This window comes from Entelurus aequoreus, linkage group LG03 (genome assembly GCF_033978785.1).
Source record: "Entelurus aequoreus isolate RoL-2023_Sb linkage group LG03, RoL_Eaeq_v1.1, whole genome shotgun sequence".
NCBI lineage: Eukaryota > Metazoa > Chordata > Actinopteri > Syngnathiformes > Syngnathidae > Entelurus > Entelurus aequoreus.
Window position 1 is genome coordinate 49,270,236 of NC_084733.1, and position 144,179 is coordinate 49,414,414.

Here is a 144,179-nt window from a genome sequence, read left to right on the forward strand (position 1 = left end):
CAGACACAGTCGAAAATAAACTTCATAAAAGGTGCATAGACTCACTGGTCACAACGTTAGGTACACCTTGTGTCATTGCATGTCGCATACCAGTGTTCTTATGCTCATGCCACAATTAGATGAAAATACTCAAATCTGCTTCCGCGTCTGTCCCTGACACTCGTGTTTTGGACAGGCTGCTTTGGAAACAAATCTGCTGTGACGTAGTCCCTTTGATTACTGTAATAACTTGTATATCACTCAAAAGCATAGACTTCTACCATTGGAATATTTTCTATAATTCAAGGCGTACGCTAATTTGAAAATGTCACTTCACATTAATAGTTTCGATATTAAATGTTTAAAAAATAAATTATTGTGGAAACGTTTGTGGGCTGGATTGAAAAGCTTAGCGGGACGTATTTTGCTCAGGTCTGGTTTAGACAAGTTTTTCCTTGTGCGATTTTAAAAAATAAATTAAAAAAATAATAATTTAAAAAAATAAAAGTTCTCATCGATAACAGTACTTTTATGTTGTGACCATTTCAAGTAGGGCTGGGCGATATGGCCTTTTATTAATATCTCGATATTGTTAGGCCATGTCACGATACACGATATATATCTTGATATTTTGCCTTAGCCTTGAATGAACACTTGATGCATATAATCACAGCAGTATGATGATTCTTTGTGTCTACATTAAAACATTCTTGTTCATACTGCATTAATACATTCTTATTTTAAACTTTCATGCAGAGAGGGAAATCACAACTAAGTCAATTTACCAAAACTGTATTTATTAAACAGTTATTAAGCAGTGGCACAAACATTCATGTCATTTCAAAACAGAAAGTGCAAGATTGTCAGAGACATTTTAAAACAAGCTATTGGTGCACTTTTGTACATGATGTCACTAAGATGACATATCAAAACAACAATAAATTAAAGTGCACTTTTTGTACAGAACGCCACTACAATAGTTTAAAACAAATAAAGTGCACTTTTGTGCATGATATCACACAAGATATTTCAATAAGTGTCAAATAAAAATGAGCTGCATAATAGGAAATCAAATAAAGTATGTCCTTCACTATGTGGTAGGTTACTGCGGACGTTATCTCCTTCTGTTGACTATTTTTTCATACGGTGTTGATCTGGAAATAGTTGCTTCGGCGTTTTGTTGGTGTGGCACCGAACGGAGCTGTTGACATGCGGAGTTTCAAGCACTCCTTATTTTCTAGCGGGTGACTATTAAATGATGCTACATTAGCAGTAAAGCTACTTTTAGTGCTGTTTTTCTTGGGAATTAATTCCTCCTTCATTTGTTACCAGAGTCGCACCTTCTCTCTCTCGTATTCCCACTCGCACCGCACCGTTAGCATCACAGCTAACGTTACCATGTCGCTACCTGTCTGTTCCGCGGGAGCGTATGACGTTGCTCACGTGACGTATGTAAGAAGGTGCGCTTGTTTTAAGTCTCTGTGAGAAGGAGAGACAACAAAGAGTGGGAAGTGCATGCAGCGTAATGCCCGCAGCTAAAAGCAACTGTGTGAGAACGTATACTAGAATATCACTATATAGTCATTTTCTATATCGCACAGAGACAAACCCGCGATATATCGCCCAGCCCTAATTTCAAGTTCAACCCTATGAGCAGTTGATATTTTTGGAATGTTCAATGGCAGTCTTTTGCCATTTGAGAATAACATCACCTTAGATTCCTCTACATTTAGCACTCGTCTAAGCTGAGTCAGCTGGGACTGAACAACATCAAAAGCAGACTGCACAAGCCCAAGAAATAAATATTTAAAAAATTGTAAATGTTTAACAATAATAGAAAATTTATTTGCTGAAAACTTGGTAATAGTTTTATCTAAATTGTTATCTGGGTTTATTAAATTTGCCAGTGAGCACATAAGTCAGTCTCCTCACTCATCTTTGCATGTATGCATTGACCTGATCACTGACTCTACAACAACCTGCTCCGCATTTCAGGTAACCATCCATGTTTAAGGTAAAGGAGCATGTGTGGTCAAAATAATTTGTGTGATTAATGTGATCATGTTTGGGATAACCACATGAGTTAACTCATTCTTTTTGACATCCGTAGATTTGAGTATGCAACATTACAACAAGTCATCAAAGGGCTTCTTTAAACAATGCTAGTGAGTGTGTGTAACTCATTTTCACATTTCCTTTTACCTTTCAGACCGTTATTCTCAAGCACGTCAACAAGAACTCGGTGGTCTACATGGAGCCCTCCAAGGAGAACAAGTTTCAGAACGTGAAGAACGACTGCGGGATCCATTTCTCCCCTGAGATGAGTTCTCCCTGCACAGACAAGATGATCATCCCCAGAGCCAAGCTGGCCAACAACTGGACAGCGCGCTAACACCCGCCGTCAGCACCATCTCCCGCTGTATCCATGGTGATTTGTGCATGGACGCACACACTCCACGGAAGCAGCTCCCGACCTGCGCTTCTCTCTGTGACTGGAAGAAGCAGAGTAAAGCCACACTTTAAGTGTTTGGACCATAGCCAGCATGGACAATGAGATGCTGTGGACATCTTGTCTCTCTGCTTTGCCCTGATCACTCAGTCAGACTTCAAACTTTGTGACCTTATCGCTTGTTTTTGCCTCCTTTTGGACAAGAAAGGGAGAGGAAAAGCTTTAGGATGGGGGGGCTCCATCTTAAAGAAGTTTACAGGATGCTGCCCCTTCGCTTCATGGATGTTGTCTGAATCTCTCACAGGTCGGCCAAAGGAACTGAATCCTCCAAACTGGGACGATCCATCCGGCTTGACACACCCTATGTTAGTACTTTGTGTATATTGCAGCAGTATTTGTATCCATGATCTTCTAGGTCAACTCTGTATTTCTTGGATGTATCTTCTTGGGGGCCAAATCTTTGCTTGGTTGAAACATTCCCACCTTCACACACACACAAACCTCACAAGAATCTACAGGAATTCCCACTGGGGTCTTCGGTCATGCACAAATTAGGGGTTGTAAATAATGACACAAAATGGTGTTCATTCAGGAAGAATGTAAAAGACATCATTGAAATGTTTAAGGAAATTCAGAGCTCCACATAATCCATAAAGGGTTAATCGAGGTAAATGAACTCTGGTCTGTTGTAGACGTTTCACCTTTTTATCCTTTGGATGTAAAATTTTAGTTGTGGAGTTTCCCTATTTAAGTCCGGAGTGTGTGTTTCATAGTTTGTTGTCGTGGCTGCTAACAGTTTGCCTGTCTGATGGCAGAACTCTTTCTGTGGAACGAGACAATCATTAGGGGAGAGATGCCAGGACATTTTTGTAAACGATAGGTGATGACATGAGCCTCGTCCAGTTAAACAATAAACATTTTGTCATAATAAAAATATTGATCTAATCACTGTATTATCGACCTTTTACTGATACGATATATAATTACTGTTGATTTTGAACCGATCTTCCCACCTTTTGTTTACATTCACAAGCTCTAGCATAGCAGTTAGCATGGCCTTTTAAAACTTTTTTTTTAGCACAAACTTTTCTATAAATAAACTTGCCTCATATCCTCTTACGGTGTGTAGTGTAGCACGTTTAGCTATTTAACATCCTCCAGTGGCAACTTTAGTTTATTTGCTGCCATGGAGGTGAGGATTAGTTGGCAGCTAGCGAGGACGCTACGATGCGCTGAGGACACCTTTGTTCACTTGTCGCTGTCAAATATGCAGAATACAGCTGAAATGTCATCAAAATGCATAACGATATTACAATCCCTATTGTCGACCAAATGTATTTCATTTCTATTGTCAATAGTGCGTAACCCTAACCTACAGCATGTTAAAGCAGAAAGGCTCTCGAAACAGAAGGTTTGTGCCTCAACAATGTCCTGACATCCCTCCCCCAAAGATGATCTCATACCACTGGAAAAGTCCCCCCTAAATAGGCTCTTACAGTCTATTGTTATACAGGGCGGTCATTCAGTAACAACCCTCTTGTGACCCGTAACTACCATTTGCGTAAAGAATCATATGTCCAATTACTGAATAACAAGGCGCTTCAAATGTTACCCCTGCTGGCCACATGATCATCTGTCACTGATGAGAAAGAATATGGAAACAGATTGTACTTCTGCTTGCTCTCGTGGTGTGCATCATTAGTACTTGTGTTGCAAATCTGAAGGTCTTGGGTTCAAATCCCTGTCGTAGTGAAACTAACGTAGTAAGGTTTTTTAAACTGATGTTTTAATGTTAAAATTCTTTAATACGCTAAACTTCAGCATATGAATAAAAAAGTGGATGTTAGATAATATAACAGCTACCTAGTTCTACCTTGTGTTGCTCAAGGTAATATTATTTATATGTTGTGATACACATGATTTCAGCCTCTCAAGGCTCCTCCTGGTCTGGACCACCAATTTTACACCTCGGTTTTTGTCAAATCCTAGTTACAACAATTGGAACTGAAGCACCTTTTAGGATAAATGGTGAAACATTTTCCACTAGGGCTGCAACTAACAATTTGATAATCGATTAATCTGTCGATTATTACTTCGATTAATAATCGGATAAAAGAGACAAACTACATTTCTATCCTATCCAGTATTTTATTGAAAAAAAACAGCATACTGGCACCATACTTATTTTGATTATTGTTTCTCAGCTGTTTGTAAATGTTTCAGTTTATAAATAAAGGTTTATTTAAAAATTTTTTATTTTTTTTTTCATTAAAAAAAACAAAAAAACTGCGCATGCGCATAGCATAGATCCAACGAATCGATGACTAAATTAATCGGCAACTATTTTAATAATCTATTTTAATCGATTAGTTGTTGCAGCCCTATATTCCACAAACAAAAATAATCCAGTTGCTTTAAGTTAAATGTTGCAGCTTTAAAGCCTGTTACTGCTCTACTACTCCATTAGGAAATGACAAAAGCAGTCTTATATTTACTATTTTTCTGTCACTTACCGTTCTCTTTTTTTAGCTGTCAGTCACAGGAAATCACAAACTGAAGTTCGTTAAAGCAACAAATTGTCAAAAATACAACAAAAACAGCTTAGGTGGTGCTGGTGAATAATATTAACAATAAAAGACTAGAATTTCTTGTGATGGTAGTTCTGGAGTCCGTATCCCAGGAGTGTATTTTTTCCAGCCAGAGATGCATGTAGAAGTATTGAAGGATGTGGGCTGCCACTTATTGATATTCTTCACTGAGCTAAAACCAATCCAATGTATGCTAAGCTATTTGAAGTAGCATTGTAGTATAGTTACTAATGTAATATAATATTGACATGTTATTAGATGTTTACAATGTGCCAATAAAAAAAAGCTGGGGGCTGAAAAAAAAATGGCCCTCGGGTCTCACTTTGGATACCCAGGCCTAGCTGCAAGTATTGGTGGACCAGCCTGGACAGCTCAAATGTCAAAGGTCAACACATACAGTATGTGTTAACGCAGTGGCACAAAAATAACTTTGACAGTGTCACTTGTTCATTGCCGCTAATTGGTTCCGGACATGTCCGCAATAAATTAATTCCTGCAAAGTAGGAATCATTAATTATAAGCAGAATATTTTCATACAACATAAAACATGTTACGACCTTCTAAATACGTTTTTCAACATTATGAGAGCCCTCTAAACAAAAAGTAACACTCTTTAGTCACCTTTACACATTTTTAATCCAATTTACTAACGCTGCCTGAGTTTGAGCCAATCAGTGGCAACGATATTGAACGATTTGGTTTGGTCTCCTCTAGTGGCAAATATTACTGAAGTATTGATATTCCTATGCTTAAAAATGTTCAATTCAGGACCACAAAAATGTAGAATAAGCTTAAATAATCCCCCCCAAAATATTTAAAAAAAAATATTGATGTGGTGAAGCCTCAATATTCAAGTGCAATGTGGCGTGTATTTAAAAAGTGTTTGGGGAGCAGAATAAAAATAAATGATTTACTACTTCCTTAAACAGTACAAATAATATTAGAATCCCACTGAAGAGAACATTTGAATACAATACTTTGATGTATTCAATATTATGAAGAAAATAACTATTACGAACAAATAAAGCAAAAAAAAAACTTTTTACTAGACAAAACTTGACTTTGTTAAAACGTAAAAAAAAAAAAAGTTCATACAATTACAACTTAATTCCGACTTATTTTTGTTAGTAATATTCAGGTGTTACTAATCAAATGACGAACTCATACTCATTATTATTGGAGTAGTTTTCATTGTGGCCGAAACCTAATGCAGAGCACATTACGACATCGGAGCTTGTTACATGTAGCACTTTCCGGCTTAGTTGTTTTTTCTGTTCCTAATGCCACTGCAGGATTCTTGGAGGGATTAACATGATAATCAGATATTTGCACACAGTAACCACATACTGGACTGTCAAAGCTGGAGGCCTCGCACCAATCTGATTAAAGTAGAATTTCATTTGTCAAACAATTCAGTGTTGATAAAGGGGATTGTCATGCCAAATTTAGTAGGAAATATATATTGACTTTTTACTTAGTGACTGAGTAGGTTTGTTTGACCATGATGATTATTATGTGCTTTAAAATGAAGAGTGTGAAAGATTCCCAGTTTTGTTTTTTTTTATGTAAAAAAAATAGTTTAAATTAGAGCAGAAGAGTACCCTATTTATTTTTTCACATAGCTTTATTTATTAATACTGTAGTTTGCCTTGTTTTTTTCTTGGAGTTGTGACCTTTGGTAGCCAAAGCGGCTGTACATTTTAGACCATTTACATCCATTTGCTATACCATTACCGCCTTATTTATTTTGCTGTTTCAAACCCTGTAAATAAGTGAAACTGTAACATTTACCTATTTTGAAAAATAAATGTGTAAAACAACATGCAGACATCCAGTATCTTTTGGTTTTTGACACTATCTCACAAAAGAGTTTCGGTGAGTATTATCACATTCTCAATGGACAACGCTGTTGAATTAAAACTTGGATATACACTTTATTGTCAAAAGTATTTGGCCACCTGCCTTGACTCACATATGAACTTGAAGTGCCATCCCATTCCTAACCCATAGGGTTCAATATGATGTCGGTCCACCTTTTGCAGCTATTACAGCTTCAACTCTTCTGGGAAGGCTGTCCACAAGGTTGCGGAGTGTGTGTCTAGGAATTTTCCACCATTCTTCCAAAAGCGCATTGGTGAGGTCACACACTGATGTTGGCGGAGAAGGCCTGGCTTTCAGTCTCTGTTCTAATTCATCCCAAAGGTGTTCTATCGGGTTTAGGTCAGGACTCTGTGCAGGCCAGTCAAGTTCATCCACACCAGAGTCTGTCATCCATGTCTTTATGGACCTTGCTGTGTGCACTGGTGCACAGTCATGTTGGAAGAGGAAGAGGCCCGCTCCAAACTGTTCCCACAAGGTTGGGAGCATGGAATTGTCCAAAATGTTTTGGTATCCTGGAGTTAAAAGTTCCTTTCACTGGAACTATGGGGTCAAGCCCAACTCCTGGAAAAAAAAACCCACACCATAATTCCTCCTACCACTTGGTGGCTGAGTTGCTGTTGTTCCCAAATTCTTCCATTTTCTTATAATAACGCCGACTTTGGAATATTTAGTAGCGAGGAAATTTCACGACTGGATTTGTTGCACAGGTGCATCCTATGACAGTTCCACGCTGGAAATCACTGAGCTCCTGAGAGTGGCCCATTCTTTCACAAATGTTTGTAGAAACAGTCTCCATGCCTAAGTGCTTGATTTTATACACCTGTGGCCGGGCCAAGTGATTAGGACACCTGATTCTCATCATTTGGATGGGTGGCCAAATACTTTTGGCAATGTAGTGTACTTCAGAGTAGTCAGTGTACAGCAATATAAATGTGCTGTCCTTTAAATATAAGTCAACAGCGCACATTTTTTAAATGTATTTTTAATGGACATGCCGCCATACAAGCTGTACATTGACTATTGGGAAGTACAGTACAGAACCTCAACTTACAAGCACAATTGTTTCTGTGACAAGCTCTCAACTCAAAACACTTGTATGTCAAGTCGTCACCTTCACACTCATTTTCTTCCTTTTCATGGTTTGAAAACAAAGACATGTCCATCTCTGGCTATAAGCTAATGCTAATGAGTAAGACCAATCATAGTGCCAGCTCCGCCGTAACTGAGAACGGGATGAAAAAAAACATGTTTACGTTTTTGCCTTCTGTTTGCCAAGTCGTTGTCCAAATAATGTTTTTAATATGTATGAATGTTTTATTTAGTCAAGTAATGCAAGACAGACATTCTGTTCCATGACACAAGTTTTCATCATGAACAAAAAGTAAAGCTTGTGTGGGCAACGTGCGCGCATACAAGGTGATTTCGATATATAATTGGCACATAAACGTTATTTTTGTGTTTCAATTGTTTATCTTACAAACATATTTCAGTAGTAATAATAATATTCTACATGTATGCTGCGTGAGATCCAAACATTTGCACTGCAACCGTGTTATAAACTCCGAAGTGTAAATGTATTGAAAAAATGTAATGTATTTTCTAAATTCAAAACATGATTGTATCGAATGAAATGTGGTCAAATCAATATGTTTTGGGTTTTAGTCTCTAAAAAATACTTTTCACTATTTGTTATCATTTAATTAAAATGTATCAAAAAGAAGTACAAAATAGTGTAACTATATTAATACAGCTCTATATTTTGATATTGAGGCTTAACAAATGTGGAATATATCCCCAATTAGAGGAATGTGTATATATGTCATTAAATATGTTTTACTGTATATTCTATAGTGCTTATCTTTTTAATGTGGGTGTGAGCTTTATTTGGTGGTCACACCATTGATTACCGTGTCTGAAAAACTTTGCGTGAGCTCTACACACATCGAGTGTGCATGTAGAAATACGCAACCTTTTCCGCATTGAATGTTTCTATAAATACCAACGTTTGAGGTGAAAGTTACTTACGCACATTTAACCCAAGCTGACTGCAACGTTTTGTGCACGGCAACCTTTATAAATGAGGATCCGGATGTTTTGGGCGGATTTTACGGGGTTCATTGTGACATTTGCTACGACAGCTAAGGGCGGAGATGCTTGTACCGCAAATTTTTGCTAGCAACTTAAAGTATAACAGTTAGTTGAGAAAGAGAGAAAGATCTTATCTTAAAACACTCTTAAAGCAGCACTAAGGAACTTTTCAACCTTCATAAAATATTTGCATAACATTTGGGATGATACATGGACTTACAATTAGTTGAATGACACCTCTGTCATGGCCTGAGGGGTCTTTGTCACTTTCAACCAAGCAACTTTGAGGAGGGTGGCAGGAACCCTGCCACACAAAAAACTACAAATGTGCAGACTGCTTTACGGCATACGTCACTCCCCCTTTTCCCATTCCTTAAAAAGACGGAAGCTGATGCAAACGCCTGCGTGGAATTACTGCAATCATGACAGAAGATGCAAAACAACCAAATAAACTAAAAGTTTTGTATGAGGAGACGATAATAAAAGAAATAAGGATGAAAAGACAATCAAGGATCAACATTGGGCCGGTTTTCACTCGCTGGCGTGAGCTCAAAGACAAGGAGGAATTTTCGACCAATGCTGCCTTGGCTCTGTTCCTGCTGGACTAGTGGGTACCTTTCGATGCTCAAATCAAAATGATAATGCTGATGTTAGCTATTGGAAATGTGCCTGGTTGCAATAAATAGCCACCAGCTTGATAGTTGGCAGTTCCACACTGACACGACCAGCCACGCAACAAACTCAAAAGTACTGTATAAAGAAAAAAATATGCGATTACTGCAAAGTGCAAATATAAAAGTTGAGTAAAATATGTAGGTTCCTACTGTGGAAAGATCAGTCATACTGAATCATTGTGGTATTATCGTCTCAGTTTGTACATATGTGACAGTAGTTTCTGACGATGCGCTGGTCCTCATGGGAAATGTGGTCTTCCTTCAGTCAAAACACTACCGCTTTGGTCCACTGGCGCCGCCAAAATCAACCAAAACTGAAAGTTCCTAAGTGGGGCTTTGAGTTGAGGTACCACTGTATATTTGTTTCATTTCTATAGTATTGACCCTTGAGAAGATATACCGTAATACAAATAAGATGGATGTTCTCACTTTTGTGAGATACTGTCACTCATGTTTATGGGGGTAGCACGTGTTGAACATTATTACCGTATTTTACAGACCATAAGGCGCACTTAAAATCATTTTTTCCCCCTCAAAACTCGACAGTGCGCTTTATAACACGGTGCGCCTAATGTACGGAATAATTCTGGTTTTGCTTACCGACCTCGAAGCAATTTTATTTGGTACATGATGTAATGATAAGTGTGACCAGTAGATGGCAGTCAAACATAAGATATGTGTAGACTGCACTACGATGGCAATATGACTCAAGTAAACGACACCAACATTTTATATGTTCCATTGAAAACCTAGCACATTACACACGGCGCTCAAAAATCTGTCAAAATGTTTTAGTACGACTTTGGTAAGCTATGAAGCCGCACCGCTTGATGGATTGTCGGTGCATTAAACATATGAGTATTATTATGGTGTGTGTATAAGGTAAGACATATTATCTGGTGTTTTGTTTCGCAATATCATGCAAAAGCAACTTTTCTTACCTTTTGGTACCTCCTGATCTGTATTTTGGGATCTGCATAAATCCTGAAAAATTGCGCGAGTCCACCTTTGTAGTCCGTGCCGACACCGTAGTCGATAAGCTTCTTCTTATTCTCTATCTTCTTATGTGACATTCATCCTCCGCTGTTGCCATTTCTAATAAAATGTAGTGTAAAGTTCTTACTAACTGTACTACTGTCAGTAAATTCGCCATAAAAGCGCTAAAAAATACCGGTATAGTGAGTTTACATTATTCACCCAAGAAACTTTAGTTATTAGAGAATTCCGGTTGGACGTTTTTTTACGGGACACATTTCCGCCGTTGTTGTTGTTTCCGGATGAGGAGATGCTGCTGTTGATTGAAGTAAAGTCTGAATGTCATTAAAACACTTCTTACACTCCCGTCCTTGCACGCTACACCGCTACAACAAAGATGACGGGGAGAAGACGCTGCCGAAGGTGAGCCACGTAAATAAGACCGCCCACAAAATGACACATCCGGAAGCGACTGTCAGAAAGCGGCTTGAAGAATCCCAGCCGAGTCATACCAAAGACTATAAAAATGGGACCCATAACCTCCCTGCTTGGCACTCAGCAACAAAGGGTTGGAGTTGGGGGTTAAATCACCAAAATGATTCCCGGGCGCGGCGCCGCTGCTGCCCACTGCTCCCCAAGGGGATGGGACAAATGCAGAGGACAAATTTCACCACATCTAGTGTGTGTGTGACAATCATTGGTACTTTAATCTTAATCTTTAAGATGATCTGTAAAACAATCTATGCAACATTTTGACCAAAGAACCACCATTACATGTTATGTACACCACAAGGAAGTGTTTTCCATTTAGAAAAAAATTATAATTATATGACTCTTTTATTGCGCCCTATAATCAGGTGCGCCTTTTATATGAAAACAGATCGAAAATAGACCATTCATCGGTGCGCCCTATGGTCCAGAAAATACGGTAGGCTGTAAAGTGACCGGTCATATATCCAATAACCTAATAAAACAAGGAAAACACACCAGTCTGTTAAAGCTTGCTCATAAACTTCAGGGTGAGGAATCTTTGCCAGAAGGATCGACAGAGCAAACAATAGTCTGAATTGAACACATCTTAAATGCAACCTCAAAATCACCAAACGTTGTGTAGGAATGAAAAGTAATGACCATAATGTCTATGAATGTTGTCATTTATCCAGCTCATTGTCATTTCATGGCGTTCAATAGATTGGAAATGGACTGTTTGATTTGTCTAAGAAGACGATTCGCCTCTCATCCAAGTAGGCTTCATCTGTTCATGCTCATAGACTTACATTGGTCAGATCTAGTCTAGCAGCTGGTGCAAATAACTCAGTAGGATTAATCCGTTCATGCTCAAAGACTTAGATTGATCGAGCACATTAACTCAGGGGACAAAAACATCAAGTTTACTTGTGAGGATTTAAAAGACAGCAAGTTGCCTTTTTTGGACCGTGATGTCTACATTGGAGAGAACAGGGGTTTACTGAAACCCTACACATATTGATCAATACCTACTTTTTGACTCACACCACCCACTAGAACACAAACTGGGCGTTATCAGAACCCTATAACACAGAGCTGATAATGTTCCTACCAGCTCACAGGCCAAAGAGAAAGACAAGAGGCATTTGAGGGAAACCCTCAAAACCTGTGGTTACCCCAGCTGGTCGTTTGTGAAAAGTGCATCCAGTTCCAGGAAAAAAACGAACAGAGTGGATGAGGAGGAAAAAGGTGACAGACGCAAAAATATTGGCAATGCATATGTATCAGGTCTATCTGAGAAACTCAGAAGAATTTTAACCAACACAACATCCTGGTATACTTCAAACCAGGCATCACCGTGAGACAGACACATCCTAAAGACCGGACACCCCACGCCTACAAAAACAATCTGGTGTATGCTATCCAGTGTAATGATGAATGCACTGATTCATATACTGGGGAAACAAAACAACCACTAAGCCATCGCATGGTACAGCATAGACTGGCAAACTCTTCAAGCCAACTCTTCTGCCACCACCATTGCTCCTATCATCACACACATAATTAACCTCTCAATTAAACAAGGCCAAGTACCCGTATTTTCCGCACTATAAGGCGCACCTAAAAACCTCAAATTTTCTGAAAAGCTGACAGTGCGCCTTATAATCCGGTGCGCCTTATATATGGACCAATATTGAGCCACAACAAGTCTCGCAACTACGGGATGCATAACGTAACCCCAGCCTCTACTGTAGCGTCTATTCTGTGCGCCTTATAATGCGGTGCGCCTTATCAATCAATCAATCAATCAATGTTTATTTATATAGCCCTAAATCACAAGTGCCTCAAAGGGCTGTACAAGCCACAACGACATCCTCGGTACAGAGCCCACATACGGGCAAGGAAAACTCACCCCAGTGGGACGTCAATGTGAATGACTATGAGAAACCTTGGAGAGGACCGCATATGTGGGTAACCCCCCCTCTAGGGGAGACCGTAAGCAATGGATGTCGAGTGGGTCTGACATAATATTGTGAAAGTCCAACACATCAGCGAAAGTCCAGTCCATGGTGGGGACAGCAGGAACCATCCCGAGCGGAGACGGGTCAGCAGCGTAGAGATGTCCCCATCCGATGAACAGGCTAGCGGTCCACCCCGGAGCAGAGTAGAAAAGAAAAGAAAAGAAATGGCAGATCAACTGGTCTAAAAAGGGAGTCTATTTAAAGGCTAGAGTATACAAACGAGTTTTAAGATGAGACTTAAATGCTTCTACTGAGGTAGCATCTCTAACTTTTACCGGGAGGGCATTCCATAGTATTGGAGCCCGAATAGAAAACGCTCTATAGCCCGCAGACTTTTTTTGGGCTCTGGGAATCACTAATAAGCCGGAGTTCTTTGAACGCAGATTTCTTGCCGGGACATATGGTACAATACAATCGGCAAGATAGGCAGGAGCTTGACCGTGTAGTATTTTATACGTAAGTAGTAAAACCTTAAAGTCGCATCTTAGGTGCACATGAAGCCAGTGCAAGTGAGCCAGTATAGGCGTAATATGATCAAACTTTCTTGTTTTTGTCAAAAGTCTAGCAGCCGCATTTTGTACCATCTGTAATCTTTTAATGCTAGACATAGGGAGGCCCGAAAATAAAACGTTACAGTAATCGAGACGAGATGTAACGAACGCATGGATAATGATCTCAGCATCGCTTGTGGACAAAATGGGACGAATTTTAGCGATATTACGGAGATGAAAGAAGGCCGTTTTAGTAACAGTCTTAATGTGCGACTCAAACGAGAGAGTTGGGTCGAAGATAATACCCAGATTCTTTACCGAGTCGCCTTGTTTAATTGTTTGGTTGTCAAATGTTAAGGTGGTATTATTAAATAGATGTCGGTGTTGAGCAGGACCGATAATCAGCATTTCCGTTTTCTTAGCGTTGAGTTGCAAAAAGTTAGCGGACATCCATTGTTTAATTTCATTAAGACACGCCTCCAGCTGACTACAATCCGGCGTGTTGGTCAGCTTTAGGGGCATGTAGAGTTGGGTGTCATCAGCATAACAGTGAAAGCTAACACCGTATTTGCGTATGATGTCACCTAGCGGCAGCATGTAAATACTAAAGAGTGCAGGGCCAAGAACCGAACCCTGGGGAACTCCGCACGTTACCTTAACATAGTCCGAGGTCACATTGTTATGGGAGACACACTGCATCCTGTCAGTAAGATAAGAGTTAAACCAAGACAAGGCTAAGTCTGACATACCAATACGCGTTTTGATACGCTCTAATAAAATATTATGATCAACAGTATCGAAAGCGGCGCTAAGATCAAGAAGCAGCAACATAGATGACGCATCAGAATCCATCGTTAGCAATAGATCATTAGTCATTTTTGCGAGGGCTGTCTCCGTAGAGTGATTTGCCCTGAAACCGGATTGAAAAGGTTCACAGAGATTGTTAGACGCTAGGTGTTCATTTAGCTGCTGTGCAACAATTTTTTCGAGAATTTTCGAGATAAACGGAAGGTGGGACACCGGCCGGTAGTTTACCATGAGGTCAGGATCGAGGTTAGGTCTTTTGAGTAGAGGATGAATAACCGCTTTTTTGAATGCTAGAGGAACAGTACCAGAGGAAAGTGATAGGTTTATAATATTTAATACTGATGGACCTAATAAAACAAAAAGCTCCTTGATAAGTTTCCCAGGAATTGGGTCAAGTAAACATGTTGTTTGTTTTGTCCCATTTACACATTTTAACAATTCCTCCAATGTTATTTCATCAAAGAGAGAGAAACTATTTTGGAGGGCAGTGTCCGTCGTATATACAGTCGTATTTGTGTTAATAGAACCCAGTTGTAGCTGAGATGCATTGTCTTTAATCTCTTTTCTAATGACTTCAATTTTCTTATTAAAGAAATTCATAAAGTCATCTGCTGAGTGGGTGGAGCTACTGGGAGGAGTCCCTTGTTGGGTTAGCGATGCTACTGTACTAAACAAAAATTTAGGATCATTTTTGTTGAGGTGGATGAGATTTGAGTAATATTTAGCTTTAGCTGAGGTAAGCATGCGTTTATAAGTTATTAAACTATCACTCCATGCTTGATGGAAAACCTCAAGTTTAGTCGCACGCCATTTGCATTCCAGCTTTCTACATGATAATTTCTGGGCTTTAGTTTCTTCTGTAAACCATGGGGTACGCCTTTTAGGGGCCCTTTTTAGCTTTAGCGGTGCTACACTATCAATGGTGTCGCGCAGGGCGTCGTTAAAGCTGTTAGTGAGGTTATCAATAGAGCCCACATAATTTGGGAATGGTGCCATTACCGAAGGCAGTAGGTCAGTAAGAGTCGTCGTTGTGGCAGCATTAATGTTGCGGCTGCTATAGTAGTTATTATTATTATTATTAGTTTGTTGACAATGAGTCAGAACTTCGAATTTTATAAGGTAATGATCGGACATTACTTTAGTGTACGGGAGTATCGTAACTTTAGAGGTGGTGACACCCCTGACAAGCACTAGATCTATCGTATTACCGTTGCGATGCGTGGGTTCATTTATTATTTGTGTAAGACCACAGCTATCAATTATAGTCTGGAGCGCCACGCATGGAGGGTCCGATGGGGTATTCATATGGATGTTAAAGTCTCCCATTATGATTATATTGTCGGCGTGCGTCACTAGATCAGCAACGAACTCTGAAAATTCATTGATAAAGTCCGAATAGGGCCCTGGGGGGCGGTAGATGACAGCCAGGTGCAGAGGCAGCGGTGTGACAAACTTCACAGTAAGCACCTCAAACGAGTTATATTTATTATTTAGGTCCGAGGTAAGGCTAAAGTTTTTGTTGTATATTAGTGCAGCACCCCCACCCTTTTTAATGGGACGGGCAATATGCGTTCCCGTATAGCCAGGAGGAGACGCCTCACCCAGCGCAAAAAATTTGTCTGGTTTGAGCCAGGTCTCGGCTAGACCAACGACATCAAGATTGTTGTCTCTGATGACTTCATTAACTAATAACGTTTTGGAAGACAATGACCTTATATTTAAAAAGCCCATATTATAGGTAGTGGGCTGTTTTGAGGAGTTTTTGTTGAAAGTATCCGTAGTAGCAATATTAATAATGTTACGTTTATTATGCGTAGTGCACTTTAAATAATTTCGACCATATCTAGGAATTGATATGACAGGAATTTTTAGATTGTTTGCCACCTCAGTAAAATGCATGTCCACCTCTGACGCAGAAAAAACATTATGTGAGTTGTATATTATTCTAAGAGAATTGCTATGTGTGCAGGGATTATCCAGCCTGGCGCTGGCTAGTTCTAGCTTAACAGACTCCTTATTAGCGCTTCTTTGTGGATTAGCATTTAGCTTTTTTGTTAGGCCCGCTAACAACAACGCATTTAGCTTTGTTGTTAGCCCCGCCCGACACCCCCGCTTCTGCTTCCGAGCGCATCGCTTACGTCTCTTTCGTTGACGGTCTCCGCTGGTAGTGGACGCCGCTGCTTCAAAGGCCACTGCTGGATGTAGCTCGCGAAGAATTCCCAAGCTAGCGAGTAGGTCCACCGTACACGCATCTTTCAGCCCAAAATGGCCCGATCTCTCCACATCCAGAATCGTAAGTCGGTCGTAAGTGATCACGGAGTGAACACGCTGTGAGCCAGCCATGAAATTGACTGAATTGAGGGGTATTTTTGCCAAATCGGTCTACACTTCCAGGAGCGCTCGCAAGAAGCCGCTGCATTGAAGCGCCGCCATCTTGGTTTTCACTGACTTTCTTGAGATTGATATGGGACCCAAATAGGATGGATTCCGTTTTATATATGAACAAAGATTTAATATAGGCCATTCATTGAAGGTGCGCCTTATAATCCGGTGCACCTTATAGTGCAGAAAATACGGTACCCAAGGATTTCAAGATAGCAAGAGTAACCCCCCTTTTTAAAAAAGGTAGCAAATTAGAACCTGGTAACTACCGACCCGTTTCTATTCTCAGTTCCATTTAGAAAGTAATGGAAAAAATAGTTTATGAACAGGTTAATAGATACCTTGCTACTAATAAACTCATGTACAAATTCCAATCCGGCTTCAGAACTAACCACTCCACTGACACATGCCTTCTCTATCTGACCGACCACATCAAACATGAGGTGGATGCGGGCAAATACTGCGGCATGGTCATGCTGGACCTTCAGAAGGCCTTTGACACCGTTAACCACACTATACCATACTTGCCAACCCTCCCGTTTTTAGCGGGAGAATCCCGATATTCAGCGCCTCTCCCGACAACCTCCCGACAGAGATTTTCTCCCAACAAACTCCCGGTATTCAGCCGGAGCTGGAGGCCACGCCCCCCCCCAAAAAAAGTCTGCCGCAGCTGCGATTGGACCTGACCAGCCTCCGGGTACAAGTACTGGAGTACCAATTGCTTGCCAGGGAAGATCTTCCCTAGGAAGCAAGGATTGACCGGTTTTGGGCCATGCTAGGGAGAGATGGAAGATTCCACACTCCCGTGCATTTGATGAAAGCACTTTTGTGCGTGCCACACAGCAATGCATCATCAGAGAGGGTGTTCAGCATGGTTAGAAAAATAGTGACAGAAAATAGAAAGAGGATGGACAATTCAACCCTTAACAAAGCATTGTACTTTCAAGTACAACAATGAGTAGATGAGTGTTGTGTGTGTATGTGTAAATAAATTAACACTAAAATTCAAGTATTTCTTTTATTTATATATATAATAAAATAAATATATATATATATAGCTAGAATTCACTGAAAGTCAAGTATATATATATATATATATAAAATACTTGAGTTGGTGAATTCTAGCTGTAAATATACTCTCCTCTTAACCACGCCCCCCGACCAACCACGCCCCCCCCCCCCCCCCCCCCCCCGATATTGGAGGTCTCAAGGTTGGCAAATATGCGCTATACTGTTAGATAAGCTCAGAGCAATCGGATTTGATAAAACCTCATGGAGCTGGATGCAATCTTACTTGGAGGGGAGGAAACAGGTGGTAGAGGTGAACGGCACCGTGTGCCCCCTCCCCTCTCAGTAAGCTGTGGAGTCCCCCAAGGCAGTATATTAGGGCCTTTAATGTTCCTAATATACGTAAACGACATGTCATCAGCATGCGACTGTGAATTGTTCTTGTTTGCGGATGACTCGGCCCTGCTGGTATCCGACAAGGACAAGTCACATGTGGAGAAAATCCTCAGTGCTGAACTCTGTAGAATTTGCACCTGGCTCGCTGACAACAAGCTATCCATACACTTGGGTAAAACGGAATCCATCCTATTTGGGTCCCATATCAATCTCAAGAAAGTCAGTGACTTCACTATAAAAGTGGGTGACATTGTTATCACCAGGAAAGACGAGGTCACCTACCTAGGTTCCATTCTAGAGGCTAATCTTTCCTGTGATAAAATGGCAACCAAGGTAATCAACAAGGTCAACCAACGAACGAGATTTCTCTACAGAATCTCCTCTCTGGTCAACAAAAGCACCATGAAGATTCTAGCGGGAACTCTCGTTCAACCCTTTTTCGATTACGCATGCACCTCCTGGTACCCTAGCACCTCCAAAACCCTCAAATCTAGACTCTAAACATCCCAGAACAAGCTAGTCAGATTACTTCTAGACCTCCACCCCGGATCACACCTCACTCCTACCCACTTCTCCAAAGTGGGCTGGCTCAGGGTGGAGGACAGAGTAAAACAACTTGCACTGAGCCTAGTCTATAAAATCCACTACACCTCCCTGATACCGAAGTACATGTCAAACTACTTCCTTAACGTAAATGACCGCCATAACCACAACACCAGGGGGAGTTCCACAAACCACGTTAAACCCAGATTCCGATCTAACAAAGGTCTAAACTCATTCTCCTTCTATGCCACATCAATATGGACTGCACTCCCAACAGGTGTAAAAGAAAGTGCATCTCTATCCTCCTTCAAAACTGCACTGAAACAACACCTCCAGGCAACTTCAACCCTTGACTAACACCCTCCCCCTTCCACATCCCACCTCCCCGGATTGTAAATAACCAAATGTATTTCTAATGTATATACTTGTTCTTATGCTATCTGAACTCACTATGTTCTCTGCTCGCTGTACATATCCTACCAAGTCAGAACGACACTGTTTCAATGTCCATTTCTCTGATGATACAATTGTTGATGACTGAAGTGCTGTTATCAACCAAACCCTCCTCATCCCACCCCTCGGATTGTAAATAATGTAAATAATTCAATGTATATACTCTGATGATTAACTTGTGTGATGACTGTATTATGATGATAGTATATATTTGTACCATGAATTGATTATGTGGACCCCGACTTAAACAAGTTGAAAAACTTTTTGGGGTGTTACCATTTAGTGGTCATTTGTACGGAATATGTACTGAACTGTGCAATGTACTAATACAAGTTTCAATCAATCAATCAATCAAAAAAGACTCAGCTGTCTACCTGCACCTCAGGGAGAAACAGCACTCCTTTGAGAACAAAAATGGTACGAAAGAGGAGTGAGGGAAGCCATCTATGTCAAGGTTGAAAAACCATCCCTAAAGAAAGGAGGTGGTCTATGTGAGAGAGAGGTCTCCCACATACAACAATGTCCTTTCAACCATTCCTAAAAGACTCTGCAATTAAGCCTCTAACAAATAACTGAATATTTCTAACATGAGTTAAAAACATTCTGGTCATAGAATGTGACCAGAATGTTTTTTGGGTCATTTGTTTACAACTGAATGGAATGCTAAAATGTGTGATTCCGACTATTTTGGACTGGTAGTAGTCGATCCACAGCAATCGTTCTGCCACACAATACCTCAATGTTAACGAGGGGAAATTACACTTCAACGACTGTCGTTGGCTTTGACAGTAGGATTGCTTGTTATGCATCAAAACATTTGTTTTTCTCACTACGATAGGGCGAAATCATCCTTGCCCAGGCACACCCTCCTGGTTTTGAAGTATAAATATTTGGAGTTTTGGCACCAGCCGCCAGACTAGATCTAGCGTATAAGACTGGATCTGATCAATCTAAGTCTATGAGCATGAACTGATGAAGCCTACCGAGGTATTGGCACCAGCCACTAGAGTAGAGCTGACCAATCTAAGTCTAAGACTAGATCTGACCAATCTAAGTTTATGAGCATGAACTGATGAAGCCTCTTTGGATTACAGGTAAAACGTCATCTAAGACAAACCAAACAGTCCAGTTGCGATCGATTGAATGCCCTGAGATTACAATGACCAAAATGTTCTTCACCACTTTGGAAAATAGTTGTAACACACACAGACACGATGTGAGGGCAGGATTTATTTTCACTTTCAGTCTGACTGCATATTACAAAAAATAAAGTACTCAGTAAAAAGCCCTACTACAAAGTCTTAAGGCAATAAAGTCCACCAACCTTCTACTGGGGCAGGACCGCCACCACACTTACATAGCTGAGGTATTATTGAAAATAGTATTTGGGGGCATGTGCTTGCAGCACATATTCTTCAAGTCCAAAGGTGAACATTTCCTAAGCCAGAATCAAGAAGGGGTCCGGGTCGTGAAACACAAAGTTTTTCACAGAAGGGTCTTGTAGTAATCGTCCTTCAAGCTGTACAAGACAACCACAGGCACCCTGCAGCAGGACGACACAAGTTAGCTTTAGGATTGCAGAATTAGAAGACACACGACATGCAGAAAACTGTCACTGCTCAGACATTTGTTATGATTTACAAAGTCTGTATTGGTGATATTTGCTTTTTAAAATACATGCAATCAGCTAATAAGCTGCCAAGCCCAGACGATTGTTAGCACAGCTGTGTCCCAGTGTTCATGTGGCGTTGCATGAATTCCAGAAGTGTGTGTGTCTTTACAGAACACAATTTGAAAGCAAGCTGCAACAAACGTGTGTATCCACAGTACGAAACCTCTTTTAAGGCACTAATTTGCACCACCATAGCCGAATATCATTTATTCCACATACCATTATCAGTGGAGGACTAGAGGAAAAGGAATCACTAAGCATGCTACGCACACGCAAGCACACACCAGGACGACACAAGAAGCTAACCGCTAAAACTTCAATGTAAAGTAGTGGTGATCGAGCCAGCTGTGCACACTATCAATACCTAGTATAGTATCAGCACATAAACGATACTAAAGTGATTTGATCGATATTTTTATTTTGTTTACTTACAGTATTTTAAAATATTTTTGGGGTCGTTTTTGTTCTTGTTTAAAAACTCAGGGTGCAAGTCTGTGGATACAAGAAGGCTTAGAAGGCAAAACCTAAATGATTTAAATGGGAGTCAATAGTAATTTTTGTTTTTGTTTAGTTATTGTGCACTAGCCTCCCCACATCGAGAGGAGCCAGATGAGGTGGTTCGGGCATCTGGTTAAAATGCCCCCTGAACGCCTCCCTGGGGAGGTGTTTTAAGGCACGTCCGACTGGTAGGAGACAACGGGGAAGACCCAGGACACGATGGAGAGACTATGTCTCCCAAAAGGCCTGGGAATGCCTCGGGATCCGCTGGGAAGAGCTGGACGAAGTAACTGGGGAGAGGGAAGTCTGGGCTTCTCTGCTTAGGCTGCTGTCCCCGCGACCCGACTCTTTTCAGTTTCACAATCTATTATCAGAGTATCGGATCGGGACCTAAAATTGTGTCTAAGAGTGTGATCGGTTACGTTACACTAGAGTTGGGAAAAAGGATCGATTCTCCGATGCATCACCATTAGAACATGGGCAATTCATGAATTGATAGACAAATGTTCAAACATCGATTATTTACGTATGTTAAATACAATAATTCAGACGCTTCTAAACTGTGGCATTATTGCTCATGTTCTCTAAACGTTAGTTCTTGTTTTGGTTCAATCTAACCAAGGGAGAGAGTTATTAGCTAACATTATTTTAACTTTATGTGTGAGCTGGGTCAGCGCTGAAACACAGAGGCCGTGGGAGGAGAAGACAAGCTATGCAAGCCGCGGCGTTACGCTAAAATAAATTAGCCTTCCTAATGTATATTAGCATTAAGATAGCGCATTTTCTATCAGGCATATTGTACTGCTTTGTTGCAGGGAAAATTACAACATTACCCAGAGACAGTTTGGTTGAGTTTTCTAGTTGAGTGACTGTTTCCTCCAAGTGTTTGAGCCGGATTTTAGTCTGCCACCGGACGTTACGTCACGAGCAACAACAGGTATCAAAATATGATACCGTTGGATTTTATGTGAATAGATACCCGATAACAGCGGCGGAATTTGGTCTGTTCCTATAAAATTACTGAATTTGGTACCCATCTCTGATCGAATTGTTCAAAGTGTAATCGAGGCCAGCGAGTGTGGCTGGGCCATGTGTACGTTGGTAACCCTCACTCCCTGGCGACCTCTATTGGGTTTGTAGCTCTGGCTTTTATCTCGGTAGCTAGCACAATTGTCTCTCATACCGGCGAACTAGGTTTGAGTCCCGCGCGGAACGGAAAGCAAGGATTGAACCGCGCAGGTTACACAAGGATAAGAATGTACTGTATATTGTTAGGAGTTTATCGATACTTACATTGATATTTCTTATCAATACTGTGTAATTTGTGTAAATAAAGGCGTAAACAAATTATTTATGATTTATTAGCATTTTAAATAACACAAGAGGTTGTGCACAAGCAACATCATGATATAACATCTCACAGCAGGGAAGTATTTTATCAGCACTTGCTATTTAGGTCTTAAACCAGTCAACTACCGTACCTTCCGGACTATAAATCGCTACTTTTTTCCATCGTTTTGAACCCTGCAGCTTATAAAACGATGCATCTAATTTATGGGTTTTTCTTCCTCCGATGGCCATTATGCAAATAGTTAAAAAAAAACAAGCAAAGACATTGAAAAGGGGTGTGATTGTTTGTGCTATATCGCCATCTTTTGGACGAGGTCGCTTACTGCAGGTGCTGCAGTGCTCATCTGTTTAGGGCTTTTAACCGGAAGTACAAGTTCTGTCTTCTAGTTGTTCATAGCATTTCTACTGATATTGATTCTTCATCACCCCAAACAATGTTTGTAAGTTTTACAATATACCTAAAACATTTCTTACTTACTAAACTACCCATGTGTGATGTCTGTAGGAGGGTTTTCATGCATATATGTATGTACTATTGTAATGTAATTAAGCTAGCGTCATTAGCAATAGCTAATATGCTAACATGTTTACAAGTATTTGTGTATTTAACTTACAAAAGCATTCTTTTTATATTGTTTCAATTTCACAAATTCCTCAATAAATTCACCAAATTTCACTGTGGAGTTATTTAGTCTGTTTAGCAGATTGGACAGCTAGCTTCCGCAGCTGTGGGTCTATGGATTGATGACGTTTGTTTTGTTTGATCATTTGTTTCACTGCCGTGTTACAGACGTTTGGAAACAATACAGGTATGTAAATAAAAATTTTCAAATTTTTTCTGTGTAAATAACTCATTTCACAACCTATATACTGTATCTGCGGCTTATAGTCCAGTGCAGCTAATATATGGAAACATATTTTTCTTCTAAAATACTTATACTGGTGTGCTCTATCGTCCGGAAAGTATGGTAAGTATGCGGGGCAGTTTTTAATGTCATCATCTTGTAAAGAACACACAAATCCATCAACATATTTTGAATAATTACAGTTACACTCAATATATCCATATTTTTCCAACCGCTTGTCCATATAACATTTAAAATAATAGTAATAAAATACTAAATAATAAAGTAAAATAATATTAATGTATTGTGTTTACATTCTTCACAGACCTTTAACATGATATCTCATATCAAATATCTAATATAAATCAATAAGCATGTTAAGTGGGTATGCATTTTGTAACAATAGAAATTGATATTGATGTTTAAGTTTCACACAGACCTATTAGAGTGACAGACTGGAAGCTAGTGTTGACAGCCAAGATATATGTGCCTGTGTCATATGTATTATATAAATAAAATGACCGAGTGATTAAAGTGTTCACTTTTTGGAGTGGATTAATATTGGCCTGTGGATTACTGGATCGCTTAGATCAGGGGTCGGCAACCTTTACCTCTCAAAGAGCCATTTTGGCAAGTTTCACAAATTAAAGAAAATAATGGGAGCCACAAAAAAAATTTTTAAATTGAAAATGAAAAACACAGCATACAAAGTTTAAATTGCTTTGTGCTATGTTAACCAGGGGTCTCAGACACACGCACCGGCACGCACTTTAATATGGAAATTTGATGTTAGTGCGGCCCGCGAGTTTTGAATGAATGACGCTTGATAGCGTCATACTTGCCAACCCTCTCATTATTTCCGGGAGACTCCCGAATATCAGGGTGTGATGGCACTGCTTTTGGCGCCCTCTACAGCCTGCCCAAACAGTGTACCTGCTCGACCACATGTAGAATGCAGCTTCAGCTTGCTCACGTAAGTGACAGCAAGGCGTACTAGGTCAGCAGCCACACAGCTTACACTGACGGTAGCCGTATAAAACAACTTTAACACTGTTACGTTACAAATATGCGCCACACTTTGAACCCACACCAAAAATGAATGACAAACACATTTCTGGAGAACATCTGCACTGTAACACAACATAAACACAACACAACAAATACCCAGAATCCCATGCAGCACTAACTCTTCCGCTCAACCGACGTACGGAAGGGGGGAGGGGGGGTTGATGTGTGGGGGGGGTTTGGTGGTAGCGGGGGGGTGTATATAATCTAGACCGGAAGAGTTAGGGCTGCATGGGATTCTGGGTATTGGTTGTGTTGTGTTTATGTTGTGTTACGGTGGGATGTTCTCCAGAAATGTGTTTTTCATTCTTTTTTGGTGTGGGTTCACAGTGTGGCGCATATTTGTAACGTAACAGTGTTAAAAGTTGTTTTATACGGCTACCGTCAGTGTAAGATGTGTGGCTGATGACTAAGTATGCTTTGCTGTCTCCTACGTGTGCAAGTGAAAGCTACATACAACATGTGGCCGGGCTGGCATGCTGTTTGTAAATGCTATAGAGAACAATTACTGCAGTGCAATTAGGGCACGCCCTTAATTTAGTAATTAGAGTGAAAATAGGATTATATTTGCCTTGGGAGTTATCTAGGAGAAGCACTGAGATCCATAAGTCTCCTGGGAAAATCGGGGGGGTCGGCAAGTATGCAGCTGAGCCGCATCAGAGTGGTCAAAGAGCCGCATGCGGCTCCGGAGCCGCGGGTTGCCGACCCCTGGCTTAGATGATGGTCAGATTGATGAAGCACGCTGTAGTGGCGGTCGTGAGTTAAGTGGCATTAACTTCGAACTGACACTAACTCCAATTAGCGTGATCATCATCTACCCATGCATAGTAGCGACAATTGAACTCAAAGTGCTAACTATCATAATTAGGACGGTCTGCTGGATTAAAAAAATACAGATAGCAGTATCATTAGTCTTCTTGGACCGACCGAATTAGGCACCGGTACCCAAAAATACCGGTAGATGGTATACATTCCCTACAGAAAGATAATTTTAAAAAAGGAAGGACAGTGGGAAAAATGTGTGCAGGGGTCCGAATCTTGCATAGTAAATACAGTATATTGGTGAAACATGGATGCAAATGTTGTGACATTGCAGAAGCTGGTGGAAACAAAGCCACAACGAATGTGTTCCACTATCAAAGCTGAAGCCGTCCAAGAAGATAATGTGTTTTGTTTGACAAGGCAGTGTAATTAAAATAAAACCTCAAAAGTGACTTTAACATCACATTTATAATGTGGATACTGTTGCACTGGCAGAAGGTGAATTGGTCCATAAACGCATGTTGTCAAGTTGCTGATTAAAGCTGAGCCCCTGAGACGTATACATAATGGCTGTGCTGCAGTCAGGTGACTGTTACATTCAACAACAGAAAAATGACTACAAAAACGATTCAACAAACAAAATAGCCTCACTTCTGTGAGGCTCCTTTATCAGTTTAAAGTGACTGCCTTAAATCGCAAATCAAACAGGCAGGAAATTAAATCTATTAGCTCTTTTTCTGTTGCCATCTCAGTCATGAAAGAGAAAATCCCCTTAATTCCTCACAGAGCTAATCGCTAAGGGCATTCACGGATGTCACAACACCAAAGGTTTAGCTTCGCTGGTGAGCTTGACAATACAAACCACTTCATCCACAAAACCTGTGGAACCCACAAACCCGCCTCCCTGCACCACAGTCTTAGTGCCAATCAACTGTGGTGTTAAAAGGTCAGACATGGGACTTTAAACAAGGCTGGGTAAAAGGTCAGAGGTGGTAGTTGCCTTTTTAAAAAGTAGGATTCAAACAAATCAGGAATATGGACGCACACGTTTAACACAGTAAATAGAAAGTGTCGATGTGGAAAAAGAACACCACTGACTCTTAAGATTATTAACTATTTCATATTGTTGAATTATTTTAGGGTTATTGTTTTAATAATCCATTTAAATTTCTGTCAAGAAGCTACTAATATTGCGTGATTGTAAAAATGACTCTCACCCTTATTGACCGTATTGATCGGGTGATAAAACTGACCAGAATCTAAGAAGTGAGAAAAATCGGACTTGTAATTGGTTGAAGCTATGTGACTGTACTGTATTATTTGTACGATTCATACACCTTGGCCAAATCTTACATTTAAGTGCATTTTTATTTGATAAAAATGTTTTTTAGCTGAAATGAAAGTGGTTGAAATTTGTGTTTTAAGTTGAGGTGGCGACTTGTCCAGGGTGTACCCCGCCTACCACCCGAATGCAGCTGAGATAGGCTCCAGCACCCCCTGCGACCCCAAAAGGGACAAGTGATAGAAAATGGACGGATGGAAGTTGTATTAAATAAAGTATCTTTCTCAACATACGAATATCCAATATTGTAAACTCATATTTGTTTTGAACTATCTAGATCAGTACTTCCCATAAATGTATTAAATTGTGGTGCCCCGCCACAAATAAATGTGGGGCTACCTACCCGCCTTCGCTTACAAACACATATTAAAAGACACTGTCTGTGTAACTCCGCTTGTTAACACATACGCACTTGGGGCCTTATGTGTTCAGACTTGCGTGGAATTACTCCTAAAAAATTGGTGTATGCTCAAACCCAGAAAGTATTGTACGCACAAACAGTTTCTGATGTATTAAAGTGTGCGCGCACATTAATCCAAGCACTTTTTTTTTTTTACATCCAAATCAACGTGGAAGTGCGCGCACATGTCGAAGTGCAGCTGGCCACTTGCAGCCCATGTCTTCGTTTAAACAGGCAAATCGTACTTACATTAGCCATGCGCCTGAGATTCTACACTGCACAAGCAGAAAACACAAAGATAATGAGCAAGACGGTGAAAATTAAGGAATTCACCAACAAAAATTAATTAGGGGGTGCTTCTCGCTGAAGTGAAGCCAGGCCAAAATATACTTTTTGGCACACTGTTCTCTGGCGTTTCCAGCAAACGAACGAGGATTGAGTGGGATAAAGTGTGCAAGACTGTCAATATTGTGGAGTCAGAGAACCATACACAGGAACAAATAAGAAACAAGTGATACTACATCAGTAAGAAGAAGAAGACAGATGTAGCCAAAACAGGCGAGGGGACCAGAGTTATGTCTACTACTTTATGTAGTGCTCTTCCCCGTTTGAAAAGATAGTGGCTGCAATGATACGCAAAACTTTAGAAGAGGTGGGAGCACAATGGGTGACTCTGATTACACCCAATGTAAATATAATTTGTGAAAATTATGTATTATTTGGTTTGAAATGTTTTAAATTTAAACATGCTAGCATATCAAAGAGGATACGAAAGACACTTGTTTTATTAATCTGCCGTTAATGTGCCACAACCACCGGCTGCTGCAGCTGTCAGCCTGACTGGCCAATCCGGTGCTGGAGTCACAAGAATACATTGTGACAGCATTAGGTGACAAAATGATCGCCTAGATAAATCAATAGACATCCTCATAAATATTGTATATATGAATAGGAAGAGTTAAATGTTTTGGCGAAAAAGTGAATTTTGTGTCATTGCTTGCACCTGGGGATAGGTTGATTGGCAACACTAAATTGGCCCTAGTGTGTGAATGTGAGTGTGATTGTTGTCTGTCTATCTGTGTTGGCCCTGCGATGAGGTGGCGACTTGTCCAGGGTGTACCCCGCCTTCCGCCCGATTGTAGCTGAGATAGGCTCCAGCGCCCCCCACCACCCCGAAGGGAATAAGCGGTAGAAAATGGATGGATGGATGCCTTGATCTTTTTACATTGTTGAAATCAAATGTTGGCAAAGCCCTAACGACCCCCTCTGTGTGTCGCCAAAAGATCCATAGCATGTAGAAATGTGCCTACATTTTCACTTTCAGTTCACTCTTGATACATCTCAGTTTTGCTGTGAAAAAGGGCAAATGCCAGGTCTTTGTGCATATGCATGCTTAATACATGAGGCCCCTGGTCTGCCAGATAATAAGAAGACATAAAAGAAGGGATTAGAGTTGGTAACCTAGTGACATTGTAGCTGTATTTAGCAAGTAATCAGACTTCTCGAGATACTCTTTTAAAAAAAAAAAAAAAGACCAGATAAAACAGAGGCTCTGACAATGGTGAGATAGTCTCCTGAGATTCAACTGAAAAAAAAACAACATGGTAAGCTGTGGCATATTTGTTTTGCTTTTCATGTTTTTTACTCAAGTTGCGTCCCCAGCAACATTATTACTCTCTCCTACAGTGTCCATTACAATGACATGAAAATGTGTAATGGTCAACTATAAAAATTAGACGATGACAATGTGCCTTAACAATCGCAACGCACCCCCATAGGGGGGCTCGCCCCACTATTTGAGAAGGACTGGGTTAAGGTAAAGCAGCATGTACAGTCAAAATAAATTGAGTACTTAATCTGCGTATATATATGTTTAATGCGATAACTTTTTGCGGTTAATCGGGAGTCAACACGTAATTTTTGACAGCCTTACTCAAAATTGCTGCAAAAATTAGAAATGGGAGTATGTACATTTTTAAAAATTCAATAAAAAAGAAAAAGGAAAAAAACATGTGTCATTAATATTATTAACACATCTTTTTACAGTCATTTACTCCTTTCACCAGTCAGGTGATACATTTTCAACAAAAAAAATGCATTGTGCTAGCAGTATGAGTATTTTTGGGGACTATACCAAAGTAAATCAAATCAATTTTGGTCTACAATTTCAGTGAGCCCAAATGTGCATTGTACCTTTTGGTCATTTTGAAATGGTGGATCTCATCACAGATAGACTTCAAGTAGCGCTGCTTGGGGAGACGCAACAGCAGAGTGTTCACACTGCTGTTGTACTGTTCCTCACTTTCAAACTGCAGAATACAGACAAACAGCAAGGCCATTGTGAATTATTAAAATGTATTTAATTCATTTAGAGCCTGTTTACTTTAAACTCCTTGCTTGTTTATTAATACCAAGTTCGCAATTAAAAGGTTGACAGCAACTTAAACTCAAAGAGATGTTTATGTGGAGCAGGCCCTTTTCTGGACCCTTAAGAAACATGGTATTGCCACATACTTAGAAAAGTGCCATGTGAAACTTGCTGCATGCATAGGTGGCCCATTAATTTATGGAGTGGAGCTTATGTAACAGCGGTGTTAAAAACATCCCCTTTCCTGTTTTCTTGTTTCTGTGCACAATGTAATAAAATGTCTTAACCCTCTGCAAGAGCGTTAGGTCAGGGGATTGGAATGTGAGTATTAGCACCCACTAAGCAAGTCTGCCTGACTGTAAGCTTATGCAATGAGGTGCTGGTTGAAACAACTTGAACAGGTCTCCCCGTGGCGGAAAAAGGCCCTGGTGTTACCTCGCACCACCCCCTCATCAGAAGCCACTGTAAGGAAGGAGACGGGATCCCATCTTCCTGTCTGAGTTTTTCAGTTCTAAGGCTCTTTTCAGGCACCCTCCACCCCTCACAACATTCTTCTCTCATCAGGATGTACACTTTTATTAAGGCTGTAATGTGGAAAGGAAACTGACCTCCAGAGACAGGAAGTTGATCAGTATTTCCTTCTGAAGGTCCACCTGTGTGAGAGAAAAATATGAACGAATAGTTGGGCACAAACACATTTAGACGACATTGTGCTGCAAAAAGGGGTCTTTACAATTTAGCAAGAACAAGCGCCTTCTGTACATTATCACTCAACAGGTTCTGTAATTCTTTTCATCACTAAATTACTCAAAATTCCACTTTCACCCGGCTTGAAAAAGTGCCCCGTGTCCCTTTCCCAGGAAAAGGCTAATCATTGGAAAATAAGTGCTGCTGTGTTCCAGTCGGACTGATAGGCAAACAAGCTGCTGACATTCAACAACAAAGACTAAGAAGCCTGTGCAATCGCTTAGCGCAATGAAGGTAATTAGGCCTGTTTCAATAAGTCATATTTATAGATGTGAGCCGGACACAATCCAGAGTCTAGCAGGAACGACAAACATTTTTGGACCGTGCTGTGACACAGTAAATAAGAGAATTTATGGTGGGAATATATTGGTTATGAAATTAGAAAATATACAGAAATAAATATCAAAAATGGCAGCAGTAAACCGTAGAATGTGTTAATTGTACTGCAGTGTCCAGTGTTTGGATTCACTGCCACCATTGCTACAACTAGACGATTTGGCATGAGGTAAATAACTTGAAAGGTCTGCTCCCTGCGACAATTAATGTTGTGGCTATCAGAAACTGTTCCATCGCTCTGAAATGTCACACTTGAATTGGAAAGATAAAGAGGGACAGCACATGAAGGGGTGGAGCATGCACGGGTAAACAAACAAAATGACTTACTGCCAGAACTTCAATGTCACTGCTCTTGTTTTGCAAACTGCTTGCAAGATTTTGTAATCTGGTGTGGATCTGCGCAAGTAAGAGAGAGAAAGAGAGGAAGATAAACACAGTCAGACATAATCAAAGGGAAACAAGTGGAAGAAAATAATTGTTTCCATGGTCAAAATGAAACAGCACAAATAAACAAAGTAAAAATATTGTTCCATGCAGTTGCTTGATAAACAAGTCACTGTGTTAGCATGCTATCAACATGCACTGTGGGTAATCAAAAAAAGACAGCTGACTGAGAACATGTTTCCAACAAGCAGTATGTTATGTTGAGTAGTGGCGTGTCCATTAAATGTGTTAAAGAGGACCTATTGTGCAAATCCAACTTTTCTTACTTGTTGGTACCTGTTTTTTGTGCAATTGGCATCCCCTTAAGTCCCGAAAATTTGAAATCAAACAATAGACGCATGGCGAAAATATTTATAGAACAATCTTTCCTTCTCCCAAACTTGCTCTAAATGAGCCGTTTGGAATTTGAGACTTGAGTGACATATTTTGCCAAAATAACGTTAATAGTCGCAGGAACTATCAGTTGTTTTTTGTGTGTAATTGGCTATGAAGCATGTGGATCATTTTAATAGATGCTAAAAAAATTAGAAATAATGTTGTGAAGTAGACAAAAAGTGAGTTAACATTTTTTTTTTAGAACAACAAATTCACCTTTCTTTTTGTCATTTTATTTGTTACAAACCAGATGGAGCTGCTTTTGAGTGCTTGTCGCGTTTTTGTAAAAGATTCAATATAAGGGTCTAAACTGAATACTTGCTAAATATAGAAGCAATCTCCTTCAGTTGGTAACACCGATCCCTCCTGCTCTGTCTTCTGACAAGCCAGAGTCGCAGACAGCCCCAATATAATGTGCTTTTGAGAAAGGTCAAACAGGTAGCAGCATATATATTTGTGGCGACTCAAACTAAATTTAACTAAATTTTAGGCAGCAACTATTCTGATAAATACAGCACTGGCATCAAAACATTCAGAGAGATTATGTCTTACAAAAAAGTAACATTTCAATTTCCATCCATCCATCCATTTTCTACCGCTTGTCCCGTTCGGGGTCGCGGGGGGTGCTGGAGCCTATCTCAGCTGCATTTGGGTGGAAGGCGGGGTACACCCTGGACAAGTCGCCACCTCATCACAGGGCGAACACAGATAGACAGACAACATTCACACTCACATTCACACACTAGGGCCAATTTAGTGTTGCCAATCAACCTATCCTCGGGTGCATGTTTTTGACATTTAAATTCGAACAATTAATTCATTGTTTTTTAGATGGTGTACAGCAGTGGTCACCAACCTTTTCGGCCCGAGATCCCTTGTCTGGGCCAAAAACCAAAAGCAAGAGCTTTGGTTTTTGTATGTATACATATATAACGTATCTTTAGGACTATAAGTCGCAGTTTTTTTCATAGTTTGCGCCGGGGGTGCGACTTGTACTCAGGAGCGACTTATGTGTGAAATTATTAACACATTACCGTAAAATATCAAATAATATTATTTAGCTCATTCACGTAAGAGACTAGACGTATAAGATTTCATCGGATTTAGCGATTAGGAGTGACAGATTGTTTGGTAAACGTATAGCATGTTCTATATGTTATAGTTATTTGAATGACTCTTACCACAATATGTTACGTTAACATACCAGGCACGTTCTCAGTTGGTTATTTATGCGTCATATAACGTACACTTATTCAGCCTGTTGTTCACTATTCTCTATTTATTTTATATTGCCTTTTAAATGTATATTCTTGGTGTTGGGTTTTATCAAATAAATGTCCCCCAAAAATGTGACTTATACTCCAGTGCGACTTATATATGTTTTTTTCCTTCTTTATTATGCATTTTCGGCCGGTGCGACTTATACTTCGGAGCGACTTATACTCCGAAAAATACGGTACATATATGTATATATGTGTACATAATTTGTTTTCATATATACAGTTGTGGTCAAAAGTGTAAATACATTTGTAAAGAACATAATGTCATGGCTGTAATGAATTTCCAATAATTTCTACAACTGTTATTTTTTTGTGATAGAGTGATTGGAGCACATACTTGTTGGTCACAAAAACATTCATTAAGTTTGGTTCTTTTATGAATTAATTATGGGTCTACTGAAAATGTGACCAAATCTGCTGGGTCAAAAGTATACATACAGCAATGTTAATATTTGGTTACATGTCCCTTGGCAAGTTTCCCTGCAATAAGGCGCTTTTGGTAGCCATCCACAAGCTTCTGGTTAAATTTTTGATCACTCCTCTTGACAAAATTGGTGCAGTTCAGCTAAATTTGTTGGTTTTCTGACATGGACTTGTTTTGTCAGCATTGTCTACACGTTTAAGACAGGACTTTGAGAAGACCATTCTAAAACCTTAATTCTAGCCTGATTTTGCCATTCCTTTACCACTTTTGAAATGTGTTTGGGGTCATTGTCCTGTTGGAACACCCAACTGCGCCCAGCTAATGATTCTAGGTTGCCCTGAAGAATTTGGAGGTAATCCTCCTTTTTCATTGTCCCATTTAGGCTCTGTAAAGCACCAGATCCATTGGCAGCAAAACAGGCCCAGATCATAATACTACCACCACCATGCTTGAAGGTAGGAATTGGTGTTCCTGGGATTAAAGGCCTCACTTTTATCCTCCAAACATATTGCTGGGTATTGTGGCCAAACAGTTTAATTTTTGTTTCATCCGACATCACATGGACAAAGATAAGACCTTCTGGAGGAAAGTTCTGTGGTCAGATGAAACAAAAATTGAGCTGTTTCGCCACAATACCCAGCAATATGTTTGGAGGTGAAAGGGTGAGGCCTTTAATCCCAGGAACACCATGCCTAGCGTCAAGCATGGTGGTGGTAGCATTATGCTCTGGACACTGACACCTGTGTTCCAGCAGCTTCCAATTCATTGCAGACCTGCTTTTTGGTGGTTCTCGGTTGACTCTTGATCATCCTGACCAATTGTCTCTCAGCAGCAGGTAATAGCTTGCGTTTTCTTCCTTATCGTGGCAGTAACAAAACTGTGCCATGCACTTTATACGTATGATTAATTGTCTGCACAGTTGCTCTTGGGATCTGTGCTGAGTTCCTTTGGCTTTCCCATTGTCGCGTTTGTAACCGAGTCTAATGACTGCATCACATGAGCCCTATTTAAATGGGCTCAGAGAAGTCAACAGGTGTCGTCAATCATAATCACTCGCGTGAAGTTAAGAGGCCATGCCATGAAGCTAATTTGATTAATTGTAACTTTTCTACATCACCAAAATTGATAATGTATGTTGCTGTATGTGTACTTTTGACCCAGCAGATTGGTCACATTTTCAGTAGACCCATAATAAATTCATAAAAGAACCAAACTTCATGAATGTTTTTTGTGACCAACAAGTATGTGCTCCAATCACTCTATCACAAAAAAATAAGTTGTAGAAATTATTGGAAACTCAAGACAGCCATGACATTATGTCCCTCACAAGTGTATGTAAACTTTTGACCACGACTGTACATACATACATACATACAGTACATACATATAAGCACATTTATATATACATAAATACACATTCATATATACATATATACTCACACACACATACATACATATATATATATACTCACACATACATATATACACATATACTGTACATAAACATATATATATATTTATACATATATACATATATACGTAAACATATATACATATATATAAACATATACACATATATACACTAGTGTAGACACATATATACACTAATGTAGACACATATACACTTATGTATACATATATACAAAACCCAAAACCAGTGAAGTTGGCACATTGTGTAAATCATGAATAAAAACAGAATACAATGATTTGTGAATCCTTTTTATCCTTATATTCAATTGAATAGACTGCAAAGACAAAATATTTAATGTTCGAACTGAGAAACTTATTTTTTGTGTGCAAATAATCATTAACTTATAATTTAATGGCAGCAACACATTGTATGGCCTTTCCTTTTAACAACACTCCGTAAACGCTTGGGAACAGAGGAGACAAGTTTGTGAAGCTTTTCAGGTGGTATCCTTTCCCATTCTTGCTTGATGTACAGCTTAAGTTGGTCAACAGTCCAGGGTCTTTGTTGTCGTATTTGACGCTTCTTAATGGGCCACACATATTCAATGGGAGACGGGTCTGGACTAGGCCAGTCTAGTACCCGCACTCTTTTACTACGAAGCCACGCTGTTGTAATACGTGCAGAATGTGGCTTGGCATTGTCTTGCTGAAATAAGCAGGGGCGTCCATGAAAAAGATGTTGCTTGGATGGCAACATATGTTGCTCCAAAGCATGTATGTACAAACCAGGGATGTCCCGATCCAGGTTTTTGCACTTCCGATCCGATACGATGTTGTTTTTGCACTTCCGATCCGATACCGATACTGGCCTATCCGAGCATGTATTAAAGTTTGAAGTTATTTAGCCTACTTAGTTGTCAGATTCATGTTGAAAAGGGTTTTAATACTCTTGATAACAACTAGCCAGCTGAATTAGGTGAGTTTGAAAAATACACAATGGTTGGTAACAAGAAACTGACTTGTTTATTCAAGGATAAACACAAAATAGACAAAATTATACATGACAAACAGAAATGGCATCATTGAACTAGGGCTGGGCGATATGGTCTTTTTTTAATATCGCAATATTTTAAGGCCATATCGCGATACACGATATATGTTTCGATATTTTGCCTTAGCCTTGAATTAACACTTGATGCATATAATCACAGCAGTATGATGATTCTGTCTCTAGATTGCTCATTTTAAACTTTCATGCAGAGAGGGAAATCACAACTAAAAAAATCAAAAATTTTTTCATACGGTGTTGATCTGGAAATGTTTGCCTCGGCATTTTGATGGTGTGGGCGTGTGGCACCGAATGGAGATGTTGACATGCGGAGTTTCAAACACTCTTCATTCTCTAGCAGGTGACTTTTCAAATGATGCTACATATTAGCAGTAATGCTACTTTTTATAGCAACGCTTTCGCCCCACACTTGACAAATTACGGTTGTCTGTTTGACATATTCCCACTTGAAGTCAAACCACCGCCAGACAATGGACCCCCTGCTGTTTTTGGGGACTTAATTCTTCCTTCATTTGTTACCAGATTTGCACCTTCTTTCTCTCGTATTACCGCTAGCATCACAGCTAACGTTAGCCATGCTGCTACCTCTCTGCTGCGCGAGGGCGTATACGTATGTGACGTATGACGTGACAGTATGTGACGTATGTAAGAAGGTGCGCTCGCTGTCTGTGAGAAGGAGAGACAAGAAAGAGTGAGAAGAGCCTGTCGTGTAATGCCAGCAGCTACCTAGAGTGTCCGCCCTGAGATCGGTAGGTTGTGAGTTCAAACCCCGGCCGGGTCATACCAAAGACTATAAAAATAGGACCCATTACCTCCCTGCTTGGCACTCAGCATCAAGGGTTGGAATTGGGGGTTAAATCACCAAAAATGATTACCGGGCGCGGCTACGCTGCTGCCCACTGCTCCCCTCACCTCCCAGGGGGTGATCAAGGGGATGGGTCAAATGCAGAGGACAAATTTCACCACACCTAGTGTGTGTGTGACAATCATTGGTACTTTAACTCGTAGGTGAGGGTGAAGTTGTATCCGCATTCAATGCGTGGGTTCGTAGGTGAGGGTGAAGTTGTATCCGCATTCAATGCGGATACAACTTCACCCTCACCTACGAACCCACGCCAGGAAACCAACCAAAAAGGAGCAGAAAACGAAACAACATTATCTGGTACAACCCCCCATACAGCAAAAACGACAACTAATATTGGCCACAAATTCCTCACCCTGGTCGACAAACACTTCCCCAAAGGCAACATTCTACGAAAAGTATTCAACAAGAACAACATTAAATTGAGCTACAGCTGCATGAACAACATGCGACAAATCATTTCAAACCACAATAAAGCAATTGAAAAGGAGCCGTCCACCACCAGGCAGAGCGACTCCAAAACCGACAAAAGCAGTAACTGCCGCAAGAAACCTGATTGCCCTCTCAACGGGGGGTGCTTACAATCATCAGTTGTTTACCAAGCAAAGGTAACACGCAAGGACATTAACACATCCGACACATACGTAGGATTAACTGAGGGAGAATTCAAAACCAGATGGAACAATCACAAGGCTTCTTTCAGATGCAAAAGACTCCGGAACACTACAGAACTCAGCAAACACATTTGGAATCTCAAAGACAATAATGTTGAATACTTTATAACATGGCAAATTCTTGCATCCAGCACACCTTACAACAGTGGTAACAAAAGATGCAACCTATGCTTAAAAGAGAAACTGTTTATCATATACCGTCCAGAGTTGTCATCCCTCAACAAGCGCAGCGAAATTGTATCAGCATGCCGTCACAGAAGGAAACACCTCCTCGGTAACACATGAGTCAATCACCACGCCCCCACGCCTGCCTGTACCCACCCGCTCTGTGCCCTATATAAACCATGGTATGTGAATGCTTCCATTAAAATCTCCTGAGGATTGAGGAAACCCCTCATGAAACAGGCCTGTAGAGATGAAATAGTCTTGTGATTTTTTCCCACACATACATATATATATATATATATATATATATATATATATATATATATATATATATATATATATATATATATATATATATATATATACACACACACACACACACACATATACATATATATATATATATATATATATATATATATATATATATATATATATATATATATATATATATATATATATATATATATATATATATATATGTCTTAATTAGATTATCCAAAAAATAGTGCTCGATACCGTGGTAGAGCGCAATATATGTATGTGTGGGAAAGTCTTGTGATTTTTTTCCCACACATACATATACATATACATACATACATACATATATACATATATATACATACATATATATATATATATACATACATATATACATATATACATACATACATACATACATACATACATACATATATATATATATACACACATACATATATATATACATACATACATACATACATACATATATATATATATATATATATACACACATACATATATATATATACATACATATATATGTATATATATATATATATATATATATATATATACATATATATGTATATATATATATATATATATATATATATATATATATATATATATACACACATACATATATATATATATATATACACACATACATATATATATATACACATATATATATACACACATACATATATATATATATATATACATACATATATATATATACATATATACACACATACATATATATATATACATACACATACATACATACATACATACATACATACATACATACATACATACATACATACATACATACATACATACATACATATATATATATATATATATATATATATATACACCGGTATATATACAGTGGGGCAAAAAAGTATTTAGTCAGCCACCCATTGACAATCAATGGGTGGCTGACTAAATACTTTTTTGCCCCACTGTATATACACATTATATATACAGTACATATACATGAAACATCTAAATCTATATATACATATATGTATGTAACATTACATTTTTTTGTTATTTTAAAGACAACGCTTTGTGTTGTTATTATTGGCTGATGTGAACATTTTGGCTATGTCTTATTGTGGTTCTTACTGTTTTCCCAATTTTTGGTGGTGTTTTTTTGTTTTTGTTTTGTTTTTTGTAAGGTACCTAGGGCCAATGACAAAAGAGTCACAATTTGGGCCCTCTGCTGTAGCAGCTAACTGTTTATGGCCACTATAGTCTTAGTACTGTACTATATTTGTACATCCTATGTCACAAATGGGTCACGAATCACATGGTTGTTTTACATCGGCGCCGGAAGTAGTAAAATCAGCTGTTCAACTGGCACATTTTTTTTTTGGATTAACGGGGAAGTCCTTCTGCTGCTGCCTTGTTTTAACATATATTGCTGGCCTTGCACATGTCAATGTTTACTTTTCTATATAAAATAAACACAAAATCAGTACTTTGGAGGAATGTTCACGGACTCTATTATTTGGCTTGTCAGCTTCCCGTCATGGTTGAGGGAAGAGTTGTTTGATGTTGGATGCTGATTGTTACAGGAACAATCAGCCTTAATGCATTGTTGCAGCGCGATGATTTTTGTGCATGTCATGCCATGCACGTTAGAGAGACGAGCGGGTGTCGCGGTGGTGGGGGAGTTGGGTGAAAAGAGGCGAGGCGTGCGGGCATGTTCAGGGGTTAAAAGGGTGTGCCTGTTGGTCACTCTCGGGTGGGGGTATCACCAATATCATATTAATATATATTTTTTCTAATATTTTCACGATTGACCGGTGGGGTCCCAAAGAACGATGGGTAGACAACCCCTGGTGTATAGTGATCTATACTGTACTTTTTTTCAACATCCTTCTGTTGGAAAACCAAAATCATACAGCACATGAAGGCTATATTGGTTGACAAACAATCATCACTTTCATGCAACAAAACATGCCATTGTTAAAAAATTATAGTTTAGTTTGTTGTTTTTCTTGTCACATTATACTTTCTTCATGTTAATATGTCCCACTATTCATTGTACGTAATTGACAAAGCTTCCACAATCCTGCCAACACACCCTGCATTTGAAACTTGGAAGCCAGGTAAGAATTAAAACGCCTCACACTGCAGTTCACTTCAGCTCGGTGTAAACGTGGCGTTAGATGCTCCGTTTCAGTTACCTGAGTCTCAAAGCGGCGTCTTGCACTGGCAGAGACTTTCTCCAAACTGATGACATTCACATTCATGTTCATGCTGCAGCTGCTCCCATGCTGCTCTGAAGAGCCTGCAGACCAAATAAGTAGTTTATTCTAAATTTCTCCAATACAGAGTGGGAATACTTGGATCTTTCTTGCCCACAAAGCAGCTGTAAAAAACGGACTATCATAGGGTTTCATTACCACACATTGTTGGCTGTTATGTGTGGGTGTATAACGGAACACTTGGGCCTAATCTTTTGAGGCACAAATCTTCCATCACTCAGGGTGACACATTAATCTATCTTTTACAATGTTTAACTTTTAGTTTAGAAACATGAAAGTAACATTCTGCGAGGAAACAAAGGAGTAACTGTTAGATACTGTGATTGCAACATACAGCCATGCTTCACATAGGAGCAAAGTGTAAACACTGGTGGTAGTGACGGTTGGCGAGTGCACAGTACCTGTGGTGTTGAGCTGGGAGCCTTTAGGGTTCTGGGACATACTTTCAGATATTTCCCTGCAAGAGCACAAGGAACAACTTGTGTCAGGCTTCCCAGAAATGAAAGCGACACTTCCAAGCTGGTGCAGGATTACTTTACCTGATGTTCCTTTCTTCAAAAAATTTGGTCCGATACTTCTGAATGATGTGCTCCACCAAGTCCAACACAGGAACCCTTTTCTCAGATTGTCTGTCCTTCTCAAACGATTTGACCTGATGATGGATCAAATATGTTGCTGTTGAGAAGTGTGCTTATAGACAAAATCAGAGCAACACTATTAAGACCCACATCTTCATTGATTACTCAATCTACTTATTCATCGCAACTCTTTAATCTACCCTACCCATTGTTTAGCAGAAACTCTGTTCCTTCATGACTGTGCCCTAGTTAAAAGCATGGTACAATAAAGGCATGCTTAGAAGAGTCTGTTGTGGAAAAAATTGATAGCCCAGGACCTCAACCCCATCAAACAAAATACAAATGAGATTGCGTTCAAATGTTCTTCTGGGTGGACAAATTCCCGTAGGAGTGGGTTATAGTTAAGAACAGCTCTAAACTGCCCTCAATTTAAAACTGTAAGTGCATGGGTCCTAATAAGGTTGTGCCTTTTGGTAACAGATAATACAGTAGTGTCTCACACTTTAAGCTTAATTGGTTCTGTGATGAGGCTCTGAACTCAAAAATCTTGTCTCAAATCAACATTACCCATTCAATTGAATTAAAATCAATTTGGTGATTGACCCCCCAAAACAGCACAATTGTTAAATATAATATGCCTTTTAAAAGGATAAAATTGTAGATAAATATTGTATGAAAAACAATGTAATAAAATGTTTATATATTATCTTAAACTACATGGCTGACATTAACCATTCGGCTTCAGTATGATGCAGACCAGCAGTGCTATGCTTGGATTGCTTTGCAAAGTCAACTAAACAGTCTGTCATGTTTTAGATGATTTTCTTTCTTTAATTTTTCAGACCAGATGCTTTGGGCGGATCTTACGGGGTTCACTGTGGCAGTCACTATGTTAACTAATTGTGGCGATGCTTGTAATTAAATTGTTTGCTTGCAACTTAAAGCATAATAATTAGCAGAGAAACAACTCAAAACACAAGTTGTGGCACCACTGTTATGGATTGCACATGCTACTGCTTGGATATCATTATTGCACTGTAATGTATTTCTTGCATAAAGTGTACATTTACATTGTATTTACTTTTATTAGTTCCTCGTTTATTTCTAGATGTATTACTTTTCTCTTTGTAATATTGCAAACCTTGCATGATTTAATTCTATTGTCTACCCATTTTATTGTATCCATCCATCCATTCATTTTCTACCGCTTGTCCCTTTCGGGGTTGCAGGGGGTGTGGAAGCCTATCTCAGCTGCATTCGGGCGGAAGGCGGGGTACACCCTGGACAAGTCGCCACCTCATCGCAGGGCCAACACAGATAGACAGACAACATTCACACTCACATTCACACACTAGGGCCAATTTAGTGTTGCCAATCAATCTATCCCCAGGTGCATGTTTTTGGAGGTGGGAGGAAGCCGGAGTACCCGGAGGGAACCCACGCAGTCACGGGGAGAACATGCAAACTCCACACAGAAAGATCCCGAGCCTGGGATTGAACTCAGGACTACACAGGACCTTTGTATTGTGAGGTATTCTTACTATATTTTATCTCTTTTTATATAATTGGTATTGTTTATTTTCCTCTTTTCTAGTGCTCTTTAAGAGTGTTATTTTATATTTTCTTCTTCTAATTGAGCTACGCTGATCCAACAAGTTCCCTTGTGGATCAATAAGACAATTTTCCACCTCTGTGGGTAATAAAAATATATTTTATTCTATAAAATGTATCTAGGTTTAAGTCAATATACTGATTTTTGGTAGCTTTACCTTCACATAGTTACCCTCTTTGTCAGACACCAAGGCCAAGCAGGTGATGCCAGCTACTCTGCAGTGGTCCATCAACGTCTCCTGAGACTTAAACAAAACAAAAGATGATTACTGACTAGTGCCCGGGTATGAACAATACATTTTACTGAAGCAGTACAGATTTGGCAATCTTTTAAAATAAAATGCAGCTTATCGGTATTTATTTAACAATGTTTTTTAATGTAATAAATTCCATCCATCCGTTTTCTACCGCTTGTCCCTCTAGGGGTTGCAGGGGGTGCTGGAGCCTATCCAACTACAATAATAAACATATTGTGGAACACATCTGGCACTGACAATGAAAACTGAGCATAATTCCCACTCTTTATCTGAAATAATTTTACAGGAATTTCCTCTGACAATTTCTGCTGCTCCACAGACACTTACTTGTTTTCCACAGTTGTAACTTGCATTTACCCATTTTTTAAAATAGTTTATTACTCAGACATTTGATGTGCAGTCTAAGGTTCCAATGTATCTATAAAAAGCAATTATGACAAATGTACCATTTAATAATACAAACCCCACCTATAAAGCATGATGAACTGGAGTTACAATGTTTACATGGGCAATACTCAACTCAACTCCTGCACATCTTCAAAAGAGATTTACATATTTTCCATCAATTACTGAAAAAACATTTATTTTGTTTCACCTCAGAGTACTGCAAACAAAAATACAAGTACAATTTGACACTCGCAGACAATACCAGCCACACTTTTTAACTTTCAGTCGTTAGTTTTGTCTCTACGTGCTAAGTCGGGAGCTGAAAAGTTGCTAAAGCTATCGGCAAAGTCAATTGGAAGCTCTACAATGAAAAACTGCTCCAAGCAGAAATGCAAATTTGATTGGCTGGTAGCGTTGTGCTGCACCCGCACATGCGCCTGTTTGCGTTCCTAATTTCTAAAAATTGTCAGAACTTAAAAGTAAAACATTAAAATAAGACAGAGTAAGTGGGCACAGTGTTTCACAGGGGTTAAAATCAATACAGAGAACTTGGGTTTGCCACATAAGTAAGAGGAGAGTGAAAAGACTCTTGATTGGTTTTACTCCAATCACAATATACATCCTCTATAATCGAGACAAACATTAAAAAAAGGACCAGCTCATCATCTAGGATGTTTAATATTTTTGAATCTGTCTTGATAAAGTATTTTTGCACAATGTTATGACGGCTTAAGTGAGAGTCTGTTGCGGAAAGCTGTAGCAGACATGACGAGTTAATGGGGGTGTCAATAATATATTAACTTGAGCGTTAGAGTTTAAAATAAATGGGGCGAAAATTTGCCCTCCAGCTTACTTGCACCTTCATATTCATAGCACTGACCTATGGAATATAAATTGTTTACAGGTGAAGTTGCAGCTGAAGGGAGGGAATTAAATCATCACTGTGATATATTTAGACTTGGATATGATTTCTGTAGGTCTGGCTAGGTTTTGAGTAAAAATGGTCATTTGATAACATTGCCATCATTGACGATGTGAAAAAAAAATAATCATATTTTAATTGTATTCTGTATTTAAAGGCCTACTGAAACCCACTAGTACCGACCACGCAGTCTGATAGTTTATATATCAATGATGAAATCTTAACATTGCAACACATGCCAATACGGCCGGGTTAACTTATAAAGCGCAATTTTAAATTTCCAGCTAAACTTCCGATTGAAAACGTCTATGTATGATGACGTATGCGCGTGACGTCAATCGTTGAACCGGAAGTATTGGTACACCATTGAATCCAATACAAAAAGCTCTGTTTTCATCTCAAAATTCCACAGTATTCTGGACATCTGTGTTGGTGAATCTTTTGCAATTTGTTTAATGAGCAATGAAGACTGCAAAGAAGAAAGTTTTAGGTGGGATCGGTGTATTAGCGGCTGGCTGCAGCAACACAACCAGGAGGACTTAGTTGGATAGCAGACGCGCTACCGTGAGTACAGCTTTGGTTTCCAAACATTTGATCGCTTGCCCGTACGTGCGTGTCGCTATGTGCATGTCACGTACGTAACTTTGGGGAAATATATGTTTCTTGCCGACTCGGATGGCGGCCGGGGTGTCGTCGAAAGCTACAACGCCCTCCGCCGCACCGCTGTCCTCACCGCTGTCCTCACCGCTGTCCTCACCGCTGTCCTCACCTTGACTTCCTTCGTCTCTGGGCCGCCGACCGCATCGATGATCGGGTGAAGAAGTCCTTCGTTGCGCCGTCGATCGCTGGAACGCAGGTGAGCACGGGTCGTGATGAGCAGATGAGAGCTGGCGTAGGTGGATAGCTAATGTTTTTAGCATAGCTCTGTCGAGGTCACGTAGCTAAGTTAGCTTCAATGGCGTCGTTAGCAACAGCATTGTTAAGCGTTGCCAGGCTGGAAAGCATTAACCGTGTAGTTGCAGGTCCAGTGTTTAATAGTATTGTTGATTTTCTGTCTATCTTTCCAGTCAGGGGCTTATTTCGTCTGTTTCTATATGCAGTTAAGCACGATGCTATCACGTTAGCTCCGTAGCTAAAGTGCTTCACCGATGTATTGTCGTGGAGATAAAAGTCACTGTGAATGTCCATTTCGCGTTCTCGACTCTCATTTTCAAGAGGATATAGTATCCGAGGTGGTTTAAAATACAAATCCGTGACCCACAATAGAAAAAGGAGAGAGTGTGGAATCCAATGAGCCCTTGTACCTAAGTTACGGTCAGAGTGAAAAAAGATACGTCCTGCACTGCACTCTAGTCCTTCACTCTCACGTTCCTCATCCACAAATCTTTCATCCTGGCTCAAATTAATGGGGAAATCGTCGCTTTCTCGGTCCGAATTGCTGTCGCTGCATTGAAAACAATGGGGAAATGTGAGGAGCCTCTCAACCTGCGACGTCACGCTACTTCCGGTACAGGCAAGGCTTTTTTTTATCAGCGACCAAAAGTTGTGAACTTTATCGTCGATGTTCTCTACTAAATCCTTTCAGCAAAAATATGGCAATATCGCGAAATGATCAAGTATGACACATAGAATGGATCTGCTATCCCCGTTTGAATAAAAAAAATTCATTTCAGTAGGCCTTTAAAGGGGACTTATGATGATTTTCCTCTTCTGACTTCTAAATGTTATAATGTTGGATACTCGCGTTAACGCCAAAGTGTCACATCATAAATTCAGGCATTTAGGTGTAAACTTGAACACAGTTTTGAATGCCTCTGAACGCTGTTTGAGTATTATTATTTTTTTAACCGTGAGCCATTTGTGACATCACAGATTTATAGATGCACAATTGTGGTCATTCTCGGGCATGCTTTGTCAGCAAACCTCCTTTCCCACTGCTGAGCCGACACAAATGAGATTGCTGCCCAGAGCCTGTGTTTTATTCCTTCTCGCTTCGTGCGCTCCCGCCGTCTATAAAATACATTATTCCGCGTTCTTTTGTCCATGACATTTTAATTGGACCATTTTATATACTGGTATTATACTTAATGTCAATATATTTTAGAAAGTGCTATATATGTTTGAGACAATACCGCCATTATTATTTTCATCTAATCCTGGCATGTATATAACATCAACATGTGAAATGCAGTGACATAAATGCTAGTAAAAGCAGCTTTTTTATTCAGCTCTGTATTGATCAAAGAGTGGACAAGTACATAATGTTGTGACCGATGAATCTATATACTATTTAAGAAGTTTATTTTTTACCGTGTCTGAGAGGAAATAGTGAATAATCAATTAGTCATCATCAATGCTGTAAAATGACTATTGGCTTGTGCATTTACAAATGATCAGCTAAAAATATACAAATCAACTTAACTTAAAAATATTGAAAAGGGTGCATTCAGAAGCTCATCAAAAATTATGACTTAATAAGACTTAAACTGTTAAATTCAACATTACATATGCATTTGTAAAGAGTTTATTTTAGTTCAGCTCTCATTGTCTGAGGGTATAAAACAGGGGTCGCCAACCCGTCGATCGCGGTTGACCAGTCGATCTTTGGAACCCTACCAGTCGATCACTAAAAATATTATAAAAATAACTATGTATTAATAGGACATTAGTGACACCCCACCCGTAGAGTGACCAACAGGTACGGGTATTTTAAACACGGGTATTTTTGAACACACCCACATGCCTTGCCTCTCTCTTTTCGGCCTCATGAAGCCGCAACCACACGCCCCCAAGCACGGCAGCATACATCACCCGCTCGTCTCGCAAACGCACATGACGTGCACAAAAATCATTGAGCAACAATGCATTAAGGCTGTCTGTTGCAAGAAATCGTATATTTTCTAGCATCCAACATTTTAACAACTCTTCCCTCAACCACGACCATCCGCCTGCGACGGGAAGCTAACAAACCAAATTCTACAGTTCATGAACATTGCTCCAAAGTACTTATTTTGCGTTTATTTATATATATGCAAAAGTAAACATTGACATGTGCAAAGGAAGTAATATATGATAAAACAAGGCAGTAGCGAAAGAAGAACTTCCCCGTTTATTTCCTCTTTATCACACAGGAAAAAAACGCCAGGTAAACAGCTGATTGTACTACTTTCGGCATTGACGTATGACAATGTGACTTGCGTCCCATATCATATGTGACCATAGAATGAAAAAATAAGGCGCAAAAATTGGGCCAACAGCAAGAAGCACAATGAGAAAAAAAAAAATGTTGATCAGCCAATAACAACACAAAGCTTTCTCTTTCAAAAACTAAAAACATATACACACACGCACACACATATATATATATATATATATATATATATATATATATATATATATATATATATACGGCGTGGCGAAGTTGGTAGAGTGGCCGTGCCAGCAATCGGAGTGTTGCTGGTTACTGGGGTTCAATCCCCACCTTCTACCATCCTAGTCAAGTCCGTTGTGTCCTTGGGCAAGACACTTCACCCTTGCTCCTGATGGCTGCTGGTTAGCGCCTTGCATGGCAGCTCCCGCCATCAGTGTGTGAATGTGTGTGTGAATGGATGAATGTGGAAATACTGTCAAAGCGCTTTGAGTACCTTGAAGGTAGAAAAGCGCTATTAAAGTATAACCCATTTATCATTTATTATCATTATATATATATATATATATATATATATATATATATATATATATATATATATATATATACATATATACACACATACACAGTATATACACATATATGCATACACACATATATGTATATACACATATATACACGTATATTAATTTCCCTTGTGGATCATTAAAGTTTGTCTAAGTCTAAGTCTAAGTATATGTATATACACATATAGAGATGTCCGATAATATGGGCATGCCGGTATTATCGGCCGATAAATGCTTTAAAATGTAATATCGGAAATTATCGGTATCGGTTTCAAAAAGTAAAATTAATGACTTTTTAAAACGACGCTGTACGGAGCGGTACACAGAGGTAGGGAGAAGTACAGAGTTGTTGCGTCTCCCAGTCAGCAGCCCCTCCCCTCTCCCACACACAACACAGGAGTTGACGACTGCAGAATGAGAGGTTTACTGGCGACGCTTGACCTCATCAAACCGCCGCGAGCGCAGTATAACAACAACAAGAGTGTGTTGTTGCCGGTGCTTTAGCCGTGGCTAACAAGCGAGCTCGCTCGGTGACTGACTAATGACACCATGTCTATGGTTTGGGATTATTTTAAAGTTTATCTGACGGATAAAAAACTGGCAATGTGCAATGACTGCAAAAAGTTGGTTATGCGAGGAGGAACCAAGACGTCTTCCTTTAGTACGAGCAATTTGATCTCCCACCTCTTCAAGAATCATAAGGAGATAGACGATGAATACAAGCGGAAGATGGATGAAAAGCAAACACCGAAAAAAAATAGTACCACACAGTTGTCGCTTAAAGACTACGCTGAGAAAAAACAAAAATACAACAAAAACCACACCAAGGCGAAAGCTCACGTTGTGGTCAGGGACAACGCACGCAGTATATAACAAACACTACGGTGGCTAGTCTGCCCTGCATGGCACACATTTTGCTGCTTGCAGTGAACGGAGGTGCCCTGTCTCAACGCAGCATTTCAGAAGCTCTGGCTGACTGCTAGGCCACTTCAATCACTCACCACTCGCTTGCAGCACATTTTTGTTACTCATACTCATACGTTAGAGCAGGGCAGATTGTGCCCAGTTTATAATTTCCTGTTATACAGTATGCCAGGCAGTCCCGCAATAAAGGAGTACTATGTTATTGTTTACTTTATTACTCTAGTATACTCTGGACCAGGCCTAGGCAATTATTTTGACTTGGGGGCCAAATTTAGAGAAGAAAATGTGTCTGGGGGCCGGTGTATCTATTTTTCGGAACACGAATACAAAACCTCACAATATTTTCTGATTGAATGCTAAAAACTTTATGACAGACCGCCTTAAAAAACGGAATGGAATATTACATTTTCTTACTGAATGAGACACCCAGGATGTACATGAAAATAAAGAATGTGGGATTTACAATATTAACTATGAAGGATAAAACACTGAATATTGACAACATATGAACGTCACACGGCGTGGCGAAGTTGGAAGAGTGGCTTTGCCAGCAATCTGAGGGTTACTGGTTCAATCCCCACCTTCTACCATCCTAGTCACGTCTGTTGTGTCCTTGAGCAAGACACTTCACCCTTGCTCCTGATGGGTCCTGGTTAGCGCCTTGCATGGCAGCTCCCGCCATCAGTGTGTGAATGTGTGTGTGAATGGGTGAATGTGGAAATAGTGTTAAAGCGCTTTGAGTTCCTTAAAAAGGTAGAAAAGCGCTATACAAGTACCATTTACTATTTACACCCCTTCTCCATCGACATATTATACAATCAAGCGAAACGCAACAAAAATGCAACAAACACAGCAAAATATGAACGCAAAGGGTAAAAAACCCTGAACAATCTGATATCTTTAGAACTTTGTTGTAAAAATATCCTTCCGCGTCTGTCCGATACCCGCATTTCAGACAGGCCGCTCTGGAAACACTCTGTGGAAACTCTCCCCACCCACACTGCTTGGTGCCTCGTCAGAGCTGCTGTGACTTAGTTTACCATACTGTATATCATGCAAAAGCGCAGATTCCAACCATTGAAATACTTTGTATAGTTCAAGACTTACGGTCATTTGAAAACATCACTGCACATCTTAATGGCAGCTACAGTTTCCATCTTAAAGATCTACAAAAATGATATGGGAATGTCCGGTGGGCCAGATTAAAAAGCTTAACGGGCTGCATGCGGCCCCCGTGCCTTAATTTGCCCAGGTCTGCTCTGGACTGAAGCTGTGTGCCTTCATTGTTTTTGTAGCTGTTGTTTTGAGGCATGTTTAATAAAGTAAAAAGTAATGCACCTTGTGAAAGTCATAGTATAGTATTTCCCATAGTTGTAGTGGGTATCAAGATTATCTCAGGGAGAGCATGCCCCAAATTCCAAGCTGCTGTTTTGAGGCATGTTAAAAAAAATAATGCACTTTTTGACTTCAATAATAAATATGGCAGTGCCATGTTGGCACTTTTTTCCATAAATTGAGTTGAAGTTGTTCTCTTATTTTGGAAAACCTTGTTACATTGTTTAATGCATCCAGCGGGGCATCACAACAAAATTAGGCATAATAATGTGTTAATTCCACGACTGTATATATCGGTTGATATCGCAATCGGTCATTAAGAGTTGGACAATATCGGAATATCGGATATCGGCAAAAAAGCCATTATCGGACATCTCTATACACATATATATGTATATACACACACACACATATATACACTTGTACATACACATATGTAAATATGCATATTTACATATAAGTATACATACATATGTAGATATATTTGTATACATAAACACACACACAACATGTGTGTGTGTTTATGTATACATATATATGTATATATATATATATATATATATATATATATATATATATATATATATATATATATATATATATATATATACATATACATATATTAGGGTTGTACGGTATACTGGTACTAATAAAGTACCGCAATACTAATTGATTGAAATTGGTACTATACTGTCTTTGAAAAGTTCCGGTACTGTTCTTTCATCTGAATGCCACTGTGTGGCGGTGACTACAGAGCCCAGGCGCATGATGTTGAGTGTGTCAAAACGCATACACAAAGTGCATACAAGCAATAACATCTTGGAGAGGAGGAATGGTAAAAAACGACAATTCTACTGGTTGATAAAGAGGTTGTGTGAAGTGCAATATGGAGGTATTTGGGCTTCAAAACCAACGATAAAGGTGATGCTTTAAACAAGGAAGCAACGTCCTTCAAGTGTTGCTTTAAAACACGCCTCGTCAAATGTGGTGGTTAGTATTACCACCTTTGCTTCAAACTTAGGTAAACATTAAATAATAAGCATTCAATTCTGCACAATCAGTTTAAATAATGACAGGTAATAATGTAGTTACTAGGGGTGTGGGAAAAAATCGATTCGAATTGCGATTCTCACGTTGTGCGATTCAGAATCGATTCTCATTTTTAAACTTTTTTTTTTTTTTTTTTAATTTATTAAAAAATGTTTTATTTTTATTTTTTTTAATTAATCAATCCAACAAAACAATACACAGCAATACCATAACAATGCAATCCAATTCCAAAACCAAACCCGACCCAGCAACACTCAGAACTGCAATAAACAGAGCAATTGAGAGGAGACACAAACACGACACAGAACAAACCAAAAGTAGTGAAACAAAAATGAATATCATCAACAACAGTATCAATATTAGTTACAATTTCAACATAGCAGTGATTAAAAATCCCTCATTGACATCATTAGACATTTATAAAAAAAAAAAAAAAGAACAATAGTGTCACAGTGGCTTACACTTGCATCGCATCTCATAAGCTTGACAACACACTGTGTCCAATATTTTCACAAAGATAAAGTAAGTCATATTTTTGGCTCATTTAATAGTTAAAACAAATTTACATTCTTGCAATCAGTTGATAAAACATTGTCCTTGACAATTATAAAAGCTTTTTACAAAAATCTACTACTCTGCTTGCATGTCAGCAGACTGGGGTAGATCCTGCTGAAATCCTATGTATTGAATGAATAGAGAATCCTTTTGAATCTTGGCAAAAATCTTAGCCACACGATTATCAAATGTAATAGGAAAATTAATTCATACTGAACAAACTGGCTTCATGGAAGGTCGACAATCTTCAGACTATACAAGGAAATTGTTTAATGTTACTTACTATGCTAGAAGTCTCACTTATCCCACAGCAGCATATACTGTTGATGCGGAGAAGGCATTCGACCGCATAAACTGGTCATTTATGTTTTGCACATTACGTAAATTTGGATTTGGAGATAATTTTATACAATGGATTAAGATGCCCATGGCATCAGTCAAAACCAATAATCATATTTCAGAACCTTTTTCGTTAAAAAGAGGAGTAAAACAGGGATGTCCTGCATCTGGATTATCATTTAATTTGGTTATTGAACCCTTAGCTGCAAAAATAAGAAGTGAAAATAATATTCATGGTATAAAAATTGGCTCTCAGTATAATAAGCTAGCGATGTATTGTGACGACATAATTCTCTACCTGTCACATGTTAACTCCTCTCTTCACTATATCAATAATGTCATCACTGAATATGGCTGTTTATCAGGGTATAAAGTCAATTGGGACAAATGTGACATATTACCACTTAATAAACACTGCAAGAAATCACAAGTTCAGAACTCCAAAATTAAATGGAAAGAGGCAGAAATCATATATCTAGGACTACACATTACACCAAACCTTTATACAAGCAGAGATCTAAATCTTAAACATTTAAAAAAATAAGATAGAATCCAAAATGGAACGCGGGTCACGTCTTCAAATACCACTTTGGGGTCGGGTGAACATAGTAAAAATTAGTATACTGCCAGCAGTTAATTATATACTGAAAATGATGCCTGTCCTAATTAATCAAAGTTGGTGTAAAAAAATACATACAATGATATCACATTTTATATGGTGTGGAAAGAAGGCCAGTTGTTCATACTTAAGGTTGTCTTGTACACAAGATAAAGTAGGACTACAATTACCAAACTTCTTATATTATTATATCTCCTTCGGTTGTGAACAAGAAAGCCACTTATTTCATTCTTCTGCAGATAAGGACTGGATCAACATAGAAAAAAATATGTTGATGAATTTGGACATTGATGTGGGGAGTTTATATTATATTTAAAAAAATACCTAATGAATTGAGGCAGAGCCCAATAGAAGCCACCTTTAACATTCTATAACTGTGTCTGAAAATACTAGGAATCAACTCAATGACATCTGTAAATCAACCGCTTTGGTACAATTCTAATATCATAATTAATAAAAATGTGGTTAAATGGACAACATGGAAAGACAGAGGTACTACTAAACCTCATCATATTATTAATATAAACTCTTTTAAACCGTTCAATGATTTAGTTGATCAATATAATATACCCAGAAATCATTTTTTAAATTTTATCTCTTTAAAACACGCTGTAAATAAATGCATATCCTCTGAAAATATGTCTTTAAATAGCCATGAACTGGAAGATGCACTTTTTAATCAAGATACATTTAAGAAATTAATTAAACTATTTTATGGAATAATAAATGAACACCACACTAGAAATGCAAATGATGCATGTGTTGGGAAATGGATGATGGACTTAAACATTTTAGATGAAAGAGACATATCATGGAATGATATTTGGAAAAATGCCAATAAGCCCTTTAGAAGCATTAAAGATAAACTGACTCAATTTAAGATATTGAATAGATTGTATTTTACATCTTCTCAGCTGTTTAAAATTGGTGTAGTAGATAGCAAGTTATGTATGAAGTGTCGGGCAGCCGAGGCAACTCTTGTTCATTTATTGTGGGAATGTCAGAGAATAAAAGAGCTATGGTTGAAAACAACAAAAGAAGCAATCACAGTCCTTAATATAAATATCCCAATGACACTGCAAACTTATATTCTTGGGGATCTCCATCAATTTAGTAATGTGTCATCAAAAGGTAAAAATGCATTTCTTTCAATATGCATAATAACAAAAAGGGTAATATTAAAAAAATGGATAGATGTTGATAGTCCAACTCATACTGATTGGTACACACAAGCTATGGAGATGATATCAGTAGAAAAAACTGCATTTAGTTTAGATAATAAAGAGTCATATATTGGAATATGGGATCCATTATTTAAATTTGTTTTAACTATTAAATGAACCAAAATATGACTTATTATATCATTGTGAAAATATTGGACACAGTGTGTTGTCAAGTTTATGAGATGCGATGCAAGTGTAAGCCACTGTGACACTATTGTTAATTTTTTTTAATGTATTTTTCTATTAATGTTTGTAATGATAATGTCAATGAGGGATTTTTAATCACTGCTATGTTGAAATTGTTAATAATATTGATACTGTTGTTGATAATATTCATTTTTGTCTCACTACTTTTAGATTGTTCCGTGTCATGTTTGTGTGTCCTCAATTGCTCTCAATTGCTCTGTTTATTGCTATTCTGAATGTTGCTGGGTCGGATTTGGTTTTGAAATTGTATTGCATTATTATGGTATTGTTGTGTATTGTTTTCATTAAAAAAAAATCGTTTTTGAATCGAGAATCGTGTTGAATTGAAAAAAAAAAATCGATTTTGAATCGAATCGTGAACCCAAAAATCGATTTTGAATCTAATCGTGGGACACCCAAAGATTCACAGCCCTAGTAGTTACACCTGTCCTGATGTTCTGATCTGGTGCAGATCATAATAGAGGAGCACAGGGCAGACGTTCCCTTCAGGGTCAATGTTTTCGTCAGGTTAAAACCCTTCACTTTACACGCCAATGGGTCTGCTAAGTTCCGCTTTCAGGTCAGAATGACGAGGCTGCCGATTTGTGACAATCTGGTTGCATTATTATTAGTTTTGCAGGACACAACCGGACCCGTTCATCCTTCTACTGCGCAATGCACGCGCTACCTCTCTCTCCTTTACTCGCCCACCCACTCACTGACATCACTCAGCCAACACAAAACCATTCTCACAAACACACACGCTACTCTCATAAGTAAACTAACTCCCCTGTTGTACACATGTAGATACATAACATGTAAATACGTAGACGCGCACACAGCTGCTTGGATTGATGCCAAATATTAGCGGAGTTAAGACCCATCTAACGTCAACTAACGCAAGTAAAATTACTGAATTTGTAAGAAATTGCTACAATTTGTGTTTTATTTTTAACAATGTGTGTTTTACCTGCTACATGGCATATCAATTATTAGTACTAACTAATAATTGTATTTTTCTTAAAGCACAGACCAGGAATGGCAACCATAAATCATGAAGCATTTAATATAATGTCAATAAAGTTTTTTTTATATTCTAACATAATCATTAATAATGGCGGACTATATGTAATATGTATAATTGTAAATTGTTCTTTGATCCCAACAAAAAAAGCCCAATGTGTTTATTGCCCTTTAATTTGTATTTTAACCTTCTAAAATTGTTCTTTGAGTGCAATAGGAAACATGTGTATTGTAGTGTAAGATTTTCTGTTAAAATAAAGCCAATATTGACATTTTTTGTAGTTCCCTTTATTTTGAAAAGTATCAATATATATTTTGGTACCGGTATCGGGTCAACCCTAATATATATATATATATATATATATATATATATATATATATATATATATATATATATATATATATATATATATATATATATATATATATATATATATATATATATATGTATGGTATATATATATATATATATATATATATATATATATATATATATATATATATATATATTTATAGTTGACAAAGGGGTCTCAGGGGTTTTGGGCTCAAAAAGTTTGGTGACCACTGGTTTGAAATCTCCCGGTACGAAATTTCTGCGGTATTAAAGCCACGGTACAATATTATTGCGGTATTTGTCCTTATTGTATTTGAACAAAAACATACTGCTAAAATGTTCTAATCATATTTTTTAATACAAACAAGTATATCTACATGCAAATAATTGTGCAGGAACATATACTGTTTCAATTTAAAGTCATAACTTACAGTTGATGACTTTAAATTAACAATGTAAACATCTAGTGAAACAATAATGTACAGTTTTGTGTCTTTCAACTTTTACACATGGGAAGTGGTGTCCTCTACAGTGGAATTTTTTTTATATGAGGTTGGAAAATGTTTCACCAACTGATGTTCGGCTTCAAATATATTTGCTGTGTGGTGGTTTGAGGTGGCAATTTGTCCAGTCCTGCCTTCCACCCTAGTGCAGCTAGAATAGGCTCCAGCCCCCCCGCGACATCGGCTTTGCCAGGATGCACACTTTCTTACCTCTTCCAAAGAGGTTATGTTTTAGCCTGGGCTTGTTTGTGTGTTTGTTAGCAACATAACTCAACTAGTTACTGACATACTTAATATCCAAAATCAATTAATTGTATCTACGATGAGTATGTACACACTTTACTTCCTATTTACGGCATTCAACGCCCCCACCTTGTCAGTCCGCCGCGCAGAGTATTCTGGGACATGTAGTTTATTTACAGACCCGGCTGACACCAAAACGCCAGAAGATAACTACACTCTAAGGCTGAAACGACGCGTCGACGTAGTCGACGTCATCGGTTACGTAAATACGTCGACGCCGTTTTTGTGCGTCGACGCGTCGCATATTTACGTCACACTACCGTCATGGCGGAGCGCAAAGCAGACTGTGCGAGCGAGGGGGAAAAACGCACGCCAAAAGTCGTCACAAGTGTGGGAGTATTTCAATACACAGCCTAATAATGTTGTTGTATGCACACTGTGTCGAGCGGAAATGGCCTATCATAGCAGCACAACGGCTATGAACGAACATTTGAAAAGAAAACCATCAACCATCAACTAGTCAATCGTCCGCGTTAGCATACGTTGTCATCATTACACAAATACATGAATGTGTCATTTGTATCTGCTAGGGGTGTAACGTTATGTGTTTTGTATTGAACCGTTTCGGTACGGGGCTTTCGGTTCGGTACGGGGGTGTACCGAACGAGTTTCTAAGCTAAAGCTAACTTTATCTGCTAAAGTCTTAACAAGTTGCTTTGCTTGTCTGCCTCTGTCTGAGCACGCAGCATTGTCCCACCCACACAACCATCTGATTGGTACACACGCAGCATTGTCCCACCCATACAACCATCTGATTGGTACACACGCAGCATTGTCCCACCCATACAACCATCTGATTGGTACACACGCAGCATTGTCCCACCCACACAACCATCTGATTGGTACACTCGAAGCATTATCAGCCAATCAGCAGTGCGTATTCATAGCGCATGTAGTCAGCGCTTCAGCGTGGAGCAGATAGGTGTTTAGCAGGTGAGCATCAGGCAGCGGACTCTCCCCAAATGATAATAAACACCTCCCAGTCAACTACTAGTAACATCACTATGAGCCCGTTGACCTACTAGAAACTTAAACTGCAGCTCAGCTCGCTCGCAGTCCTGGTTTGAGGTGAAGGCTAATTACCTCTCAGTTCCAGCCACATCGACCCCTTCTGAGCGCCTATTTTCAGCTGCTGGGAATATTATAAACAAGAAAAGAAGCAAAGCAAGTAGACATGCTAACCTTTCTTCATTACAACTGTTAGTCACTCACTGGAATGAGTAGAATTGGTTATTGTGTACTGTGTTGGACTGGATGTTTATTTTGCACATTTTAAAAGCAATACTTAATGTATACAGTGCTCCAGAATATTTAGATTGGCACTTTTTTGTATTGGATGTTTATCTTTATTTTTGCACATTTTAGCAAATAAGCAATACTTTCACTTTTGTTGAAATGTTTACACTGTTGTTACAGAATATTTCGTTTTGCACTTTTTTGTATTGGATGTTTATCTTTATTTTTGCACATTTTAAAGCAAAATAAGCAATACTTTTACTTTTGAAATGCTTATACTATTGCAGAATATTAAGATTTGCACTGGATGTTTACTTTTATATTTGCACATTAAAAACAAATAAGCTACTTTTAATTTTGTTAAATGTTAAAAGTTTTAAATGTTTACATTGTTACAGAATATTTTGTCATGTTGTTGTCAATGTTGACTGAGTGGCCATACTTTTTTTTTTGTAAATAAAAGCCATGCCTTTTGAAAAAACTGGCCTACTTTTATTTTTTCATCTTCATTTTAAATAATAAAAAATAAAAAAAAATCGGTAAAAGGAAAAATAATCTATAGATGAATCGAAAAAATAATCTATAGATTAACCGATTAATCGAACAAATAATCTATAGATTAATCGATAGAAAAATAATCGTTAGCTGCAGCCTTACTACACTCATCAAGTTTTCGTTTGATACCGTCACACGCAGAGGTGGGTAGAGTAGCCAGAAATTGTACTCAAGTAAGAGTACTGTTACTTTAGATATTTATTACTCAAGTAAAAGTAAGGAGTAGTCACCCAAATATTTACTTGAGTAAAGGAAAAAGTATGTTGTGAAAAAGCTACTCAAGTACTGAGTAACTGATGAGTAACCTGTTCGTTTAATGATGACGGCAACAAATAATGCAGAAAAACATAAAAATAGCAATGAGCAAATTCAGAGCCAGGAATATCTCTTAAGCAACTAAAACAATAATATATATTAAATAATAATACATTAACATAAAAAAATTAAGGCAAATTGAGCCACAATAACTTAACAGCACCATAGGCTCAGTAGGCAGAGATTACAAAGGAAAATAACATGTTAGCCTTTACGCAAACCATAAACTGATAGGTGTGGGCTGCACCTGAGAACACACTGTGCACTTCTGGTTGGTGTTTGTATGCATGCGTGAGTGTGTGTGTGACTGTGCGTGTGTGTGTGTGTCTATGAGGCTGCAGTGCGTTAATAAATGTCCCCACACGATGTACATTTGACAGTGATTCACAGCAGGGAAGCTAACATCAGCCTACGGTGACAGCCAAATTATCTACTAATGTTACTTACTGCGATGTGCTTCCTCAAATTTGCCGTTGAGTTCATGTAAGCTTAAGCTTGTTGTTGTTTTGCCTCACATGACCAGGAGGTCATGTGACCGCCTGGCTCTGTTTGATTGGTGAAACGGAGTCAAACGTCACCAGTGACTGCATTTGATTGGTGAAACGGGGTCAGACGTCACCAGTGACTGTATTTGATTGGTGAAACACAGGCATGCGATAGATCCTACTTTGAAGGTCTGTCTGACAAACCAAAACAAACAAAGCGTGCATTAACAGATCGATAAAAATCAGTAGCGAGTAGCGAGCTGAATGTAGATAAATGGAGCGGAGTAAAGTCTACCCCAGGGCAGCTGTGGCTATGAAAGTAGCTTACCACCACCAGGTGTGAATGGATGGGTTCTACATGTAAAGCGACTTTGGGTACTTAGAAAAGCTCTATATAAATCCCAGGTATTATTATTATTAAAAGTAGCGTTTCTTCTCTATAAATATACTCAAGTAAAAGTAAAAGTATGTTGCATTAAAACTACTCTTAGAAGTACAATTTATCCCAAAAGTTACTCAAGTAGATGTAACGGAGTAAATGTAGCGCGTTACTACCCACCTCTGGTCACACGTCACGGTACAATTGAGAACACTTTGAAACCAAAATTCCGCAGTATTTATAATGCCGTTACAACCTTACTTTATACAGTTTATATTTACAGATGCTGCTGTCTGGAAGAAACTGACATGACTCTATTATTAAGTGCTGACAGTTGTATGACTTGTCTAGACATTGTGATTTCTCAAATCAGCAAGAAAAATAAGAATTCCTTCCAAATAGCAGTCTGAGCCCTTATCATGTCATGTAAAACGACCAAGTTAAAGGCTTGACTTTAATGCTTATCAAAATTGGTTTTGGCTTCTGTTCAACACATCCTCTTTTGTGTCAGTGCTGAAAGGTACATACAGGTTTTGGAGCAACATATGTTGCCATCCAAGCAACGGTACCATGGATGCCCCTGCTTATTTCAGCAAGACAATGCCAAGCCACGTGTTACATCAACGTGGCTTCATAGTAAAAGAGTGTGGGTACTAGACTGGCCTGCCTGTAGTCCAGACCTGTGTCCCATTGAAAATGTGTGGCGCATTATGAAGCCTAAAATACCACAACGGAGACCCCCGGACTGTTGAACAACTTAAGCTGTACATCAAGCAAGAATGGGAAAGAATTCCACCTGAGAAGCTTAAAAAAGGTGTCTCCTCAGTTCCCAAACGTTTACTGACTGTTGTTAAAAGGAAAGGCCATGTAACACAGTGGTGAACATGCCCTTTCCCAACTACTTTGGCACGTGTTGCAGCCATGAAATTCTAAGTTAATTATTATTTGCAAAAAAAAAATTTTGTTTATGAGTTTGAACATCAAATATCTTGTCTTTGTAGTGCATTCAATTGAATATGAGTTGAAAAGGATTTGCTAATCATTGTATTCCATTTATATTTACATCTAACACAATTTCCCAACTCATATGGAAACAGGGTTTGTACACTATAATCTAATAGGAATACACAACAGACTATTAAAAGAAGTCCCACATGGTTTCATATAATTCAAACAAACTTTTCAATGAAAAACAAAAAAAAGCCATAAGTAAGTCACAAACCTGTGAGACATCGTAAGAAATGTCTGCAGAGACACCGGCACTCCAAAGTTTCTGAACAACACTGACTGCTCTGCACATGGATGAATATCCCACTGGCACCACAAGTACATCACAGGAGCTTGCTGATGGCTGAAGGAAAGAGCAGAGATTACCTGGACCATTCACAAAAACAAGATTGAGGCATATTATCCTGTCACGAACATACTTAATTTTCCATGAAAATCTGACTTATGCATTCAACCCATCACTGAACATCATAAAATGAAACAGAAGCTTATTTAGCAGCTTGGCCAGGAATATCTTTGTGAAAATCAAATCAACAGGCCTCCAGAAACAAGCAAGATTGAAACTACTCAACCAATGCTTCGGAATCAAAAGTCAACACGCATCTATCCATGAGATGGGCCGTTCTAATGGGGGTCCCAGAGTACTCGAGCCTATACCAGCTGACTTTGGGCGAGAAGCAGGGTAGACCCCGGACTGGTTGCCAGTATATAAACAATCATGCACACTCTCATTCAAACCTATGAACAATTAAGTCTACAATTTAAGATGCACGTTTTGGGGACGTGGGAGAAAACCAAACCCACAAATGCACAGGAAAAACAAGAGTACTTCACAAAATGATGGTCCAACAGATACAAAAACCATCAATCTTCTGACTGTGAGGCAGATGTGCTAATCACTACTCCACCATGCAGTTAATAAAAATCCGCTTGTACAAAGATAATAGCCTTTTTTTTCAAGTAAAGGTTGAAATAGCACTAAATGATGCATAGTACCGGTACCTTCCTAGTCACGTCCGTTGTGTCCTTGGGCAAGACACTTCACCCTTTGCCTCTGATGGCTGCTGGTTAGCGCCTTGCATGGCAGCTCCCGCCATCAGTGTGTGAATGTGTGTGTGAATGGGTGAATGTGGAAATACTGTCAAAGCGCTTTGAGTACCTTGAAGGTAGAAAAGCGCTATACAAGTATAACCCATTTATCATTTTATTTATTTACATACATTGTTTATACAGTATATTATACTTATATTTTTTGAAATTTTTTTCATCTCATGTAGCGAATTATTGTAATTTACATATGAATCCATAATGCAAAGCATGATTTTGTTTTCCATTCCACATATCAAAATGAAAACCTAAAACTATTATTAAGTTAATTACTATTAATAGAATCCCAATAATGGCATTTATTAACATGCTTTGAAGCATATAACGAGGCAGAATTAAATGTGAAAATGCTGCTCCGTCATTATGATATTTCGACATTTGGGATGATGGTGAACGTGTGTATCTCACTGGTTCCTCCATGTTGGCCACCACAGCACAGACTTTGTCCACAGCCACACTGGCACCCACTGCAGAGGGGACTGGCACCGTAGAGGAAGGCCCACGAAATCCCAAGATCTGACCGTAAAGACATTAAACTTTAAATTACAAATTTTGCAAATGTGATATAAATGACCGTATTGAAAAATATTAACGATGAAAGGTTTAAACTCGTAGAGCAAACTTATGGTTAGTTTTAAATTCTACTTATGTCTGAGTGGTCATATCACCCATAATTATGGATGTTTGTCCATTTACAAGTGATAAAGTCGGTCATTTACCAGGTGGTCATAACGTCCTCCAGCAGCCAGTATATCTGGTACAGTCCGTTTACGTTTCCTGATAAAGGCCACAAACTGGAAGATAATCCCAGAGTGGTGTTGCACCTTGTAAACTAAACCTAGATTGACTATTACCTGTAAAAATAAAACATCTGCATTAAATAGGGGCAAAACAAAAATGGTTGATTTATTTGAAAGAGGCGCCATTACTTGCTGTTTCACTCCGAGTTTTTGAAGCAGCATCGTGACCTCCTCCAGGTCTTTTAGGCCTTGCTTAGCCAGCTGCGTGACGGCAGTCTTCTGCTTGGTAAGTGACGTCAGAAATGGTGCCACTTCCTTCAGAGTTCCCTTCTGTTCTATGTACTTGTACAACACCTGCAACTGGACACAGCAGCTTTGATTAAAATAAAGTAATCTGCTGCTGGTGCAGTGGGATTTTGTGTCCAGTTAAACCCTGTAGAAACTTACACTGTTGGTCGACAGTGAAAAGTTGCAGAACTTTGCCTCTACTTCACGCCTGGTCAGCTTTTCACACTGGAACAGAGTATAACAGGACACCATATTTATCAAAAACACAAGTGTGCATATTAAACCTGGGAAAACAAGTCATGTTGGTAGCATCTTCCATGCATATGAAAAACACTGACCATGGCATCACATAGTATGTTGGAGGCCTGGTTCAGTTTGTCCTCAGGGATTCCGCTGTGCAACAGGATAGCCTTTAACACGCTAGTATGGTTCAAGTAAATGTTATAATTCCTTTCCTGCAATTACAACCACAAAAACAGCCAGTTAACGCTTTAACAGTGAAAGTGAGCAATCCTTAGTAGGCCAGAAATTCCCCGAAATGGAAATGCACATATACAGCTATGTGTGCATTTTTTTTCTTTCGTTAGCAACCTCATGAATTTTGATCAATATAATTAAAAGCAGCAGGGTTCTGGATATGATACTATACAGGAAACAATACATTTTGCATGACTTTTGACCTTAGTGATCTACAGCCTGAATTAGGTATTTATTATATTCAATAGAATTATAGGTTTGACAAAGTTTTAACAATACATGCTAGAAGACAATCAGCTGAAAATTGTAGCTGGTACGTATGACCACCATGTGTTGGACCTTATTCAAAATAAATACGGTGCTTGCTCTAATAACAAAGTAATGCATGTCTACTCTACAGTAACTTTTCATCATTTAACTTTATAGCCTAATGGCCTTAACAAGATGACTGTAACATTTTGATTTAAACAGCATTTACAGAAGTTGGGTGGCTCAAAAGACCCTCTGCAGGAACCTGAGTTAACCGGTTTCACAATACATGTTGGTCTGAACTGACAGCAATGGGAAGTGTGGACAGGAAATGGATTTTGCAGGGAGGGAGGAGAGGAAGTGGAGTAAGCTGCACAAAACAGATTTAGGGTGTCTATAATAAACATGGTGTAAATCTGTCAGACTTTCTCACAGCTTGGTATGTTCGGCATGCGAGTGGGAAGTTCAAGGGGGAAAGAAAACAAACAACACCGGTTGATATGACGGCAGTCGTTAGAAAGGACAAGAATGCATCGAGCCAGTAAACAAAATGTTCTGTGTAGTTGTGAAGCAAGGCAGGGCAGCACAGCACACACTGACGTTATATTAAATGCTATATAAGGAGAGAAACCTGAAGTGCAGGGAATTCCTGGACTATTTCAGAGATGGTGTAAATGGTCTCGGCATCTGGGAGAAGGCTGTTGGTGACAGGTGTGATGATGTCAAAGGCACACTCCAGAAGTTCCCTTGGGTGAGCACGATCCAGCTTCCTGGGGCGAAACACGCGCTCAATGCTGTACCTTGGAAAAGAGAAACATACATGTTTGTGATTTTTTCAACATAAGAACTAAATGACAAAAGCTTACTCGTAAAATATTTAATCTAGGAACGTGCTTTGGAAGACATTTCCTAATTGATAATCCTGCATAATAACCAAAACTAATTAGCAATTAGGGATTTGTTCATTTTAATGGAATAAATGTCGTACCAATGAAACCATGTTTTAGGACATTTTAATCTATGCTCCTATACGAAATGTTTTTTTCTACAGTGAATTTTACAACTAATGGTTGTCTCAGAATAGACCTCTTTGCATGTAAATTAACAAACCAACTTCCACAATATAAACTCCAACTGATTGTTGTTGGCAAACAATGTATGAACAACATGTCAAAGCAGCATCTGAAAAAAAACTTAATTTAGGCCTGGGCCGATAATACATTTTGCTGGGCCCACAAACTGGCGATAAACTATTTTGTCAGCATTATTTTGAGAACCATATAAACACTAATGTAATCATAATATATAATTATGCAAGTATTACTTTCAAACACATTAACTTTTAATTTCACATTATTTTTACCATTGTTATTGGAAGGTCAAGAACATTTAATTATCTTAAATAAGTAAACAAACAATAATAATACAACTGATTCTCAATCTGTGTTATCAAAAATTGCACTTCAACAAATATTGAAAATCTTGAAGTGCCATTTTGACTCCAGTTAAAAAAAATGGGCCACGGGGAAGACCCAGGACACGTTGGGAAGACTATGTCTCCCGGCTGGCCTGGGAAAGCCTCGGGATCCCCCGGGAGGAGCTGGACGAAGCGGCTGGGGAGAGGGAAGTCTGGGCTTCCCTGCTTAGGCTGCTGCCCCCGCGACCCGACCTCGGATAAGCGGAAGAAGATGGATGGGTGGATGGATGGATGGATGGATGGATGGATGGATGGTCCGGTGATTTGTTCTGTTGTTGATTTTTGTTGCCATCAATTACCAACATATTGGGCATACTTGCTCGTTTGTGTGTGTTGATAGGCTCAACTTGCCCACTTGTTTGAAGACAATCATCTTTTTAATTTGTGTTACCTTGTGGTGCTACTTACTAGCGAGCCACGAGTGTCCATGCATTCTGTGTGCGTAAACTAGCGGTCCCACCTCCGCCGACCAAGACAAAGATTGTGGCTGACCTGGGGGACTCACTTCCTTCTACTGTTGAATAAGCGCACCCAGGTGTCAAGATCGATGCACAGAGTGAACCCTCTTGTACCCCATTTTAAAGCGAAAACAAACACAGACACATGGCAATTTATCGTAGAGAGCAAAGTTATCAAAATCACTTTCATTTATCATTTGATTAATTGATTTATTGACCCAGGCGTAACTAAGAGACCATTTTTTAGTTAAACATTGTCACACACCCAACTTCACCTTACTTGGCATTCTCTAAGTTTAATATTTACCTCTTTAGAAGTGTTACGTTGTTTCTTGCGACAAATCTTGCAAAAGCCATCTGAAGTAAAACAAAAAAAGAGAAGTGAATCTATGGATGTATTGATATAATAACAATGATGTTGGTGCATACCAGGTTGCAATCAATCATAGCAGGTAAACAACAACCGAGTCCCTTGTGATTTTTGAAAGGTAGCTGCTTACAGCATGTGTTTACATGATGGCAAATATTTGAATAATTAGGGTTTGTTTGCTAGTGTGGAAATGCAACATGTGTTGTGTGAAGTGTTAAGGGCTCACGCGAAGGTCATAAGGTAGCGTCACCAGCATGCCGCTGTGGTCCATGAAGCAGGCAGGCTCACTGCCTTCATACACCTTCCTGTTTCTAGGGAGCAGCAGCGGTGTCTGCAGGCGTACCGCACCTGATGACAAGCATAAGACATGGCTGCAAGCATCTGCATAAGATAATATGACCCTCACCTTGAAAGACGCAATTCAATGATGATCATAAACGAGTAAGTACAGCTGGAGATCATTAGCAGTGCGAACCAATACAACACAAGCACCTGTGTTGTCTCTTGTGCATCTAAACAGTGAATTTATTGTTTAGCCACCACTCAATGGAGCAGATGTCAGTGTCTCAGAGGTCTGCAAAGGAAAGTCAGAGTCTCACACGCACAAAGCCTCCTACACTCACTGTGCTTCTTGAAGATCCTGGTGATTGTCTCATACACATACTGCTGCAATTTGGCACTGCTGAAACTGAAGCTGCCCTGGGGGGGGGGAGACGAAACAAACAGCCTCTGTTAAGGTCGGAAGGCATTGATTAAGCAATAACAGGGAGAGACACATGAGAAGGAAAACAGTATTTGTACACTAACGTATTTTTGTCAACTTTAATTTAGCAAACAAAGGTCATACCTTGTGCAGGTCTATGTCATAGGTGAAATCCATGACTGGTGAAGTGATCTGAGCAAACAACTGGCCCACCATGCTGCGGTAAGCTTTGCAATTGATATTGGCCATGGTGTGCTGCAATACTTCATGCAACTCTGACTCTTCCATCTGGGATGGAGGCAGGAGCTCACTCTTCAGCAGCTCCTGGGCAGTGGGGCGCAGCACAGGGTCATGCTTCAGCAACCACTCTATCACCTTCCTCTGAAATGATGACAAGCATATGTCAATCCGGGTTAATATGAGAACACAGAACATATTTTGATAAATAGGGACCATGTTTATTTGCAATGCTGTGTAAAGAAACTTTTTTTACTTGAGTTCCTTGCTCGTATGCACTAAAGTCCTCCGGGAATTGGATGGCCTCCTGCAAGGGGGAAGGAGATGAACTAAGGAACACATCCCAAAACTCTCTCTATGACGATCGCCAATAATGCACCTACCACACGGAGCTGGCTCAAGACAGATATGCGCTCTGCTCCAGTGATCATAGGCCGATAGGACATCTCAAAGAGAATGATGCCCAGGCTGAACAAATCAACTTTCTGAGAACACAAACACACAAATTAAAAAAAAAGCAATCAACTGTGTGATTGACTACCAATTACATTTATAACTAGCTGCATTTTCTTAATATTAGATGCACACAAAAAACCTTACTTGATTGTAGGTAGCTTTGGTATTTCCTTGAACTTCTGGACTAACATAGAGGGCTGTGCCAACCATTCCAGTCATGTTTCCTACAATTATTAATAATGGAAACGTGAGAGGTGGAAAAAACAGTAAAACGAGACAGTTGTTTTAATAAAAAAGAAAAAAGTATATTTGCACCTGTTGGGTCCTGTTTTTGCATTGCTGCTGAACCACTCTCCTCCACTTCAAATGTATCTGCAGCCTGGGAGAAGCGATAAAGAGCTTGTAAATTACTACAGTGTACTGTGACATAGTGCCTGTCATTGTTTTATAAATTGTTATTGTGTATCTGGCTACACAAGACAAACATTGTTGAAATAATACATCATTGATAGCATCAATCCAAGTTGAGCATCAATATTAGTGGTGTCCCGTTACTTTTCCACTTCCGATACAATAACAATATTGGAGCCTTGAGTATTGGGCCTGATATTAATCCAATACAATATCAAAATTAATCGAATCATATACCTTTAATATTTTGTAGTGGGGAATGTTGGAAAAGGCTTGAGCAAGTGAAACTACTCAAGCAGAGAACAATGATAGATATGAAAAACGCTAACCTATTTATTAACTGGAATGGACTTATGATGTCTTTAATTAAATTGAAGTGTAGTGGTGGTGAATTGTTTTGGGGATACCTTGAATACACAATAATTAATTAAATTAAGCATATGACTCATGACACATTTGAATGATCCCAACAAGGTTATAACTCTCTAGTAAACTTCTCTCTAGGAGACTTTGTATACCTAAGTAATATGGAACTATAATTATTTTATACCTGTGGTGTTTTCGATTAACCTGACTCTCGCCAGATCCTTGTAGTTTGCTGAGCTCCACAGCTCAGTTCAGCGAACTACAAGGATCTGGCGAGAGTCAGGTTAGTTTTAGATTGCATTATGGTTCAATATCATTACCTCCCTGCTTGGCACTCAGCATCAAGGGTTGGAATTGGGGGTTAAATCACCAAAATGATTCCCGGGCGCGGCCACCGCTGCTGCTCCCCTCACCTCCCAGGGGGTGATCAAGGGTGATGGGTCAAATGAAGAGAATAATTTTGCCACACCTAGTGTGTGTGTGACAATCATTGGTACTTTACTTTAAGAAAGGTGAGTACATGTTTAGCTTGTGTACAGTAGCTGCTAGTAGCCAAGAGTATAGCCTACCATGTTCACCTTCTATAAAATACAAGAAATGACCAACCTTGTGTGCATATTGGAAGACATTTAGCTGTTAACTGTCTGTCAGGCTTTGGAAAAGTACTGCAGGACTGCTTGTATCGGCGCTTGTATTGGAAATTTTAGACACTCGTAAATACTATCAAGTGCAAATGTCTGATATAAATCTTGAACTGGATCTTTATAGATTGTCTACAGCTATAGATAAACAGTTAAAAAAGCTACTATTGTTTCGACTAAATTGCAGTCACTGATGCAGAAACAAAATGTTGTTCTCTTGTGTAAGAAACTGACAATATAAATCTTTGACAAGACTTTGACTATATGGAACATAAAACTCTTCATAGATTAATGCCTACCACACTGGCCGGATGGTCCGTAGCCAGACCAAAATCACCAATTTTCACACGATCTTGATGGTCAAGGAAGATGTTGACGGGCTTCAAGTCCCTGTGAATCATTCCCTTTAGGAGACGAGGATGAATCTCATTACTTTTGGCTGATTCTGAATTAAAGTTAAGGTTCTAGTAATACATACGCAAGTGACAAAAATGTTTTATCAAAATGTATATCAAACCTGCTCGTGGATATAAGCAAGACCGTCTAGAATTTCCCTAAAGAGCCTCCATAACCGATTTTGGTCCTGATGCAGACCTTGATCTATTGTGTCTCGCAAAGTGCTTTTTTCACAGTATTCCATCTAAACAGGAGGGAAAACACATGGCTTACAAGTCTGACAGCGACATCTGGTGGCAGAAGAAGAGCATTGGGGGATGCTTACTTGTATATACAGGTAATGCACAACAACAAGAGGTCGATCCGTGTCTGCACTTGCCGTTGTGCCACTTAGCGGCCTTCTACCAGGCCCACCCTGCAGCAGGAGACGCCAAACATTTGTTTCATTGACTTGACAAAAGTAAACGGGATGGTGGTAAACAGTCGAACCTGCGACATCTCATCTGTGCTGTCATCGCCGTTGTCAAAAATTATGTCACTGAGAGAGTCGCTATCTGATGGCCTAAATTTGAGGGGGAAAATATCAGAGTTCCTGTTTCAGCAGCAAGACTTATAAAAAACTAACTCACAAAAAAGAGGCACCAAAAACGTCGTCTTCATCATCATCATCATCATCGTCATCATCACTTGACTGGTGTCGGCTACGCTTAGCACTGGAGGACCTCTCAATAGACGTGGACCATTCCACGGAGCTAGATAAAGCAGGAGGAGGTGCAATGTCCTCCACATTGTCAGGAAAACCAAGCTCGTTGAGCCGAGCTACAGGATTCCCACGCGAAAGCTGCTTGTCATCAGTGCTCAGTGGCTCAGAGCTGTCGGTGTTGCTGTGCATCCCCGTGGCCGGCACTTCGCTCCTTTCGATCCATGCATTGTAGTAGCGCACAATGTTCTCATGGTTAAGACGTGAGAGCAGCGTTACCTCGCCTTTGATGCGCCTGAACTGCCTGCTGGCGGGGTTGACCTCGATGCGCTTCACAGCATAGTAGCATCCATCAAGTTTGTTCTGAACCTAAACGTGAAAGGGATTTAAAAACAATACACGGACATTGGTACCATAGCTACCTGCTAGTGGAATTTTCCATGAAGATTAATCCAGGCAAGCATACCTTAATAACAGCGCCGAACGCCCCTTTGCCCAAAAGTTGGAGTTCCGCAAACTCACTGAAGTAGCGGGAAAACTGTCTTAGCACCCCAGAACTGAATGGACCGTTCAGAATGTGGCTGTGTGGGATTACAGAAGATGCCAAATCCACTGCAATATCTGAAAAATGGGTAAAAATTCAATTGTAAAAATACAATATTTACCGTAAAACCATTTTAACACTAACTTGAGTATTAAATCTATACATTTATATTTACTTATATAGTAGATATTGTTCTGATTTTTTTCCCTGATATTTGAAAAGGCATACTTCTCTTATACTCTACTAATGCAGTGTGGTTGGTAGGTGTACATATTCATAATAGTACTCTGACACAGGGTTGTCAAAACTTGCAAAAATTACATCGATGCCACCTTTTTTCAGTAGAGCCGCGTCAATTCTCGGCATATGAGCACAGAGTCAGCGCCAAAAAATAACGGATGCTGACTTCAAAATATAGCAACTGTTTCCCATGTAGTCACTTATTTGTGGAAGCTCGTCACGAATGCGGATTTGGTGCTTCCGGTTTGTCCTCGCTCGTAAACAAGTTCTAATCAAAGAGAGGCTGTATGAATCATAACTTGCATCAGACGCTTAACAACACACCTGCTTCGCCGGATAAAGAAGAAGAGATCTGTGTTGCCACTTTATCGAGGAACCATTAAAAGTTAAATGAGAGAAGGAAGTGTATTGCATCATGCATTTATTTGCTAATCAAGCACCAGAGTTTCTGTATGTAACAGTAAATATAATTTAAGGTTTTTAAATGCCTTTTTTAATGCTACCTAAAACAAACCTAATGTCTATGTCTTACTACAGATAGTTATTATATATAGTCAAAAGATTACAACTGTCTGTATAGACAGAACTGTAAGCATTTGACAATGATAATATTGGTGTAATAATCTTAGTTGTAATAGTTGAAAAGTTTACATTAACTGTTACTCTCTAGTGAATTAGAATTGGCTCACAAGACTGTTTAATCTGAGTATTTATTTGTATTTGTTTATCTTTCTGTAGTGGTAGCAGAAACTGCCAGTTGGGGTGGTGACAGCAGAAGTTCCTTTGTTAACTGCTGTCTGCCTTTAATTGTTGAATTGTGATTAGCTAATAACGTGCGATTCTGTTGCATTGGTGCCCATTGAGAACAGTTTGGAAGTCTTTTTGCACACACTGCAGAACGCCTCTCTGGGTTTACAATCGACAGGCTTTAACCAGGTTTTGAAAAGTTAGCCAGCCAGCCACCTTTGCTGAAACTTGCATTTTCCCAAAATGTGTTCCTTTTGTTGTGTTGTAATATTTTTATATCAATTGTATAGGCACGTGTAACTGAGGCTAACCAGTGTGGGTTTATTGATTTTGGCTGTACAAACTGTTCAACATTTCTTCAAAGTTCCTTGAGAGGTAATCAAGTAGGGCGGGAGAGTGCAAGATTTCACAAAAGATGACGACAAAAGTGGCACGCACTCCAGTCCAAGAGAGCAGCTAAGTCAAAAACGTACAAGTTTGAAGTGATCACTTTGTTAAAAGTTTCTTTGATATACTTTTAACGTTAAGTATTTCCCATTGAAATACTATCTTGATATTATTTGTATTTTATTTTTAACAAACAGAAACCAGAAAGTCAGGGTCAATACTTTGTCAGGAAAGGTACTTCTACGTCTCCCGTCTTGTTTATTTTGAACACAAATCTGTCAGAGTACATTTGACAACAGGACAAAAATCAAATATGGCAATGATTTAGTAATTGTTACTTTGTTAAATGGATATGCAGTCACGGATGTCAGCTGCCGGGTGCTATATCGTCGTAGTTTGTTTACATGGACGCGTCCTGGCAAAACTCAAAGTTGAATCATGAAATGCAACCTTACCCGAGCAAAAACGATGCATATTTATTTGGGAGAGTTTTGATACCCATTTTTTTGACCCAGCCACACACAAGAAGGTGTAGACCCCCATGCTTTTCTAAGTTTTCATCGGTTTTGTTGTGTAGAATGACGTATGGAGCACAAGATAGATTGATATGAAATCCACCGACTGATAGTCCTTGATATCACTCGATAATAAAAAAAATAAATAAAGTACAGGGATATATTCCATTGCATAGTTAGAATTTAAGATCATATCTGCTTTTTTCAGGAAGATCTAAGCCCCTTGCGTACTCAGAGTTTGCACGCTGCTTGCTGCCCAACAGCCATTTTGACTTGGTTGACCACCGGTTTTTTCCACTTCCGGGAAAAAGTCACGTGACGGAATACAATCAGTACCATGCCTACAGTTGTTTTTCAGCAACAGGAACTGGGATACTTGTCAGGATAAAGGGAAAGGTGAATGCAGCAATGTACAGAGACATCCTGAGTGAAAACCAATGCTTCCTATCCAACCTGATGCAGCTTGAGAGCTGCCACAAAGAGGAATGGGTGAAACTGCCCAAAGATAGATGTGCCAAGCGTGTGACATTGTATTCAAAAAGACTTGAGGCTGTAATGTCTGCCAAAGATGCATCAACATAGTATTGAGCAAATGCTGTGAATACTTATGTAGATGTGATTTTTTTTTAAATTGTTTACTACATTTGCAAAAAAAATTTAAAAAACCTTTTCACATTGTCATTTTAGGGTATTGTCTGTGGAATTTTGAGGACAAAATGGATTTATTCCATTTTGGAATAGGCTGTAACTTCAAAAATGTGGAAAAAGTGAAGCGCTGTGAATATTTTCCAGATGCCGGGTCCTCTTGGCAGCTGCTACTGCAATTTAAATTCTGTGCAAAATGATGTCGAAGGTTGAAACAGTTTGAAATAGTTTTCAATAAAGTGTTGATTTTAAAAACACATGGGTGCAGTTTTTGTATTTTTACCGCAGTATCAAAAATTTAAGTTATTGGTATCAACTACTGAAATTGTGGTTATTGAGACAAGTTCAACCCTAGTGTGACAGTTACCTTCTGGGCTGATTTCCTGGTCCTGAAAAGGGTTTCTAGGCGATGGAGGCTTAAGGAAGTCGTGGTCCAAGAGTTGCTGCGTTGTCCATCGATCTACATCATTCGGGCAGATGCACCTATGAGGAACCACAGTGTGATGTTGCGATGTAGACGTATATTGAAATGCATCTGCTCGCCCTAACCAAACATTTCTCATTTATATTTTGGCTCCCTCGCACCGGCCTTGGCAAGGTCGCTGCTGATAACTTTCCCAGTGAGGATGCTGCAGTGAGCTGTACACTTAGCTTTTTCACTAGTAGCACAGGTGATACTAAATGAAAACAATTAGCAGCACAGAAAAAAATTAGGGGCAATACGAAATGTCTTAAATATCACAATTTCATTATTAACACTCAAACAACGTACACATATGTACTCATACATATAAACACTACTACTGCAAAACTCAATTAAACACAGGAAAACATCCCTAAACTGTGCTCGAACTGTCGCGAACACGAGTGCAGGGCTGGGTTGCTCATCCCTATGTACCATAACGCCATCCATCCAACCATCCATTTTCTAGCGCTTGTCCCTCTAGGGGTCGCAGGTGTGCTGGAGCCTATGCCAGCTGCCCTCCGGCAGAAGGCAGGGTACACCGTGGACGAGTCGCCACCTTATCGCAGAGTCAACACAGATAGACAACATTCACACACTAAGGCCAAGTTAGTGTTGCCAATCCCCAGGTGCATGTCTTTGGAGGTGGGAGGAAGCCGGAGTACCCGGAGGGAACCCACGCAGTCACGGGGAGAACAAGCAAACTCCACACAGAAAGACCCAGAGTCCGGGGATCAAACCGAAGACCTTCGTATTGTGAGGCGCACACACTAACCCGTTCCACCGTGCTGCCCGGACCATAACTCATATGTCGATATAGTTTGGCCCATAAACTAAATCATACATGGAAATATTCGTTGACGGAACTAAATATCTCCACCATGCCTTGATTTTAAATTTTCGGCACTGATGGGCATCCCAAAAACAAACAGGTACCAACAAGTAAGAAAAGTAGGTTTTGCATAATAGGATCCCAATTTAAGAGGTGTTTTGAGATAAGAAAAAATTAAAAGCCTTGAAATTAATATAAGAAAAGTCAAATATAATCTACACTCTTCTTTAAACAAAAACATTTAGCTATGCTCAATTCTTCAGCTAACAAAAACACAAAATAACAGAATGTGAAATAAATTGCCTTGGTTTAAGAGAACATGTTTAAACATCAGCAGCAATATGAAAATAATTGACCTTTAACAATTATTAACAGCAGTTTTTATAGGTAAACATTATTACAAGACATACACACAAATATTTTAGCCAGGAACACCAACCTGCCAACTGCTTCATGATGCTGTGTGACAGGCTTTTTTGAACATTACTTTTAAAAAGTCATTATACAAACCCTGTTTCCATATGAGTTGGGAAATTGTGTTAGATGTAAATATAAACGGAATACAATGATTTGCAAATCATTTTCGACCCATATTCAGTTGAATATGCTACAAAGACAACATATTTGATGTTCAAACTAATAAACTTTTTTTTTTTTTGCAAATAATCATTAACTTTAGAATTTGATGCCAGCAACACGTGACAAAGAAGTTGGGAAAGGTGGCAATAAATACTGATAAAGTTGAGGAATGCTCATCAAACACTTATTCGGAACATCCCACAGGTGAACAGGCAAATTGGGAACAGGTGGGTGCCATGATTGGGTATAAAAGTAGATTCCATGAAATGCTCAGTCATTCACAAACAAGGATGGGGCGAGGGTCACCACTTTGTCAACAAATGCGTGAGCAAATTGTTGAACAGTTTAAGAAAAACCTTTCTCAACCAGCTATTGCAAGGAATTTAGGGATTTCACCATCTACGGTCCGTAATATCATCAAAGGGTTTAGAGAATCTGGATAAATCACTGCACGTAAGCAGCTAAGCCCGTGACCTTCGATCCCTCAGGCTGTACTGCATCAACAAGCGACATCAGTGTGTAAAGGATATCACCACATGGGCTCAGGAACACTTCAGAAACCCACTGTCAGTAACTACAGTTGGTCGCTACATCTGTAAGTGCAAGTTAAAACTCTCCTATGCAAGGCGAAAACCGTTTATCAACAACACCCAGAAACGCCGTCGGCTTCGCTGGGCCTGAGCTCATCTAAGATGGACTGATACAAAGTGGAAAAGTATTCTGTGGTCTGACGAGTCCACATTTCAAATTGTTTTTGGAAACTGTGGACGTCATGTCCTCCGGACCAAAGAGGAAAAGAACCATCCGGATTGTTATAGGCGCAAAGTTGAAAAGCCAGCATCTGTGATGGTATGGGGGCGTATTAGTGCCCAAGACGTGGGTAACTTACACATCTGTGAAGGCGCCATTAATGCTGAAAGGTACATACAGCTTTTGGAGCAACATATGTTGCCATCCAAGCAACGTTACCATTGACGCCCCTGCTTATTTCAGCAAGACAATGCCAAGCCACGCGTTACATCAACGTGGCTTCATAGTAAAAGTGTGCGGGTACTAGACTGGCCTGCCTGTAGTCCAGACCTGTCTCCCATTGAAAATGTGTGGCGCATTATGAAGCCTAAAATACCACAACGGAGACCCCCGGACTGTTGAACAAGCTGTACATCAAGCAAGAATGGGAAAGAATTCCACCTGAGAAGCTTAAAAAATGTGTCTCCTCAGTTCCCAAACGTTTACTGAGTGTTGTTAAAAGGAAAGGCCATGTAACACAGTGGTGAACATGCCCTTTCCCAACTACTTTGGCACGTGTTGCAGCCATGAAATTACAAGTGAATTATTATTAGCAAAAAAAAAAAAAGTTTATGAGTTTGAACATCAAATATCTTGTCTTTGTAGTGCATTCACTTGAATATGGGTTGAAAAGGATTTGCAAATCATTGTATTCCGTTTATATTTACATCTAACACAATTTCCCAACTCATATGGAAACGGGGTTTGTAGTTACTCGTTACTTTACCAAAAAAGTTTTTGAATTACTAACTGAATTACTCCTTAATAAATGTAATTAATTACAAGGCAAAGTAATTCATTTTTTACTTAATTTTTAAAAAAATATCTGGCATAATACAGTTAAGACAAGTTTCAGTGTGTGCGTGTGACTTTTAAAAGTCGGTACTTGTTTCCTAGTGACGTGTGAGGTCAGCTAGTCCATGCTCTGCATTTAGCTTGAGCTGTTTTTGTTAGCTTAGCAGGATAGCAGCGGTAGTTTGTCTGCTCTAACGGCAGCTCTTTGGAATCTTTCACTGGTTTGTGTTACCTCTGCTTAATAAATAGATTCGATGTGCTTCCATGGCTGTATGCTCTTGTCAACAAACGGGGTATTGTTTAGATGGCACAATTGTCACTTCAATCATTGGTTTGCTGTTCAATATTACCTCTGACCCTCATAGTTACTAGTGTGCAGTACAGTTTGTTTCAAGTTTTAAGGTACTGAAAAAAATGTACTTTACTGACCTGTTCCCCTAACTAAGACCTTGTTTATTATGTATTGGAAGACTTGGAGCTTACATACAACCTCGCTACAGCTACAGCCCTGCTCCCCTCTGTGCATGGCGCAGGATGAGAGAGACACATACAGCTGTCAGCCCGCACAGTTATCAGTGACACCTCTGCGTGAATCAGTTGGTTATGGTTATGGTTTAGGTTTATTTCAAAGATGTTATACAGATAGGTGGAACATTTACTTTAATTTGGTAAAATTTGGATGGATTTATTTCAGGAGCAAAACGCTATTTAGAGGGTAAAATCTGCATTCGCACTTGTGCTACTTTTTTTTCTAATACTTGCACAACCTATTTTTTGTCGCGAATGCATCTAAAATGCTCGTCCTGAGCTAATCTCAGTCATGGATGATCAGCAGCATAAACCTCTTGATGGGAACATCCCTAGTGTGTTTCTTTAAATAAATTCATGTTTAATGGCATACACTTTATTTTTTATACAGCGCCTATACTGAACCCAGTGAAGTGTCTCGAATTGTATTTTCTGTTATACATACTTTTGGAGGAAGTCCTTGAAGTCAGTCGGCAGGCTGGAGGGCACCGTCACTGGATACTCCTTCACTTCTTCACCTTGACTCAGAGCCAGCAGCATAAGCCCCAAGTTCCACACGTCCCCCCTCTTGCCTGTCTTGGCTGGCATCGCCGTGTCCTCAGAGAAGCGCACATGTGCCTGCTCGAAAATATCTTCCTTGCAGATATCTGCGAATCTCTTTGATAAGCTGTAATCAGTTAATCGAATATTGCCATCAGAGTCCAACAGTACACTGGAAGCCCCCAGGTGTTTGTGGACAACAGAGTTGGAGTGCAGGTAGTCGAGTGCAGCCAGAAGCTGGGCAGTATAAAGACACAGTTTGTCCAGAGGGACGGGCGTGTGATTGAGGAGACTTTGGTTTAAGCTGACGCCTCCAATGTGCTCCACCAGCATGTCCACCACAAGGCAGTCTTCCTTCTCGCTGGAGCTAAGCGCCCTATAGTGCACCAGGTTTGGGTGCTCCAGCCGCAGCAGGGAATTTAACTCGTTTTCAGCTGCATGAATCTTCACAGGAATTAAAGGGTCAAGATTAGTCAACAACAGAGTACGATTTTACCAACATTGAAATTCATACCAATAGCTGCAAAACGACTAGGTGCACAAGATTCGTGATTAGCAGTGAAGACAAATGGTTGAAAATTGCAGTTAACTTGTAACATCCACATTAACTTTGACCCGAGCCACCACAAATTAAAGTTGGGAGTGCTAAATCAATCAAAGCCAGTGACTAATGTGACATTAGCTGCCAAGACCATTTTACATCAGACATTGCTTTCGTGTGTCCAAATCATATAAAAAATAATACTTTAAAGAATAACTGGTGGAATACTGACGAGTAACTTTGTCTGAGCCAGAACTGTTAGTTACATCACAGTGCAATGTAATACCTGTTTTTTACAGTTGTCAATCTTGCTTTTGTCCTGGCTGGTGAAGAAGGTGCCCATTTTCTTGCTCCAAAGCAATGACCACTCATAAATGACAGCAAAGTCACCTGAGTTTACCTCAAATCCATTATAAACATTACGGCCGAGCCTCTTACTCCCTCCTGTGTAGAAGATCAAATATAGGACAGTAAAAAAAACAAATATCTTACCAAGGACGCTCTTACAGCTTCATCTCATGGCTAGGGCTGCAGCTTTAATTTTTTTAAATAATCAATTAATCTATCGATTAGTATGTCCAATTTATCAAGTAATCGGATGAAACACACTTTATAGCCTGAATGCGTATTTTAGGGACAATAGTTGGGGGAAAAAACATTTCTGTTTGCCATAATCTTCTTTTTTTTTTAATGTTTTTTTTCTAATCGAATGAATCAATCAATCTTTGCAGCCCTACCTAAATGTCTTCCTCTGAGCACAACAAGTTCTCCAAAGGTGCTGCTGTAGAAGTGAAGACGCTCCTGCGTGTGTGGGTTGTCTTCGTTGATTGTGTCACGTCTGGCAAATAAATTAAGGGTAGTACCTTCTCTTTAAGAAAAAAAGCCTCTAAATTTTAGTGTTTGCATACCTGTGACGAGAATTCGATGTAGTCCGACGGCGGTGTGCGACTCCTTTTCTGGCATCTGTGACATCAAGAGGAGTCCCACATGGACTAGGTGGGCTCTTTCCCAGGATAGTAGCAGGGATAGACTCTTCCATACTCTCAAGTTGCTCCTGTGATCATCAGCCCAGCATAAAATGTGTATCAAAATAAACAGTACATCTGAGCTCAATTTTCTGTAACTGACGGAATTCATAACGCTCCAAGACCTGTTTCACAATCTCTTTTCTCCTCTTTTCCTCTCGTTTTTCCTCTTCTCTTCTCTGGATTTCAGCCAAGATTTCTTTTTCCTGCAAGAAGGAAAAATATTTGGTTTTGACAAAACTTATGTGAGCAAATGAAATAAATAATTCAATACAAATGAAAAAAATATATTTTCTCTTCACAAATAAGTGAAAAAAACAGACAGTTAATCTAAAAGGCTGTTACAGAAAGAGTATGCTGTAAAAAGTACACTAACCACAATCAACAATGTGACCTCTGGCCCCAGCTGGCTTTAAGCATTTTGGATTGGCTGCCATATAAAACAAATACCTTTACATTTTTTTGACAATACAGCTGCTGTGTCACTGGCACTCATTGAAGGCGGACGCTTCCTTTCCCTCTCCCTTATCTCTCCTGCTCGCTTCTTTGTTTTGTCTTGTCTTAACTTTTTTGTTACCTTTTTTTGCACTGATCTCTAAAATCTAAACAATGGAATTGATCGACAGGCCTCTCAACGAAATTGAAAATATCTTGGGTTTGGGGGAACCTGCCTGTCGGGACACACAACGGACTTGGGAGAAGAGTAGGGTTGGGTATCGTTTGAATTCGAACAATTCCGATTCTTTGTTTCGATTCCGATTTCTGACGATTCTCGATCCCGATTCTTTTAAGAGGCAGGGTCAAAAAAAAGTTTTGGATATTTTAAATGAGCTAGCTAACCTACATACAGTCTTTCTGAATGAAATAGTCTGACATTCTCCATCAATTTTAATTCTATTAACTTTTTATGAACTTTACTATAAATTCCTCACAGGGCTGTTTTCAACTAGAATATAAATATCAAATTTATGAAGTTGAATATAAATATTATAAATACATTTTCACAGGGGTACACTTTCCTCAAGAGAGCTTTATTTTTGAAAACCTCATGAAAACACATTTACACATAAGTGTATGATGCTGCAGGAAACCTCATGAAAACACATTTACACATAAGTGTATGATGCTGCAGGAAACCTCATGAAAACACATTTACACACACAAGTGTATGATGCTGCAGGTACTTAAACATGTTACCGTGCTCCCACTGATGGGCTAACCTGGTGCAGAAAAGCAAATAAACAATAAGAAACAACTTGCAAAACCCAGTCCAGATTAGCAGCAGGTACAGTATAAAATCAGAGACAGTTCTTGTTTAGGAAAATTACCATATCCACCTTCTCAGGCAGGATGCGTGAGCGTTCTGGACAGATAGTGTCTCCTGCTGTGGAAAATACACGTTCGCTGGGTGTGGAAGAAGCTTGAAGGCATAAATAGGAGAAAGCGAGATCTGACAGCAGAAGGAGGACGGTCGGCGCAGCGCGTCGAAGACGGGACATGCATACCGTAATTTCCGGACTATAAGCCGCTACTTTTTCCCCTCGTTCTGGTCCCTGCGGCTTATACAAGGGTGCGGCTTATTTACGGCCTGTTCTTCTCCGACACCGACGAAGAGGATTTCGGTGGTTTTAGTACGCAGGAGGAAGACGATGACACAATGATTAAAGACTGACTTTTCATATACCGGTAGGCTGGTTATTTTGATAACGTACAGGTGAGCACTTTGTATTACTTTGCACCGTTGTATTATTTGTACTCTGCACGAATGCTGTTCGCCATGTCAAAGATGTGAAAGTTTGATTGAATGATTGAAAGATTTATTGTTAATAAATGGGACGCTTTGCGTTCCCAAACAGTCATCTCTGTCCCGACAATCCCCTCCGTGGTAGCAGGAACCCCTATATACTACGGTAATTACACATCAAAACCCTGCGGCTTATAGTCGGGTGCGGCTTATATATGGAGCAATCTGTATGTTCCCCTAAATTTAGCTGGTGCGGCTTATAGTCAGGTGCGGCTTATAGTCCGGAAATTACGGTATATTTGTACTTCATGAACTCGGAGGTGCTTCATCATGTTCGACGTGCACTCTCCTAAGCACGAAACAGTCCTGTCGCACGTGTTATATTTCGCCGATATTTCATTTTTTTTAGTAAAATAAAGCCACACTTTCGACCGCCGACGCCCGCTATCCATGCTTGACTGACTCGCTCGGCTACATAGGCTCGGCTATGCTAACACTTCCGGCGGTGGGCGCTTCTTCGTTGGTGTTCAGCGGCTTCTTCTTCCGGTCGGCGGACTTGTTCTTTTTTTCCGGTCGGCGGACTGGGTATCGAAACTAGGAATCGAAATTTAAACTTTTGAACGATTCCGGGAGAATCGGAAAGTTAGTCCCGGTTCCAATCGATACTCGATACCCAACCCTAGAGAAGAGGAGTTCCGTGTGCCTGGTGAGCCTTTTAGTCGAGGATGTTGAAGATATTTTCCTATTCGGGGTCATTAAAAAAAGACATTTGCTTAATGGAGAAAGCGTTGCCCTGGTGTAGGGCTGGGCGATATGGCCTTTTATTAATATCTCGATATTTTTAAGCCATGTCACGATACACAATATATCTCTCGATATTTTGCCTTAGCCTTGAATTAACACCTGATTCATATAATCACAGCAGTATGATGATTATATGTGTCTACATTAAAAACATATTGTTCATACTGCATTTATATATGCTAATTTTAAACTTACATGCAGAGAGGGAAACCACAATTAAGTCAATTTAGCAAAACTGTGTTTATTAAACAGTTATTAAGCAGTAGCACAAACAATCATGTAATTTCAAAACAGAAAGTGCAAGATTGTCAGAGGCATTTTAAAACAAGCTATTGCACTTTTGTGCATGATGTCACTAAAATGAACAACACTAAATTAAAGTGCACTTTTTGTACAGAACGAAACTACAATAGTTTCCAAAACAGAAAGTGCAAGATTGTCAGAGATATTTTAAAACAAGCTATTAGTGCACTTTTGTACATGATGTCACTAAGATGACATAGCAAAACAACACTAAATTAAAGTGCACTTTTTGTACAGAACGCCACTACAATAGTTTAAAACAAATAAAGTGCACTTTTGTGCATGATGTCACACAAGATATTTCAATAACTGTCAAATAAAAATGAGCTGCATAATAGGAAATCAAATAGTGTATGTCAGAGGTGTGGACTCGAGTCACATGACTTGGACTCGAGTCAGACTCGAGTCATGAATTTGATGACTTTGGACTCGACTTGACAAAATGTAAAGAGACTTGCAACTCGACTTAGACTTTAACATCAATGACTTGTGACTTCACTTGGACTTGAGCCTTTTGACTTGACATGACTTGCTACTTTCCCCAAAACCCAAAGATTAAAAAGTTATTTGGGAGCGCGCCGCTCCGTATTTTTCATTTTCTTCGTCTGTGTCTATCAGCGTGTTGTTCCTGTCAGCTGGTGTGCTCTCAGTACAACAGCCAATCAAATTAGATCTACGTTGTTTTCATCACACAGCATTCATCCAATCAAATTGCAGGACAACCACCGAACAAGAGTTGTCAAACAATGCGGCAGTGAGAAACAATCAGAGGTGGGACCAAGTCATTGCTTTGCAAGTCACAAGTAAGTCTCAAGTCTTTGCCCTCAAGTCTCGAGTCAAGTCCCGAGTCAAGACAGGCAAGTCCCGAGTCAAGTCCAAAGTCAAGACTGGAAAGTCTCAAGTCAAGTCACAAGTCCTGCATTTTGAGTTTCGAGTCCTTTCAAGTCCTTTTAACCACAGACTAATATTTTTTACACAGATTGTGTATGCTTTTAAACCGCTGTATTTATTTATTAAAACAAGTGCATTTGAAATAGCAGGAAAAAAAATAGTACTGACATTGCAATTCATAATAGCACTATTAACCAGTCATTTTAATAGTTTAAACAATTTTAAACATTTAACTCATTCCTTTACAGAATAAACACATTTGCAAAAACAAGTGCAACTGTACTTATTTGTACAAAAGTGTTAACATTGTATTTCCATGGCATAATGCATTGTAACTAGTTCCACAGCAGTTTCTATTCTGTTCTTACCTTATCTCATTGATCTCATCTCATACTGTATGTGTGTTTATGTGTGCGTACATATGAAAAACATAACAAATACATGAACATAACAATGAACAGAGTTTTACTTTTTAGATGTCAGGGCCCTATGCAATATGTACACATATTCTTAATATAGTATACATTTTAACTGACCTTTATTTGACTATGTTTGTCTTTTTGTAGGTGGCTAAAATACACGGTGCTGCTGACCGCCGTCTAACGTTATGTTACTGTGTGTGATACATTGACTAACGTAACGTTAAGTCTAGGTACCTCATGCAACCCTGCTTAAAAAAATCACTTGATAAAAAGTATGAATAAGGTAGCAAACTGCAGTGGACGCAACAGATTGCTGTGTTTGAAATGATGTTATAACCATAGACATCTTATAAGTAGACGCAGTATTGGTTGCTGTGACGCGAGCATATTGCATCTTGAAGTGGTGATGAGGAGCCGGCGAGCAGCCTAAACTGACAGTTGACAGGTAGAAAACAAAGATGCCGGGCTGGTGTTCAGCGTTTTCCTGCTCAAATGAGCGGACTGTTGAAAATAGGAATCGGGGGATTACTTTACACAAGTAAGATTTAACATTAATGTACTATTGGTTGTATTTTATGAAAATAACATTACCACAGAGTTGAGAAGGAGCAAAGATCTTCAATATTTGTATGTGAAAATCACAAATAAATCTTCTGGGGGAGGATGACGACCCTACAGGGGTTTGGTTTACAAACTTTCAGCCCCACCTAAAACAAAATTCACCAGCCGCCACTGATTATGATGCATTCTCATTTTAGGCAAAATATAAGACAATACTTTCTTAACAGTATAATTGTAACCAGGAATAAGTCTTCAAGTAACAATATTCAAATACTAACATTGTTGGGTAAGACAGCATTTGGTTTTATTCTGAATCCAGTGAAACAGATTGGTGGTTTTAGCTGATATAAAGACTTTCAGGTGTTTATATATGTTTAAGTATTTGGCAGACGCTTTTATCCAAAGCGACATACATAAAAAATACATATTTTACAATCACTGTAAACATGATCATTTAAGGGAAGAATGTAATACAAAATATCAATACAAAGTGTCAAGACAGAATAAACTCTCTGCTGCTGCAGCAACAGAGATACGGTCTATAAGATATATAGATATCTAATGTATTCATACATTGTTTATGTAGGATATACGCATGTATATATAACGTAATTATATTGTTTCTTCAACTTCAAAATAGCTGACCTTTTTTTTCACCCTTCTCTGGGCTTATATTCCCGGTTTTGATCTCGGACGTCTGGTCACTTATAGCATATAAGAATATTATATTACTGTTAAGCAAACTATGAATAATAAAACATGTGTCCGTTACCATAGCTACACGTATGACAAAAAAGCGCGTGAAAATCAGTGGTATTCAGTGAGGTAAAATGAATTAAATGCGCTGACAGTTCATTGCTCCTGCCAAATGAATTGCACTGAGTGGAGCGGATCACCACTCCAAGATGGCGGCCCCGCGTCTCGTCTGCGCCAGTAAGCAGTAGCGCTCGAAGCTGCGTCTACTTATACGATGTTTATGGTTATGACGTTAGCAGTGAGTTTACAGCCTCACTGATTTAACTACACAGCAAATAAAAGTCACGGTACTTAGCCAATAAACGTTATCTTACATTCAAAACTTACCCTTCTTTGTGCAACTTCAAATGTCGAACGAAGTTGGAAGTTGTTGCGTCTCCGTCTGTAATATTCGAACTGCGTGATTTGCATACGGCAATTCCTTTTTTGTTGACCAAGTCGTAGTTTTTATACCCGAACGAAACCAGCTTTGGTATAAATCTTTCTCACTGGCGCGTTGTTTGACAACTCTTGTTCATTGGTTGTTCTGCAATTTGATTGGCTGAATGCTGTGTGATGAAAACAATGTAGATCTAATTTGATTGGCTGTTGTACTGAGAGCAAACACGCTGACAAGCAGCACACATGCTGATAGACAGACACGTACAAAATGAAAGCTACGGAGCGCTCCCAAATAACTTTTTAAGCTTTAGGTTTTGGGGAAAGTAGCAAGTCATGTCAAGTCAAAAGGCTCAAGTCCAAGTGAAGTCACAAGTCATTGATGTTAAAGTCTAAGTCGAGTTGCAAGTCTCTTTACATTTTGTCAAGTCGAGTCTAAAGTCATCAAATTCATGACTCGAGTCCAAGTCATGTGACTCGAGTCCACACCTCTGGAAACAATTATGCCAAAGTTAATTTCGTTCGGGTATTAAAACTACGACTTGGTCAACAAAAAACGAATTGAGACGCAACAACTTCCAACTTCGTTCGACATTTGAAGTTGCACAAAGGGTAAGTTTTGAATGTAAGATAACGTTTATTGGCTAAGTAACGTAACTTTTATTTGCTGTGTAGTTAAATCAGTGAGGCTGTAAACTCACTGCTAACGTTATAACCTTAGACATCTTATAAGGGTACGCAGCATCGAGCGCTACTGCCTACAGGCACAAAACGAGACGCGGGGCCGCCATCTTGGAGTGGTGATCCGCTCCACTCAGTGCAATTCATTTGTCAGGAGCAATGAACTGTCAGCGCATTTAATTCCTCTTACCTCACTGAATACCACTGATTTTCACGCGCTTTTTTGTCATACGTGTAGCTATGATAAAGGAAACATGTTTTGGCGTGTTTTATTATTCATAGTTTGCTTAACAGTAATATAATATTCTTATACGCTATAAGTGACCAGACCAGGAAAAAAACGGTCAGCTATTTTTAAATTGAAGAAACAATATGATTAGGTTATGTATACATGCGTATATCCTACATAAACAATGTATGAATACATTATATATATATATATATATATATATATATATATATATATATATATATATATATATATATATATATATATATATATATATATATATATATGTACATATATATATATATATATATATATATATATATATATATATATATATATATATATATATATATATATATATATATATATATATACATATATCTTATAGACTGTATCTCTGTTGCTGCAGCAGCAGAGAGTCTGTCTTGGCACTTTGTATTGATATTTTGTATTACATTCTTCCCTTAAATGATCATGTTTACAGTCATTGTTTTATATGTATTTTTTTTGTATGTCGCTTTGGATAAAAGTGTCTGCCAAATACTTCAACATAAACATATATAAACACCTGAAAGTCTTTATCAGCTAAAACCACCAATCTGTTTCACTGGATTCAGAATAAAACCAAATTCTGTCTTACCCAACAATGTTAGTATTTGAATATTGTTACTTGAAGACTTATTCCTGGTTACAATTATACTGTTAAAGGCCTACTGAAAGCCACTACTACCGACCACGCAGTCTGATAGTTTATATATCAATGATGAAATCTTAACATTGCAACACATGCCAATACGGCCGGGTTAACTTATAAAGTGCAATTTTAAATTTCCCGCTAAACTTCCGGTTCGAAACGCCTCTGAGGGTTGACGTATGCGCGTGACGTCAATCATTGAAACGGAAGTATTCGGACACCATTGAAGTCAATACGAAATAGCTCTGTTTTCATCTCATTATTCCACAGTATTCTGGACATCTGTGTTGGTGAATCTGTTGCAATTTGTTCATTGCATTATGGAGAAAGAAGCTGAGCAAGCAAAGAAGAAAGTTGTCGGTGCGAAGTGTCTATTTTGCGAGGGAAGTCAGCAACAACACGTACACAGCCGGCGCTTCTTTGTTTACATTCCCGAAAGATGCAGTCAAGATGGAAGAACTCGGACAACAGAGACTCTTACCAGGAGGACCTTGATTTGGATACACAGTTGCGATAACGTGAGTACACAGCTGCGCTTCCAAACATTTGATCGCTTGCTATAACTAGCTCAAGCTAGTAGCTAGGAGCTAGGAGCTAGCATTAGGATTAATTTGTGGCATATTAAATATAAGCCTGGTTGTGTTGTGGCTAATAGAGTATATACATGTCTTGTGTTTATTTATTGTTGTAGTCATTCCCAGCTGAATATCAGGTCCCACCCGCGCGCTTCCAAACATTTGATTGCTTGCCCGTACGTACGTGTCATGTACGTAACTTTGATTAAATATATAAGCTTTATGAACCTTGGGTTAGGTGAACGGTTGTTTGGGCTGAGTGAGTGTGTGTGTTATGCAGGTGTTTGAATTGTATTGGCGGGTTATATATACGGGATCCCGTCCATATTACCCGCTCGAGCTATAACTAGCTCGAGCTAGTAGCTAGGAGCTAGCATAACAAACACCTAGGTGTTTTTATGCGGGATTAATTTGTGGCATATTAAATATAAGCCTGGTTGTGTTGTGGCTAATAGAGTATATATATGTCTTGTGTTTATTTACTGTTGTAGTCATTCCCAGCTGAATATCAGGTCCCACCCGCGCGCTTCCAAACATTTGATTGCTTGCCAGTACGTGCGTGTCATGTACGTAACTTTGATTAAATATATAAGCTTTATGAACCTTGGGTTAGGTGAACGGTTGTTTGGGCTGAGTGAGTGTGTGTGTTGTGCAGGTGTTTGAATTGTATTGGCGGGTTATATATACAGGATCCCGTCCATATTACCCGCTCGAGCTATAACTAGCTCGAGCTAGTAGCTAGGAGCTAGCATAACAAACACCTAGGTGTTTTTATGCGGGATTAATTTGTGGCATATTAAATATAAGCCTGGTTGTGTTGTGGCTAATAGAGTATATATATGTCTTGTGTTTATTTACTGTTGTAGTCATTTCCAGCTGAATATCAGGTCACCCCCGGCTCTCACAGCATCTTCCACTCCCCACTAGTCCTTCACTTGCACTTTCCTCATTTAAAAATATTTCATCCTCGCTCAAATTAATGGGGAAATCGTCGCTTTCTCGGTCCGAATCTCTCTCACTTCATGCGGCCATCATTGTAAACAATAGGGAACTTTGCGTATATGTTCAATTGACTACGTCACGCTACTTCCGGTAGGGGCAAGCCTTTTTTTATCAGATACCAAAAGTTGCGATCTTTATCGTCGTTGTTCTATACTAAATCCTTTCAGCAAAAATATGGCAATATCGCGAAATGATCAAGTATGACACATAGAATAGATCTGCTATCCCCGTTTAAATAAAAAAATTTCATTTCAGTAGGCCTTTAAGAAAGTATTGTCTTATATTTTGCCTAAAATGAGAATGCATCATAATCAGTGGCGGCTGGTGAATTTTGTTTTAGGTGGGGCTGAAAGTTTGTAAACCAAACCCCTGTAGGGCAGTCATCCTCCCCCAGAAGATTTCTTTGTGATTTTCACATACAAATATTGAAGATCTTTGCTCCTTCTCAACTCTGTGGTAATATTATTTTCATAAAATACAACCAATAGTACATTAATGTTAAATCTTACTTGTGAAAAGTAATCCCCCGATTCCTATTTTCAATAGTCCGCTCATTTGAGTAGGAAAACGCTGAACACCATCTTTATTTTCTACCTGTCAACTGTCACTACTTCAAGATGGCGGCCAAATTGCTCGCGTCACAGCAACCAATGCTGCTTCTACTTATAAGATGTCTATGGTTATAACGTCATTGCAAACACAGCAATCTGTTGCGTCCACTGCAGTTCGCTACCTTATTCATACTTTTTGCCAAGTGATTTTTTTAAGCAGGGTTGCATGAGGTACCTAGACAAAACGTTACGTTAGTCAATGTATCACACACAGTAACGTAACGTTAAAATGTATACTATATTAACAATATGTGTACATATTGCATAGGGCCCTGACATCTAAAAAGTACAACTCTGTTCATTGTTTTGTTCATGTTTTTGTTATGTTTTTCATATGTACGCACACATAAACACACAGACAGTACGAGATGAGATCAATGAGATAAGGTAAGAACAGGATAGAAACTAGAACTAGTTACAATGCAATATGCCATGGAAATACAATGTTAACACTTTTATGCAAATAAGTACAGTTGCACTTGTTTTTTCAAATGTGTTTATTCTGTAAAAGAATGAGTTAAATGTTTAAAATTACTGGATAATAGTGCTATTATGAAGTGCAATGTCAGCACTTTTTTTTCCCTGCAATTTCAAATGCACTTGTTTTAATAAATAAATACAGCGTTTTAAAAGCATACACAATCTGTGTAAATATATTAGTCTGTGGTTTAAAGGACTTGAAAGGACTCGAAATTCAAAATGCAGGACTTGGGACTTGACTTGAGACTTTCCAGTCTTGACTTTGGACTTGACTCGGGACTTGCCTGTCTTGACTCGGGACTTGACTCGAGACTTGAGGGCAAAGACTTGAGACCTACTTGTGACTTGCAAAGCAATGACTTGGTCCCACCTCTGGTGTATGTCCTTTGCTATGTGGTAGGTTACTGCGGACGTTATCTCCTTCTGTTGTTGACTATTTTTTTCATACGGTGTTGATCTGGAAATTGTTGCTTCGGCATTTTGTGGGTGGCACCGGCCGGAGATGTTGACATGCGGAGTTTCAAGCACTCTTCATTCTCTAGCGGGTGACTTTTCAAATGATGCTACAAATTAGCAGTGGTGCTACTTTTTGTAGTAATGATTTTGCCGCATACTTGTTTGACATCTTCCCGCTTGAAGCCAAACCACAGCCAGACGATGGACTGTTTTTCTTAGGAATTAATTCTTCCTTCATTTGTTACCAGATTCGCACCTTCTTTCTCTCGTATTACCACTCGCACCACTTCGCTAGCATCACAGCTAATGTTACCCATGCTGCTACCTCTCTGCTCAGCGAGGGCGTATTACGCGACAGTATGTGACGTATGTAAGAATGTGCGCTTGTTTTAAGTCTCTGTGATGCAGAGACAAGAAAGAGTGAAAAAAGCCTGTAGTTTAATGCCCGCAGCTAAAAGCAACTGCGTGAGAACGCATACTCGAATATCACGATATAGTCATTTTCTATATCGCACAGAGACAAACCCGCGATATGTAGAGTATATCGATATATCGCCCAGCCCTACCCTGGTGTATGGACAAATTGGAAGACGCTGGCAGCCGTTCAAAGTACCCTAAAGCTGCCACAAATTATTGGAGGATGCGAGCAGAACTGAGGGCACTCAGACTTTTGCGATTTTGGACTATATTGCAAAATTGGCCAAATCTGGAGATGCCGTCTGCTCTGATGGTGAAGTATAATATATTTGAGGACCAGAAATAGACAAAGTGAAAAGTTTAAATTAATTTTTGCTCGCCCAAACACAAACATTCTAATCTGAATGGTTTTCCTTGGCTGCAAGGTAGCTGCATAGAGCATCTACCAGAGGACAGTGCAGTGAAAACGCAACAAACTCCTTCCCTGTCTCTCATGGACATACACCTTTTGTTTGTTGACTTTTGTTGGACTGACTGGCTGTGCTATTGCGTTTGCGAGAGCGCCAAGGTCACGGAACAGAGACCAGCTGCAGGCTTCCACAAACATATGCGTCCACAAAAAATACACACCACACACACACACACGTACCACACCCTGCATCCCATGCCTTCGACGCTTCGCCCCCACCTGGTATGACAGAAAACAGAGCAGCGCCCCTACCGATTGGCTGCTTTGGGCCAGATGCCCTCCCCCTCACTACTTGTTGCAAGTCTCAAGTTGTATGTCGTAATATGTATATGTGCTTTGCTATCAAGTTTTTTTTCTCACTCCAGACTGGGCCCCTTAACTTCTAAGAGAAGTCTGAGATCAACTTTTTGTTTACTCATCCTCCCAGAGCGTCTACCTTTTCCCCACCTTTTATGGTGCGCCATAAGTGGCGACCCATCAGCTTTCTTGTTCTGTTACCATGTACCATGTGTGTCTATTCTTGAACAGGTTTGTGCTGAAAATTAACTTTTGTTGTACGTGTGCAATGACAATAAAGATCCATCCATCCATCTCATGCTTAGATTCACCCACCCTCTTCCATTAAATTACTTTTTTAGTTCTCAAATTCACAAAAATCTCATTGCGGGCGCATGGACATGTGCTATAAGCGTGCATGCCTGAAAACGAGACAGCAGTGATTTACAATTATTAAATCTAATCAAAACAACGTTTCTTGGAGCCCATGCGGAAGTGTTGTACCAGCAATTGTAAATGTGACTAATAAATACTAATTGTAACATAAGTTAGCTGGTGGTCTAGTTATATTTGTTTGGTTTTTAAAAATGCAACTTTGAGCATGTTGCAAACAGCCTCTTTGTCCATTCACAATCCTTATGTGAGACAAGCACACATATAGTTGTCTTTTTTATGCAATCCAAAACTCGTAAATAAATGCTAGCAAAAGTCAGCTAACAATGGAGGTAATGGAATTCACACTATTCCACCTGTAAAGCGCTAAAAAAAACAACCTGTCATTGTTTTTATATACAAGCTGCAAGTACAGTATATATGTAATGTAGTTACAGCCACATTCAAAATAACTCATGTTATTTGAAGCATACAGCAGCACATTAATTTCACAGATGCATCACAACATTTGCCATTTCCTTCAACAACTTGTAATCATGGCAGACATCAAGAGAGCCAACAACAGCTGCGTTCAGACAAATGTTGATACAGGACTTTATATTTTTGAGCCCAAATATACAGAGGATGAGCTACTAATTTTAGAAGCTGAGCGATAAGCAGATCGAGCAAGTAGCACTATTGCTAAGTGCAAGTAATACAAACGACAAACATAATAAAACAATCACTTACTGTACAACGTGTGCGCTCACTGGAATGCCGACTGATGGGATGTTTATATCTTCCCGTTTAGATGAAGAATTTATCATAATCCTCACGCATTTAAAAAAAAAAAAAAGTGACACAAAAGAGCATCTTTTCGTGTCTTTCTCGCCACCTGCGGGTATAAGTTATGTGTCAAAGTTGACCAATTTATGGCAACAACCTTCTACTGTACAAGTGGGGGGCATGATTTATAATCTAGAATTAACTTTTACCAACTCCAAGGCAATTCAGGAGCTCAACGGCTCAGTATGTCAATAACTGCATAAGCTAGTTAGCTCTATGTGATCACTGCGCCGCTAAAAGTAGTTCCCCTGTGTTAGCGCTTATAATAACAATATCGCTAATACTTGAATAACATTCAGGTCACAACATGTAATGGAGTATGTTTTTAGAGGGCTTTAGCTGAATTGTTAGCCACCTCGTACTTGTCGTATATTACAATTTCAACCATATTACAATTTCAACCAAAATATATAAATATGTGTTCTTTTCTTACATAGAGATTGTAAATGCTGGGCAAAATTCCCCAAAAAGTGCACATCCTCTTTAAGCAGTGAACATTTGGAATATGTCAGTTACAAATTGTGACTGAGATGAAAATGAGCATGAGCATTGATTTGACCTTTGGCCTCAGCTCCGTTAAGCATCTTGAGTCAGATAATATTAAAAAATCAACAGATTTCCTGCAGAAAAAGTATTTGAAAACTGATCACTTGATTGAACGCTGGGGCAAGGGAATGATATCATAAAGAAGCTAAGTTTGACACTGACAATCTCCTGTTATACATTAAAGGGGAACAGCACTTTTTTGGAATTTTGCCGATCGTTCACAATCATGAAAAACAAGAAGACAAAAGTTTTTTTTTCTTTTTTCGCTTTCTAACATATAAATATCGGCTCGTTCTCGGTGGCTAGAAATGCAGCTAATGGGAGCAATCTATCCATCCATCTTATTCCGCTTGTCCGAGGTCGGGTCGCGGGGGCAGCAGCCTAAGCAGGGAAGCCCAGACTTCCCTCTCCCCAGCCACTTCGTCCAGCTCCTCCTAGAGCAGGGGTCTCAAACTCAATTTACCTGGGGGCCACTGGATGCAGAAACTGGGTGAGGCTGGGCCGCAAGAACAGATTTCTTAAAAAAAATCTAACATGCACTTTTTAATGAATTCACCTTCTATGAAGGGTTTTCCCGCCCTAGCAACCATCTCACTCACCATGTAGCTAGCTTTGACTGCTGCATCGCTCTTTTCGCTTGCTTTCCTGACGAAATCTTGTTGCTTCAGTAGACTGGTTTTAAAATGTGCAACCCGGTTCACTCTCTCATCTCACTGGTATTTTGCATACTCTTCAGCATGTCTAGTTGTATAATGACGTTTCAAATTGTATTCCTTGTGCACCGCAACTTTCTCTAAATCAACTACAGAAAAGAGCTATAAGGATTATTCATAAAGTAGATTACTTAGAACACACTAACATACTATTTATTAATTCGGGTTTATTGAAATTACAGGAGCTAGTAAAGTCACAGACATTATGTGTCATGTTTAAGGCTAAAAGTAAAACATTACCAGCAAATTTACAAAAAATGTTTGTCATCACTTCTGAGAATGAAGAGCATAGAAGAAAAGGTCATTTCCAACATCAGTATTCAAGGACAACTTTAAAACAAATGTGCATATCACTGGTGGGGGTTAAACTATGGATTTCTCTTTACAATGAGATAAAAGATTGTAAAAATATATTCCAATTGAAAAAATATATAAAGACAGAACAATAAGATCATATGGACAGCCATAAGTGTTTACATTTTGCTTTATATTTATTATTTTACTTATTTTTTGCCTGGTTTTGTATTTGTTTTGTATCATCCCGTGAGGTGTATATTACTTCTTTTGTTTTTTTTGTTCGGTTTGTACTTCATGAAGGTTTGCACTTGTGTTTTTTTGTGTGTTTTTTTGTTTGTTTTCGTTATATTTGGATGTAATTGTTGATTTATATGATATCATTAAGTAAGACTACGTATTATGTTGAAGGGGGCAGAAAAATATAAGATTTTTCTTCATCCTGCTCCTTCTCAGGCATTGGTGTGTAAATGTATAATTGAATAATTGACGTATAATTGTCTATGGATCAAAGATGCACATCAATGAAGGAGATAAATAAAAATGAAATGAAATAAGACACGTCGGGGTGCCCCTGTGCTCAACAAAGAAATATTGCATCAAAAATTGTCTCTGTCTGGAGCCAAAGGGCCGTGGAGTTTACAGTTACAGTTAGCACAATTAGCCCCGAACGGGCTAACATCACCACTAACGTGTTACACGTCTGATTCGCCCAGCGACTCTCTGTCAGAGTATCAGCGCTGGGGTCCAGTGCACCACACTTTTGTATTGTCGCTCGGTCCTTCGGCGGAGTGCTTTGGAAGCTACCGGACCGCTCGTGTTCCCCGCCCGGACTGTTTACAACGGGGGCGGGAGCGAGCAGGCGGGCGAGCGAGGGAGGCAGGGTGGGAGGGAGGAAGAGCGTGTGCGGGTGTCGTGGAAAAGCGGCAAAATGTTTCTTTGCTTGCATCACGCAAGTGACGTCAATGCATACTTGCCAACCTTGAGGGGGGTTGAGGTGGGCGGGGTTGGGGGTAGCGGGGGTGTTTTTGTAGCCAGGAAGAGTTAGGGCTGCAAAGGATTCTGGGTATTTGTTCTGTTGTGTTTATGTTGTCATTAGGTGCAGATGTTCTCCCGAAATGTGTTTGTCATTCTTGTTTGGTGTGGGTTCACAGTGTGGCGCATATTTGTAACAGTGTTAAAAAATAAATAAAATAAAATATGACCACCCTCAGTGTGACATGTATGGCTGTTCCTCAAGTATGTCTTGCAAAAACTGGTGTGTGTCTGTAGAAGCCTCACCCATGTGACTGGTCCGGCACGCTGTTAGTATCGAGAAAAAGATGATGCGGTGATAGGTTCTAGAGGACACTAAAGACAATGCCATCACGGCACACCCTCGACATTGTGGAGAGCCTTATACCACACCGTGATTGGTAGATTCCTTCAGCTCCGCACACAAGCCTGTCAAGCGCCATTCATTTAAAACTCGCGGGCCGCACTAACATTAAACTTTCATATTAAGGTGGGGGCCGCAAAATAACGTCTTGCGGGCCGAAATTGGCCCGCGTGTTTGAGACCCCTGTTCTAGAGGACACTAAAGACAATGCCATCACGGCACACCCTCGACATTGTCGAGAGCCTTATACCACACCGTGATTGGTAGATTCCTTCAGCTCCGCACACAACGCTGTCAAGCGACATTCATTTAAAACTCGCGGGCCGCGCTAACATTAACTTTCATATTAAGGTGGGGGCCGCAAAATAACGTCTCGCGGGTCGCATTTGGCCCGCGGGCAGCGTGTTTGAGACCCCTGTCCTAGAGCAATCTATTCTACCTTTAAATCACTTTAAAAATACATTAAAAAACCGTCAACAATACTTCATTTACGTTCCGTAACCCGTATAATAACCAAACTGTAGCGACATTGTTATTGTAAGAGCGAAAGTCTTTTTCTATCGTAGTAAAACATTGGCGTGCTTCGGTATTAGCCGTAAAAGCGAACTACGGCAAGAGATGAACGCGTTTGGGTTTGTAATGCACAACACTGAGATATGACACCAATTTGCACTGACTGAAAAACATGAACAATCATATTACAGTATCTGTAAAGTATTAGCCAAATTTCATGTTTTGTTTGTACACGACTGAGCTAGCCAAACAGCGTATGTACTGAAGTTGTAATAACACGCATGGCGTGCTGCACATATCATGATCGATATTAAAGTGACTCACTCGATGGGACAGTTGTTCGTCCGGTCCAGCTGGCCGAGGACGTTTCCTGTTAATTATCGGTTAGCAATCCATTTATGTCGAAATAGCTTGACTCAAAGTTCCTTTATATCGTTAAAATCGCTTTCATCCCCATCTCCCGGCTTCCATCTGCTCCAACGTCTCACTCTTCCTTCGTGCTCGCTTCTATAGGTAGCAGTATATTTAGCTTTAAAAGTATAAGGTTGTAAATCCTCATTTCTCCAAAAATAGTTGTCTTCGTTGTGTTACCAAGTCTACCATGATTAGAAAACACACTTGTGTTTGATTCCGGAAGTAGGAACACACCTTGTTGCCAGAAGTCAGATGTGCGCTGCTATGGGAACAGAAATCAATGCGCAGAAAAAATCAGTAAGAAATTATTAAAATAATCAAAATACGGGAAAATATTGAACATATTAAATATTGTTATGAACGTGTCTGTTACTACATTATATATAGACTTGCACTGTCTATATAATACATTGCTGGAGGGTTTTAAAGTTGTTTTAGAGGGCTTTGAATGCCACAATGGTGACTCCCATTAGCTCCATCTTTCAAGCGTTTTTTTAGCATCTTTAAAATCTTTAAAAAAAAAAAAAGACATGTGTTCTTGTCTCATAAATATTGTGAACGATAGGCAAAATTCCAAAAAAAGTGCAGTTCCCCTTTAAGGTCACATGATCAGAGGAAACAGAGAAAATTAGATTGCAATATACGATACTTAAGCAAGAGCAAGCAACTTAATAGTTAATAGGGAACTTATTTTTTCCCCCTTTCGTGTAATGTAAATCTTCCATACCATTTCTTCCGCCTGCTTGCGCTGCTGGTCTATTCTCTGCTTCTCCTCCAGGTCTCGCCTCTCCTGCTGCTTTTGAAGGTTCTTCAGCATCTCCTCATGGAAGGATCGTGGGGGAGGCTTGTTGTGCTCGCTCAGGAATCCCCGAATGTGGTCCGCTAGCTCGTAAATCATCACCTGTGTGTTGAGCGGTAGACATACACGTGTTAGGTAAGATAGCAGTGTGCTTTTAAATATTCAAACGTGTGTGTATGTGTGTGTGGTTGTGCGTTCATTGTCACCTCCCCACAACGTGCTGCTGCCAGCTTGGTAAGTTCACCCTGGAGTGTTTGCAGGTTATCATTTGAGAGACCTTTAGCATTCTTTAGCTCCAGGTCTGGAGGCCTGTTGAAATTGCACATAATCACTGAGATCCCCTTAAAATAAACACTTACAGGCCTAACAATAATTTAAAAAAAAATTGTTTCAGAGGAACTAGACTAAATATACAGTAGATTTTAGAGTACATTGATAAAAAGATACTACTCAGATATTGTTAAGGGTTCGCAACAAATGCAAAAATATGAGATTTTACAAGACAAACGAGGCAGTTTTAAGTATAACCTGTGTCACTTTGTTTTTTTGTTGGTCAGTTAAGAGTGGGACCTTTATTAAAAAGACTTAAAACACTTCAAACATTATTTGATTCTGCATTTATTTGTGGTAGTCTGCCACAAGTCAATTTGGACCATCAAATTTATATTTGGTGCTTCCTGTTCACCAACGCGCACATTATTATTATTATTATTATTATGGGACTGTCTGTGAATGTAGCTTGATGTTCCACCTACACAATGTAGATGGCTTTATATAACTCTGCTTCTTAACCTACGTCATGCACCTGGGGCCTCATGTATTAAGAGTTGTGTGCATGTTGGGACGGCGTGGCAAAGTTGGTAGAGTGGCCGTGCCAGCAATCGGAGGGTTGCTGGTTACTGGGGTTCAATCCCCACCTTCTACCATCCTAGTCACGTCCGTTGTGTCCTTGGGCAAGACACTTCACCCTTGCTCCTGATGGGTTCTGGTTAGCGCCTTGCATGGCAGCTCCCGCCATGTGTGTGTGAATGGGTGAATGTGGAAATAGTGTCAAAGCGCTTTGAGTACCTTGAAGGTAGAAAAGCGCTATACAAGTATAACCAATTTATCATTTATTTTCAACCACAAATTAGCATACGTTTAAATGCAGAAAACAGCTACGTAAGAAAAAATTAAGATGTATTAATGTGTGCACACGCACATTTCTTTGTTACCTTCGAATCAACGTGAACGAAATGCCTATGCCACCCTCCATCATAAAAATGCTAATCATTTTGAAATTAGCCATATGCCTGAGAACTGCAAGCTCTGGTCAATCGGAATTCAATTGGAGTCAGTAAGAGGTGCTTCTTTCTTGTGGTTGGAGAGAACCAAAGAGAAGTACCTACCGGTAAGTGGAATAGCGTGAGTGAGCCTGTCAATGCTGTGGAGTCAGGGAACGCACACAAGAACAAAAAAGAAATAGGAAGATGAAGAAGGGGGCCATACATAAAGTGGTGCACACCCCGTTTAAAAACATAGTAGCTGCAATGATACGAAGAGGTGGGTGACTCCGATTACCCCCAATATAAACACTGTATGTGTGTTCAAATAAAAACTTTTTTAAAGTGTTGACATCTTGATAGAGCTGCACAAATAATCAAATGTTGATTAAAATCACAATTTTGGCTGCCACCATTAAATGAGGGTTTAAAAAAGCAGGCGATGCTGCATATCAAATCAAGCACTTTCGGAGCCGCAGAAGCAAAAGAGCAAAAGCGGCTTGTTTTGAAGCCCAGTGAAGGGACCCCCGCCCACAGAGCTCCATGATCACACAGTCCAACAGCAAACCTTTCCAAAAGCTGCGGCAGCCAGTCACCTCACTTCTGTGGAGTCTTACTCGGCGTGCGTTAAAGGCCATGTCCACACAAACACGGATACTTAATAAACACATACTTATCTCTGCGTTTAGGCCAGGGGTCCCCAAACTTTTTGACTTGGGGGCCGCGTTGGGTTAAAACAATTTGGCCGGGGGCCGGGCTGTATATATATATAAATATACACTATATTGCCAAAAGTATTAGGCCACCCATCCAAATGATGAGAATCAGGTGTCCTAATCACTTAGCCCGGTGTATAAAATCAAGCACTTAGGCATGGAGACTGTTTCTACAAACATTTGTGAAAGAATGGGCCGCTCTCAGTGATTTCCAGCGTGGAACTGTCATAGGATGCCACCTGTGCAAGAAATCCAGTCGTGAAATTTCCTCACTCCTAAATATTCCAAAGTCAACTTTATTATAAGAAAAGTGAAGCGTTTGGGAACAACAGCAAGTCAGCCACCAAGTGGTAGGCCACGCAAACTGACAGAGAGGGGTCAGCGGATGCTGAAAGCGCATAGTGCAGACTTTCTGCACAGTCAGTTGCTACAGACCTCCAAACTTCATGTGACCTTCCAATTAGCCCACGTACAGTACGCAGAGAGCTTCATGGAATAGGTTTCCATGGCCGAGCAGCTGCATCCAAGCCATACATCACCAAGTCCAATGCAAAGCGTGGGATGCAGTGGTGTAAAGCACGTCGCCACTGGACTCTAGAGCAGTGGAGATGCCTTCTCTGGAGTGATGAATTACGCTTTTCCATCTGGCAATATGATGGACGAGTCTGGGTTTGGAGGTTGCCAGGAGAACGCTGCATTTCGAACTGCATTGTGCCGATTGTGAAATTTGGTGGAGGAGGAATTATGATGTGGGGTTGGTTTTTCAGGAATTGGGCTTGGGCCCTTAGTTCCAGTGAAATTAACTTTGAATGCTCCAGGATACCAAAAAATGTTGGACAATTCCATGGAATGGCACTTCAAGTTCATATGTGAGTAAAGGCAGGTGGCCAATTACTTTTGGCAATATAGTGTATATATATATATATATATATATATATTCCTCGCGCACTAATTGACTGAAAGAGCGTGCACTTGCTGCATGCTCGCCGAACACTGCGGCGCGAGCGCAATGATGTCATGTGTTTGATGGAAAAATGCATTTTTAGACAAATGCTGCTATGCCTGAGCGGCTAGGAGACACCGAGAGTAACAAGTGGTTGAAAATGGATTAGAAAGGACAGATTAAAATTTTTTTTTTTTAAATTTAAAAATTTAAAAAATTGTTTTTGGGTTTTTTTCACTTGGGAATTCCCGTGGGCCGGATTTTGGACACTGGCGGGCCGCAACTGGCCCGCGGGCCGTAGTTTGGGGACCCCTGGTTTAGGCCATGTGTCCATATGCAAACGCATACTTTTGTCTTTAAAAATGCAGACTTTTGCAAACGCTGGCCAAAGTGTAGCGTTCCAAAACTCTCTGGTTAGCGTGTGCATGTACACAGCACAAACTGAGACTTATGATGACGTCACGATTCTGTGCTGTGTTGCGTCGACCAGCATTCCTCCAATGGGGAATTCAAATTGCTAGTCTCTCCCAGATTCTTTTTATGGCAATACGCTGATCTTTATATTCAATCACCAGGCAGAAGTTGGTATTTTGTAGTTTATTCTCAAAGCTTAGAGGACAAACCTGAGACCAACCCAGCACCCAAGCGTTCCCTAGCCCGGTCCAGATCGGTCTACCAAAACCCCGGACTTCCTGTCTACTTCCTCCTTCTCCTGTCCCCCCCACCTGCTGTTTCCCCAGTCTAGCTGTGCTCCGTATCTTAGGAATGTAATGGCAGTCTCAACAAAGACAGCGCTCTGACTCTAACCAAGGACACTCGAATCCAAGCACTTTGTACCAAACGAGACATTAGCTGATGTAAATATGACTATAGGAGTTTTTAGAAAGAAGTAACACTTAAATATGGATATGCTTCCAACAGCTGTCATTTACAGAGCTCCACAACACTGCCTTGCTGGCTTTAAACACACTATTAGAGGACATACTCTGTTTGAACATAAACATGCAGCTATTTTCACTCAACATTAATAAAAAAAGACATCAAAATGGGCTTTCCGACACTCCCGCCAGCGCTAATGACAGTCAGCTGTTTTGGATACAATCGCTGTCGAACCTCTCCACCTGATGGGACGACTTTGACAAGCAAGACTTTTTGCTCTATGTTATAAGAAAGATGCAACATTATCTAATGTTTTTAGTCCTTATTTAACAACAGATCATGAAGTTAACTTATGTATGTTGGTATCATTTTTGTAGATGGAGCCGGGTGCGACCGTGCACGCGCGTAAAAAGCGACCAAGCAACTAAAAAAAAACATGATGTAGCCTCTTCCTTGTAGTGTGTACTGATGTTAAAAATAATATACATTTCATTGCACTTGTACTATATCACTATATTGATGATTAAATGCGTTACAATTCCACGAGAGTTTTGCAGCGGCACAGGCACCTCCGTGCGCTTTATAGTTAAAGTTAAAGTCCCAAAGATAGTCACACACACACTAGGTGTGGTGAAATTGTCCTCTGCATTTCACCCATCCCCATGTTCACCCCCTGGGAAGTGAGGGGAGCAGTGAGCAGCAGCGGTGGCCACGCTCGGGAATCATTTGGTGATTTAACCCCCAATTCCAACCTTTGATGCTGAGTGCCAAGCAGGGAGGCAATGGGTCCCATTTGTATAGTTTTTGGTATGACTCGGCCGGGGTTTGAACTCACGACCTACCGATCTCAGGACGGACACTCTAACCACAAGGTTTATATAGGTACTTAAAACATGCAAAAGGGTTTCCTTGGCTCGTTTGTGCGTGCTGATTTTATAAATAATGTACACTTCCCTGCACATGTAATACATCACCATGTTGCGAAACATGTTATAATTCTATGAGTGTTGGGTTTCAGCAGCACAGGCGTGCATGCGAGCTTTAAACACTAAAAAAAAGATACATAATGTAGGCTGGTTTTAAAGAGAATGTACATGTCATTGTATGTCTAGTATATCAAAATAAACATAATAGAGATGGAATGCTGCACCAAATCAGCTGTTGCTGCTTTTTCCAGTCTTCTGATTGGACAAAATGTGCATGACAGCAGGTGTACGCGTTTGTGTGTAGACAGACAGTTTTGAAACTACACTTGTGTGGATGGAGATCGTTTTAACCCCAAATATGCGTTTTTGAAACTCTTCATGTTTGTGTGGACACCACTGTTACTAAACAGCAATAGGTTTGGACCCCAGCACAACAGACTATTTTCCTTCTCTCCCTGGAGTCCCGCTAGCAGAACTAACGGCTACCAACCATGCTAAATAAGAGTCTCTAGAGACTTTTCCAAAACTAGCCAGACGTTCTCCCCATTGGAATTCATGCAACCCCTGCATCTGCACATGCGCATAAATCCAGTGAATGCAGGAATGTAATTGTGTATTAAAGGACTCTCATGTATACATTCGTTATCCTAAATAACCTATATTTTTGTATTTTGTTATTTAATAAACAAGTTAAGTTTAACACTGCAAACAATCAAATGTATTAATTAGGTATTTAAAAAAATTATTCTGTTATCATTAATGAATCAAGATTAATCACACTATTTGTTATGACTGCACGTCGGCACCTATTGTAACACGGTGCAAAGAAGAGTGATGAGAGGCGGCCAATTTCACTTCAAAACACACTCCGATAGAACTTTAGATAAAACTGAAGTAATTTGTTGGCACCGGCGCACAAGTCTTAAATTAGGGCTGGGCGATATGGCCTTTTATTAATATCTCGATATTGTTAGGCCATGTCACGGTACACAATATATATCTCGATATTTTGCCTTAGCCTTGAATTAACACTTGATGCATATAATCACAGCAGTATAATGATTCTATGTGTCTACATTAAAACATTCTTGTTCATACTGCATTAATATATGCTAATATTAAACTTTCATGCAGAGAGGGAAATCACAACTAAGTCAATTTACCAAAACTGTATTTATTAAACAGTTATTAAGCAGTGGCACAAACATTCATGTCATTTCAAAACAGAAATTGCAAGATTGTCAGAGATATTTTAAAACAAGCTATTAGTGCACTTTTGTACATGATGTCACGAAGATGACATAGCAAAACAACACTAAATTAAAGTGCACTTTTTGTACAGAACGCCACTACAATAGTTTAAAACAAATAAAGTGCACTTTTGTGCATGATATCACACAAGATATTTCAATAACTGTCAAATAAAAATGAGCTGCATAATAGGAAATCAAATAGTGTATGTCCTTCACTATGTGGTAGGTTACTGCGAACGTTATCTCCTTCTGTTGTTGACTATTTTTTTCATATGGTGTTGATCTGGAAATTGTTGCTTCGGCATTTTGTGGGTGTGGCACCGGCCGGAGATGTTGACATGCAGAGTTTCAAGCACTCTTCATTCTCTAGCGGGTGACTTTTCAACTGATGCTACTTTTTGTAGCAAGACTTTTGCCGCATACTTGACATATTACAGTTGTCTGTTCAACATCTTCCCGCTTGAAGCCAAACCACCGGCAGACGATGGACCCTGTGCTGTTTTTCTTGGGAATTAATTATTTTTCCTTCATTTGTTACCAGATTCGCACCTTCTTTCCCTCGTATTACCACTCGCACCGCACCGCTAGCACCACAGCTAATGTTACCATGCCGCTACCTATCTGCTCCGCGAGGGAGTGTGACGTTGCACGCGCGACAGTATGTGACGTATGTAAGAAGGTGCGCTTGTTTTAGGTCTCTGTGAGAAGGAGAGACAAGAAAGAGTGAGAAACACCTGTAGTGTAATGCCCGCAGCTAAAAGCAACTGCGTGAGAACGTATACTCGAATATCACGATAAAGTGAAGTGAAGTGAATTACATTTATATAACGCTTTTTCTCAAGTGACTCAAAGCGCTTTACATTGTGAAACCCAATATCTAAGTTACATTTAAACCAGTGTGTGTGGCACTGGGAGCAGGTGGGTAAAGTGTCTTGCCCAAGGACACAACGGCAGTGACTAGGATGGCGGAAGCGGGGATCGACCCTGCAACCCTCAAGTTGCTGGCACGGCCGCTCTACCAACCGAGCTATATCGCCCTATATACCGGTAGTCCTTTTCTATATCGTACAGAGACAAACTCGCAATATATCGAGTATATTCGATATATCACCCAGCCCTATTTAAAATAGCATCTTAAAGCAAAGCATGTACAGGAGGATGGCGCCACTAGCATTAACAACTTGACCAAAGGAGAACAACAAACAACTTCAACGCAGGTGGAGTTTACCTGGGTCAGTGTTGTCAACAAAAGTAGCACAGATAAATTAAACATAGCCTTCGCTAAAAGGACAGCCAGCACATGTAAGCTAGTTAACATTGGTGAAGACCAAGTGCTGCTAGAATATGTCATTCATATCACCACAGCTGTAGTGATATCTCAAAAAAGAGATCAAAACTGTCATATGAAAAGGTAAATAAGCTTGTTTGTTTAAACAATTGGTTAAAGGAAGAGTAAATGAAGATGTAATTGGTGCACTGTGCAAAGTTGTTTGTGGGTGTGTTTACTATCTGTACCTTGTTTGCTCTACTATTGCAAATACTTTGAAAATGTGCACTAAATTCTTACTGTCACCAAGTTTTGGGCAAATTAATGACTTTCTATTAAGTACTACCTTTAAAAACATTCCTGGACTACATTCTGACAACAAAATTGTATTTGTGTCCAAATATTGGGGTCTTTTCTTAAGCAAATTGAATTATGTAAGCAAGTAATAACCTAAGATTAATCGTGATTAATCAAAATTCAAGCGCATTAATAATCTGAATAAAAAAATCCATGACTTGACAGCCCAAGTATTATTAGGTGAGGTGGGAGTGTCTAATTGATGACGTGCAGGCTGTGACTGTTTTCTGTTATGGAACCCAAAAAACATCCCAAAAAAATACATACATACATACATACATACATACATACATACATACATACAGTGGGGCAAAAAAGTATTTAGTCAGCCACCCATTGACAATCAATGGGTGGCTGACTAAATACTTTTTTGCCCCACTGTACATACATATATATATATACATATATATATATATATATATATATATATATATATATATATATATATATATATATATATATATATATATATATATATATATATATATATATATATATATATATATATATATATATATATATATGTATTTTTTTGGGATGTTTTTTGGGTTGTATGTGTATATATATATATATATATATATATATATATATATATATATATATATATATATATATATATATATATATATATATATATATATATAGGCATCATGTAATGATAAATACATTAAACATTATTTCAATTAACGAAAAAAACCCCACAAAGGTTTGTCTTTAAATATATGGATAACGTTAATTTAGAATTTTTATTAGACTATTTCATCACAGATTATGTGATGATGTCACGTTCATGCCCCCCTCTCTGGTACCCTAATGCTGCAAGTAGATTGCCGACCTGTGGGGAAGACTATGCTTTACCTAACATAATGCATTATCATGATTAATAATTGTTATTTCAATATTGATAAAAAAATAATAGTATATATTACTTCGGCCATAATCGTGCAGACTTATACCCTGATAAAATAGTTATTTTTAAGTTATTTCAAATTAGGCAAGCAAGTAATTTACTGCAAAATTACAAAGTGAGATTAATCGGATTCATTTTTTTTGTTTGTTTGACAGCACTAGTTTCTAGTCATATTGTATCGGTTTTGATGTTGTTTTCTCACTTTTGGTCTGCATATTTTTTGCACATGCGTCATTACAAATTACACCAACAGACATAATTGATTGGCAACACTAAATTGGCCCTAGTGTGTGAACGTGAGTGTGAATGTTTTCTGTCTATCTGTGTTGGCCCTGCGATGAGGTGGCGAATTGTCCAGGGTGTAGCCCGCCTTCCACCCGATTGCAGCTGAGATAGGCTCCAGCGACCCCCCGCCACCCCAAAAGGGACAAGCGGTAGAAAATGGATGGATGGACATAATTGATTCGTTTGTCAGGTTTTTTCTCAATTTCTGTCTTTCGCAGCAACCAAAACAATGGTCTGCTATGGAGCCCCTAAAGGGACATGGAGGGAAAAAAATGTATTGCGAGATCTCGCAAAAGGTTTTTTTTCCTGTGTCAGTGAACCGGAAGTAAAACAGACACAGTTATGGTGAACCGGAAGTGAAACAGACAAAGCGATGGAGGAGCCTACCCATCATCCGTGGGAGAAATTTATTGATTCCTATTTTAGTATTGGCCTAACATATACAGACATCAAATTGTATTACGGCCCCACAACAGAGCACAGATGATGGGTAGGATCCCGCATGCTCCCGGTCCTCCGTTGCTGTGTCTGTTTCCCTTCCGGTTCATTGACATAGGAAAAACATTTTTTTACCAGATCTAGCAAAAAGTATTGCGAGATTTCGCAAAAAGTATTGTGAGGTCTCGCAAAAGTATTGCGAGATCTCGCAAAACATCCATGTCCCTTTAGGGGCTCCGTAGGTCTGCACATGCGTCATGGTCAATTATATAAATAGGCAATGACTTCATCAACCCCTGCAACCCACCACCACAAGTTGATTCCAGTCCTGTGGGAAACTGGATGCTTTACTATTAAAAAAAAAAAACCATGGTGAGCACTCACACGTCTGGGTAATTAGGTGGGCATTTGACTTGCAGGTCCACAGTCACGTAACATTCTTGGCTGTGGTTCAGTTCTTTGGGTCTCAAAAAGAGGTGTACTTCTGGAGGTCTTCGCACCTGGAGAGAAGCAAGAAAACAAAGTTGCATGGGTTTGCAAGGCGTGTTCGTGGTAGCAACAAGATAAACGTCGCTCGGCTACATTCCACTGATCCTTTTGGCGAATATCCTGGAAATCTTCCTCGAAGATGGATGCCAGAGCCTCCAGCTCATTTTCCTGCTGGACCGTGTAGTCCTCCGTGGCCTCTGTGGAAGTGTAGTGGCCACTCATCCTTCCGCCGCGTCTACATGGCAGTCCGGCTCAGTCCTGTCACAGTCGAGCGAGAAAGAGGAAGTTGGGGTAAAACCAAGCCGCTGTGCGACGGCTTCTTCCGGCTTCTACTTCTGTTTGAGCTCACACGGAGCTTCTTGTTGACAAAAACTAGCAGCCTCCAAGTTAGCTAGCTTCTCAGGAGTCAACACAACAGTGAAGTGTCACGTGGCTGTCGCACATCCCGTCGCAAGTGTAGACGTCATCACGTTGCTTTCTCAAAGTTGACCACTAGAGGTCAGTAACCAACGTAGATACACATTTTACTGCGTTCACGACGTCTTCCGCCCGAATGCAGCTGAGATACAGCTCCAGCACCCCCCGCGACCCTGAAAGGGACAAGCGGTAGAAAAAGGATGGATGGATATTTAAATACGTTATATACAAGGATGCATGCTACATAAGCGCAAACAAAAAAACAAGGTGACATTTAAAACAATGCAATGAAATAAGTTACTCAGAAAAAGCACAGGTCGTAATCAATAATATATCATAGTATAGACATTAGGGGTGTAGCAATTCGTTATAACAACAATTTGATTCGATTCGGGATTTATGGTTGCCGATATGATGCAGGGACAATTTTTTATATATATATAACGATACGATCCACAACAATTCAGTGAGTTGATATAGATTTAGTAACTTTTTAGCAAAATAAATAATTAGGAAATACTGGATACTGGACACTGCAAGGGACTTTGCCTTTATGTTATTTCTTGTGGGTGAATTATGGGTACTATATTTTATTTGAAAATACAGGAACCAACATTTTAACAGTATATTTACCTCACTTTCTAATTTCCAAAGCCTCCTTGATCCATCTCTTCTATTTATTTGTTTCTGATTAAATTACGTTTCCTTGGCTGCCAGTTGTGTGTGTTGCTGTAATTTGCTCCGTTGTTACTTACGTTCTGTATGTCGCGTCTTTTGTGGCTTAAAATCACGTTGCGGCTTTGTATTATTCTGTTGTGTCGTTGGTCTTTCTTGTAGCTTTTGCAATTGTGCTGTAGCTGAAAGTTTTTGTGTTGTAATTTGTCTTGTGACGTTTGCATTTGTTTTGACTTTTCTCGACCAGTATACGCCATTTTTGTTTTGATGACGCCTCAGACGGGCAGACAGACTTAACGTTTAACGTCGTTATTAAAAGTGTTAAACTTCATGTGAAGTCTGCCGTTCTTAAATCCAATGTTGTCATTTTTCTAGTATTGATAAAATCGATCGATTACCTTTTAAAACAATTATGGATCGATACTTATCTTCCGGAAAGCAAACTTGCCGAGCACAGATCGATGTAGTTGAATCTAAGGAATTAAAATCCATATATTGATATACCATTGCAGGGGGGTACCCACATTTGAAGTCCCCTCCAAAGGTTTCTTCCTTTTTCAAGTTCAGGTTTTTGGAGTTTTTCTTTGCCCGGATCTGGATTCACATCAGGGGATGTCGTTGTGGTTTGTGAAGCCCTTGTGAGGCACTAGTAATTACGGGCTATATAAATACATTGGGATTGATTGGTTGCACATACTGTATGGAATGTAAAGCACACATATCAGAAAGTGTTTAATCTTTGACCTTTGACCTCCCAGTGGAGAGTTATTAAAACTACAGTGACTAGTTGTTTATGCTGTTTAAGGTGCTCTTTTGGAGAAAGAGCACCTTTGGTGCTGCAGAGTGTCACGGAGTGTCACCCCTCATTTATCGCTGTTAATTGGTTCTGGGCCTGCAGTGGTAAATTAATTAGTGCAAAGTCTTAATGATTAGTTATAAATCAAATATTTCCAAAGTTAGAGCATAACAAACTTATAAATCAGAATCAGAATTATTTATTGCCATTGTCAGTGAGGGTTCACAAAAAAGATTTATTTTTTTTGTGCAATGGTGCTACATGTAACATTAATTTGCGAACTTGGATAAACAAGCTAAAAAAGAATTACATATAAAATAAAATAAATAAATAAAGAATATTATGAATATGTTGTTCACCATTATGAGGGCTTTCTACAGTTGAAAAACAACATACTGTAGTCACATTTCCACACATAAGGGACTGGATGCTGCCTGAGGCTGAGCCAATCAGTGGCCACAATACTGAACAGTGCGCTCTGATTGGTTTGGTCTAATCAAGTGTACTACAGTAGACTAATACTCCTGTAGTATGGATATTTTTAGTTCAATTAGTCCTTTTTATGCATGAAAATGTTTAATTTAAGCCCAAAATATGTAGAATATGCTTAATAATAAGTAAAAAACAAAACTAAACCTAAAAAAAATCTGCACTTTAGCAAAGCTGCAAACTTCAAATCCCGATGTAGTGAGGGATTACTGTGAAAGCATTGTCCATGATAGACTACAGTTTTGTGCTCTCTTGTTGATGCAAAATACATAAACTGCTTATTCCCTTCTACAAGATACAGTACATATAGAATATATTCAGTTTATTATGATGATGTATCTATCTACAGCAGGGTCATTCAAAGGATTCATATTATGTATTTTTTTCCCCCATCCATCCATTTTCTACCGCTTGTCCCTCACGGGGTCATGGGGCGGCTGTAGTCTATCCCAGCTGCACTCTGGGGGAAAGTAAGCAAGGTTTCCCCCAAACAAGTTGCCACCTGATCGCAGGGCCAACACAGATAGACAATATTCACACTCACATTCACACACTCGGGACAATTTAGTGTTTCCATCAGCCTATCCCCAGGTGCATGTCTTTGGAGGTGGGAGGAAGCCGGAGAGAACCAATGTGGTCACGGAGAGAACATGCAAACTCCTCATAGAAAGACCCCAAGCTGTTACTGCATTTAAAACACTTCCTCGGGTTCTACATAACATTTAAAGGTGGTTATTTGGTCAAAATGTTGCATAGATTATGTTTTACAGACCATCCTTAAGCCACTTCCTGACTGTCTCTTTATGATGCGCCATTTTGTGGGCGGACATATTTACGTGCCTCTGCTTCGACTGCGTCTTATGTTATACTAGAACACACATTTTTCTTTTTTAAGCATTCTAAGTGGTAAATAAATTAGCAAACTCCCAACTATCCTAATTCTAACAATGGAGTCAATGGGAGCGCCTCTATTCCGCCCACAATGCCCTCTAAATAAGAATTAGTAGATCATTATAATATACCCAGAGTGACGATCTGTCAGTTAATGTCTGTTTGTGCTTCCTTGTTTTGTGTTTACTTCCAATCAGTGCTCTTATTTTGTTTCTATTTCCTGCTTGTCCCACTGAGCGCTGTTTTCCCGTCACTTGCTGTTGATTGGTAGCCGGTCCACACCTGTTGCCAATCAACATGTTTCTATTTATGCCTGTCTTGTGTGCTCCTCAGTGCTCGAAGATTGACTTTATGTTGTGAACTCTTACCTGCAAGACTGCTTTCTCTCTGTTTGAATTATATTAAAATCCTCTTACCTGCTCTTTGTCCTCCTGGTTCCTGCATCTTGGGGTCACAAATACTGCAGCCATGCAAACTCAAAACATAATCCTCAAGCCAGACTGTGACCTCGCAAGAACCCTTGTCGGCGACGTTCAGCCGACCTTCTGGACCGCACAATTCTTGGAGGACTTGAAAGCCAGGTTTGAGCGGTCCCAGCCAACAGTAGGCTCTGACTTTCTCCCTCCGCCTCGACCGGCGGTTCCGGCTTTCTGCCCGGCACGGCCACCACCGCCTACGCTCCTCCCGGCTCGGCTGACGGTTCCGGCTCTCCGACCGGCTCGGCCACGCCGCCATATTCTCCGTCTCCTGCTGTGCAACCTCCTGTATTGGCTCCACAGCGATCGCCTGTGCCGGCATCGCATCGACCACCGGTTCCCACACCGCGTCGGACGCCGGTCCCGACGCCACGTCGGCCCACACCGGCTCAGCAGCCAGCACCCGCTCCTCCTACCAGTCCGGCGAAGGCTCCAACGGAGCCCACCGTGATGTCCTTCCTGGCCTCCTGTAGGGACTCGGCGCGGGACGTGTCATTGTCCCTCCTCCTAGCTCCCTTCCGCCCGTCCCTGGTTTTTGCACTAGGGGACACAGACAACCAGGAGGTTCTTCTCCCAGTAACGGACGGCGTCTGGCAGCCGCCTAGTGGACGGGGGGCTACTACCGGCAGCGGTGCTGGGAAGCACACGCCGCTGTCATCCCCGTTGTCGCCGTCTCCTCTCACCACGACATCATCCTCTCTGGCGGGCTTTCACACGGCGCCGCCATCTTCTTCATCACCGGCGGGACTCCGCATGGCGCCACCATCTTCCTCGTCAGTATTTTATCTCTTTAAAACATTCTGTATATGCCTTATAATAGTCACAAACGGGGGGATACATGTTATAATTAGGATACAATATAAACATGTTTTAAAATAAATTGAATAATAAATGAACATCATACTAAGAATGCAAATGATGCATGTGTTCGGAAATTGATGACTGACTTAAACATTTTAGAAAAAGACATCATAGAATGATATTTGCATCCTTTAGATGCAATAAAAATAAGCTGAGTCAATTAAATATCTTGAATAGGTTGTATTTTAAACCCTGTAAGTCAGGGGTGTCAAATTAATTTTAGATCGGGGGCCAGATGGAGAAAAATCTACTCCCAAGTGGGCCGAACTGGTAAAATTACGGCACGATAACTTAAAAATAAAGACAACTCCAGATTGTTTCCTTTGTTTAAAAATAGAACAAGCATATTCTAAAAGTCTACAAATAATAATGTTTTTTTTTTACACTTACATATTGCGGTTAATAGTATTCTATCTTTATTTGTCGTTATTTATACCTTCTGAATAAATTATGTGATAATGTTCATCAGTCAAGTCGTTGGTGTTAATGTTCAATCTATCAAGACAAAAAAATTATATCAAAATCAAATTACAGGATGTTATTTATGTAATTTGCTCATTTTCCTCAACAGGTGCACTAACATCATGTGGTTTATTTTTTTTGTACATATGTAGCATAATCTACAAAGACACAAAAAATTGTTATTGTGACATCTAGTGGACACATTTAGAACAGTAGTTTCTTGCATTCAAAAATATCGGCTCATTTTTATACTTAGCAAACTCATCCCGCGGGACAGATTACACCTTTTCGCGAGCCTGATCTGGCCCGCGGGCCGTACGTTTGACACCCCTGCTCTAAGTTGTTTAAAAATAAGTACATTAGATAGCAAGTTATGTATAAAGTGTCAGGCAGCCGAAGGAACTCTAATGAATTTACTGTGGGATTGTCAGAAAATAAGAGTGGCTGTCTTGTGACCTGGGGATAGGTTGATTGGCAACACTAAATTGGCCCTAGTGTGTGAATGTGAGTGTGAATGTTGTCTGTCTATCTGTGTTGGCCCTGTGAGGAGGTGGCGACTTGTCTAGGGTGTACACTGCCTTCCGCCCGAATGCAGCTGAGATAAGCTCCAGCACCCCCCGCGACCCCAAAAGGGACAAGCCGTAGAAAATGGATGGATGGATGGGTCTTGTGAGAATTGCCTTGGTTGTCCATCCTCGGCCACAATAGATCATGTAACATGTCTGCGTCACAAGAGTTGCTAATGTTAGCCAAATTAGCTCATGTGTGTTTTGAAGTGGCGATGATTGAAATAAAGGAGTTGTGTACAAACCCCGTTTCCATATGAGTTGGGAAATTGTGTTAGATGTAAATATAAACGGAATACAATGATTTGCAAATCATTTTCAACCCATATTCAATTGAATATGCTACAAAGACAACATATTTGATGTTCAAACTGATAAACTTTTTTTTTTTGTGCAAATAATCATTAACTTTAGAATTTGATGCCAGCAACACGTGACAAAGAAGTTGGGAAAGGTGGCAATAAATACTGATAAAGTTGAGGAATGCTCATCAAACACTTATTTGGAACATCCCACAGGTGAACAGGCAAATTGGGAACAGGTGGGTGCCATGATTGTAACTACAGTTGGTCGCTACATCTGTAAGTGCAAGTTAAACTTGTGGGCGGCACACCTACTGTTTGTGGGATGGGTTCTCGGGGAGGCTGGGGCCGTACTCTGGCTCCCGCACACACTGGGAGTCAAATGTATTGTACATGCAAATTCACATATACTCACACACATACATACACACATACATAGGTACCTACGCTCCCACATACATATACAAATAAATACAGTACATATTTACACACTCAAAGTTCGTACATCCACACGCACATTCATTATACAAACATACTGTATACACATACTGTACATATACATTCACTGTACAAACACACACATACACATACTACACATACATTCACTGTACAAACACACACATACATATACTGTACATATACATTCACTGTACAAACACACATTTACACATGCTGTACATATACATTCACTGTTCAAACACACATACTGTATACACATACTGTACATATACATTCGCTGTACACACATATACACATACTGTACATATACATTCACTGTACAAGCACACATACACATACTGTACATATACAAGTACATATGCACACATACACTCATGCACATAATCACGTTTCATCAAACATATATTAACGTTGTTGCCCTAGGGTAAACTGGGTATAACACATGGCACACTGACAAAGCTTAACCTATTGTTACTATAACAATCTACAAGGTTAAGGTTGCTTCTCTTTCTTCCCCTCCATTTTTCTGCATTCTTTCGTATCTCAAGTTATCATTACGTATATGTATTGTTGCATTTGAACAATTGTATTGTTGATAATAAAGGTAAAGTACTGGTATTGTTTATTATCAATAGCACTATTTCTATTGGTATTCATATTGCTCCATTTTTAGTGTAATAATGCTCATTGTCATTTCTGTATTTTTTTTTTTTTTTTTTTAATTTTCGCTAACTGCTTATTTGCTATTACTTTTACCATCATATTTGTACATGTCGTATTTGCTGATGTTGCTCTGTTGTTGTTGTTGTTGTTGTTGTGTTTGCTGTTGTTGTTTTTGTCTCTCTGTCTAATCCCCCTCTTGTCCCCACAATTCCCCCCTCTGTCTTCCTTTTTCTCTCTTTCTATCCCCTCCTGCTCCGGCCCGGCTGCACCAAATGATAATATAAATACATTTAATAAAGTCAAAATACAAGTAAGGCAACAAGAGAAGTATCCTACACTTCTCTTTTGTAAAGTAAATCTGAACAGCCGATATGGGCATCTACATCTGCTATATGATTTGCCCGAGAAGCTGGGCAGGACATTAAAAAAAAAAAAAAAAAAAAAAAAAAAAAGTGTCTCCTCAGTTCCCAAACGTTTACTGAGTGTTGTTAAAAGGAAAGGCTATGTAACACAGTGGTGAACATGCATTTTCCCAACTACTTTGGCACATGTTGCAGCCATGACATTCTAAGTTAATTATTATTTGCAAAAAAAAAATAAAGTTTATGAGTTTGAACATCAAATATGTTGTCTTTGTAGTGCATTCAATTGAATATGGGTTGAAAAGGATTTGCAAATCATTGTATTCTGTTTATATTTACGTCTAACACAATTTCCCAACTCATATGGAAACGGGGTTTGTATTAAACAAGCTCAGTTTCCTCATTAACATGACATGGTGTCAGGGTTAAGGACCACACACCTACAGTCAACAAAGAATGGCAAAGTTTGGGCCCCCAGAGCTGTTTAATTTTGCCGTATTGCTTTTCACGCTTTCGGACCGGACCTTACAATTGCATCCAGTTTAAAAGGCGCAGCCAAAGAAAACAAACGCACAGACAGACATAGCAATGCATTTATGACGGCAAAGTTATTGAGTTCATTTTTATTTACGGTTTAATTGATGGCTTCTTGTATCGTCCTGCGGAGTGTAGTGTAGTGTAGCTATTCCTCGTCCTCCAGTGATAATAATAATTTTAAGAAACATAATTTATTTGCCGCTATGGAGGCGGAGATTGCTGATTTAGAAGCAGCTTCACACTGGGGAGGGACATTAGCCGTTAGCGAGGATGCTGCTTTGCCTTGAGAACATATTTGTTCGCTTGTCCCTGTCAAATTTGCAGACACATAGAGAACAAATAATTATCATAATATAACAATGTTCTTAAAGTCTCTATCGTTGGCCAAATTTATATAATTTGTATTGTGATTGTCTAACGCGCAATGTTAATTTACACTGTCCCAAGTTCCTCCATACAACAGGAGTGCTTTAGTGTTTTTATTGCAATTTGCTACAAAAATGGTTGTCATTGCTGGGCCCGATTTGGCCGCCAGTTGAATAGCCCTGAACTACTGTACAGTATTTACAGTATCTATATGTGAGAGGCTTTAGCTGCAGCCAACTTGAGTCTGTGTGTAAAATGAAATGGTTGCACCATCACAGAACAATGCTCACACATACCTCTCACCGTTACATAACCACACCCATATATATATACTTTTTTACTTCTGTGTCTTTGTCTCTCAAATGACTAAAACACATGTGTTTCTGTTGCTGTATCAGTATAACAAAACTGGACGGGCCACGTGGTCAATATTTCTCCCCGCAGGCGAGATGTTTGTATCACTTCTGCGATGAGAAGTTTACCTCATAAGGTTCACTATACATCAAGGAAAATAATCATGGAGGTGGGTGGCACAAATATGGAGCTCCTCTTGGAAGCTAGTGGCTCAGTAACCTTAGAGGCTGTTCATCAATGACTGTGCTGCCGAGCATAACCCTAGAAGGAGACGACTGGGCCAATCAGGACGCGGTACTGAAACTCTAACAGCCACTCACAGGCGCTCTGAGCAGACTCAGGCTCAGGCATTACCATCAGCTGTTGCACACATGGCCGAAGCTCAGTGCACATACCAGCAGCATGGTTCACACACACACACATACACACACACATGCAATGTTTTCATCTCCTTAACAAGACACCGGTGGTGCTGCCTTGACTGGGTCATCACAGGCAGCCTTCGAGGTGGCCATGAGTGGTGTGAAACCTCTGCAGACAAATGAGAGATGTGTGCCAATTGCTACTGTTAAGTCACACTACACCTTAATCCTGGATTAAAATAACATGATAGTAATTTCACGGGATGTCATTTTTGTGCATAATCTTTGAATTGTGATACCTATATGCATTAAACTACATATATCTTGTCTTCTAGTTCCAGAATTCATCTTTAAAACTCCAAATATGGTCAACAGTAATTTTGCAGTTTAATGACCAAAGTAGTCCAGAATCAGAGTGAATGTTATTGATCTGATAGGTGGTTGTTTACACAGATTAAACTGATTGAGACCTACCAAGAGTATAGTGGTAAATGAATGATACCTCTCCACAATTTTTTAAACGTGTAAAACAAATAATTTGACCGTGAAGCAATCCTATCCCTTTTGGCCAAACACTCTCCTCTGGCAGGCTTGTTGATTTTTTTCTTCATAAGTGCTTATTTGGACTTCTGTAAACTTTCAGACACGCCCCCTGACAGAGCGGGCCGGGGTCTTATTTAAGGGACTCATCTCAGCCCCAGTCCTTGTCCCAGTGGAAGCATCCGTCTACAAGTGCACCTTGGTGAGTAAGCTTCAATATTGCCAGATTCTCTCATTATTGTATTTTTATTAGTAAATTAACTTAAGCCAAGTTAAGTCAAAGTATGATGATGCACCTACTTAACTAAGGAGAATGTTGTCTGAATTGTTACATACTATATGCTTAAATAGACTATAGATTTGTAGATGAAGATACACAAATAAGACTACTGATACTACTACTCTATTCAATCATCCAATAAAGTATTAGTTTGCCTATAGGGCAATGTCAAAAAGTTTTCCAAATATGCTTGCACTAGTAAACAGGGGTTAAGGAGCAAAGCAGTGAACAAAAGTGTCAATGTGCGCTAACAGATAGATACTGGCAGACGTGAAATAGCGAGAGATCCAAGTGTCACTTGTATCACCCTGTTAAGTATTGCTGCTAAGGGGGAGTTGGGCCTAAAATAGACTACAAGTATGTTTTGACCCTTTTTGGTGCTACCTCAGCAGCTCCCAGGAACAATTATAGAGATATGGTATCTGTTGCTGTACAATACGTTTCTCACAAAAATAGCTTACCAGGGAATGTTTAATTAGCACCCTAAATATAAACACCGCTTGCAAGGTCTTTTAAGCCATTCTTAGTGAGTAGGGGTTAAGGATAACCCCAACCCGAATGTGTCATTGAGTTCATTATCTAGGATAACTTCATGTTACACTTTTATTTACATTCTAGACCACTCCAGTAAAGCCTAATCATGTGTGACGACGACGAGACTACCGCCCTTGTGTGCGACAACGGCTCTGGCTTGGTCAAGGCTGGATTTGCCGGGGATGACGCTCCCCGTGCTGTCTTCCCTTCCATCGTCGGAAGGCCCCGCCACCAGGTATGGGATATTGGACTCAACCATACACTGTCTAATTTTGGGGATCACAAAGAATATAAAAAAGTATTGTGCTTCCTTCTATAGGGTGTGATGGTGGGTATGGGTCAGAAGGACAGCTATGTCGGTGATGAGGCCCAGAGCAAGAGAGGTATCCTAACTCTAAAGTACCCCATTGAGCACGGCATCATCACCAACTGGGATGATATGGAGAAGGTGTGTATTGACAGTGACGCTCAATACCAGACTTTCCACATTCTAATCTACCGGTATTCTTATCTTTGGTATTTTTTTTGAGGACCACATTGTTGCTGTTTCAGTCCTGAGAGCAGTTGTTGTGTTTTATTAATCAGATCTGGCACCACACCTTCTACAATGAGCTGCGTGTGGCCCCTGAGGAGCACCCCACCCTGCTCACTGAGGCCCCGCTGAACCCCAAAGCCAACAGGGAGAAGATGACTCAGGTGCTTCACCGTCTCCCCTCCTTCGTAGTCACCTTTTAATTTGGGCTTAATCCTTAACATGCTGCTGATTGTATTTTGCAGATCATGTTTGAGACCTTCAACGTCCCCGCCATGTATGTGGCCATCCAGGCTGTTCTGTCCCTGTATGCCTCTGGCCGTACCACCGGTTAGTACAATATATTGACATTTACATTTTTCACACTTTATGTCAGGGATATTCAACTAAATTGTGTTGAGGGACATGTTTCCAGAGAGCTAGGCACCGGGTGGCTGGGATACTCACTAGTATTTCTATTTTGTATATTCCTGAAAATCTGTTGTTTTTAGAAGATCTAGTACAAACAAAAAAAAGCTAGGTAAAGATCAACTATATGATAGTGCTCTACAGTTTTTTTAGGAAATATGCTGCTAAACTGTAGTCTTTTTCACAATTTTTTAACCAAACTCGTGGGCTTGTCTGGTGCCGTTGCCAGGTGCTCCAAGCGAGTAATGTTCGCTCTAAGCGTGTGTAAATTGTAAGGATTTCCGTCTCGTTGTGACAAAGAGGTGTTAGTCCCATTCCATCAAGCTGTGTGTCACTTGATATCAGTACTGTTAGATTATTTATGGTGTGAGACATACTATTTGGGAACAAATACACAGGCCCTCAATCGCCATCTGTTGGCTAAGTCTGGTCTTCTTGTGTGATAAAGGTATTGTGCTGGATTCCGGTGACGGTGTGACCCACAATGTCCCCATCTATGAGGGTTACGCTCTGCCCCACGCTATCATGCGTCTGGATCTGGCTGGTCGTGACCTGACTGACTACCTGATGAAGATCCTCACCGAGCGTGGCTACTCTTTTGTCACTACTGGTAAGTGCGCTCATTTGGGGTAATTACTTCAGTGATATGTAAGTGCAGTTTCATAACTCAAAAACTGTGTGCTATAGCTGAGCGTGAGATCGTGCGTGACATCAAGGAGAAGCTGTGCTATGTGGCTCTTGACTTTGAAAATGAGATGGCCACCGCTGCATCCTCTTCCTCCCTGGAAAAGAGCTATGAGCTGCCCGACGGACAAGTCATCACCATTGGTAATGAGCGTTTCCGTTGCCCCGAGACCCTGTTCCAGCCCTCCTTCATTGGTGAGTCCCTGTCTTTTTGGTTTGTGAGTTCAGTGTGAATTATAAAACTTACCTGTTGCACTTGTCCCCTATCAGGTATGGAGTCTGCTGGTATCCATGAGACCGCCTACAACAGCATCATGAAATGTGACATTGACATCCGTAAGGACCTGTATGCCAACAACGTGCTGTCCGGTGGTACCACCATGTACCCTGGTATTGCTGACCGTATGCAGAAGGAGATTACTGCTCTTGCCCCAAGCACCATGAAGATCAAGGTGGATGAACTGCAAAACTTTTCATTTGTCACTTACAAAGTCACAGAACTCTAAATCTTGTGGGGTTTTTTTCCTATCATAGATCATCGCCCCACCTGAGAGGAAGTACTCTGTCTGGATCGGTGGATCCATCCTGGCTTCCCTGTCCACCTTCCAGCAGATGTGGATCAGCAAGCAGGAATACGATGAGGCGGGCCCCTCCATTGTCCACAGGAAGTGCTTCTAAATGCACAAGAAACCTCACTGTTCTTGAAATTGTACGTTGTCGTCTCCTGTACATATATGTTCTGTTGTAATAAAGCAAAGCCCTTGTGAGAGTATCTTCATGACTTGCTGAAACTTTTTCTACTTATTAATTTCCCTGTAGGTATACGCCCGCAGGTAATCAACAAAGTTCTATCTAATCTAATCTAAAATTTACAAGATGATCACTGACATACTGTGCGATTACACATATATATATATATATATATATATATATATATATATATATATATATATATATATATATATATATATATATATATATATATATATATATATACAGTACTGTATGTATAGAGTCAGTCAAATAAGTAAACAAGAATATTATGCAAAAACTTAAATTAATCAAAGCTGTTTTTTTTATATAAACATTTCATATAATGAAGAAGCAAATATATATTTTTATGTTTTAAAATAAGTGTTTGGTAAATAATCCAATACTCCCAAGTTAAAAATTCTGCAGAGAGATATATGCTGGCAAACAGCAACTTTTATTTCTTCAGCCTTCTCTGAGCAGGTGTTAGCTCTCACTGGCTTTAAGAACAATCTGGCCCCTTGGTCTCAAGGCCCCTTTTATTGGCATTAATGTGTAAAACCACCTAATTGGTTCCTTATTTATTAATTAATTTAATATTAATAATAAAGTATAGTACTTGTTTACTTTTCAAACACAGCACATTTTAATAAAAAAACAAACTACTTTATAAGGCTGTGTATTTTTGAATGAGTGGCCCTGCGATGAGGTGGCAACTTGTCCAGGGTGTACCCCGCCTTCCGCCCGATTGTAGCTGAGATAGGCTCCAGCGCCCCCCGCAACCCCAAAGGGAATAAGCGGTAACAAATGGATGGATGGATGGATGGATGGATGTGATTTTACAAAATAAATAGGGGACGAAACATGTATTTTCCTTACTGTATATACAGTATATAGGAAAGCAATGACTCAATCACTCTTACCAAGATAGTTGCATGTACACCCGTAAATACTTGAATGTTTACCTGGGCCACATTTAGCACCTCAACTATGGAGTGTTCCAAATAACAAAATATATTAATGTCAAACAAACCAAAGTTAAAACCTGTGACTTTGCATTGTTGTGAATGATTTTAACTTTTATCTGCTGGTTTGATAATTTTTTTTTTTACGACTTTTGACGCTAATGCCGATGGATTTTGTAGCCTTTTTCACTGTCAAATATATGTAGCAATTTTGACGCCAGCACACTTCGGGAGCAAAGTTGTACACTAACCTGTGTAGGGCCTTGTAAATTTAACACATATTTTTCTGCCATGTTTATAAAGATACCACATACTAGCACTAAAAGAAAGCAGTAGATAGCAAGTTATGTATATGACTCGTCGGGCAGCTGAGGGAACTCTTGTTCATTTATTGTGGGAATGTCGGAGAATAAAAGAGTTATTGTTGTAAACAACAAAAGATGCAATCACATTCCTAAATATAAACATCCCAATGACACTGCAAACTTGTATTCGTGGTGATCTGCATCAATTTAGTAACATGTCATCAAAGAGTAAAAATGCATTTCTTTCAATATGCATAATAACAAAAACGGTAATATTATAAAAATGAATAGATGTTGATAGTCCAACTCTTACAGTCACAAGCTATGGAGATGATATCAGTAGAAAAAACTGCATTTAGTTTAGATAATTATGAGTCATATATTGGAATATGGGATCCATTATTTAAATTTGTTTTAACTATTAAATGAACCTAAATATGACTTATTTTATCTTTGTGGAAAATATTGGACACAGTGTGTTGTCAAGATTATGAGATGTGGTGCAAGTGTAAGCCACTGTGACACTATTGTTCATTTTTTAAATGTTTTGATTTTATTTTTTATAAATGGCTGTGGTGATAATGTAAATGAGGGATTTTTAATCACTGCTATGTTGGAATTCTTATTAATATTGATACTGTTGTTGATATTATACATTTTTGTTTGACTACTTGTGGATTGTTTTGTGTCATGTTTGTGTGTCCTCTCAATTACTCTGCTGATTGTCATTCTGATTGTTGCTGGGCCGAGTTTGGTTTAGCAATTGGAGTTGTGTTAATGTGTATTATTTTGTTGGACTGATTAAGAAAAAAAAGAAAAAAAAAGAAAGAAAGCTTAAAATTACCACGAGAAATACATGCCATTAGTTTATAATGGCAGGGTCAGGTGCAGAGTCGTGTATAAAATGAGTATGGACAACTCGGTTTCGGACGATTCCCTCAATGATTGGTCAAAAGGCACTCATGTGACTACAGGGCGCCATGACTACTAGCAACTTTGAGCTGATGCTATGTGTTTGCAGCGCTGCCTCATTAGTTTTTCGATGTGTAAAAATGCCCTGTTGTGCAGCATGGGACTGCTCCACCCGCGAGAATTGTGGAAATACTTTTACATCGTTTCCTCCAAAAGCCGGAAAGAAGACCAGTATGGGAAGTGAAGGTTCGCCATCAACACTGGGGAGCCACCAAATTTAATGACTTGTGTCACAGACTTGTGTCAGGTCAATACACAACAAAACATATGCGTATACAGAAGCGAATACAAATAATCCATCCATCCATTTTCTACTGCTTGTCCCTTTCGGGGTCACGTGGGGTGCTGGAGGCTATCTCAGCTGCATTCGGGCCATAGTCGGGACCCTGGACGCCACCTCATTGCAGGGCCAACACAGATTGACAGACAACATTCACACTCACATTCACACACTAGGGACAATTTAGTGTTGCCAATCAACCTATCCCCAGGTGCATGTCTTTGGAGGTGGGAGGAAGCCGTAGTACTCGTAGGGAACCTATGCAGTCACGGGGAGAACATGCAAACTCCACACAGAAAGACCCCGAGCCCGGGGATTGAACCCTGGACCTTCGTATTGTGAGGCACACGCACTAACCCCTGTTCCACCGTGCTGCCCTGACAATAAATAATAACAGAAGGAATTAATAAATTTAAGAGATGATTTGACAAAAACAGACTCTTTGAATCTCAGTCAAACTAAAATAATGCAATTCGGTAACAGTGGAAGAGAAAGTCAAACACAATTACAAGAAGACAGACGTTGAATGAGTAAATGATACCAAATTTTGGTTGTAATAATAAGTGAACTGAAAATTTCATAAAAATATACAACATAAAGTGGTAAGAAATACGTCAATAACGGCTCAAAAATCACTCCATATTCTTTACTGCTCACCAGTGTTACCATATTTGACTTATTGAGCAAAAATATGGGGAAATAACTACAAAAGTACACTTATTGACTTAGCATGTTACAAAAAAGAAATATCAGTTATGATAATACATAATGAGTGATACATACAGTGATTACAAACACAGTTGACATACTTCACACAAAAGTCATAATTCCTCAGTGATTGTGGTTCAAAGCTAATGAAGATTTTGGCATAATGAGGGAAATAACTTGGTTTTTGGTCGTTATGTGTATTTATTTACATTTATTGTGTCTTCTGGTACGTGTTAGAGTGCCTGCTGGTCACAAAACACTACAGGAATGTAGCAGCAGAGTTTGTCAAATACGGCCGCAAAATTATACTTTGATGAAATAAAAGCAATACAGGATTTAAATAGTGTCCACTCAGCCAATCACAGTTTTCAGCAATTTGAAAGTAAAAAAAAAAAAAAAAGTGTATAGAGGATAAAAGCAAATGATAAACATGCTTTTACAGTGCATTTCAAGTTCATACAGACATTGATAAAACTGAAACGTGTTTCTGACTTGGCCCCACTCGATGTGTGGCTTAAAAACGTAGAGCAGCAACCTTTATATTCGTGTTTTGTTTGTTTTAACAAAGTCTTTCACTTTTATAATCGACTATTTTAGGAACTCTGTGTTAGGTTGCGTCCAAGCAAAAAGGAGAAAACGATGCGCTGTACAAACAAATCCAGTGCTTGTGGAGGGAGTACAAAAAAACAATGTCACAAGAGGGAGTAGTCTGTGCCATGAAAAAGTAGTAAAACACAAAACAAAGGTGCCTGGACAATGGTCCGGATGAACCTGAGCACAAAACGTCAATATCTAAAATGCACTAGAATTATTACAGGAAATACTGAAGGCTGGCTGAACTTGACAAGGAGCAGGCATGAGTCTTCACAACAAGGTGCACCAGAGAAGGATCCAACACCACCAGGTGGATGTAAACAGCTAAAGAAGCCAGCTACTCTTGCCCTCCCCTGGAGCCATGGCAACTGAGGAGAGAAAAAAAAAAAGGAGAGCAAGCACAAAACAAGGAACAGCAAAGGTGCAATGACAAAAATGCAACACTCTGACAATACCTTAAAGCCAAAATATCTTTTGGTGACATTTCTACAGGTGACAGCAGTGCATGTGTGGCATTTTCACTCTATTTTCTACTGACTTCTAGCGAGAATGAGGCATGTGCTGCGTTCTAAAGTTACAGCAACCGAACGTGACGTCACATGCAACCTAGTAATTGCAGGCAATCTGTCTCAGCAGCTAATTTTTATGTTGATTTCAGATTGTGCATGTATTAATCGAATACTAATTCACAAACACAAAACATGATTTATCATGCGTGACAAAATAGAAAATTAGTACTTTTTACGCTACATTTCCCACAATCTTTGCCCATTGTTTACATGTTTCTGTCATGGCAACCTGCACTGACAATGAGAAATGACTTCATTCTGTGTACAGGCCTGAACAGGCCTCTATACACTAGGTACACTCTAGTGAACATTTAAATATTTCTATTTGTCCTTTGGTTTATTTCACCTTGCAGATACGCCAAATGCAGCGCTAAGCACCAAGAAAAATGGTTCCAAGGAGGATTTGCTAAAACTTTAATACTGAAATGAAAACAAGAAATATTAACGTTTTTCTCCATTAAGAGGCGACATTCACCAACTTGTGTAAACATGTTACTGTCTAAGCCAGTGTTTTTCAACCTTATTTGAGGCAAGGCACATTTTTTTTCATTAAAAAATCCAGAGGCACACCACCAGCAGAAAACGTTAAAAAATGAAACTCCACCAGGTCGTCGTGCCTTATTTTGAGTTTGTTGGTGTTTTCCTGTGTGTAGTGCTTTAGTTCTTGCCTTGCGCTGTAATTTTGGTGGCACTTCCTGTTTTGTTGGTGTTTTCCTGTAGCAGTTTCATGTCTTCCTTTGAGCACTATTCCGCGCAGTTGCTTTGTGTTAGCAAGCAAGGCTATTTACCAGTGACGTGCAGTCAGTGGAGGCAGGGCCTCACGTGCCATCATGGAAAGAAAAAAAATTTAAAAAGAAAAAAAAAAAATTAAATTGTTATATGTATCCAGTGATTATACTATAAAGTTATTTTCCATTTAACTTCACCAGTTTTAAATGGTAAATGGGTCGTACTTGTATAGCGCTTTTCTACCTTTTTAAGGAACTCAAAGCGCTTTGACACTATTTTCCACATTCACCCATTCACACACACTTTTTAGATTATTTTTATTCAAAATCGCTGAATTTTCACATTTGCCGTTCAAATACTGAGAAGAGACGGTGCGGTGATCAGCAGCCAGTTGAGGCACGTCACTGCGTTGTGCCTCAACATGGATTGTGGACTCGGCTAACTGCTGGCCTGCTGTGCAGTGAGACCGTATTGCTATATGAATTATATTATACATTTCCATAGTTTAGTTAGCTGAGGTATATAATGTACAGTGTATTTTGTCAACAACTGTATGTGTGTAACGTATTTCTTGTGCTGAGCAATCATAAAACTGCTGCGAAGACGCACTGGCTGAGGCTCGCAGTAATCCCGCCTCCTGTTGGTAGAGAATGCACCCCCGCCGTAGAATGCACCCACTGACAGGAGTGTTATATCAACTAAAGCCCACACTTAAACTTTCCACGTGCAAGATTGAATCTATTTAAAAAAGTTATTTAATAAGAAGCCAAAAAGTGCAAAAACAATAATGTTCGTGTTGGAGGAGTTGTGATTGACTGCAGGGCCACAACATTAGGTACACCTGCAGACTGCAGCACGGATTTCATATTTCATTCATTCACAACTCCTCCAACACGAACATTATTGTTTTTGCACTTTTTGGCTTCTTATTAAATAACTTTTTTAAATACATTCAATCTTGCACGTGGAAAGTTTAAGTGTGGGCTTTAGTTGATATAACACTCCCGTCAGGGGGTGCATTCTACGGCGGGGGTGCAATAATCCAGCACAACAGCGGCGCATGGACTTCATTTATAAGTAAAGGTAAGACCATAATAACGTTTTTTTTTATTAAATGTGCTTTTTTGTGTGCTACAGTTTGTATGTGTAAAGTTAAAGTTAAGTTAAAGTACCAATGATTGTCACACACACACTAGGTGTAATGAAATGTGTCCTCTGCATTTGACCCATCCCCTTGTTCACCTCCTGGGAGGTGAGGGGAGCAGTGGGGAGCAGTGGGCAGCAGCGGCGCCGCGCCCGGGAATACATTTTGGTGATTTAACCCCCAATTCCAACTCTTGATGCTGAGTGCCAAGCAGGGAAGAATGCTGGTATGAGCTTTTAAACATAACCCGTTAACTGCTGCCAATCAAATGGTGAATAAGATACTCTTTAGGGTTCATATGTTTGTAAATCTGACTGTGATGAAGTCAGTGCCTCACCAGCCATGAACCTCACTGCACGTCACTGCTATTTACGTTGTTGCTATCCTTCTTTGTGTGGACATTGTTGATTGTCATGTCATGTACGGACTTTGTGGACGCCGTAAGTTTTTGCTGTCGTCCAGCATTCTGTTTCTGTTTACTTTGGAGCCAGTTCAGTTTTACTTTCGTTATGAATAGCCATTGCCTTTTCCTTTTGTTCATTTTTGGTTTAAGCATTACATACTTTTTTACCTGCAAACCATCCTCGTCTCACCCGACACATTCCGACTTTTACAAAGCAATTAACTACCTGCTGGCACCTACTGACATGGCGTATTATGTGGTTAACCTGCCGAGTTTTACACAGCAAAGACACTAAGCAACGGCACATTATTTGCAGATTATAATTATTGACTTGCAAAAAATATTTTTTTGACCAATTAGGTGAAGTTGCATAATTTCCCATGGCACACCAAACCATATCTCACGGCACACTAGTATGCTGCAGCACAGTGGTTGAAAAACACTGGTCTAAGCAACTGGCAAATGGCTTCAAACGTAGAAAATAAAACATAATAATACTATTTGAGGATAGGTCATACAGGTCTTAATCATACATTGCAGAAAATAGGCAGACACCCTACTGCAGACTGCACACATTGTAACCAGCCGGAAAAAGTAGAACATGTATTAGTACACTGCAAGGATGAATTTGAGTCAGCTATTAGGGAAGGCAAAACACACAACTTTACACTAACAGGTCGTTTGGGGGAATCAACAGACAATATACTCAGCTAGATGAGAGAATCTAGGTTGCTTTAATTATTTGGGTAATCGATTTATTTATTTTGTTTTCTGTAAAATCTCTCGTCCACACCACAGTCCGGTTGGTATATGTATGCCAACACTACATTTACTGTATAAATTAATTAACTTTGAAATATTCACTCAAACAGTGCTGAAGTACATACATTTGACATCACTGACACCTAGTGACCAGTTAGTATACAATATCACATATCACCATCTGTTTACTTCTCTTGAAGAGGAACTGCACTTTTTTGGAATTCTGCCTATCATTCACAATCAATATAAGAGACAAAAACACACATTTTATTCTTTAGGTTCTAAAGATTAAAAAAAAGCTGGCAAGATGTGGCTAATGGGAGTCCCTTATGTTGTCTTCAAAGCCCTCTAAAATAACTTCAAAACCCTCTATCATCGTTTTACATACATGCTGTATGCACATAAATAATGTAATAACAGACATGTTCATATCATAACAATATGTAATATGTACAACTACAATATTTACCAAATTTTGGTCATTTTAAGCATTACAGGTGTTCTGTCGACATCCTCGATGTCTGCTACCCAACGCTACTGAGCACACACGCTCATGCATAGAAACACAAATATTTCAAATACTTGCCACGAACAACATACTCATCGAAACCGCTGTCTCGTATGCCTCATGTACAAGTAAGTAGTAATTATAATATATGTTTAGTTCATTGTATCTTCTGACCAGCAAGCCTGTAGACAATTACAGCGTGAGGAAGTTCACATTGACCTAACCCAGAAGGCACAAGACATTGAAACAATGTTGAGAATGTGTTGAATTATTTCCTGACGTTGAGCAACTCATATACTGATGTTTAATCACTGTCAGGTTGTGACGTTAATTTGGCAATTGACATTTGGTCATCTCCCAACCAACAACGTGGATCCAATATTATAAATCAACGTTGTATCAATCTACAAATACAACTGTTTTGCAGAAGTCAGTTTTAATGGACATGTATGTGGGCACGTTAGTGCTGTTGCCGGGGCTTTAAACCTTTCCTGGCTTGCTGGCCAAGGCCCACTTTTCTTTTAATTGCCTGTTGCCTTGTGAGTTTGTGTGCGCTTTTGTGGGTTAATTTAATTGAGTTTAAGGTTAATAGTTATATTTAATGTTACATCTTATTAAATTTGTTTGTGTTCAATAATCTTGTTTTTGGTATAAATTTGTTGTGTACTCTATTGATTTTGAAGTTTAAATATATTTACTGTATTTGTTTACAAGTGCTTTTTCGTGGATTGAATCTGTTTTTTGTCCATTTTATGTCACTATCAGTTACAATACATTTCATTTTTTTGTTTTATTTAAATGAAAAGGACTCGCGTTATATCTTTGTCTGAAATAGATTGACTTTGTTTAACTCTTCTTAATTTTTTGTGGTACCTCAACCTACGAGCACCATCCTTTCCACAACTGAGCTCGTCATTTGATATTTTCATCAAGCTGATATCTTGTTTCTCTCGTGACAACTGGCAACACTGTCATGTCACAATAGGAACTAGGTTGAATGGGTTATACTAGTATAGCGCTTTTCTACCGTCATGGTACTCAAAGCGCTTTGACACTATTTCCACATTCACCCATTCACACACACATTCACACACTGATGGCGGCAGCTGCCATGCAAGGCCCTAACCACGACCCATCAGGAGCAAGGGTGAAGTGCCTTGCTCAAGGACACAACGGACTTGTTTATGTTGCACACACACCTCTTTGAGTTAATTAATGTACAGTGTTTAGGATTATAACTCTTTTATCTTTATGGCAACATACTCATATCTCAAATTATGCTAACAATAAGTATAATTTACTTGTAAATTGAGGAACCACTGTAGTTGTTGTTTCCTGCAGACACAGAAGGAATAATGTATCTCCTATATGAAAAAAACAAGCTCAATTAAAACAAAAAACATGTCACAGATGACGTCACGGTAACATCACAGATGACGTCACGCTAACATCACGTGACACCTCTGATGAAGGCTGCATAAGCAAGATAGCCGAAACTTTACCTTTCTAGCCTATATAAAATCAACCATTTATAAATACATATTAGTAGGCTAAATGAACCTCTTTAACATATTACGTATAAGTCATGGACAGTGTAGTGTCAAAGAATTCCGTTGTTTGGAACAACTGGAACACAAACTGGCCCACTTCCGCAACCACCTGAGATTCACATTACATTGCCGAGATGAAAGAGTTGTTCCAACAAGCTTGGGGATCAAAAACCCAATCCCGACGATGAACGCAGAATGTATTGTAAGAAAAGCACGAAATGCCTTGGTGTGAGAAAGAATACGATGCACGGTGAACAAGATCAACAACATAGAAGAGCAGTTAACCGAGAAAAGGAGTGGATTTAAAAAACGTTTCCCCCTGGACACGGAAACCGAACGGATAATGAATGAACATCTACAACGTGAGCCCGAGAAGGAATTCAAGACAACAAAATACCGTCATATCAGAAAACTTGAGAAGCTAACCTCAGCGAAAAAGGAGGAGGAACACACAGAAAAAAGAGAAAAAGGGGTATGTAACCTTTCACAATGCAAATTAACAGTAACGGAAAAGAAGGTGCTGTGTCGCGGTCTTAACTTTGCCACAACCCCAATAAACATCCCATACGAAGAATTCATCGTAGCAACAGAGATAGCATGTCATAAATGAACAAATCAAGGCGACAAAGCGGGTTTGCGCAACGAGGTAGCAGGGATACTGAAGACTGCCAAAATAACACACAAAAACACCAGTAAATGGGTTGTACTTGTACAGCGCTTTTCTACCTTTTTAAGGAACTCAAAGCGCTTTGACACTATTTCCACATTCACCCAGACACACACATTCACACACTGATGGCGGGAGCTGCCATGCACGGCGCTAACCAGGACCCATCAGGAGCAAGGGTGAAGTGTCTTGCTCAAGGACACAACAGACGTGACTAGGATGGTAGAAGGTGGGGATTGAACCAGTAACCCTCAGATTGCTGGCACGGCCACTCTCCCATTCTTCCCAGTAGGGAAGAATGGAAAGCTATACAGTCAATAGCCAAAGACAAAAGAATCAAAGTACTACCTGCAGACAAAGGAAGGACAACAGTCATTATGGACACAAAACAATATGAAAGCCAAATTATAGCTATGCTGGAGGATAAAGACACATATGAAGTTCTAAAACAGGACCCGACAGAAGACAAAAAGAAAAAACTGAAGACTCTACTAAACCATTAGTGGACGAGGGAAAAATAGACAAGGACAACTACAGTTTTTTAGTACCGACAGCCAGTATCACCCCTAGAATATACGGCACCCCTAAAATACATAAAAAAGACCTTCCACTCCGCCCAATTGTTGACAGTATAGGCTCAGTTACATACAACCTTTCGAAAGCCCTAGTCGAGATAATAAAACCTCTCCGAGGCCAGACAAAGCAACACTGCAAAAACTCAAAGCAGCTGGCACAAGAATTAAGCACTGTAAAAGTAGAATCAGACGAGATACTCATATCCCACGATATAGTCTTCCTATTCACAAAAACACCAGTGGACGTCACAATAAACATAGTACAGAACCGCCTGCAAGCAGACTCAACACTCTGGAAACGAACAAACCTAACAGTTGAAAACACAGTCCGGTTGTTATTCTTCGTAGCCAAGTCTACATATTTCCTGTTCAGAGGGACCATATACAGACAGAAGGAGGGTTTTGCAATGGGGTACCCCCTCTCAGCCATCATGAGTGGTTTCTTCATGGAGGACTTGGAGGCCAAAGCCATAGCCACCGCTCCCGTAGGATGTAGGCTGTCCCTCTGGAGGCGCTATGTGGACGACATCCTGGAGAAGATTAAGACCGGCCACACACAAAGACTCACAGACCACTTAAACACCATAGACGAGACGGGAAACATAAAGTTCACTCATGAGGAGGAAGAGCACAGAACCATTGCTTTCCTGGACATAAAAATCAACCACACTGAGGATGGAAGCATCAAGATAACAATATACAGAAAACCCCCACACACTTATCAAATCTTACTATGGACATCAGAGCACCCCACAGCACACAAACTGTCAGTAGTCCGCACCCTATATGATCGCACCAAGGTGATCACAGACAACCATGACAGAGAAAAGGAGGAGGACCACATAAGACAGACGCTCAAAGCCTGCAACTACCCAAACTGGGCCATAAACAAAGGCAAACGAGAGGTCCAGAGGAACAACAAGGAGGAAAAACAGAAGAAAGGTTCTAGGCCTGAGAACCTGGGCATGGTCACCCTCCCATACGTCAGGGGCGTCTCAGAACGCATACAGCAAGCGATGAGGAAACACCACATCAGCACACCAGTGAAGCCGCACATCAAGCTTCGCCAAATCCTAGTACACTCTAAGGATCAGATCCCCCCTGAGAAAAAGTGTGATGTGATATATGAGATCCCTTGCCTAACATGCAATAAAACATACATAGGAGAGACAGGTCGACAGTTCAGCACACGAAAAAAAGAACACCGGAAAGAATGTGAAAAATAAACATCTGGAACGCTCACCCGTGCAACGAGAATGGAAGCAATGCAGGAAAATCTAAAATCAGCCATTTCAGACCACTGCAAGAGGGAAAACCATCTAATGAACTGGGAGGCAGCCAAGGTCATTAGAATGGAAAGCAACAAATTCCATCGGTGGATCAAAGAAATCAGGAAGCGGGCCCCAAAGACTGTCAACAGGGACGAAGGAGCCTACCAACTATCCCACACCTGGGACACAGTCCTGCAGGGCCGCCCCCGGCCGTTTGGTAGACATCCAGACAACAGGGGGCGCCCCGCTCTACCCCCGGCGCACACCGGGGCACACCGCCATCCCACCACTTCAGGTGGGATGGAACAATCCATATAACACGTCACAGATGACGTTACGCTAACGTCACGTGACACCTCTGATGAAGGCTGCAGAAGCAAGATAGCCGAAACTTGTCAGGTACAAAACTTTACCTTACTAGCCTATATAAATCAACCATTTATAAAAATAAAAAAAAAACAGACACTAAATATATATATTTTTAAATTAGACCCTTAAAGAGGTCATCCATTCTATCCATCCATCCATTTTCTACCGCTTGTCCCTACTACGATTTTTTTCTTTACATTTAAAACACTTCCTTGTGGTCTATATCAGTGGTCCCCATCCACCGGGCTGTGGCCCGGTACCGGTCAGTGGACCGATTCGTACGGGGCCGCACAAGAAATAAAAATAATTTTATTTTTTTATTTTTTTAAATTAAATCAACATAAAAAAACGATATATACATTATATATCAATATAGATCAATACAGTCTGCAGGGATACAGTCCGTAAGCACACATGATTGTATTTCTTTATGACCAAAAAAAATAAAATAAATAAATAAAAAATACCATAACCCCCCCCAGTCTGTGAGACTAATTTTCAAGCGTTGACAGCTACAAAAAGGTTGGGGACCACTGGTCTATATAACATGTTGTAGTGGTTCTTTGGTCAATATGTTGCATGGATTATGTTTTACAGACCTGCTTTCTGACTGTCTCTTCAAGATGTGCCGTTTTGTGAGCTGTCTTATTAACGTACCTCCATTTCGACTGTGTCTTCTCCCCATCAGCCATGTTGTAGTTTTGAGCACTTCCATAAGTGTGTATAAATATAGATATGTTAGAACTATACGCTATTTTGTCTTAGAAATGGCAACAGCGGAGGATGAATGCTTATGTATGAGCCAGTCTGCTCCACAACAAGAGGATAGAGAAAAATAAGTAACTTATTGACTACAATGTTGAACTGCAATGGTGGACTCGCGCAAAGCTCAATGGGTAAAACTTTACAGAATATGGAGATATTCGCTGACGTCACACTTGGGAACACGTCAATAAATAGGCAAATTGCAAACGGCTCGTCTGGAGGAAATATTAAGGAAGACAAGATTGTTTTATAAATATATCGCCATGCCTCCATGATTTGATTTAAAATGTCTGGGACCTATGCAGATCCTAAAAACACAAAAACAGGTACCAAATCGGTAAGAAAAGTTGGTTTTGCATAACAGGACCCCTTTAAGTCATCTAGCAAATATGTTGACACACACTCATAGGACGGAGGATTTTCTCTCCATTGTTTGTCCCTGCAGCGCGATCACTTCCTTTTTCCATCTATTTGTGCATAACTGTGCCACTTTCCATGCACGTTTTAAACATGCTAGTTACAGACGCAAAACAGCAGCTGGAAAACAGTTTTAGTCTTGAAAAAATCACATTGTGAGTGTTAATTGATTTTATTGGCATCTCCTCACGGTATTGTGGGTATTCTCATAATCAGCATATACTTTGCATATTCGTGAAAACAGACACTTTAAATTGATTGCACTCTCTTTTACCCATTTAAGAGACGCAATCCTACGCGTGCAAGGTTATATATCAGATTTGTGTGCGCTATCAAGTTTGCACATGTTTTAATAGATCAGGCCCTATGTGTTTCCTCTGTTTAATACATTGACAACACCTAAAACTGTTGAAAGTTTGGCTTTTGTGTCATTTAAGTACACTTACAGGCCACAACATTAGGTACACTCGGATAAACCGAAACATTTTTGATTTCTGAGGCATAATTATCTAAAAATACTTAGTTTACACATAATGATGACCAAATCACATGATATTGTACTGTTTTGAGTTTAACTTTATTTAAGTTTATATGGTTTGTTTCACTGCAGATATGCTAAATGACGACACAAACAAGACAATAGACGTATTGCAATTTGCTAAAATCTTGATATGTTAAAGTATAGCATTTTGGTCTAATTTTTGAAGGACATCTGTTATTCATTGATTATACTGTAATATGTGTTCCTTTGTAGCAACATGAATAAACATTTCGGTCACAACCCACTTTTTCTTACTTTTTTGCTGGTTTTTTTTGTTTTAATTTGCCATCTTTTGAATTTGAAGGCAGAAATCTTGGCCATGCTGCTGTGGCAGTACAGTATTTTGCGTACATTTTATGATTTGCATGGTTCATATTTCATTGTTGCAGTGTTTTGATGCTTGGTTACCGCAGATACAGTACATTTACTCACATGACGCTTGGAAAATGATTCCCCAGTTAAAACAAAAGCGATATTAAATGCATTACTGCTTAACTTTGGATACTCATATACGTTCATACCTTTAGAGTTGAAACCATTGGCAAATGTGGAAAATGTCCTTTGGACACACTCGGACGGCTGCATTCTACTATGCTTTTACAGTGTTACACTTGATTGGAGAAGGTGAGTTGTGGGACACAAACTGTACTTATTGTGTTGTGTTATGTTTTCTCAAAAGGTCTTGGCTCACTACAATTAGCAGTCATTCACTCGTTATTATTGTACTGTATTATTAAATATGTGTGACTCCATTTGTCATTGGATTCAAATTCAGTAAGAAGAAAACTTGCTTGGGACTCGGGATCGATGATGTCTTAATATAAACAGGCCACAACATCTTTTGTTCATGAAATCCTTCCAGATCTAAAAAAGTGTGGTACGGCAATTATAAAATAGGACTACTGTAAGAGCAATGTACAATTATAACAAAAACATTCAAACAGATGATCTGATACCATCCCATAGTCACTCACAGCCCCTAAGGAAAATATTTGTATGCTAAGAAGAGAGAGTTGTTTTTTTTTTTACAGTTATTTTATCATTATTTTTCCTCTGCATGAACTACATTTTTACCATATATGAACTGGGGCTATTTTAGTTAGGAGTTAGGAGTCTAAACCTGAAGTCTGAGTTGATTTACTAGGGAAGTTAATGTGTGTCTTTATTATGAAATGTTTTTTTTATATGGAATTGATGTAACTGAATTTTTTGTGTTTGAATTTTGTGAACTATATATATTTTTTCATATTATGCTGACAATTTCATTGAAAAAAAAATTGTTAGCAAAATGCGTGTGTTTAAAATTTCAGTGTTTTAAAATTCAGTGTGAAATATTTTAGTACAAAAATTCAGTGTAAAAAAATCAGTGTTTTAAAATTCAGTGTATAACAATTACATTCAGAAAAAATTGCTGCTTCAAAACACAAGACCCACTTCTGGTAAATTAAGCAATCGATACTGTCTCAGAACCAGCCAATGAGGTGTCAAATTTGAAGTCACGTGACCCGTCTTACAAAGAGGCATGTAATGCAGCACTACATTACATGCGGCAAGACCATGAAATATACTGTATGTGCTTTGTTTTAACAGTGGAGGTAGCTGTGCATTAGTTAAAAAAAACAAGATTTTGTAAAAAAAAGATACAAGCCGATCACACGATGGTACAAACACTCACTCAATAATGACTGATACTAGAAAGGTTATAACAGACTATCTGTTGTGTTTACTAAGAGGAGGTGACGGCAAACAGACACCAGGGGAAAGTGTATACAATTATTTAATATATATTTATATATATATGTAATAATAACAACAAACAATACTAATATAATAAACTAAGGAAAATGGAGTGTGAACTAGATCCAAAAGGGTAATGAGTGTTTGGTGTAAGATTCTGTGTGTAATTTAACTGAAGTGTGTGTTACCAAAGTGTTGAACGAGAGAAAAGGAAGTCTAGGGGGCAGGCAGGTGATCCGGGATTCAAGCGGGGGTCCGTGGGGCTGAGAGGGGCGTCAAGTCCAGGGGCGAGCGAGGAGTCAGGAACGAGGAATGCAGTCCAAAAACACAGGGGGGAGATCCAGGGAAAAGTGAGACGCACAGCTCACTGTCCAGGCGACGGAGGGTACTGCAGGGACACGGAAGAAGACAGGGGGGTTAAGGCACGGAGAGGAAAACAAGGAGAGAGCGCTAAAGCTTAGCTTACAGGTCACCATGAGAAAACTAAGTTCCTGCGCCGATCCTTGGGTTCACTGGTCCCTTTATGCGGCTCACCCTCATCAGTCCCAGGTGTGCAGCTCTCCGGTGAGAGATTGCAGCTGGTGGCTGCTGCAGGGCGGAGACGCGCGCGGCGCGTCCCTGGATTTGCGCGGCCGTGGGCGTGTCCCCAGGTGCGCACAGACGGCAGGGGTCTGAGCCGTAACACTATCTCAAAAACAGAAATCTTTTTTTTTTTTTACTGGACAGGACACTCAGAATGTACATGAAAATACAGATTGTGGTATTTACAATATTAACTATATGAACAATAAAACACTAAATATTAAGAATATATGAACATTGCTTCCAAAGCCACCTCCTTGATCGACATCTTTTATAATCGAGCAAGAACAAGAAAGATGCAAGAAACACGACGAAACATAAACTCAAAGGGTAAAAAAAACATCCACAAATTGGATGTATCACTTTTCTGCTGGACTTTGTTGTAGAAATCTGCCTCTGTCTGACGTCGTTTCTATGGTTACCGTTGTTACACATATGTCAGTCAAAAGTGCACATCCTAACCATTGCAATAATTTCCATAGTTCGGAAACATCCATTAACTGCCGTTTTGCTGCTTCGTAAGACTTGTGTCACGTGACTTCAAACTTGACACCTCATTGGCTGGTTCTGGATCGATTGCTTCAGTCTTAATTTATCGGAAATGGGTCTTGCGTTTTGAAGCAGCAAATTTTTCTGCACTGAATTGTTCAGCACTGATTTTTTTTACACTTACTGCTCTTTTTGAAACGAAAAATCCTGAATTTCACTGATCTTAGTGTTTACATACTCAGCGTTGGCATTGTACCTGCTTTCTAGAATACCACCTGTTGCGTTTGACCAGATGTTCCTCCAAGTGGGATGTAAAACGCTGATCAGTCCCAAGTTCCTTAGATGACATATAAACTGACTCAAAGGTACCACCAAGCACAGTATAGGTATTTTGTAATTTATTGTCAAATATTTGAGAATAGAGACCAGCCTCGAACAACACATACAAATGCGTAGCCCAAGTTGATCTGGCATTCCAAAGGAAAAAGCAACTCTTTTCACACAAAGAAAGACCCCATCTCCCCCCTCCTCTCAACACTGATAAGAAGAGAGACTTGGGGGTTGTGTTCACATTCCTGATGGTTTACGACCCTGTCTAAACAGGCAATCTGAAGACAAAGAGAAACTGGTATACAGAGTATACATGGAAAAATATGACCTGATTCAAACATGATTATGAATAAAGAAATAACTCTTAAACATATGCATTATCAACAATCCCCCTTCAGATCTTATCCAAAAGATCTCTCCTACGAGAGCAACACCTCTAAAGCACGCCCTACATTAAAGTAGGTGCTGTTTTGGTTTTCGAGCAAGCTATCGATAAACAATCAAACCATAGTTACATGGGAGAGAGAAGGAGGGAGTCAACGTCAATGTCGTCATTGTCAGGGAAGGAAACTAACAGTCCCTGAAAGTCACCACTATGCTTGACCCCCTTCAGTGACATAGCAAGCCCAGAACCAGGGTGGGGTTGACCTTTGACAGCTCTAACAATGATGCGGGTGCATAGAGACCTAGCACAAGGGGCAATAAGGCATCCGCATGAGGTTATGACGGCCAAGAAAACTCCAATGGAGACCAGGGCCGACTTAATTAGGTCAGACCACCTGCCAAAGGTGTTATGAAGCCAATCTTTAAAGGGGTCAGAGACACCGGAAACTTCAGTAAGTTCTTAGGCTCTGAGGCCTTCTAAGGCGCTCTGGACCGAGCCATCGGGGGCAGTGTTGTTAGGAATGAAGGTACAGCATTGGTCACCAAACATTGCACACACACCTTCTTCCTTGGCTAGGATGCGGTCAAGGGCTATGCGGATCTGAACGGCCCTGAGGGAGGTCGGGGCAAGTTGTTCAGCAAGTCCCTCAACGGCGTCACGAGTCAGGTTGGTTAGTCTCAACGGCGGCGGGGAGTTAGAGAGGCCGCTGAAACAGGAGTTCCAAGGGGTGTTAATTTGGTGAGTGGGGTCACCAGTCTAACCATATTCTAATGTACAATCTGTGCTTCCCACAACACCAGAATAAGTCAGCTCTTGCCCAAGGGCCTATCCGTGAGCCATCTATCAGTGTGGTGCACCAGGAAGGGTTAATGTCACCCAATTTGTTGGGGGACGAAGAGGGTCCTTTGAATTGAAAACATGTGTAATTCAGCTTTTGGGCCACAAATGGAAGAAGTCGGGTGGAATTGTCAACAGGAGGGTACACACTAGCCAACAAATCGCACCCTGGTGGCGTGGATTCAGAGAACAAGGAAATAAGACAGTTTGAGCCATTTATGTCAGTCAACTTAAAAGGGGCGGGGTAAGTGTGGGGAAAAGGACGTCCAGCGGAACAAGCAACACAGTCACCCAGGTTTTGGCATCCACCTGAGCCACAGGTTTACCTGTACCCGCTCCTAAGGTCAAAGTTACCAGGCCTTCGGTGGTGATGTCATTAGCACGCACAGATATGAGAGCCTTTGAAACACCACCAAGGTGGGGTGGTACTTTAGGTGCTACAGAGGGTGTAGAGGTAGTTAACGCCCTCTCAAGGACATTAATTTTAATAATTCCTTTAGAGTCTGTATCAGTCAGGTCAACCCCCAAAACAACATAAAAGGGACGATGGGCACCACTTACCATAGTATGTTGTCTGCATCCGACACCAATGGTTCAGGGTTGAGTCGTAACAAATATAGAGGTTATTACCACGGTAATAGCTATTGTGTCCCCCGTAATTAATCACACTGCACAGGTCAAAAAATAAGTCTTGCTATCCCCTTTTACCCAGTCTATTTAAAGTCCGCTGTTTGTTCTTAGACACTTGTCAGTCACTGTCGTCAGGAAGGATGAACTGAGACACAAAAACAGTAGAACACGCCCAAGCACCAGTCCGTCAGGGAACACTACCGGGTGTGACATCCTGCCTTTCATCTATCAATATCAGAGTAATTTAGGTAACAAAACGGGGATAAACATCAAACTTTTCACTTAATGTAACGACACATGTAGTTATGCTGAAAACAAGCAAGAGAAATTGGATAACTTCGAGTATAAAGGCTGGTCTCAAATAAGGATATACAATATAGAAGTTAAAAAGAGTAATATAGGTAGAAAATCTCTCTCTCAGCGTCGTCTTCTGGGCTGTAGGATTATGTGTGTGTAATTAAAGCCTCGCTCTTCTATGACCTAGAGGGGGAGAGGTTACTAGCACAATCACCCCTTATGTGTGTTACTTCGTTAACACACACACTAAAAATGAGTCGTTTTCTGCTCCCGTTCTTCTTCAGATGCCTCAGGCTCAAAAGGCGCTGCTGGGGGGTCGAGTGGGGCAGATGTAGTGGCGATGTCAGCAATGATATCCGCTGGTAATCTGTCAGGTTCTTCAGCAGGAGTGTAGAGGGAGAGGTGGTACCAGGTGTCCCCTCCACCAGCCAGTCGACGGGCGTGGGACGTCCGTTCCACAACCTTGAAGGGACCAGTCCACCTGGGCTCCGTCGACTTGCGTTTGATGACCTAGATCTTGACCCTCTCAGCGGGCGGAAGGGAATCTGGAGTGGCGGGCTGTCATCCTCGTATCTGTACAGAAGAACTGGCACACAAATTCTGCAATTTTTTGTGTAAAATACCATTTTGGTTTTACGCTGAGTCCTCCTTCCATGGCGGCTGCTGGTCCTGTGAATGGCTGACCTGTATGCAGCTCATAGGTTGAAAAACTCAAAGGGCGGTAAAACAGTTTTATTCACGGACCTTCGAATGACCATTAACGCTAATTGCAACATGTCAATCCAATTAAATTTGGTCTCTGCACAGATTTTAGCCAATTAGTTTTTAATGTTCTGGTCCATCCTTTCAACCTTACCTTGGGACTCAGGATGGTACCCCGTCCTTTTCGACCAAGGCTAAGTGAGTATTTTTTATTTTTTTTTAAATGGTTGCCGTTGTCTGATCTAATCTTTTTGGGGAAACCATGTCGGGGTACTAGGTCATTCACAAGTCATTTAATTACTGATATTGCATCCTCTTTTGAGGTTGTTGTTGCTTCCGGCCAACCACTGTAATTGTCAACACAAGTCAGTACGTACCTTTTCCCTTGTACCGTATTGATCATATCGGTGAAATCAAAGACTATACATGGTTCACCCTCACCTCCTCCATATTCTAAATTTGATCTACTATAGTACTATCGATGTGTAAAATCGTTATTTTCAAATTAAAATTAGTTATAACTTCTTACCCACGGGAAAAACATTAAAACTATGGAATGTGTCAGAGTCGGATGATTGTCGATTTTGTTCCAAGGAGTCTGTATCTACCCTCACTCACCCCCTTCTGTTTCTGAAAAAAGGACTGTGTTAGTAATACTATCACTTTCAGAAACATCTAAGAAAAAGGTCAACTAATAGCCAAGTAGCGGAGGACAAGTCATGTTTGAGGTCAATGATAGTCTCTTTAGCCTCTGTGGTCCACTGGGGGGTGTTGTTAGGGTAGGGGACCCCTTAGCAATATCACAAATAACTCAAACTCCACTAAATATGCTTATATTTTATATTGTCACAAATACTAGAAAAATACTACCCATATGGCGGATGCTTCATCAATAGTATTTTGAAATTTTACCACACCTGGTGGCCCCAATAATTGATTAAGTCAAGCTCATGTTGTAGAAAGTCGAATGATGCGGACACGTTTGTTACTGAATACTTTCTATCAGACTTCTGCCATGGCAACTTTGTGTATGTAATGAGCAACTATAATTATTTGATATGCTTAAATGTGTAATGTGTCGTTTTAGCTCAGCTGTTGTGTAGCTGCTAGCTCCTCGTAGCCTACAGGTGTCTAAAGTGCAGCCCATAGTTATGTGTTTAACACAACTATGTGCTAAACCTAAACAATTGAAAATGTGGTATTTGGGTGTCGGTGTAATGTTTGGCAGCTACGCCGTGTCTTATCATTGCACCTAAGTTCTTTGGTTTTGTAGGCGAGACAGAGAGCAAGTGAACAATGTGGGACACAATTGTGTCCATCTTATACCATGCTAGTTGTTTCAAAGATAGGTCAACATGAGCAACCACACCTTGAGTTCCAACATATATAAATATACAAAGGAGTCAAAGGTCTCCTGGTATGAGTGTCTAACTGGTGATCATAACATATGGCGAGTCGGGTGGCAGAACACACGGAAGCATCTCAGTCAGTCAGGGTTTTCACTGTTAGAGCAGCTGGATGTCAGCCATTCCTGTTGTTTCAGGCTGTGGTATGAGCTCATGGAAGAGCCTTGGTAGTGGTGTCGCAGCTTGGTGGTTGAGCCGTCAGGTAACACCAGGAATGTTCCTTCTGTGCGATTTGAATGTCAGAGTACAGTCTGTAAAGGAGGTCCAGCAATCTGAACCGGAAGTGGTTTGGTGACAGGTAACCTTCTTGTGACCCCAGCGAAGCCTTCGACCTTTAAAGAGGAAGCACACAGTTTCTTTGGTACCTCTGCATTCAGAATCGAATGGGTGGCGCCAGTGTCAATCACGAACTGATAACATTGTCGTTGACACTCATGTCCAGCAGGGGGCCAGTCTGTATCTCCTGCTGGGGCTCCTGCGGTGGGCGTCCTTTGCCACGCTTTTGTGTTTGTTTGTTGGCACTACGGAACCTTTCCTGTTCGGAAATGTTCGGACAGTCACGGCTCCAGTGACCAGGCTGGTCACAGCCGAAACAGTTTCCACCCCGGACTGGCTTTGAAGCACCGTGTTGTCCACCACCCGAGTCCAACCGTCTGGTCGCACGTCTGTTGAGGATTCTTTCCTCCACCTTTTGGAACTCAGAAGCAAGGTCACCTAGTGCTGAATATCCCTAGCTGATTTTTTACTAATTAGTTCTTTTGACCTTTTATCTTCAGCGATCTGTAAATTAAGGAGTTGCTTCCTTGCTGCTCTGTCATTAGCCTTATCATCCTCATCTTGAGGAAAGAGACTGCGCATAGCAGTAGCTATGTTTGTAACGTATGGTGTTATCGGTGAGGTCGAAGATTCAGCCATTAATCCTGCTTGTTGTTCTCCTGCGCGGGGAGTGTACCCTGCTGTTATTTTGTCTAACGTGTTGAGCCAAAGACTCCCACCTTCAGACACAGGTGGAAGTTTGTCAACAATGGCTTGCATGTCTGACACAGCAAAAGGCTTATATTGAAATCTGCCGCTATTATTAGGAAAAAGTGGATATGCGTGTCCCTCCAGCTTTTTTTTTTTAAGCGTGTGTTGTATGCATGTGGTTCATGTGGGTGTTGGTCAATGTAGCCTTCCATTGAGCCATTAACAGTTACAGGAGACCACAAAGTCTGGCTCTGTTGTGTGTTGCTCAAGAATGTCTGATGTGCACGTGAGAGGCTGTCATCTACTGGGGGAGGGCATTTGTTTATGGCAACAAAATGGTCTGGCGTGTAAAGTGAGGAGTTTTGCGTTGACTCATGCATTATCTGCTGTCTAGTAAGATTAGGCATATTCGGGAGGTTTTCCGCTGGGTGGATGTTATTTTGGGGCTTAGGCACCAGAGGTGATTTACACTCAGGAGACAGCGTTAGTTTTGGAGGAGGGTTCAATCTTAGAGAGGCTGTGTGAGCACCGCCCTCATTTGTCACAGGAGTAGGGGGCGGTGGCCTAGTCAAAGTCTGGGCGGGTCGTTTGAATTGTCTTACGCATGCGCGGCAGACAAAAAAAAACAATCGGTCAATTCTGTCATTAATCATCGGTTCTTTTGTTGCATTTCGTTTTTCCACGTAATCCCCGTTTACTTTTATCATACGCCAAACTCTTAAATTCTCTCCCTGAGTGTTCCATTTTCACCAGCGCACACACACACACACACACACATGAGCACGCGCATCCAGCACACACACATGCACATGTAAGCACTCACTCTCTGCGTTTCACTTTACCATAAAACTTCCAGTTACTTTTTTATTTTATTTTTTATTTTACCAGACGTTTGAGTTCACAACTTTTCGAGTATTGTAAACTCCCTCTTAACCCTTTCAAGGAACGTTCTCTTTTTTTTCTCTTTTAAACTCTACCTGCTAATTCCATTGTCGACAACCGTCCATTCAATTGATCATTACACAGTAATGACTAATCACATTTTCCCCAGCCGCCATCACATTCTTGTCTGTCACACTCCTTGGCCATTGTGTCCATTTTTTTTTTCAGGGGCCTCAAACCCCTGAACCATACGGCGGCCTTTAACCCCGTACTTTTATCATACAATACGCAGCTAGAGCCTCTAACTCTAACTCGTGCAATTTATCGTACAATACGCAGCTAGAGCCTCTAACTCTAACCCGTGCAATTTATCGTACAATACGCAGCTAGAGCCTCTAACTCTAACCCGTGCAATTTATTGTACAATACGCAGCTAGAGCCTCTAACTCTAACCCGTGCAATTTATTGTACAATACGCAGTTAGAGCCTCTAACTCTAACCCGTTACTATTTATTGTACAATACGCAGCTAGAGCCTCTAACTCTAACCCGTTACTATTTGCTTACTCGTCAGTGAAGCAGCCCGTCACGGTAATCTTGACACAATGACGTGAGTGGTATTCACAACTTTTATGCAATGGTGGCTACGGCAAAATGCAACCAATCTATCAAAATGCAATCAATCAATCAAAATCACCACTCTGTGTCTGGGGTACAATTCTGTGTTTGACTTACAGACCTCAGGACAGACTCCTAATGCAGATTTTATCTAAAAAGAAAGGTTCTGCTTACCTTGAATTATGTTTTGGCCATGTGAGTCTGTCCAGAAGATTGCAAGAGAAGGTCCAATTGTCAGCGTGTCATCTCGGACGAAGCCCCCAAATTGTTGCGTTTGACCAGATGTTCCTCCAAGTGGGATGTAAAACGCTGATCAGTTCCTTAGATGACATATAAACTGACTCAAAGGTACCACCAAGCACAGTATAGGTATTTTGTAATTTATTGTCAAATAGTTGAGAATAGAGACCAGCCTCGAACAACACATACAAATGCGTAGCCCAAGTTGATCTGGCATTCCAAAGGAAAAAGCAACTCTTTTCACACAAAGAAAGCCCCCATCTCCCCCCTCCTCTCAACACTGATAAGAAGAGAGACTTGGGGGTTGTGTTCACATTCCTGATAGTTTACGACCCTGTCTAAACAGGCAATCTGAAGACAAAGAGAAACTGGTATACAGAGTATACATGGAAAAATATGAGCTGATTCAAACATGATTATGAATAAAGAAATAACTCTTAAACATATGCATTATCCACACACCCCAGAAAAAATATATACGTTTTACTTAATATTTTGGATTCTCTGTGCAGGGAGCGTTGTCAGAGTGCTCTGTGAGCCAGGTGGGCGGGTCACTCTGCCTTGTGTTCATCACTATGACAACCTGTCCTCTCAGCTGTCTGTCCAATGGAGGAGTCCTCACAATAAACTATTGTGTCACTACATCAAACACAAGTCCTTCCAGAACTGCACATCTGGCTACACCATCACTAACACCACCAGCAGTATCGCACTCACCATCCAGCAGGCCCAAATGGAAGACTTTGGGACTCACGTGTGTTCTGTTAGTAAACCTCACGACTTCTCAGACTACAGCATCGAGCTTGTTATGGTGACAAGTAAGTCTGGAAGGTTTGTATTTAACATCGAGTGATGTTGAACACTTGGGACCAACAGGACACTTTTGGTTTCTGTAGGGCCCATCACCACAGTGCCTCAGAGTGGGTGGAGACACTCAGGTGAGAGTGCATCAAACAAATGGGACATTATTTCACTTTATAAGGTTTTATAACATTCATAACTGCTAAACTAGTTTAGTTTGCTTATATGTTATGAACTTAAACTAATCAATGCATTTTCAGTCATCATTATAACTAGTAGTGGTGTAACAGAATGTGCATTCGTTTTTTTATTTTCCGCCTTCAGTTCATATTTTTCAACACTGTTCAACATTTGCAATTTAAAAAAATGGAACGTATCTTAGGAAAATAGGTAAAAATAAGAGATTTTGATTCTCATCACAAATCGCAATTAAATAAAAATGAATAAATAAACGGTCTCTTAACGGGGCTCAAACCCATGTCCGTTGAATCACAAAAATCAGGATTTCCTGGCAAAAACGGGATGTTTGACTGGTTCAGTTCTGTACAGAGACCTCATTCCCACGCAGTACACATTACACAACGGATGACAGGTTTCTTACACCCAAAACTACAGGGCAAGCTATCCTCACAGAATTGTAGCCTACAAGCTAAATGGCAAAAAGTAGCTTGCTACATCAAAGCTACACACACACACACACACACACACGCACACACACACACACACACACACACACACACACACACACACACACACACACACACACACACACACACACACACACACACACACACACACACACACACACACACACACACACACACACACACACACGTACACATTCATATATAGACATATACACTACCGTTCAAAAGTTTGGGGTCACCCAAACAATTTTGTGGAATAGCCTTAATTTCTAAGAACAAGAATAGACGGTCGAGTTTCAGATGAAAGTTCTCTTTTTCTGGCCATTTTGAGCGTTTAATTGGCCCCATAAATGTGATGCTCCAGAAACTCAATCTGCCCAAAGGAAGGTCAGTTTTGTAGCTTCTGTAACGAGCTAAACTGTTTTCAGATGTGTGAACATGGTTGCACAAGGGTTTTCTAATCATCAATTAGCCTTCTGAGCCAATGAGCAAACA

General features: G+C 39.8%; 3 protein-coding genes across 5 annotated transcripts in view; 2 read left to right on the forward strand and 1 right to left on the reverse strand.

Annotated features, from left to right (window-relative positions):
• Positions 1-6,842, forward strand: part of crim1 (cysteine rich transmembrane BMP regulator 1 (chordin-like)) — a 103,187-nt gene extending 96,345 nt beyond the window's left edge. Inside the window, exon 15 of the mRNA XM_062042015.1 lies at positions 2,189-6,842. Coding sequence (XP_061897999.1) covers positions 2,189-2,371 — 183 coding nt within the window. The 3' untranslated portion in view covers positions 2,372-6,842. The remainder of the gene's footprint in view (positions 1-2,188) is intronic.
• Positions 6,843-20,420: 13,578 nt separating this feature from the next.
• On the reverse strand, positions 20,421-105,755 carry eif2ak4 (eukaryotic translation initiation factor 2 alpha kinase 4). Of its 3 annotated transcripts, XM_062042017.1 has the most exons (39): positions 105,370-105,755; positions 105,172-105,287; positions 95,758-95,860; positions 95,480-95,653; positions 78,053-78,133; positions 77,811-77,956; positions 77,640-77,740; positions 77,189-77,346; positions 76,267-76,805; positions 72,203-72,318; positions 69,224-69,378; positions 68,687-69,126; positions 68,547-68,619; positions 68,383-68,472; positions 68,179-68,301; positions 67,961-68,065; positions 66,559-66,622; positions 66,388-66,467; positions 66,171-66,272; positions 66,044-66,094; positions 65,695-65,931; positions 65,471-65,546; positions 65,074-65,195; positions 64,785-64,834; positions 63,174-63,342; positions 62,155-62,271; positions 61,976-62,041; positions 61,718-61,888; positions 61,508-61,642; positions 61,197-61,304; positions 59,896-60,024; positions 42,188-42,274; positions 40,380-40,492; positions 40,242-40,297; positions 39,760-39,863; positions 30,916-30,984; positions 30,114-30,158; positions 29,331-29,446; positions 20,421-20,746 (listed from the first exon to the last, which is right to left on the reverse strand). In XM_062042017.1, exons 1-39 carry the CDS (start codon positions 105,496-105,498, stop codon positions 20,689-20,691), a joined length of 4,974 nt encoding a protein of 1,657 aa, XP_061898001.1. In that variant the 5' UTR covers positions 105,499-105,755; the 3' UTR covers positions 20,421-20,688. The 3 variants fall into 3 exon arrangements, with proteins under 3 accessions (XP_061898001.1, XP_061898002.1, XP_061898003.1); XM_062042018.1 differs by lacking the exon at positions 42,188-42,274; XM_062042019.1 differs by lacking the exons at positions 95,480-95,653; positions 95,758-95,860; positions 105,172-105,287; positions 105,370-105,755 and adding an exon at positions 90,799-91,039.
• A 9,202-nt stretch (positions 105,756-114,957) lies between these two features.
• LOC133646548 (actin, alpha cardiac muscle) lies at positions 114,958-118,064 on the forward strand. The gene is made up of 9 exons (XM_062042021.1): positions 114,958-115,056; positions 115,753-115,903; positions 115,988-116,116; positions 116,254-116,364; positions 116,446-116,530; positions 117,057-117,218; positions 117,296-117,487; positions 117,563-117,744; positions 117,827-118,064. The coding sequence occupies exons 2-9, from the start codon at positions 115,775-115,777 to the stop codon at positions 117,968-117,970; spliced, it is 1,134 nt and encodes a 377-aa protein (XP_061898005.1). The 5' UTR covers positions 114,958-115,056; positions 115,753-115,774; the 3' UTR covers positions 117,971-118,064.
• Positions 118,065-144,179: the final 26,115 nt, after the last annotated feature.

Excerpts from the sequence above, each read along its gene's own strand:
- eif2ak4 (XM_062042017.1), bottom strand. The coding sequence starts at position 105,498 with ATGAGTGGCCACTACACTTCCACAGAGGCCACGGAGGACTACACGGTC. Across the intron at positions 68,620-68,686 it reads GTTTTTGGTGCCTCTTTTTT|GCCATCAGATAGCGACTCTC; the intron begins GTGAGTTAGTTT and ends CCTCAAATTTAG. Across the intron at positions 62,272-63,173 it reads AGGAATTCCCTGCACTTCAG|GAAAGGAATTATAACATTTA; the intron begins GTTTCTCTCCTT and ends TTGTAATTGCAG.
- LOC133646548 (XM_062042021.1), top strand. The coding sequence starts at position 115,775 with ATGTGTGACGACGACGAGACTACCGCCCTTGTGTGCGACAACGGCTCT. Across the intron at positions 116,117-116,253 it reads ACTGGGATGATATGGAGAAG|ATCTGGCACCACACCTTCTA; the intron begins GTGTGTATTGAC and ends TTTATTAATCAG. Across the intron at positions 116,365-116,445 it reads ACAGGGAGAAGATGACTCAG|ATCATGTTTGAGACCTTCAA; the intron begins GTGCTTCACCGT and ends TGTATTTTGCAG.